Source organism: Aquila chrysaetos, chromosome 15, assembly GCF_900496995.4.
Source record: "Aquila chrysaetos chrysaetos chromosome 15, bAquChr1.4, whole genome shotgun sequence".
Lineage (NCBI taxonomy): Eukaryota > Metazoa > Chordata > Aves > Accipitriformes > Accipitridae > Aquila > Aquila chrysaetos.
In genome coordinates, this window is record NC_044018.1 from 18,173,520 (window position 1) to 18,317,698 (window position 144,179).

The 144,179-nt window shown below is 41.9% G+C and overlaps 3 protein-coding genes and 1 long non-coding RNA gene across 11 annotated transcripts; 2 read left to right on the forward strand and 2 right to left on the reverse strand.

The window, feature by feature from the left end:
* Window positions 1-5,984: 5,984 nt before the first annotated feature.
* Window positions 5,985-74,263, reverse strand: RNF144A (ring finger protein 144A). 8 transcript variants are annotated; one of them, XM_041128855.1, is made up of 11 exons: window positions 74,061-74,169; window positions 58,848-58,899; window positions 57,193-57,282; window positions 38,118-38,205; window positions 35,612-35,757; window positions 18,870-18,974; window positions 18,589-18,649; window positions 17,292-17,499; window positions 15,281-15,428; window positions 13,875-13,964; window positions 5,985-10,762 (listed from the first exon to the last, which is right to left on the reverse strand). In XM_041128855.1, exons 5-11 carry the CDS (start codon window positions 35,744-35,746, stop codon window positions 10,631-10,633), a joined length of 879 nt encoding a protein of 292 aa, XP_040984789.1. In that variant the 5' UTR covers window positions 35,747-35,757; window positions 38,118-38,205; window positions 57,193-57,282; window positions 58,848-58,899; window positions 74,061-74,169; the 3' UTR covers window positions 5,985-10,630. The 8 variants fall into 8 exon arrangements, with proteins under 8 accessions (XP_040984789.1, XP_029893421.1, XP_029893419.1 ...); XM_030037561.2 differs by having other exon boundaries at window positions 38,065-38,205; XM_030037559.1 differs by lacking the exon at window positions 58,848-58,899 and having other exon boundaries at window positions 38,065-38,205; window positions 74,061-74,177.
* A 176-nt stretch (window positions 74,264-74,439) lies between these two features.
* LOC115351315 lies at window positions 74,440-78,320 on the forward strand. Its single transcript, XR_003926766.2, has 3 exons — window positions 74,440-74,746; window positions 75,224-75,276; window positions 78,209-78,320. It is a non-coding gene; the product is annotated as an uncharacterized LOC115351315 (long non-coding RNA).
* On the reverse strand, window positions 75,535-84,138 carry RSAD2 (radical S-adenosyl methionine domain containing 2). Its single transcript, XM_030037938.2, has 6 exons — window positions 83,766-84,138; window positions 83,421-83,582; window positions 82,730-82,959; window positions 81,276-81,425; window positions 79,456-79,488; window positions 75,535-78,907 (listed from the first exon to the last, which is right to left on the reverse strand). Exons 1-6 carry the CDS (start codon window positions 84,136-84,138, stop codon window positions 78,743-78,745), a joined length of 1,113 nt encoding a protein of 370 aa, XP_029893798.1. The 3' UTR covers window positions 75,535-78,742.
* Window positions 84,139-89,873: 5,735 nt separating this feature from the next.
* Window positions 89,874-95,165, forward strand: CMPK2 (cytidine/uridine monophosphate kinase 2). The gene is made up of 5 exons (XM_030037961.2): window positions 89,874-89,978; window positions 90,115-90,229; window positions 91,013-91,214; window positions 92,381-92,614; window positions 94,362-95,165. The coding sequence occupies exons 1-5, from the start codon at window positions 89,883-89,885 to the stop codon at window positions 94,480-94,482; spliced, it is 768 nt and encodes a 255-aa protein (XP_029893821.1). The 5' UTR covers window positions 89,874-89,882; the 3' UTR covers window positions 94,483-95,165.
* The last annotated feature ends 49,014 nt before the right edge of the window (window positions 95,166-144,179 follow it).

Genomic DNA, 144,179 nt, shown 5'->3' on the forward strand with positions numbered 1-144,179 from the left:
TCACCTGATGCAGCCTCTTGACTGAGACCAACAACTGTTGCTTGAAGCAAGACACCAGGAAAACGGCAATCATCTCTGTGGGGCCGCTGCCCACCTGTATTTGGAGATGATCACCTATGAGCGGAGACAATCACGACCATTTCTACTGAGCACTCCACGGTGCTGCGAGCTGCAGCAAAGGGGCAGGCAGGCAGCTCCCAGCTGCTTTGCTGGCACTGGATAGCTGCTAGAGCTCCTCTGCAAGCTTCATATTTGAGTTGGAGTAAGGAAAGTCATAGTCCATCCAGCCAAAAGATGTGTTATAACCTTACTGAGCTGTGCTGACAGGCTGCACATTTGAGGTTGCCATCAAAAACTTTAAAGACCTTAAGTAGCGAGTGTCCTGAAGGGTCATTAAGGTATCCTGTGATTTAAAGCAGATGTTGCTGGAACCTCAGGCATTTCTCGGTTTCCTTTGCCTTGCAGCCATAGCCTCTGGCCAGACCCTGTGGCTCAGAAGGGGTTTTCTCAGGCACAACAGTAAAAACTATCAAAGAGAGATGGCTGCACCCTACAGAACTCTGGGTTTCAAAGGAGCACCGGGATGTCTCTAGAAGGGCCAAGGATGCTTGCAGGCACTGTAGCTTTTCACATTCAATTTGTTTCCACAGACAAACGGCAGAGAAAATACATGGGTTAATTGCCTCAGTTTTAGTGCAAAGGAGAAGCTGACTCAGAGGGTCAGCTCTCACATTTTAATCCAGTCACAACCCCCCCTCTGCCTCCCTTACCAAGTCTTAGTTGTAAGGAGATGCCAGTAATTGACTGCAGGGCCCTCAATGCAGCACATCCTAAGATCAGAAGTGAAAGGATAAAAATTGCTGGTTACGGTGATGGCACGAAACATCAAAAATACATTTCTATCTGTCACCGCATAGGTAGAGGTGACAGAGAGAAAGGTGCTCTTTCTCAGTGCCTCTCCCTTCTGCTGCTCTGGATCTCTCTGCTTTCTGTTTCCTACGGTAGGAAGCAGTGAGATGGCCCCTGTAGATTTGCATCTTCCCAGGGCTGCTATTCAACACACAAGGCTGCTCTGCACCTAGAAACCATACCCTGGTGCTGGGAAGCCAGAGAGAGTTGCAGGCAGCTCTGAAGGGCTGTGAGGCATCCTGCACCGAGAAGGTCCTCAGTCTGTAACCACTTGATCAGTGCTGAAGGCTGGTGAAATCTGCTGAACAAAATGCAGTGATATGTGGGAGCAAAGTGTTAGCAGTCCGGTAAGACACACTTTGCTACCCCAATCCTCTAGTTGCACCATTTTGCATAAGATAATTGCAAGGTCCTGAAAAGGAAAAGTGGATCCAGCTGAAAAACATGCTCCAAACACATCCCTAACAGGCTGTAATTGGCATGAACCAGAAGTTTCCCAGGAGTCCCTGGAAGTTTGGCAGGGAGATGGTGGCAGCCAGGACAGCACATTATATTTTCTTTAAAAGTTAGTTTGTATTAGTGTTGGCAGGATCCTGAAACACCTCTTGGCCACAAAGAATACAAGAAACTAACTTTTCACTTTGCTTTACTCTGATATACTTGGGGGCTGGGGGGAAGGAAGACACACAAACATTGGGGCATATATAAATAGTGAGGTAAAGGCAGAAGGACTCACAGCAACCCCCTGTTGCAGCTTGCCTCCCCTGCCAAACATGTTGACTGCTAAACGGATGGTTAGAGTTATTGTTTGGACAGTCGCATTGTTTCTGTTGAACATCTGTATTGAGGAACACAGATACGACAGCAGGCGTGGGTAGGAAGGGAGAAGAGAATAATTTGGCTCAGTTACAATATCCGTCAATTATAAAATATAGAGAAGATGCAATGTTATTAGCCAACACTTAATCTGTTTTGAACCAACTGATTTTTAGCGTTCCCCCTTCATCTCTCAGTGTGATTAATCAGTGCTCTCTGAACGTGGCATTTTGAAAGAGACCTCTGGTTTGCTCCTCTCATTTTACATTTGCAGACTGAAGCAACTCTATGCATATATCAATTTTCTGAAAGTTCAAATACTTAGGCTTTTTCACTTTCAGAAAATGTTTATATACTCTCAGAGAACAGGAGCAATAATGTATGTTAATATCCAGAGACTAGAACAGCCCCAGCAGTGTGCAGGCCCATCATAGCATCGTTATTTTTAGCCATGATATCATTACAATTAACTCTGTGGAGGTTTTGAAACACAGACTTTAAAAGCTTGGGCTAGAAATCTTGTTCATACGGATTCCTCAAAGAAAGCCCGTCCTTCTTGCCTGCACTGGCGTTCAGAGACTGCACCCTGCTGGCTCCCAGCTGCACCGCTTACCGCAAGGGCTTAAAATGCCCTTTCCCTGGGCTTTTCTAATGCATCAAGAAAAGGTTATCCATATTCCGACTCAGGTATCCCTCACTCCACCTATAGCCATCACAGAAGTTACGTGAGACTTCAACAAAATGAGTGCACTAATAATCACCGAGGCGTGAAAATAAAGAAAAAAATGCTGCATTATGCTTGTCTGCCAAGGCAATTTTAAAATGGAATTCTGTACAATCTCATGCATTTCTCCTGTGGCTAATCCCACAAAATGACAGTGTCATTCTCAAAATATAATGAGACCTCAGGATTTTGAGGCAGCTCAAGCATTTCTGCCACCCACCAAAACCCAAAACATCATCTCAAGAGAGCAAAGAGAAAAAATAAAGTGTGTGCTTGTTTGTAATCATTCTCAAGAATAAAACAGAGCAGTATAGATTCTCAGGAATGGCTGAGCCCGCAGACTTTAATTTAGGCTGGTATGAGCAGGTCAGGCCTACAGCACCTGCTAAATTAGCGCATTATGTTCGTTCTCCTTTAATGATATATAACTTCTTTCTCTTATAGTCCACAGCAAAATCAGTCTGTCTTATTCTGTCACACAAAAAAGATCATGACAATTGAAGCAAATCACTAGCAGAGAAAACCCTGTTAGAAAAACACAGTTCTCTGTCACAGGCGCTCTCTTACGTAGCAAGATGAGCTCATTGCTCACCTAAAATGAAAATCCAAACTCACTAAATAGTAATGGAAAGACTAATCCTTTTTAATGGGCTCTCAGCATCCAATTCATAGCATACATGGGGTCCCACTTACTCAAGCTTATAGGCATTTGTTTTTACTTTTCCAGCTACTTGGGTAAAAAAGGGCAGTGTTTTGAAGGAGGAAGTGATTTAATTCTATTCCTAATACACTTTCTCCCACGTAAAGCTATGAAAAAATACCCCAGAACCTTTATCGGTCTATTTAATATGGGCAATCTGCATTGCACCAGGATCAGATTTCTTGCTCTACAAAATTACACGGTAGAATTTTGTCTTCCTATAGACATATATAAGCTACACTGACTAGAAGCCACATTTGACATCTAAGGACATGCTGCGCATAAAAATAAAGTTCCACACATCAGCTAGACACACATATTTACATTCAGATTTTAGAAAATGGCACTGAGTTAGGACACCTAGAATTGACTTCCAGGGGCTCTCTTCTTTGGGACCTAGGTTTAAATTTAGCATTTATATACTGATTATAGTGTTCATTTTTGGCTTTAAAAAAAAAAAAAGTGAGCAAGGAACACCAGGAATAAATTACCAGTTAGCACATACAGCTTGACATTGTTCTCTCCTGTGCACGCACCACAAAAGAACTGGACTATTTAGTCTTTCAAGTGCATTTCCATTGCTTGCATGTGTGAGTTGGTTTGCATGATTTACAGCATCTAAACATTTTGCATATGTGCCACATGTGTTAAGTTATAGTCATCACACACACACACACACGTTCATCTGGAAACACCATATGGGAGCAGAGTAACCTGGTTCTAATTTGCTCCAACAAGTTCTGTCCTGGTATCTGAAAGCAGTCCTTGTGATAAGGCACTCTATGACTGTTTCACTAGGTTTTAGCCATGTAAAAGTTACGTGCCTGGACAAAGACAGTTACCTAGACTTCTGCCATCAAAGTGGTTGGGGAAAAAACCCACACCAGAAAAGCATCTTGAGAGGCTAAGCTAATTCAGTTGTCTAGACAACTATCTTAGTAAGCAGCATAGGATGGGAAGGGAAATGTCCCAAAGACCCAGGAGATGTGTCTCTGCACTCTCTACCATCAGTTAAGGCCAGACACTTGAATGTTAAGACAAACCTCATACTTATGTGGTGTCAGATTCAAGGCTGAATCTTGGTTCCCAGAGTGCAGATTCTGGGTAGCAAAGGCTTCCTGGTACAAAACAGTCTTTTCTCTCTTATTTTCAAAAATCAACAAAAGTTCCATCAGTTTCTGTATATCGTGCATAAAATAAAACTCTTGGTATAGATGCACTGCTAATGGGCAAGTAGCCGCAGCACAAAACCTCCTATGAGAAACATCCTAGATGATCTCCAAGGGGAAAAAAAAAAAAAAAAAAAAAAAAAAAGATAAAAGATGCTTTGTGGATGTTGTGCATGCACCGTGCTTGCAGGTTGGCAGTGGCAGTCTCTGGCACCCCCCATACATATCTGTGTACATAATTCAATTTCTACAGTCACATCTGTATTAGTACCATTATAACTAGCAGGATGTCAGAACTAGCACAATGTTTTTGTGCTGTGGGGTTCAGCTGTCTCAATCATTCAGTTCTTACAGGCCAGTTACTGGCATGATTTTGATCTGAACTCTCTCATCCAATGGCCAGGTACAGTTCAGGAGTTATTCTGGGGCTGGGGCCCCTCCTAGCAGAACTTTTTACTATGGATGTGGGTCACCTCTGGTGACTGAATGATCTTGGACACTATTTACTAGAACGTACATGGGCTAGAAGTTTGCCATTTAAAAATTCAACATAAATGCTCTAATTTTAGACGGTTGAGACCCTGAAGTCTATTACTCCACTTAAGAATTTCTGTAGTGCTTGATTGTCTGACTACAGACTTGCGCAGAAACCCAGTCACACAGTTGAAGGCATGGGTAAGAAAATCCTTCTACGGCAACGTAAGCTGAACCTGGCAGAGAGACTGAGGAAATGCCCAGGAGCTAAACATTACTAAACTACCTGATAATTGCAAGTGACTCAGAAATAATCCTCCTCTCTGAAGGAAAACTGCAAAGCAAAACATATCCTAATTGGAAGCAACAGACTGTGGGAGCAGAGGAAGAAAGCAGAAAGATTGCTTTGTTAATAATACCTGCTCCTAAAATAGGTCAAAACCCCTTGTGGCATTTATAGACTATTTTCTGCCCAATTAATTGAACAAAATATCTAAACTGATGTTTCCCTTATGGAGAAAAATCATTATGCTCCATGAAAATGAAAGAAGGAATGACCGAGTAGCAGCTATTATGTGGGCTTGATTTTTCTTAAATTGTCAGGTACAAAGTGCATACATGCATATCAGTTATGCACACCGTTTTTTTGAAGACATCGTACCTGCGCTCTTTTTATGGGTATAGATTGTATCCTAACAAGTGAGAAAGAAACGATGGGGACTGAAGGAAAGACTGCATCTTCAGCTGCAGTTCAGGCAAAATGCAAAGGGCCTGTTGGTGGACTCAGGATCACGAGAGCCAACTCCCACTGTCAAAGAGAGTTAAGTATGCTCTGTTGTTCAGGACGCTGGACTTTGCCTTTAAAAGTTTCACCTCTGAGGGGAATACAAACTAGCCACAGCCACCTCCACCAGACCTAAACCTGCGGTGCAAGAACATACAGGCATCTCAGAGCGATCCTCAGAGCAGCACATTCACCCGGCTAGAGCGTCCATCAGTGGACTGCAACAGGAGCTGGACCAAAGACCCAGCTGTGGGTCAAATGAGCTCTAGAGGTACCCAGATTCACTCTTTCGGCTAAGCTGGGAGGCGATGAGTCAGAAACCACAGTTACGCCCAGAAGCGAGGCAGGAGGTCTCTTTAGTGAACGTATAGCACTGAAAAGTCCCTATGAAGAATCACAGGAGACACATTCATTTAAAATATCTATTGAAATTACAAATTAAACTCTTCAATATGATTCAAAGTACAAAACACAACATTAAAAGGCATTCAACAGCTCTTTTATACATCACAGTGTTAGTGGCACAAAATGTACTTACATTTCAAATACATCAACAGAACTATTTTTACACTGGTCAAATACATTATTTATACATATGCATGACTCCTTCATGCTTATCCCTATACAAGTTTAAAATACATCCATGATAAAATGATCAAGAAAGGTTCAGTTATGTACCATGTACCTGTACCTAATGTTCCTGGAATTCTTATAAGAGAGATACACAAATCAAAGCAATAATGAAGACCACAGGGCTCTAAACACAAACAGCATGCCTTACTTAGTATAAGTGCATTAGCAATTAAGCACTGATGCAGGCTTTTTTGATGTCTTTAATATCACTGTCATCAACAACCGTATTCTACCTGTTTTCTTCAGGATTTTAGCTTATGTATGTGAAACGTACAAACTTTGGTTTTAAAAAAGCAAACCTGCACAAAGCTTTATGGCATGCTGCACCTCACTGGGATGAAAACAGCCTGTATTAAATATATTTATTCTTATACAGTAAAAGGCCTACAGATGAAATGCACAAAACTTCCATTTTTATTTTCCTGCCCACAGCAATTTTAAATGAAACGCACTTCATCTTCTTCTGATCCATGACTATTTTATCCTGTCAGGTCCATAAACAAGAGAGCTTTTCACTAATTTTGATTGTGTTTCCTGCATGTCAGGAGATCAGCTGTAAGCTGAGAGTTGATCCAGTCAGCTCTTATTTGGGATTTTGCCTAATTCATAAGCTGGAATATTTGAGGAAAGATCAAGCTGCTTGGTATGTGGGGGAAAGCATCCCAAATTCTTGGCATGCTAAAGTCAGCAGTAGGAGGTTTCAGGATGAATGCCAACATGAATAAAATTGAAATATTAACATAAAACTACAGTAAGCATTTATATATAAGCTTTCATCACAGAATCTTGAATACCCTCAAAACCAATGAATTTGCCCTCACAGCCCTCCTGTGAGGTAGGTAAACATTGGTCCATCCATTTAAAAGATGGTTAAATTGAGATAAAAGGAGATAACTGACTTGTCCAATGTCACACGGGGAAACCCCAGCGCTACCAAGACTGAAGTCGGTGCAGGCTGTGCTACCGATCTCTCTCAGGACTGACTTCAGCCCAACTAATGAATGGCAAGTCTAGGGAGATGCAAAGCCTCTGGAGTCTGGACTCCACACTCGCTCACTAGACATGACGCCACCCCAAAAGAAAACGCAAATGATGTACTGTTACAAACTCCATTAAAAAGAGCATTTGAGACAATGCAAAAAACCTAAATAATAGCATAACCATAAAAACACAACAGAAATCATGCAGTGAATCTTATTTTTCTGGTGAAAAACCTAAAAAGCCAAAGCTGTTGTAACAGAATTTCATCTGAGAAGTAGCAGAGACAAACATTCACTTTTCCATGGCAGGGGGTTTAAATGTCAGAGTTTAAAATAATGTATTTACAATTCAATTTCAGGCTATTAAATGTCACACTATCAACATAAGTTGTAACATAAAAACGCCCCGAACTCAATACATCACCACCAGAAGTTGCTACTTTGGAAACAAATCAGCATTAAAAAAATTAAAAAAAAACCAAAACCAAAAAAATCCCCGAGAAGAATACAGATGGAATGACATTTAGCAAGCCTGAAAGAATTAGGTATTTGGTAAATATATGTAGGCATATAATCTCTCCTAACAGCCAGGATGTGAAATGAGATATGTCATAAAAATCTCCAGTAGCAATTCAAGTATGTTGAGATCAGAGACAGAGATATACTGACAGAAGTACAGTTTTCTCATTATATATAATGTTACCTGTGAGCATCGATTATAAACTATTATTTTAAAAGTGTCTGTATTTGTAAAAGATGACTTCTTTCATTTTTCTTTTAAATCTGAAAATGCATTAATTTTGACTTTGATTATTAACTGGCCACACAGTACCATGGAAAACTAAAGTTTTGCCACATAAAGACTGTCTCTAAGAAAGGCACAGAGAAAATACACCTCACAGCAGGACACTCCGGTACTGTTACCAGGCCACTGCACCTCTGCTGTTTACTATCATCCCAGTAGCAGAATCGGTTATTAGAGTCACTGCCACATACAGCAAAATCCCTTAGTGCTCCCAATTAGAAAATTAACAACCCACGAAAACTTTATGTCCCGTTGTCCACTTTTGGGTTTTTTTCTCCAGTTAAATAGAATTACAGGGCCAAGGATGGAAGGCCATAGTTCAAGCTTACCTGCAGGAAGCTGTTCTTCGCAGAAGGGTTTCCACTACTTCTGCACGCTGAAGCTATGACTCAGGACAGCCCAGGTGCTCGGCTTAGGGTAGGTACCTCTGGGGAGATGGACTGAGCTGCTGCCAGAGCCGGAGTGAGATAACCACTTCACTGCCCGCTGAACTCAGCAGTGCTTCACGCACCCCTCGGGGGCTTGCAAACAGCGATCAAATGCACTACCCAGAATTCCCTACAGATATTTTTGAACAACTAAGCAATTTTGAATAACAAAGGCAGCTAAAATACTGAAAATACTCTGACAACAAAAGATCTGAACTGTGCATTGCCATAAACAATCTGAAGATGTCACAAGGAGTTCAGACTTGCTGGAAACCGACTATCCTTTTTCTTCATGTTACAATGGCTGAATTCATTAAAATCAAGCCAAATAAGCAAATTGCAGATAACCTCCAGCTCCCAGAACTAAAATCTGTGGTTAGACACAGTTTGAATTTGCATACCATTAAACTTGGAAGAAGGGGGAGGAGAAGAAATTCAAGAGTAGTTTTATAAAAAGACAGTGGCCCTTTTCAAAATTGTACCCTACAGTTTTTTTATTTAACAGATAGACGGTATAAAACAAAAGATAATAAAGGAATCATTTCCTTATGCTTGATCTATGAAAACATATTCCCAGCCTGTGACAGCAGCCAGAAGCAGTTGCATTTAAGGGTCTTAATACATTTTCAGTGCAAAGTTATCCTGGCTTCAATATATTCATCCATCTCAGTATGTAGATAATGCACAGAAATAAATGATGATGAAAAAAACCGCAGTCAAACTTCAGTCCACGAGCCATTCAGAAGAATGTTTTCCTTCGGTACTACACACAGACATACACGTTGTTTCAGGTGCTTCATATTTCATGGCAAGAAGTTATTAGTCAAATTCTTGTAGGCTTTAAAATCAGAGCAAAATAGTTTTCATCAAAATATTTCTAAAGAGAAACTACAATGATTAATAGTATGTTGACTAGCACGCTTTACTACCCTGGGAACACAGCACTGTGAATTCTGCAAAACTATCAAATCAAGTCAAGTGATTATTTTTCAAATAAAAACTTGTTTCATCACAGTATTGTTATTAACAGCATATACCATACATCATACGATATTAACTCTAAAAATGGGCTAAGTAGTTTAAATGTAAAGTACAACTTCCACAAATATCCCAGGCATTTTTATTATTAACTACAGGGAAAACCCTGATGTATTTTTATACTTAAAAGGAAAGATTCATTGATAACCCAAGAGTCTGCTAAATAGTAAAGTTAGTCCTGTATTTTTTAATAATTGCCCTAAGGACAGAAGCAATGTAACTTGAACTTCCAAAATATTTCAATAGCGCAGCTATTTACACATTTGGTTTAAATAGGATTATATATATATCTCTATATAAAAAGATTAAGATACCTGGATTAGAAGTTACGTAGCCCTGTAAGTGTAGCAGAACCCTAAACAACAGCAAAAAATAAAAATTCAGAAAAACACTAGTGGTCCAGCGGTAATCAATACCATCGATGCATTTTTAAAAGAACCTTGATTAGATAACAGGTTTGTGTTACCACTCAACCTTACAGCTCCATCAAGTCATTTTTAAAATGTAGCTTTCAATCAACAAATTTCTTATAAGACTTCAAAAAATTCCTGGAAGGCAACAGGACCAACTTTGTCCCTCCAACCCTCCCCAAATTTCAAGAAAGGCATAGGATGGCCTATATGCACCTTATTGATTTTGTTATACTTGGAAAAATAGGTATTAAAACGGACATTGTGATGGCTTTAACAAAAACAGATGTGTAATAAACAAGGTAAAGTCACACTAAGTTGACTATCTGATTTAAATGATAGGCAACTTAAATATATACAGGAATAAGACACCAAATTTGGAAGTGAACAGATAGGCAGAAGTTTAGATTTGTATGCATTTTCAGCTTGTTTTGCTGATGGCATTCAGTACAGTTCCCAGTCCACCAGCAGGGCAGCAGAAACTTTTTGCATTATTTTTAGCAGTATCACCTCTTCATTTCAGATAGCTACCCAGGTCCGCCGTCTCCCTTTAGCACCAGACTTGCCTTCCATTACCCTCCTTGTCTATCATCAATTGAGCAATGCAACAGTAGTAACCACAGTTCCTGAAACCAAGACTGTGTGTCAATGAAAAGCAGAATGGGGCAAGTAAGGCTACAGCAATGTAAGTGCAAGAGGGAAACATCAACAGCGACAATAAAATCAAAACACATGTTGTGATGAGTCCAGTCTTCTCAGTTTAGGTAGGTAGTGGGTCATCGTCTCCTTTATTACATTTGCACTTGCAGCACAGAACAAATGGTGTAGCAAGTAGAAGGAAAGGGGAGGCCACCAAAAGTAGAAGACCAAATCCTGCAAAAATTCCTACCACCTGCAAGAGAAAAGGAATAGCATTGTGTTAGGGACAGCAATTGCCTAGATTCTGCTGACACCAGTGCATCATCAGTGTCCTTCACAAGGATGTCGGCAAATACCATTGACCTTACCAGAGCCAGGACTTCCCCCCAAAGTGTACGCTACAGTCAGCTCCTGCGATCAGTAAACGTGAGTGAAATCGGAGAGTAAACACTCATGTTTCATTGCTCCAGTCAGAACCGTGCCACACAACTCAGTTCCACCACACAAAGTGATGCAGATGGTTATTTGCCTTTTTGAGTTTTGCTATATCTCAAACGACTAATGAAGCAACTGACGAGATACTTTTTTCTTGACCAAATCTAAATATTAAATATCAGGATCAAGACTACAAGACACTTAGAGACTCCCACTTTCAGGTGCTCCCCTTTTTGCTGGGGAAGGCTCCAAAAAGAATCATTGAAGGTTTTGGTGTTCACTGAGAATCTGGGAAGACTCCCACAAACTTTCCACCAGCAGGATCACAAGCTCAGGAATCTCAGCCACAGATTACAAACACTGTGGACTATAGGAGGACTTTGCACATGCAATGGCTTTTTGCAGTCAGACCTGAGCTCATCCTGCTGCTTCAGGGGACACGAACTTATCTAAAAGCATTTTTTTAATTGACATTTATTGATCACCCCCTTCCCAGCATGGGCAGAGGGCAACAGACCTACCCATCCTGTCACTGTGCCAAACCCTATGAGTTTCTACAGAGTTTAAGTTTGGAAAATTACTGAAAAAAACATTCAAGTGGAAGTTCATCGCCTGAGGAAGTTTCTTTCCCATTTGCCATAGGCAACTGTTAAGAGTAATGCTGCAACAATATGCCTGCAAATTATTTGAGAAAATAATTTAGATTTATTCACACAAGAGTGTCTGTGAATAATTTTGAATAATTAGGGCAGGAATGGAATGCTAATCTGCTAGCAAAACCTCACAACAGAAGGCAAAATGAAATTAGAGTGCAGTACTCATTAAGAATTTTTCTAGCCAGGGCTAGAAATGCCGCTTCAATTTGCTGGCAAATATTTAATTAGCCATGGTATAGATAGGATGATTTACTAGCACTTTTGTCGGCCACAGACAATTTCTCGTTCCAATTACTGCGTATTTCTTTTTGCAATTCCACTATCCAGGGGTTTTCGGAGGGGGGGCTGAGAGGCAAGGCTGGTTGCAGGAGATGGCGCTGTGGGACAGCAGTCACCCCCCTCAGGCTGCCTCCTACCACACCAAATTCTTTCAGTCTTGGCTTTTGGCTGTCCAGGGATAAGGAGCTCAAACTTCCTTGCCCTAACAATTTTATTTCTTGCCAAGAGCAATTTCATTTTCAGCTTCAGAGGTGTGCACGTTTCATTGCTCATTCTTTTTTTGGAGGTGCTGACAACCTGAAGCAACTTCCATTTACTAATTTTTGCATTTATTTGCTACAGATATAAACCAAAGCTCAAGTCTCATCTCCTTTAAAAAACGTGAGCCGCAACTATTGCCATACTGCTCTTTGGAGACAGCACGCCTTTGCCTAGCTCTCTGCAGCCCAGGCTAAGAGTGCACTGGTCAGACAGAGCCAAGCGGGAAGTTAGCAATTCAGTGGACCAGATTGACTACTGGTAATTTTTATGAGGTATCTATTTACACCTTCCTTTCAGCCTCAATATGTCATCAAAGAATTCATTAAGTTGCATTTTGTCTGTTGTGGGGTGTTTTTTTGTTTATTTTGGGGTTTTTTTGTGTGTGTTTTTGTTTGTTTGTTTGTTTTTTCAACAAAACTGCCTGCTGAGTATTACTTACTCATTTTCTACTTGGTTCTCTTGCTTCTGAAGAAGTTGCTGCCCTACTCAACATCAAGCCATTCCCTCTGGCCAAAACAAATATTTTTTTTTAAATCCACAAACAACAAACCAATGACTCGCCTCAATGTGCCTTGCATAAATACTCAAACAAACTTAACATAAGGAAACAATTGCAATGTTGATTTGGCTTTAGTGGGTTTAGCAGAAGTATATCCTGACTGGTAAAGAATTATCACTTTCTTTCTCGACAATGACCAGAATATCAAACATACTGTCTATCAAACTTATTTGCACTAACTGCTGTGGCTAAGAACAGATTCTAAATACTGGATTAATCACCTCATATTACAGTATATCAAGAAAGCTTAGAGACCCACACACTTCCTAAGACACCATTGGCTAAGCCAAGCAAAACCCAGTCCATAGCTCAGGCACCCACGGGAGTATGCGGAGGGAGAGGGGTGCGATCCTTCTTTTATTTCCGTTTAGCAGTTTGTCCAGACTTGGGATTTATTCTCTAGACTTGGGGTTTATGGTCAAATGGAAAGAAACCTGTACTTCAAGAAAAGCACTTCATCTCAAGCTAAGGTAGCTTTTTACTGGCACACAGTTAATTCAGGAAGAGATGACTCAGATACCCTGATGTCCCTGTTATCTCTGAAGTGACCGTAAAGGCAGTAGATTGGACCAAGTCACACATTGGCATTTACACTTCATGCATCCAAGTAGTGCAGAGAGCTCTTTCATCACCAGCATTCACGTTGGGTCCAGCAACACTGGATCTAGGTTACAAGAGGTATCTCCACACTCTTTGTAATTGTCAATTTGAATACGTGTTTGAAACTACGGATAAGCTCATGGGGTTACTTTCTATGCAGCCTACATGAATGAATCAACTGGAGTCCACAGCAAGATACTGAGCATACTCAGGTTTATTCCTTTCCAGTTCTGGATCTGGAGCTAAAGACCCCTTGCAGGATGAGCTTCCCTGTTAATAGTATGGATGGTGGCAACCTAGTTTGTCCTCCAAGTTTACTGAGAGAATATCTGGATTGGCACTTAACTGGCTCTGCAAATGTACCCTTTCTTAGTTCTCAGGGGCTTTTGGCCAAGGAGTGTCCTCTCTGGGAGAGGTAACTTCCTCTCCAAGCTACTGTCCTCTTCAAATCTGCTATGAAAATCAGTTACCATTTGGCACAGAACTTCACCCTAAGGTGTTAAAATGAGTAAGGCAAAGGAAGGCACTATGACAGTAGTAGACCTGTACAGCGCTTTTAAAGATCTGAGCTTTACCTGTGTTCTGTGCCAGATAACAGACGCTCTGGAGTGTCCCAGCTTGTTTCGACAAGGTCCTTTGTCGTAATGTATAAGGAGAAAATCATCCTACAAAGAATTAAATGAAAAGGTAGGCAATAACCAGAAGTATGAACTGTTCTTCAAGTTATAAAATACTATTTCTGGAGAACTTATAACCAGGAATTGTACAGGAAGATAAAAGCTTAGTGAAGTGGATATGGCCAGGTCCAACCTTTCCAAAGTGCTTTGTTTACAGTTAAGCATCTTCACAAACAGGTTTGTTCAGCAAGGGTTACATATCTATAATGAATACTTCTCCCAAAGGCTCTCGAGCTGCATATTTACATGCTAGCATGGAGTTTACAAGAGGATCCAAGAAGATAAGCTGGCCATTGCATATAATTTACACACATACAGAAAGAGCAAAGTAAAATGAATACTTGTACCGCAGACTTCCCAAAGTTGGTTCCTTTTACTAGTTGAAGAATAAAAGGACCAACATAGATTTTTAAGAAATGATGTCCCTATCTGTCCTGCCATCCTTTCACAAACCAGCCAAGATAGCAGGCCTAGTACTGAGGGAATACTGCTTTTTAACTGAGCCCATGAGAAGCCTGTGACTTAAGGACTGTTAGTAAAGAATTCAAATGGGCCAACCACAGGATTTGAATAGTCAGAGTAACTTTCGGGAACCTAAAACATTTCCTTTGCTATTGTTAACAATGCTATAAAGTAAAACAGATGACATGGAAACAGATGGTGTGTATTGTATATACTCTGATCCTTGGGCACGATAACAGGCTGATTTAAAGAAAACATAAACATATGACAGCAGCAGCTTAAAGACTGACAAATTCCTGGTGTTAGGAGAACATTGTATTCTTTTTCATATGTCAGAACTCTTTCTTGTCCCGCAGAATAAAATGAACGGTAAACAAATCTGACTGCTAGTCTCCTGCATGGTGACACACCAATTCTAGAGTTTGTTATACTTCCACAGACTAAGAACATTGCTATAGTCATCCTGTAACTCCTTTAAGAAGGGGAACGTTGAAAAGTCAGTACTAAATGAAGTATTATTAAAAAAAAAAAAAAAAAAAAGGCAGCACTGCCCCTCCTCCACGTAAGTTGCCATGTAAAGATTGCAAACAGAATATTTTCATAAGATTTTACTTTTTAATAACTATTTACTGCCTCACATAAGCAAAATGCTAAGATCACACAGGTCAGACAAGTAAAACAGAGCATACAAATCCTATCAAATTACCAGTGTCAGCTCTGGTGGGTTGCAGTCCACCAAGTTGGGCAGAAGCTAGTGAGCTACTATTTAATTGATTAATGTGACAAAGCAAAGCAATGAACTTCTAAGCTTCTGAGAATCAGACTGCATGGCATGTACTCACATCAAGAGATTCCAGACAGTACCAGCAAAAGGCATGTTTGCAGTTCTTACACATCATTTGGGCACAGCCTTCATCTCGTTCAATGTAAACTTTACACTTTGGACAGCGTTTGATTGGAGCATCATCTTCTTCCATTTTAAAAACTGAACTGTGGGAGAGAGTGAGGAATTAGTAAGATGTGTGGCCATGTCCATTTAGAGAAGAACATTTAAGAACTGTGCTAAGAAGGTAAGCCTAATTTTTCATTTAAAAAAAATAAAAAGAGAAATTACTACAGATCCAGATATTAAACTGGGTTTTATTATTCAGATATTTCGGCTATACTCTATTTTTCGAACATATCTCTAGAAAAATTGTTTAATGACTACAGTGCATAAAGGTCAGGACACTTTCTTTACCACATATTTTACCAACTGTTTTTGTTATCTAGTGATACTAACAGATATTACGCAGTTTTCTCCTGCAATATATCAGATGAGCAGCAGCTAGTTCACACCTAAATACTTTGCATGTCTAGGTCATTTTCCTTTTTCCTCCCTTCTTTCTCAGAAGAGGAAGCAATCCCTTGACGGCACAACAAGACTAGACCATATTCCTTCGGACCGGGGCACCAGGGACAGAGTGCTTGTCTGTGCCCTCCTTGAGGATCCTCCCTAGGTATTTCCCTCCAAATCAGGAACCATGAGGTTTTTGGGGCATGCTGTTCTTTCAGAGTTTATCTCTTTGTCTCTAACACTGTCCTAACGAGTCACTATTCATGAGTTAGCGTCAGCACCGCCTTTTCTTGTCTTGCATGACTGTGCAAAACCATAGGATGTCCCCTCATATAGTGGGCACAACACAGAGGAATGTGGAAACTCTGGAAGAACATTTATTTCTCTTGAGTAGCTGTCTACCATACGCAGGTTTTATGCACACTAACAACTAAAATGTACCTTAACAAATGACACTTCCTGCAGCCACTGCCAGTGGGAGATACAAGAACGACTGATGGGGAATCAACAGTTTGCTGGAAAACAGGACTGACCCTTGATTGATTGATTGATTGATTTACCCAAGGGCAGGATAAAAGGACACACACTCATTAGTAACACTAGGGACAACTGTATTGCAGAAAAATGCTTTGGATCCATAAACTGTATAGGAAACTCCAAACGCATGGCAGCACAAACTGCTACTGGCACATTATGCTCGAAAACAATGAAAAAACAAACCTCAATGGAGTAAAAAATGAAGCATGAAATAAAAACTAAAAGCGACCAAAACACTAAGGAAAATAGATAAAGGTTTTTACCTTGCTATGAGGTTTAGTGAGCTTCAGTTCTGCTCAAGCACACACAAAAAGCATGTGCAAAAGTTACTATATTTGACCAGGAACTCATCATGACAACATCCTAGCTAGTCATCTGTTACAGCAAAGCTTGAAAGAAGACAAATTAGGAATAGCTAACTCCAAGGCTGGCCAGGGCTTTAATGATACCTTGAATTGTTATGCGATCTTTCAAAAAGCCCAAACATTAAGTGGAACACATGCACAATGGCCTTTCTTATTCACTGGCTGCAGTATGCCACTGGAAACAGCTTGAAACAGAACTTAAGATTATTGGCCAAATGCACAGCAGTTACAGTGATTGACAGAGTATCCTAAAAATCACTGTCTGGCACGATGTTACCAACCCTCACACTGTCCAGAATAGCAGCAGCAACAAGATCTTCTCTGAAGAGAAGCTCATGAGTTGCCTGGGTATCGTATTTTTCCCACTGGGGCAAAAGGGTTGCTGATGGAGGCTCAAGCAGCTCCTTTGTGCTTTGCCGGGAATGGTGGCAAGGAGTGAGGTTGCCAAGAGCTATCCAGTTTTGGAATACAGCATTAAAAGAACAGGAGTGACTAAGTCAAGGAAATAGCTTTAAAACAAAATATCAGGAAAATGCCTCTTTACTATTCATACTCCAGTTTGTTCAAAGATTGAGCATTTTGTTTCTAAATACTTGATCTTTTGCAATACTTTACCTTGTTTCTCCTGGAAGAAAAGAGACTGGCATGTTCTCTTGACAGCCTTGACCTGGATGCCAATTAGATTTGCAAGCAGAGCAGAACTCGATGTCGCAGGCTTTGCACTGGACCAGCTGGGGGTCCTGTGGGCTTGATTCCTGGAGCTGGCAAACTGCCTGGCAAGTAGAGGATGGACACCAAGTCCGACATGGATCCAAAAGCACTTCTGCAAAGGGAAATAAAAGAACAAAATTCAAAGGCGGTTACAAGACCAGCCTTCTACAACAATGTATTCCAGCTGAGGTTGACTGGCAGGGCATTTGAAGACACGCATTTTCAAAAGAAGCCTTTTAATTTATGCTACACACTTAGACATAAATCTGGCCTGCTTTGCAAACAGACACCAAACTAAAGTGAGTTTCCTGAGTTTGAATTAATTGCCCAGTTTCATTCACTGAACTAAACTTGTTCTGAGAATGAGATGCTTTATTTTTCTTCAGTTGTACTTGAAGTTAGATAGAGCATATAGTATTCAGGTATAACCCATCAGAAAATGTTTTTACAGTGCCCAGTAGGACTCTCTTTCAAGTTGGCCTCTGCCCTAATGTAACCATATGATTAACAATAGCTTAAGACTGTTATACAGTTTCATCCCTTTCTTGGAGGCTGCTTACTGGTAAGTCATTTCATGTTTCAAAGCCCACTGAAGTCCATAAAAACCTACCAATGACTTCAGTGGTTTCTAGCCTGGGTCCGGCCCTAAGCAAAACGTTACTGTAAGCTCTCTATGGCCACACAGTTCAACATCCCCATAGGCACCCAGTCAGCTTATATCCTCATAAAAATTAACAAGGTTCATGTTATCGTTACACACAGAACTACCTAGTAATTCTGCACCAGATATCGTCATGGGAGATAACGTTGGCTCCATAAAAGGGGTCAGTCTACCTCCCCAGCCCCTAGAGCACTGGTAGTACTCTACTCAAACAGCAAAGCTCGAAATAGAAGTCACTCCCTCCCTTAGTTATAGAGCAATATAATACATAGCAATTTTCTTTCCTTAGTTTATTCCCAGAATGCTGCAATTCTGGGAATCACACAGGAAAGAACAGAAACAATGTTTCTCTTTTTTTGTTGTTTTTGGGGGGGGGGGGGGGGTGTTTTTGGTTTTTTTTTTTTTTTTTTTGTGAGGACCAAACAATTAATATACAAGGCTACTGCATGAACATGCGCAGAGCCAGATTCTGATTTATGGGATTGGTCTGGAGTGATATCATTCCCACAGCCTTCCAACAGGTAGTATTACATCTGTTACCTCTTTCAAACTGTAGCTTCTTATACCTTTGCATGATTTCTGATGCAACCATGCACTCAATCTGTTGAAGGAAGGAAAAGGAAAAAACAAATTTCTAATTAGGAACAGCAATAATCTAAGGCATTTTCAACAAATTAAGACAAAATATTTGACCTTTAGAGAATTATTAAAAAAGAATGTTGGCAACAATAGCAGCTGTAACATACAGGGCAAGACACATTTAAACATCCTGAAAAGAAAAGAAAAAAAAAAAAACCCAACTGTTTGCAGTAAAAGTGTACCTCATTTTCTTGCAGATGACCTCGCTTTGGGCAGGCAGCATCAGGGCAGCTGATAGCTGTTTCTAGACCTTCTTTGATCAAAAGTTCCACATACTGTTTTAGGCACTGTAAGAGAGCCAAAGACGGAGTTAACTATCCCACCAAGAACAAACCACTCAGTAGTTTAACAGCTTTACTCTGAAAATCTGAAGAACTCAAACTTCTCTGAAAAAACAGATACTACCATGTCCCTTCTACAGCCATGGGCCACGCTCCCAGCTTTTGCCACAGTTATACTTTTAAACAGAAAATAGCAAGTTCATTTCCCCATCAAATAACTCTTCCTCAATTTAAAATACACAGCAAATTAAAAAATAACACTAATGGGGAAAAGGACAAATCAAACAGGGAGTTAGGAGGGGGAAAAAAAAATAATCAACCACAACCAAGATAAAATTAGATTAACCACACTCCAAACATCTTTATGTGACTGGAAACCACAACACAACTTAGTAAGCAGTAACTACCCATAGACAGACATCTGTCAAGCATACCAGAGAGCAAAAGGGAGCGGTGTATCCTGCCTTCTATTTCTAGAAAATAACTATCTGAACTTCATGGTTAAAGACATATCTTTTCCACAGAAAGGAAAAATGTGAGAATTAGGACTCCCAGAACAACTACAGTTTCCATGGGGACCAAATAATAAATATTGGTAATACTAATACTTTTCTCCCCTAGCAACTGCAGCATTTTACCCAAGTCATAACTGAAAACGTAGCATCTAACCAAAACAGAGAAGAAAAGTGGATATTTTAGACTAAGGGCAAATTAAGACCAAACCTTGTTGTTCTTGAAGAGCAACCACCCCCCTCCAGCTCCACGCTTCCCACATCAAGGTGAGAGCTACTGCATAGGTGTCTGCTGGGGAGGCAAGGAGAGCGATGGAGGGGGAGAGAGAGAGATCCTTCTCTCCAACTTCTACCAGCCTGACGCTACACAGAAAGAGTAAATGAGGGTCTGCTGCTTTCCAGCGGATGGGTCCTGCTTGCGAGCTCAGCTGGCAGTGGCAAACCGGAGACAATTACGGAAAGTAGGCCCCTAACTCTCTGTTACCAGATGTGTGAATAAGGAGTGAGGCTAGACCAACAGCAGAGTGCAATGGAGATACAAAACAAGCTCAGCATACAGCTGGGTGGGACGCCAGAAAGATTACACACTGCAGCAAGCTGGCAAAACAGGGACTTCAGTTACCATTTCCCGACGGAACTTGTAAAAGGTATGCAGCTGCCGACTCACCATCAGCCTGGGAAGGCAAAGGGCTGCATCGACCTTGCGGAGTCCAGCGTGCCTAACTGCAGGTCAGAGGCAAAGCCGCTTCTTGCTTCCAACCACACCATCAAACAGGCCCATCAACGAGCATGTTTCCAGCTTAAACCTTCGCATGTGGCTTGTAGCTGCTAAGGTTCAGACTTTGAGTCCACTCATTCAGCCTCTTCTCTTCCTGTTCGGCCTCTCGGTATGTCTATTCAGCTCCTTTCAGACATCCTATCACCTATGTTAACATCTTATTCTAGATTTTACCTCTTGCAGCTTGATCGCAGGAAAAACTTCACTTCCTGCCCACACAATTTCTGCTGCTCTGGTACACAGCTTTTCGGGTGGCAACGTGCCACCACCTTGAGGGCACAACAATTCATTTCTGTCAGAGTCCCTTCCCTGTATCTCCTATGCAACAGAGACAACAGGTCTATTCGTTGGAAAAGAAAAACAGAGACTGGATAATTGATACCTTTAAAAGTTTTACATGTGTAAAAAATCCACTTGTGACAGATTATGGTCTATGCCTTCCTCTTTATCAGTAGGGATTTAATGAAGCCAGCTGTTCACTTGGTAGATGTTTGACTTGCAGAAGGTTTCCAAGCCTTCACTTACGAGCTCTGCAGGGCGGGTGGTGGAGCAGCTCAAGACAACCACTAGCAGCGACCACAGCAGGCTGAGCTCCACAAGAACTAGATCCTAGGTTGCATGCCCTGGCAAACTGTGATTTCAGCTGTAGTGAGGTATTAGTGTTGCTATAATGACACTGTTGGCTCTTCCCTTTCCCCTCCATTTGCAGACGCCAAGTGTGGATTAAAATGAAAGTGCATACATTTTTAATGCCAGCACTTAGCACTTATAGAAAGTACTTTTCAAGCTAAAGGAGCTTTGCCATCATTAATCATTAATGTGGTTAATTCTCCTCCTCAACCTGCCTGGGACCATTGCCAAAGCCTGTTCGATTTGTTTCCCTCTCCTCACATCTTCCGAGGAATGACACAGTTCATCCCTGCCTCAAGCAGTGTCCAAGGCCTTCCTTCCCCTTCCCCTGATGTGGCACTGGCCCCTTCCTCCTCAAAACCAGCACAGCCAAAGTGCACTTCTTATGCTACATCTTCTGGGAATGCAGATGCTGTCTCGAGGCCATGAAATATCACTGTAAATCAGGCAGAGGATAAAACACCCTGTCTGCTCAAGACTTCTTCATTGCAGAGATTTCTTGGGTGGACAAGGAGTAACCCAAAGTGGTTGCAAGAGAATTTGAAACACAGGGTACCTGTGGCTTCTCTTGAGAGCAGACACAAGTTGCCACTTGTGTCAGAAAATTTTAAAGTGGCTACAGTACTAGAAATGCACCAGCATGCAAGCAAAACAACACAGTAGGATTAGCTACTCAGTTATATACTATGAAAAATTCATTACAAAACAACTCCAAAAAGATGACAACTAAATTGTTGCTCATTTTCTATGCAGCTTGTAGTTGATCCCATGCTGGAAGAAAATATCTTCATAGCATTTTCATTAAGGTAATAAAGTGCTGCATGGGATGAATGAAAAACGTGGGAGAGTAAGTCACCCCAAACAACTTTCAAAATGTACTGTATTACATAATTTTTCTCAGAGAAAACAGGAGCTGAAATTAGGTACCTAAGGGCTGAGGTTGGAATAAGGTCACAAGATATCCTTCTTGTTGTACATTGACCCTTATAAAACCAATATGCTGAGAAGTATCTTTATTCTTTCTTTACTGGACATGTGTCAATGGAAATTTACTTTTATTTGAAGCAATACTTCTGCTAAATTCCACTTGTTTCTTTCTTTAAAAAAAACCCTCATCATATTTCAGTAATTAAATAACTAAATATTATTTAAGTAAGTCACACTTGGAGATACTCTAAACCTATCAAAAACTGATGGTAGTTATTCTGTACATTTCGACTTATGTGTATAGTCTGACATGATAAAGCCAGGGTAAGACTTGGCATTTCACAAAAAATAACTCTTTACTGAATTAAGTAGGTCATAAGTTTCCTTTGCATTGTTTTGTACTTAGTTTCTGTACTCTGACACTTCACCTGGAATAATGAAGACCTGCCTAGCCAGCAAGAGAGGCCCAAGTGTGTAAGTTTTTAGTCATTAGACCAGCTACAGTAACAAACCATGTGTTTGCTCCTACCCCTTCCCAATCCAGAACCACACCATGTCAGTTTATAACAATCATTAGGCAAGTTACTCTGGTTTAGGTTGCAGTTGCAACAAGTGAACAGATAATTGTAGCAGCTTAGATTTCTGTCCGCCATGCACACTTTCAGCATACCAAATGACTCAGGGGAGGAAAAGAACAATTATTATATGATGGCACCCTAGGACACTACTAAGGTTGTTTGGGTTCCGTAACTGTAATATCTATACCTTAATGTTCATTTTACAACTTCATATATTTTTAAATTAAAAGGAGATTGTAATATGCTACCATATATGAATGTTAGACAGGGAACCCCATAAAAACTGTCATATACCTTTTGTAATTTCCTAAGACAAAGGAAAGTAAAGCACTGCACAACATATGTGTTATATATAAACTATATATAGCATATATAAACTATATTTAAAACTTTATGTAAGGTTATATAAACTGCAAGTCAAGGTGCATCACCTGCCCCAATTGCTGCTAAGATCAGTTGGAAGAGACCAGTTAGCTCCCCTGAGCATTACACCTGTATTTTTTCCCTGTGTATGCACACTCCTTGTGCATCCCTGCTCTGTCCTCTTTCTGCACATCACTGTTGTCCTTTCTGGTCTCCGGATGACTTTTTCTTTCACCTTGTAATCCAAGAATCCTCCTGTCGTTTGCTGTCCCCATGGCAAAGGGCAGGAGCACACCCACTTTGAGGAGTTTTGGCCCAGATCCATTCTCTCACAAAGATCAGCTCAGAGTCCAACTCAGCAGCGGTTTTACTATCAGCTGCCTATATAAATTAGGAACACTGCTTTTTGGTTTTTTTTTCCCCTCAGCCTCGGAGATAGACAGCTAATAAAGGAACAACTTCCTTTCTGAAGCTGCCAAGCATAGCCTAATATTTAAAGTTCTGCAAGAGGAGTTGTACTTCTAACCTTTCTACATCAAGGATTGTGCCACACAGAAAGGTATATCCAGTGAGTGTTGATGTCCTGTTGCTTTAGAGCTGCACACCATTTTGTCTAACATTATAAAGATCAAAATACCCTATGAGAATCAAAAATGATTATTTTTGGCCTACTTTCCAAAGCATAACACAAAATTTTACTCTGCTGCATTTAACTCTAACAAACCTCCACAGGCCACAGCAAAATCTCAATATAAAGAATTAAAATGTCTGGCTTTTAATTTTCTTTCAGGAGAATTCCAGCAACAATTATGCCTATTTCTGATGATGGTGCTTTGACTCATTTCTCCTGACACCCAAAATCAAATAAAAACCATCAGAATTCATAAGAAGGAATCTGACTTTCATTGTTTCCGTGCGAGGCAACATTTATCAACCATCTACTTTCACAGAAAAAAAAGTGTTCAACTGATGCCTAAGGTAATTTTACAATACAAAATGCACGTAATTAAAAATGCCTAAAGATTTTTTGGTGAACATCTTCATTTTTTAAAGTAGAAGAGCAAACCTTTTTGAAAAGTTACAACAAATTTACTTTTAAGAACATGTTATTGCTACTATTGCAGGAGACAAGGAATGGCTTTTCAAGATGTCACCTTTTATTTGAGAGTTAGGCAGCAAAAAGATGATCCTGTATTATTTTCTTAACAGCTGGTAGGTGGATTTTGTCAAAATGCAGACATCTCACTACACTAATGCTGTAGATGCAAGTGCAGAGTCACATGGGAAATTTTAAAAATAAGTCAATGGATTTGGAAAGGCCAAAAAAGCATGACAGGATTGCAGAGCCAAGTATATCATCACTACATCATTTGATTTATTTCTTAAAACTTCTAATGTATTTTAGTGCTGGCACTAGGCCACAGGCATCCAAAAACAAAATGTGCACTACACGCAAAGTCATCACATGCTGGTATTGGTAAAACATTTTCAAAAACCCAAACACCTACTGATAAAATTGAAAGGGAAAAAAAGAACAAATAAAAGGAAAGAAATCTAGCATTTATCAAGTTCTAAAAAAAAAAAGGGAATGAATTTTTTAGAATGGATTTGTTAAAGGTGAATATTAAAGGTAGACGAAGGCAGTTGCTATTGTGCACGAATATTAACTACGTAAGTAACACCTTCACCTTGGGCAATCACTGAGTTTTGCACCACACTTCAGGAATGCAAAGAAGGGCTGACATGCTTTTTCATCAAGGGAGATTTTTTAAATTTTTTTTTAACAACAAAATCTGATTCTAAAGTTAGTGGCCCTAAGTTTCAATGCAAAGAGGGGAAATGGAAAATAATACTGGGAAGAAAGCTCAAACTGAACAAGAAAATGTTTCCAAGTAAGATGATTATTAACACGTATACCAAATTGCTGAAGTCTTGCAAATTCTATATCATCTGCAAACCAGGAGTAGATTAACTTCTCAAAATATACATGCATATATACACACACACACACACATATACTTATATAAACTTGCATTCAACCACATGAAGAGTCAGGAAACGCTGGTTGGTATTTTATGATCCACATTACAAATGACATCAGGCTAGATGAATATAAAGATCCCTTTTGGCCTTACATTCTGGGAAAGAATATGAAGAATATGAAAGGATATTGAGTGAGAAGCACTTATTTAGCACTGTTTTGTAATTACAAATCTACAATTTGGGCTATGTGCTAAAAGGATTTTGTGCTAAAAGGATACTACGCCAAAGCTCAAAAACCATGCAATGAGTCTACACAGATGAACAAAACTACTGCAACTACTTTTGATCATGTTTTGTAATATTTTTATGTTCTGCATATAGGTATTTTTCTTTACATTACTTAAAAATGAATACTGAGAAGGCGATATCTTTTCTTGCCGTAAGACATTGTAATACCAAGGTTACTCCACTGCTCTGTGCTAATTCTGCAGTCAGTCTGGTGAATAGGTATTTATACTGGTAGACACATTGTCCATAAGTCTTCTGGGTAATGTGATGTAATGCTCATTTTTAGCTTCAGATTAGAATAGTACATAGTGAAGCAGTGTGCAATACTCACCGGGGCAGGGGGAGAAAATGTGCATGAGTGAGTGAATGTGTCTCTCAAATCAGAGAGATGAATTTTAGTGTCCACGTCTCAGGTAGAGGCTAATACTCTTAAAATAATAGCTCCCCTCCCATTTGTCCAAACAGCAAATTCACTCTGGACTAGAGAGCTTTTTCCTGAAGAAAACATCACTTTTTCTAGAAAGACTTCCCGTTTAGATAAAGCTGAATAATCCCAAGAAGAAAGACTCCCCTAAAATAAGCAGCTTACAGCTGGGGTGTTCTCTGAAGAGGAGGGAAGAATGAGAGAGTAAGGTTTGAGCCCGAGTCTTCCTTATTCCTGAAAACCAAGGACTCCTGTAGCCATATATAACTGTCATGTGCTACCTTTTTTTAATATTTTGGTGGATACTTCTAAAAGCAATAGGAATGCTCACCTGGCAATATTCACTTTTACGTGAATATTCACGTAATATTCACGACAAATTCACTTTTAATCTTAGTGTTTCATAGAAAAAGAAAACTACTTTCTGCCAAATTTCTGTGATATACTTAGAGCATGCAAGAAAACACGTGAGAGAAAGGAAAAAAATGGTAGGTTCCTTGGAGAACTTTTAAGCTTCTTTCAAACTTACTACATGGCCCTTTTGTGTAAAGTAGTAGCTATAATCCTACTCAAATCTATTCTTATTTAATCACAGGCTCAACTTTGAAATACTCTTGCATTGCTGCTCCAGCGTGCACAATTCTCTACAGCAGATCTACAATCTGGCTTTTTAGTATCACCCTAATCCTACTTGGTTGACAAGTGACTTACTGGAAAATATCTATGCACACTTAATCCGAGAGATCTGTTTGAGGCATACACATGACCATGGGAGTGATGGTTTTTTTTCTTTTATTAGATATACTGTCAGCTACGCTGACCAAATCCAAGAACACAAGCTATATTCAACCTCACAAACCACCTAGATCTGATAGACAGGTGTTCAATGTTTGCGATGCTACTTTGAACTTTAATAGAACGTTTCCACTTCTATAGACATCTTCTCAGAGACAATAATCTACTTGCAAAGAAATCTTCACCATCAAAATTCCAATTTTTATTAACCCTGCAGCTGATTCATCATCCTTAAGAATAAATCACAGGAGGAAACAGTCACTTATCTTGACATGCAGTACTTCAAATCTACAAATGTGAAAGCAGTAATAGAGAATAGTCTTATGTGTTTGCTATTTATATCCTTTGTTTTGTTGCAGAGACAAAAATCATGAGACACAAGCATACAAAACCTTGAGTCTAAAACAAGCACCTGCAAGACTCTCCAGAGCTCTGCAACAGGGAAATATCTAGTGCCCAAATTTGTCCCCCTATGCTGTGAACAAGAAGGTACACAACAAGAAAGGGACCTCAGCCAGGACCAGAGAGGGATAACATCACAGGTGATAAACATTTTCCCCAAAGTGGCAAGGAATTTGAAAAAGCTTTGTTTGACAGCCTTCCTGCCTCTACCTGCCCAGCACTTGGCCTCTTTTTAAAGACACATTTTGTTCAAAATTGCCAAGGGTAAATGCCTTTTCCTCATCCCACACTCAGTTTTTAAAGACTGCACCAGCTGTTCTGCAGCCCTGCTACAGCCTATATTGTCAGCCTAAATCCAGTCACATCATCTCACCTGTAGATGATGACCAAATGGCATCTTGGCTAGGGAAGACAAAATGCAACCCATGTGCTTCCACATCTCAGGACAAACCATCTGAGCATCATTTCTTGAGCTATAAAAATTGGTCTTGTCCAAAAGTCATTGTGCTCCCAGCAGCTGGTGGAATCTCAGGATGGGAAATGGCCAGCAGCCTGCCAGGAGCAGGGACTTGCCACCCATTGCAAACACCCCTGTGGTTAGTGTACAGACAACTGTTGATTTATACTGTGAACAGCAGTGGAGATTGGACAGAGGTAGAGCTAAAGCAGCACAACTACTTTCTGACATTACACCCAAATATCACAGGAGTCCCTGGTACACCCTTCTTAACTCATGCAAACAACTTGCAGACAAGATATTGGCCAATGGCATCCTGGCCTGCATCAGAAATAGTGTGGCCAGCAGGACTAGGGCAGTGATTGTCCCCCTGTACTTGGCATTGGCAAGGCCACACCTCGAGTGCTGTGTTCAGTTTTGGGCCCCTCACTACAGGAAAGACATTGAGGTGCTGGAGTGTGTCCAGAGAAGGGCAACGAAGCTGGTGAAGGGTCTAGAGCACAAGTCTTATGAGGAGCAGCTGAGGGAACTGGGATTGTTTAGTCTGGAGAAAAGGAGGCCGAGGGGAGAAGTTGTTGTTCTCTACAACTACCTGAAAGGAGGTTGTAGTGATATGGGGGTCGGTCTCTTCTCCCAAGTAAGAAGCGATAGGACGAAAGGAAACAGCCTCAAGTTGGACCAGGGGAGGTTTAGATTGGATATTAGGAAAAACTTCTTTACTGAAAGGGTTGTCAGGCATTGGAACAGGCTGCCCAGGGAAGTGGTTAAGTCACCATCACTGGAAGCATTCAAAAAGCACGTAGACAAGGCACTTCAGGACATGGTTTAGTGGCCACAGTTGATGGTTGGACTCAATGTTAAAGGTCTTTTCCAACCTAAACAATTCTGTGATTCTATATTCACATTAGGGGTGAGGCATAGCACCCCTCTGCTTGAGTGCAGCCTCCAAACCCTCTGCATCAGAGTAACTGGGCCAGTTCGAGTACAGGGACATGCCAGCATCAGGCCATCAGTCAACAAATGATGAAGGTGAGGCAAGAAGATATGTATGTATCATCAAGGAGGCAGAAAGAGGAGCCCTGCTGACTTCTTCAGCTTGAGAAATATTAGAATACAGCAGCTATCCTTTGAGACACAGCAATCAATGGCTGTGTAAAGCACAAGCAGGACCAAGCCACAGGAACTGAATGAACCTGAAAAACAAGTGTCTCTTTCCCGTAGAATGTCTTAACAGAAAAAGGGAAGGCAATGAAAATCTACAGCTGCCTTACCTTTGAAATGGTGGGTGGTTGTTTTTTGGTTGGGTTGGGTTGGGGGGGGGGGGGGTTGAGGGAGTTTATGTACACATTTGTATGTGAGTGTGTACTGTAAAATGTATAGAAAGTGAACAGTTTTTCTTAAGAGAAAACTTTCACATCAGTAGATAGTCAGCAGAAAATGGCCAAATGAGACAAGGATAACATCTTGCAGTTCATGCATATCTTCATCTTAGAACAGATATTGGATGTACACGTAAACATTTTTTTCATGTTGGATTTTTACCCCTCTGTTTGCTTGCATAAGCTGCTTGTTCTCACTCATTCGATGCTCCAACTGGTAGAAACACATAGGGTAAACTTTACAAAAAGAAATTTGTTTTCAAATGCCAACATATGCAGGATGAAACGCAAATATTCAAGAGGCAAAACCACCAACAACAGAATTCAATCTTGCCTTATATGGTTGTTTGAGAAAAGTTTATTCTATTTCAGAACAGAATGAGTATTTCTGAGTGGGAGGACAATATACCTGCAGCAAACAAAGGACCTTTCACTTTCACATGCAAAACACTATGCAAACAAAAATGAACTAGTTTTCCCAACACCCAGATGAAGACAGATAATGTTAAATCTCATTTAGTAACATCACACAGGAGAGGAGAAAGCTGAAGGCTCTGGATCAAGTTTAGTTTTCACTCAGGGTTCTGCAGCTCCCAACTGTACATTAATTACTTTGTAAATATGTGAGTTTATTATTTAAGCAGGGAGTTTTGTCATCACAGCACCTACCAGATAAGTCAGAACCCAAACAGCCATGTGAATTGCTATGCAAACACATAGTGACCTCTAACCATCAAGCCTCTACTGACACATCACGTCAAGATTATTATCAGTTCTCTGCTAAGGTTTGGGGGAAGTGAGCACAAGTAGCAAGCTCTAAGCTTCGCCTGCAGCTGGTGGGAAACAGGAAAACATTAGAGCTGCTAAGAAGTACCCAGAGCTCTACAAAACCTCACAAGCCATTAGGTTTCCCCCTCCCTCCTGCTTCAAAGCAAGCCGGGCATCTCCTCATGGTAGGTGTAGGGGACAGCCTGGCCTCAGCCCAGTGCTGCCCTGCTAAGGCAGGTTTCCCTTGGCAAGCAGGGACAAACCACACTGGATTAGGGAAGGCAGCCAAGCCTACCTGCTCCCGTCCACACTGCTCTTGGTGGCTGCCTTGTCCTGGGGGAAGGAGCAGCTGACACTGCCTCTGCCTCATACGGAGTGAGGGATAACACTCCATATTAAGTAAATTAAGTAAATCGTGCTTTTTCCTGTCATTCAGAGGCCAGCAAAGCTCTGCATGCTTCCAGTCAAGCATGACAACAAGAAAAAAAGATGCCTGCTGCCAGTTACAGGCAGGATTATGATATTTGCCTTGCTGATCATAGAGTCTTCCTTTCAGGTCTTCAGCCTATGAAGAAGCTCAGTTAGGGGAATGACTAGAATTAAGTAGACATGTATGAACAGTCACGATTAGGCAAATGCAGTAATCCTGGTTAAAGAGGGCTAGTGATAGCAGGAGAGTCTATCGCTATCCCACTATCATGTTACTTGAGATAGAACACACTTAGATATAGACTTAAATCACAGTTCTAGCAAACTCAAGAGGAACAGCGAAAGGTCTAGTGAAGATTAACCAGTTGTTTCAAGGGCTTAAGGTACTCTGATTCTTACCCCTAGGCTCTACAAGTATCTACTAAACAGGTATAAAATTCACATAGCAGCATTAGGCTCAATTACCACAAAGTTGATCTACATGGACACAGCTGGCCAACAAGAAATCACAAACAAGCAGTGGAAGGTTGGTCTTAACAGTAGTTTTGTTATTTTCTTTCTGATTGTAGGACCTCCCTCTCTCACATATCTGAATGACAGTCTTTCCTTCCATCGGTAGCAAGGTGGATTGCAGATGAGTAATCAAAATAAATTTCTCCATTAAAGACAAGTTCTCTTTCAGGCTTGATATTTCTTCTAGGTATTTGCTTGCCTGGACTGCCTACTTGACTGAGTTTCATTTTAAATTTGAGAAAGGTAAGCAATGAATCCTTCGGTACCAGAATGATCAGCACTGCATAACATCTTGAAGGGAACTGAACAATCTAATGTGAAGTCAAGAAGAGCTTAGCCTGTCTTGAGTAATAGTAGCATCACTGTACTTGCAACACATCATTTGACATAAATATTAAAAAACTATGTAATACATATATGCACACACATATACATGCAATCCTGAATCATAACAGATTTAAGCAACTAACTGGTTGACTTCCATGCAAGAATATCAATTGGAACAAAACCTGTTGTAACTTTAGTACATATAGAATTGGTAACACATCAAGAGAACATCCTGTCCTTTAAGACACAGGAGAATTTCATCATAGATTATAAAATGGTCAGAATTTCAGGCAAGAATTGGACTAAAATTGCTCCCTCCCTATCTCCCCTCACCCCCCAAAAAAGCAAAGGCTAAATAATAAATGAAACATTTTCATGCAGTAACCAATACAAAACAAATTAAACAAAAAGAAAAAAGTGATGCTCTGTGCTTTACTCTCCCTTTCCTTCTGTAAGGAGATAAGTGTCATAAGGAAAGCTTTCCGAAGAAAACATGCAAAATCATTTACTTCTGCTGGGGCAAGCAACTGCTAAGTGACTATCTTGAAATTTAAGGTTACTAGCTATGTACTGTGTGCTCTTTAAGTAGGAAAAAGTGCTTTAATAAAAAGCAGGACACGTAAGCATTTTGGTCCAAAATTTGAAGAGTACACTTAAGATTGGTCCTGTTGCTGACATGATTCCAGAAGAAGAGATACGAGTTTGCCCCTTGACAATACTCAGGAAAACAAACAAACAAAAAGCCAACAGCAGAGATAGCTTGTTTTCCTTTCTACTCTCTAGACTTTTGTTCCTCTCGTACCTCAAGCAATCCAACAACAGATACATTCCTAATGGATGAGATACACAAAACTTGAGAGCTCACAGCATTGTGCGCACATTAACGATCATCATGATAAAAACCATAATGGAGTATTGTACTAATAGCCACAACTGGCAAAATAATATGATGGGAAATCGTAGCGTCTATGCCTTATCAGCAGAGGAGCGGCAGTCTGCTCTATTCAATCCATGCACAGCTCTGCCAGGGAGCAAAAGGAAACAGTGTCCCCATTCCATCTTTCTGAATAGCAATGTTGTGTCATTGTATGAGTGTCAGGAAGAGACAATCCTTCGTGAGATCTTTACCACAGCACTTCTATGGTTATAAAGACTTGCAGATGGAAATATTATGGGATTGAGAAATCTGCACATTGATCTAAATTCTGCCTACATACCAGTAGCACTGCACTTGAAAGATCTTTGTAATACATACTTGCTCTGTCTCAGCTTGCTGCGATTTAGACAGAAGGGCTAGAGGTAGGAGCAAGAGCTGCAGCAAAAATGGTTTTCACACTTGTAACAGACATCCCTTTTTCTTTTTTGCTCATAGCATCGCAGAGGCCATCAGTTACCTCAGATCATTTACATAAAAGCAAGAAGCCAGAACAAAATTATATCTTGGTCTATCAGAAGGAAACAGAGACAGTCAAATATTTCTCCAATTGTATTTCCACTTATCCCAGTATAATGTACTGCATCTACTGTACATAGACTCCATCCAGAGTCTTGAGTCAAAAGGATATTTTTTTTTTTCCTTTTGGTTTTCAATAACTTTAATTTGGCTGTTTACAAAACAGTTCATACTAAGGACGGCAATGATGATTCCCAGAAACACCAAGTTTCTGGAAATCATCATGGGAGGAACACCAGTGGAGGAATCAGTGCGTAGTTGTCACACTCTTCCTTAACCATTGCCAATGGGCTAAACAGTCTTGCGTGACTCATTATGAGGGTATTTTCTTAGGCAATTTATTAACCTGCAGGCTGTCCACAAGGTAGACATGGAGGCCTTGGGTTTCAGTCATGCTGAAATCCTGGGCTGTAGTAGGTTTATAGCTATTGCCTCTTGCAATTATTTGGATTAATTCTTATTTCTTCGCCCACTGCCATCGATGAACACAAGGGTAATATTATTTCGTATTAATTCACAAGAAAACTTTAGGGTAAATATTTTTTTCACGGCACTCAAATGTCACTGTAGTGAAGCTCATACAAATGGCAGACAAGAGGCAGACAAGGTACACTGATTTGCTTAAACAGGACAAAGGTGAATGAACTATTAAAGACAAATACAAGTGGTAAAAATGGACTGATGATTGCATCTGAATAGAGTTCAACCCAAGAATCCAATGTCACCACAGTAAGTTTACTTATGCCAGGTCCTAAGAACAGGTTATCGGCAAAGGTTACATCTTTAATATCTATAACGGTATATCGTTCAAAATAGCAGTAAGAGTCAGTAACCGTATTCTACCAAGAGGAAATGGAAGATCAGTGATGGCAGCAAATGTCAGAAGGAACAAGGTGGAGAGGAAAAGACCTATCTGGTAACCCAGCCTTTCTGCTGCCACTTAAATGTTACTGAAAAATGAAATTAAAATATTCTCTGCATCGAGGCAACAGTGAGAAACACAGAAAACTCAGCTGTAAACACTAGAACAGTAGAGAACAGTTTTCATGAAGCCTACTATTCCGTTTTTCACGAAGCCTATTATTTTATATACTTTTGCATGCTTGAGCAAACACTCCTTTCAAAGTGCATAATGAAGCAATACTTATTTTTTAATTGGACAGGCAGTGTTTGCAACAGACCGTATCTGTTTATCTGCCTCTGTGCTCACTTTCTCTTTTCCCAAGGAACATCAACATTAAAGTTGGTTGCAACAACTTGGAGTTTTTAGAATATTACATGTGTTAGAGACTGAGCTGTTCACATCGCTGCTTTTTTGCTGTTTTCTCTAAGCAACAGAAAGGAGCTGCCTGTTCTATTGGCAACCCCCTATATCTTCTCAATAACTATCAGAAAAAATGTTTTTTTCCATAAAAAAAGATTGAAAAGACTGCTTAAAATAATCTTTGCTCTTCAACATTAAAAAAAAAAAAAAACACCAAAAAACTGACATTGTTGAAAAGTACTTTCAAATGTAAAAAAAAAAAAAAAAAAAAAAATCACCAGATCCCATGTCTGAACCTATAATTTCTCAGGAGTTTATGACATGGTATTAAAGTCTTTGAGCATCATGTATCCCAGAAATTATATTCTTACTGATGTTACTGTAACTTTTCCACTGCTGAACCATCGTTAAAAGATTTTTGGTGTACCTGCACCCGCTGCAAAATTAAAGGATCTAACATTTTCATTCCCAATCATTATTAGGGATGGAAAACTACTACTGCTGCTACTTTTCTTTCTCTGTTCATACAATAGCAATACCCACTTACTGTGATGATGATCTTTGCTACATACTACACTTATGTTCACCAGTGTTTTGTAGTTAACTGACAAGATTCTTGTTATTCCAGGCATGCATTTGTACAATATGGTAATGAAAACCTGTTATGTGATTGTAATTATGATAGTGAAATTAGAATCTGTAATACATTAAATACTTTTCTAGTTACAAGTGTGTGCATGGCTATACTGGGTACTCTTGAAAGGCATTTAAAGAATAACGCAATCATCAGGCACAGTCAACATAGGTTCACAAACGGAAAGTCCTCTTTAACTAATTTGATATCCTTCTATGATAAGGTCACCTGCCTAGCAGATGAAGGGAAAGCAGTGGATGTAGTTTTTCTGGATTTTAGTAAGGTTTTTGATACTGTCCCCTCACTGGGACAGTATCAAAACTCTGGGATGAACGGGTTCACAGTGGAGTGGGTGAAGAACTGGCTGAAGGGCAGGGCTCAAAGGGTTGTAGTCAATGGGGCTACATCTGGCTGGCGATCAGTCACCAGCAGTGCTCCTCAGGGCTCAATTCGACAGCCAGTTCTGTTCAATATATTTATCAATGATCTGGATGCAGGAGTTGAATGCACCATTAGCAAGTTTGCTTATGACACCAAACTGGGAGGTGCTGTTGACTCTCTTGAGGGACAAGACACCTTGCAGAAGGATCTAAATAGATTGGAGCATTGGGCAATGATTAATGGGATGAAAATTAACAAGTTGAAATGCCAGATTCTGTACCTGGGATGGAGTAATGTCAAGCAAGCACAAGTATAAATTGGGAGAGGAGTGGCTGGAGAGCAGCCCTGCAGAAAGGGATCTGGGGGTGCTGGTTGACAGCAGGCTCAAAACGAGTCACCAGTGTGCCCTGGCAGCCAAGATGGCAAACCCCATCCTGGGGGGCATCAAACACAGCAGGAGCAGCCGGTCAAAAGAGGGGATTATCACGCTGTATTCAGTGTTGGCATGGCCTCACCTTTTATATTGCGTGCAGTTCCAGGCCCCACAATTTAAGAAGGATGTTAAGGTACCCAAATGTGTCCAGAGGAAGGGAACAAAGCTGGTGACAGGGCTGGAAGGAATGTCCTGTGAGGAGCAGCTAAGGACTTTGGGCTTGTCTAGTTTGGAGAAGAGGACACTGAGGGGTGACCTCATTGCTCTCTACGGCTTCCTGAGGAAGGCGAGTGGAGAGGGAGGTGCTGAGCTCTTCTCCCTGGGATCCAGTGATAGGATGTGTGGGAATGGTTCAGAGCTGTGCCAGGGGAAGTTCAGACTGGACATTAGGAAGTATTTCTTTACCAAGAGGGCAGTCAACACTGGAACAGGCTTCCTAGAGAGGTGGTCGATGCCCCAAGGCTGTCAGTGTTTAAAAGGCATTTGGACCATGCCCTTAACATGCTTTAACTTTTGGTCAGCCCTGAAGTGGTCAGGCAGTTGGACTAGATGGTCATTGTAGGTCCCTTCCAACTGAAAGATTCTAGTCTAGTCTAAAGTTAAAAAAACAACAACAAAACAAACAACAAAAGAAAACCAAATCCCAGCCACTGATAGATAAAAGGGAAAGTGTGAATAACCTTGCTAAGGAGGTAACTGTATACAGCAGTATACAGAAGTGCTGAGTAAAAACATTTTTTTTTTTTTTAAACAGGAAAACAGAAAAGCTTACTCGCTAGCATTTTTGTCAAGTTTGCAGCAACAGTATTTATTTCCACTGCAGCATCAATACTTCAGGGTGACACCCGCTCAGCACAAACACACATGATTTCTGCAGTTAAAATAGTGCATTGTTTTTTATGCCCAAGAAAAAAAGCAAACTCACCAAGGTACAGAAGATGCATTGGCATTGTGCTATGGTTGTCATCTGCTCCACAGGATATTCACCAAGGCAGAGCTTGCAGGACACTAACGGGTCAAGTACCAAGTCCCAGGTAGGCCTATATCTTGCTGTAGTCATTGCAGAGCAGTCTGAAAAACAGCATGAAAGTAAAGATACCCCATTATTTCCTTACATTGATACTCGGTAGGTTTCTGCCACTGAAAATCTCATTGTCAGCTGCTGCCTGTTACTTTTTCAGAAAAAAAAAAAAAAAACCAAAACCAAAAAAACCAAACTATAAACAGTGATGGCTAATTTGACAGTGTCAGCACTTGCAGTAGACTATACTTCCCCTGCCTGATAGAACACGCATATAGCAAGCAGAAGGAAAAAACAACCAACACATAATACACTGACAAAATATGAGAGCAAGCAGGAAATATCGTTAGGTCACAGACTTTTGTCTGACATTATACATGCAAAAATCTCATTCCCAATTCCTGTCATTTTCACCACTAGTTACAAGCTTTCTCTCACCAACATTGGTTACCCATCACTTAAAATACATTCCTTATCCCTCACAACTCCAGCTACCCAGGTGAGACTGACAAGGTCTTTCCTGACCCAAGCATCTATTATGCCCCTTTTCCAGCCTGATGATATTGCAACTCAGACACAGATATTTTTGTTCCTAAGAGCATGACAGATCGATCAGTTTGCTAAGTTAATTTTAGAAAGAATGGTGGATATTCTCTAGTACGCTCAGAGTCTTAGCCTGCATTTTTCTCCCAACCCTTGCAATATGCCAAGAGCACAACTTTGTTGTAGCAACAACCAACTGGGGCAAATAAGAACACAAAGTGAGCTATAAAGAAGAGGCTACAATACCTATATATCACCCTCAAGACAGCAATGGGATAGGACCATGCAGACCATCTTTATCCTAGACTTCAGAGCCCAGATGGAGAGCTGTCAACTGACTAACCAGAAAGAAAATAATCTCACACAACAAACGTATTCCCACAAAGAGGAAAGCTAATTTACAAGTTACACACATCGGGGAAAAAAAACAAAACAAAAAACCCGCACATTCCCCCAAAATCTAGGGTAATTTATGTAGTATATCCAATCTTAACACGATAGTTACTAGTATTGTTTTGTTACCATGACTTTGATCTTCCTAGTGTGGAAAATTCACATCCCAAGCCTGCTGGGAGGTCCACATTTCTCACTATCCCCCAACCCCCGCCTTCCAAAATTAGCTGGCTCCTAACCTTTCCCACACTGGCAGTTGCACTACTCCAACCATGGTTACCTTTTTTTGGTTTTGGTGGTGGTCTGAGGGTTTTTTGCGTTGGTTTGGGTTGTTTCTTCATTAGCACTTGCAGGAACTGCTTATATCTAAGTCATATTATCTGTGAACTTCCCGAAACCTCTAGAACTGCAACAAATGACTTCAATGCTTATTAGACTAGGTTTAGGCAGATGTTCAAGCAAAATATGCTTTTTGCCCCCAAAGAAATCTCATGAAGAGTTCAAAGTGTTTGTGAAGTCTAAGTCTTTGATATTCAATTAGTTGTAGACATGACTCAACCAAGGTCTCTAAATTGTCTAAAAGAAAGTGAAGATTTTACATTAGCCCTCTGTTCAGTCTAACTCATTAGAAGATGCCCTTTAAAAGGTACATAAAGACACCGAAAGCACAGAGCCTAATCATACTTATTTCTAGCATAGCCATCAGGGAGGAAAGGGGGAGAGAAGAAAGATTAAACAACCCCATTTCCAGGGATGGTCTGGATCACTTTCTCCAAAAGCCCACACACAAGTTCCACACTGTTTCAAAGGAAACCAATGAAATCGTCCTGCAAAACAACACATGAATAATGGCTCCATGTCACAAAATAGGGCTTGGGCCGTGCAGTCTTTCCTGAGACTTTAAGAGGGAAGTCTGACATGGTGATATGAATGAAACCCCAAGACTTTTAAGGCTATTAGACTGCTTCTTTACTGTCGATTACCACTACTTTTAATTTAACGCAAAATATCAGCAAAACCAATTTCCTTCTTCCAGACTTTGGTTTATGTGACATTTGCAGATACACTCATGAAGTATTTGAGAATCAGTGATCAAACACACCTGAACTAACTCTGTTTGCCATTAGTTTGAGTGTCCTTTGCTTTGTCCTGCCCAGTTTATTGCACATCTGTTGCTTATGGCATCAAGCAGATGAAACTAGCAGATCAACAATGAATAGGGATAAATTTAAGTTAAGGATGCACTTGCATACATCAAGCAGACCAAAATCCTAGCAAGCTTTATGGTGAAGATGTAAAATCTGACACAATTCAGACTAAAAGCTCACCAAATATATTGACACAATTCAATCCAGACAAAAACTAAATTTATATGTATTCAGCATGGGTCAGTAAGTGATGATAAAGGGGAAAATATTAACCTTTCAGCTCCAAGGCTTACACTTGTTCCCTAGGACATTCAACAGAGGCTTACTGGTATCACTGTAGTAATTCCTCTTCTGCAGCACAACTCTACTGCAGTAACACCTCACTGGGGAAATATTTATCCTCTTTGTCTTCTCCTGCAAAGCAAAAGTGAATCAAAGTGAAACTTCTTTCAAGCTGGTATCCAGCAGGCCAGCAGAAATTGGCTGCCCAATACAGTTGGCATGTAATCCATGACGTACTCAACCACAGTGATAACAGAAAGCAAAACCTGAATGCAGCCTCAAATGTTAGCAGAGCCATTCCTGCTCACCCCTCCTTGCCAAACACCTTTTAATAATGAAATCTTACATTCACTATGGGGGTGGGGGGGAAATATTTGTTGTCACTGGTGGCATTAAAGCAAGGATCAAGAAATTTGCCACCTAGCCTTGGAAAACATGTACAAAAAGCTACCACATCCCCGTGGAGCATCTCTGCTGGGTGTCCCTGTAAAGGAACATAGAGGATGAAGCTTTCCAAAGCACAGACTAGGTCTTGCTTCATGATCATCCGGCACACTGTTGCAACTAAATAATAAGCTTCTGTGTTTACATCATGATGCTTAAGAAAGCTTTAAAAAACAACCAACCAACCAAAAAAAAAAAAAACCAAACCAAACAACAAACTCACATGAGAAGAGCAGAGGAAAAAAAACCACCTTCTGTCAAAACCAGATTAAGACTCCTACTGTTCCATGGCTGTGGTCTGTTATGGTTTCAGAGTATATTCTCATGCTTTCTAGTGATGTGCAATGCTTCAAGAAGAATGTAAAGTAACAGCAAGAAGAAAGAGAAGGCAACTGAAAGGAGCTCTAGAGGAACAAAATCTTAAAAAATAGGTACTGGTGTGCCCTTGTGCAGAAGACCACTAGTTACAGCACAAGCCAGCAGAAAATTTTGCCTCGTGGTTTGGCTATCTGCTAGGAGGCCCCAGGAAATACACCTAGTAAAGGTATAGAACTACAGCCCAATCCACCTACTGAACAGATAGCCCAATAAATATTTAGTACATTATTTTGTACTGAGTTTGGTAATCAACACTAACATCAATAGTTCACAGGCCCTGATAACAGATGTGCCAAATCAGAGACACACAGAAAACCAGAAGAGAAGTTGGTCGTCAGTTCTGACTCCAAACTACTGCAGTCAAGGTCAGTCTCATTTACATACTTTTGCAGACTGTGGTGCACATCTGGTAGTATTGAATTTGTAAGAAATATGGTAATGCAGCACATCATTTTCTAGAACAGCATCCCAAAGCAAGCTGGGAGTAGGAAGCACAGGAAATAGCTTGAGTAATAATTTGTTCAGAGCAGTCTTTTTATAAGTAATCACAACCTGACTAATGACTATTTAATTCTGCAACCATGTGCATGTCCACACAAGAAAGGAACCACTGCATAAAGAGACAGAAGTGACTGAATTCTTGTTGCTGTAACATGTTAATATATTTAAAATGCGACTGTTGTGCATTCTGGGAGACGGGTATAGAGGGGAAAGGAATCTTTCATTATTTCTGCACAATTAATGAATTAAGTGAATACAAACTGGATTTCTGAACAGTAATCCCTTAGTTTCTGGTCCACCTACACAGACTACATTTTCAAGTGAGAACAAATGGCTGACTTGATCTCTGGTAAGTCAAGAATAGAACAATTCTTTCTTTCCAGGCTTCAAGAAGTTGCAGAAAACAGCAAAACAGAAATACTCTGAAAACTTCTGTGAAAAACTCTGTCAAAGCAGGAAATAATGCAACTTTCTTCCATGCAAGTCATTCAAGAAATCATAAAACAGTATGATTTTTCTTAGTGCACTCTAGCCAAGTATTTCATGGCAGGGTACAGTCAAACTGCAGTTATGTCGGCAACACTTCACAGATAAATGACCAGCTATGTGAGAAAAAATGACTAGAAAATATGGTTGAATAAAAGTCATATACAGCACGCTTTAACTGGTGGGTCTTTTTCACCAAGCAAGACTCAAAACAGAGCTTTCAACAGAAACTAAATTTCAGCTTTAGATCAGGGATGGGTTTAATTTCTAAATTAAGGGCTTCAGTCCCCTCTCCTACCAGACAGCTAATCAGGTACGCTTAAGTCATCTGCCTTAAGGAGTTATCTTAATCTGAATGTACTGACATGATGGAAAACAGTTCTTTTACAAGTCGAAGGAAGGGATTTAAATGGGATTTACAGTTGGTTCTCATTCCTGTTGTCCCTTTGTCAAAATAACTCTAGTTAAAATAATCCAGGCTACTAGATGAAATAAAACACATCTGCTATAGTACAGTTTTAGTTTTATTTATAGATATAAATATATCTATATACAAGTATGTGTGTATATATATAATCCAGGCTACACTTCTTCCCACATGAAGTCAACCACATCTGTCACAGTACAATTTTATATATTTAATATATAAAGTATTTTTATAGATAATATTTATACATTTAATGTTTATAAATATATAAATCTATAAAAATTTCTCCAGATTTTTTACTTATGTGGAAAAAAATGCACATTTCTGAAGCAGAGTCATTTGCAAAAAGGCTACAAAAAGCTACTACACTGCACTCTGGAATGGGCACTGCCTGCCACATCTATTAAGTGAATATTTTGACTCTGACCTAAACAATTCTGAGCCCTCCTATGTAGCCACAGCTGTAGATCACTGCACAAGATTCAATAGCCATCTCCAAGACCCCCAAGTCAGCAGGGACTAGCTTATATGGGCAAGGTTGGTGGCTGAGGGTGTTCAGCGACAGTCCTGCAACTTGGATTATGTTACCCCTCTGTCAGAGTTTGAACTCAATGCCATTTTTTCCCTGTTCCCAGGCTCTTCCAATGATCCTCAGAAGGATTATATGGCTAGGGAAATATGAAAGAAGGCTGCATGACATAACTGACCAGTTAGCAACTATTTTTTGTTGGTTTTGCCAGTTTTTATTATGCAACTGTACCATAGACTGATAAGGCCATAGAAATCCCTCTATAAAACAAGTTAATGAATAAATTCACCCACTAGGTAGATTTTATGGTTATAAAAGTTGACAGGCAGACTTAGTATCTCTCACTTATCAATCCCAGTTAGTTACTGGCATCTATCACTGCGTATGTTTAGGTGTTTAGGGATGACTAAATTACAGGGATTTGGTGCCTGACTTCCTTAGGGTCTTAAATCCTGCCAAATGCCTACCTAACTCTTAAGGCTCCCTCATAAATCTGATCCATAATCAACTGCACAAGTCCAGTGGATATCAGTGGTCCTTTGAATTCCAGACAACCCCAACCAGTAAAAGCCATGTTCTGTCTTCCAGCAGTAAAACAGGCTGCTGTTTTCACGCATAACTCCTTTCAACACATAAGAAACTTCAGCTTGTACAGAATACTGCAGAAAGTCATGTCAACACATAGTCTACTGTGAACTCATCAGATCTGGCCTCGAAGTACTTACAGCTAACCATCAACTCCAAGCTCACCATCTCTGTTCTTATCTTCAAGCTATTCCAGGGCCCCAGCCCAGAAGAGATAAAAGACCATGTAAAAGCTTAAAGGACTGTCAGCAACTTCAATCTCCTGGCCAATATAGCCTATGGGAAACAGGATCTTCCTTGAGTTGAAACAATTATTCCAGGGACTTCAGTCCACCCCATGATTAGCCACTATGTTTCTTTGCTTTACCTTCCTGACTCATAAAAACAACTTATTTTAAATATATATAAATATCTAATATATGCATATGTATATATAATATAAAAATATATACATGTATAAAGATTACATCCAAACATTCCAATGCCCAAGAAAAAGAAAAAAAGAGAGAAAGCACAGCTGGTTTCTCACTAATAAAAGATACCTGAACAATAGCATCAAGAGGTGCAAGAAAAAAAAAAAAAAAAAACAAAACACACCAATAATCTACTGGACCACTTCTGGGACAAGTCACAAGTCACTATTAGGGGAAGTTAAAAAAATTTCTTTGCTAAATACCTGGTTAATGATTTTTCTTGTTTCTTTTCCTGATAAATCAGAGTATCATGTAAGACAGGAAAAAAAAAAAAAGAAAATTTACACAGCTTGGTTTGATTACAGCACAGACCATGAAAGATTTTAAATATTAGAAAAGTAATGGACAGCTTCTAGATCTATGGATGTATATTTAACATACTGGCTATCAAATGCATGGGTGGGTAGAGAAGAAAAGATATTATGGAGACAAACACAGAAAAACAGATTTTTAAAGCTCCAACTTCTAAAGAATACTACAAATAGACATGTCACAAGCTCATCTTCTGTCCATGCAGAAGCACCTCAGAGGGCAAGATCCTTTCACGTATCCCCAAAAATACAGCCACCAAATAATGCGAGAGCCAAAGACATTTTTGACCTTGCATTTTCCTGTGTTTGTCACCAGCTCTGGTGCCACTGTGGCTTCTCGAAGCACTGCCAAACAGCAGCACCCTGAAATAAACTGGGTGTGGCTGTTATTCAGACCCTGGTGAAAACATTTCAAAGAAAAAAATAAATCATTGTACTCCATCTGAAAGAAACTGTAGTCAGACAGAAGGGAAAGAACTGGAAGATTCAAAGGCATGGAGAAAAAAAAACAAACCACTAGTTTATTAAAAAGAGTAAAGGGGTGAGAAGGAAGACAGTAGAGAACACAAGGAAAAGAGGGGAGAAATGAGGAGAAAATAGGGGAAAAAGATCTTCCTGGCTGTTCCCAGAAGAAGTATATTTTGCTGTACAGAGTACAATGACAACTAAAGGGGAATTCCACTGCATTATGCCCTAAACATTCAATATCCCCAGAAGATGACATGAACAAAAGGACAGAGATGTGCTAAGATTAAGGAACACTGCTCAGAATTCACGTGTCTAATCCATGTTTGCTATCCAAGAGATTATAGGAGTCCTGGAGCAGCAGAGCACCTCAGGCGAGAGCTGGCAAGCCCTTGCACCGTCTCATTTCCCAGCACTGGAGTCCCAGACCCTCAGCACACCTCAGGGCACTCTCAGCAGCCACAGAGGCAAGGCCTCAACATAATTTGAAACAGCTAGGCCAAGATATTATGCATTTTAAAAGCATCCTCCTCCATGCTGAGCAGGGAAATTCCACCCTGTATCATACTGGAGAAAAGCCTAGGCACTACAGCACAAGTGTCTGGATCTGAAACTGGCACGAATGCAACACATTTTGGTCTGGAGAGAATGAGCCTGCCCATCACATTTGCTTGCTTTAAGAGTCATGAACCCATTAGATCCTCATTAAAAACTCCCATGAACTTTACCGCAACGAATCACTCTTTGAATACTAGGGCCAAGACCAAGGTACCAACTATGAATTACTGTGGCAACCACTAAGCCCATGCAAAAGTGTGGAAGATCACAGGTTAAATCATTAACAGTTAAAATGTTTAAGCTCTGTAAGTACTTTAGAGACAGGAAAATCAGCTGCACACAGAATCTAGGAAATAAGAAAGATTTTTCTCTGTATGAAGTGACACTCTCCACTCCATTGCTCCTCTTCTCCCCGAGTTTCAACAAACCAGAACCAAGACTACATGATTGAAATAGTAGCAAGACTCTGAGATCAAGCACAGATTAAAACAACCTATTGGCATCATGACCAAAGGAACAGGAGTTCAGGAAAAAAAAAAAAAACAAACAAAAAAAACCCCAAACCTTCCCTCTCCACTGACAGTTGACTACAACAAAAGCAGCGTAATCTTTCTTGAAAGGAGTTGTGATATTCATATCACAACATTTCAGCAGATGCCAGCAGCAACCAGGAGACTCTCTTCAGAGTGAAAGAACAACATCCTGTTGACTTGGCTTTTTTGGTTATCAGGAGACAAAAATCAGAAACAAACTCATTTTCCTGGGTGAATGCTTTCAGATGGAAGAAAGCTGATGGTTACTAAATTCAGATTTACAGAGTATTCTGCACCTTTTAGCCACCACCATTAACAGAATTCATGCTCAAAACCATGGGTACACCAAGGGCTATGCAGCTAGCGTTCATCAGCTGAGGCAGGCAGCTCAGAACACAGTTAAGCCCTACTCCAAATTAACATGGCTAAGAAGATACTTTCATGCTTTCCAGCTACGAGCCCCCATTATAGTCATGGGCTGTAGGTGCCTACTGTAGGCTGATTATTTGGGCAGTTCTGCTGGCCATACCAACTAGAGCTCTACTACTGGCTACAGGTAACCCAGTAGCCACCTGCATTTAAACTACCTTATACCTTAGGCTGATTTCCACCCATGTGCCTTGCCCTCTTGCTGGTCCTAACTCTCCCACAGTGAAAGGAGCCCAGGGTGAATCTGACAGACTTCAACATCTCTAAGAGGTCTTAAAGTGCAGTAAAATGAAGCCAACCTAAAAGAGACTGGTCTTAACCAAAGCCAGTTGTAACCTGAGCATGCAACTCACAGCTGCAACAACCCCTGAGCGCTATCTGGCAGTGAGAAGTCACCGTATCTGAATTACGTTCTAGCTTGTGAAGGCCACAGTAATAACAAGGGCACAGACAACTTCACTGCTCTCTAGGGTAACATCTCATTTTATTATTTTCCAGAAACTTGTAAACCACCCAATCAGAAACAACTGCTTTGTTATGCCTTTCCTCCCATCCCTTATATTTTTCCATGTTTTTATTTTCTCTTCCCCAACCCTTTCCCCCTCCACCCCTTCCCATGCTTCCTCCTATTCTTTCCCTCCTCTCTGCTTACAAGGAACTGATGAATTAGTGCACTCTGAGCTCTCTCCACAATAACAATAAATCAGTAAGGAGCAGTTCGAAACTTTAACATACCACAACGTTTTTCCTTCTCCACAGTTGACTATCTCAAAGCAAGAGCTATGTTTACACAACATCTAAATAACACCAAGCTTGAGCTCTGTGGGTATTTTCTTTGTTGGGGGGAAGAGAAAAGCCTTAGAAGCTTAAAGCTAGAAGCCACATTTAAAGCTATGCAAAATTACTGAGAAAATTCAGATGAGCAAGGGGAGCGGAGCCCTAGTTCTGAGACACTTGGAGAGACCACCTGAGCAATTCTCTCATTTCCACCAGTCAAAAGGAAATTAAAATTGTCTTTTTCATTGCAGCTATGGCAAAATGCATGCTTGGTGCACTGCCCAGTGCTGTACTTCCACTGTGCTTTACAAGTCTCAGGTGAAGAAACAAAGTACACAGGACTGAAAAAAACACAAACCCTCTTCCTGTCACTTATATACTAACAGTGGAGCTCAGGTTTTAACAACAGCTCACATCTTAGCTGTAAGACAACACATACACAAATACCATCCCTTCATATGCTACACTTGAAATGCAATGCAGATACGCTGGGAGCTGAAAACAGCATTGAGAGTAGGGTGAAGTCTGGTTAACTTACCCACAGCTCCCTTTGGTCCTGTGACTCAACCACCACCAAATTCCAGGCAGATACTTGTAAGAGACAGTGTTTTTCACAGCTCCCAGCGTGGACAGCGAGTTCCCAGTCTCATGCCCCAGATCTGCCCCTCAGAGATCAGCATGAAGCTCTCCCTTGTTCTGAAGGGTTATCTTCCACTAACAATGTTAAGAGGGAAAACCACCAACAAAGCATATATAGTCAATAGGACAAGGAAGAAAATATTGCCAGAGCACAAGAAAAGAGAAAGACTCTTCATAGAAAGAGTAAAACTTCATAGAAATGTTTTGTGCAGTAATTACAGCCATCTGGAAAATTGCTTCTACTTTTTCCAAAACCATGCCTAAAAACAGCAACTCCTAGCTAGAAGCTGGACAGCTTCTCTGCAGAAGTAACAGCTTCTATTATACCCTATCGCACTGTGCATCAGATATGACCCAGAACTGCCTTTCTAGTCTTCAGAGGACAAAAAAGTACAGTGGATTTGAATTAGATGTCACGGTATACAAACTCATTCACCATGTTGGTGTGACACACCAGACTAAGCATAAGGAGAAACTTAGGATGGGATTTAGACTACCTTAGATAGACACCCTATTGTTGGTGCCTAAAGAAGCAGATTTTCTAAGGTAACAGCCTACATTACCTATTAAGTGAAAGGAAGGAAAGTGATTTTGAAGGCCTTCAGAGGGAGATTGTGCCTCTAATACCAGGCACCTCAGCCAAAGGAAAAAAAACCCGCCCAAACAGAAAAAAAAAAAAAAACACCACATCTTTCTGGGAGAATTCAGTCTCCTGACAATAAATCCAATGGCTTGGGCTGTGCGATGGGCTGAATTATAGATCAGTAAGGTAGGTTTTTTTTTTTCTTTTCTCTCTCAAACACTGAGAAAACTCTGATACAGCTTGCTTGATACATCCTGCAAACAGGATCTAGCCTGATCAACAGTACTAGCTACTCACTGTTTCTCTTAATAGCAGTACCACATTTAAAAATGGACAACGTAAGAAAAGATTTGCAAATTCCTGCATCTCACAAAGTCAACCCTTCATATCACATGATGCTTCACATGATAAAAGTTACACCTATCAGCTAGGACATTTTACAATAAACTTCTGGCCTGACAAACTTGATGACTCTGGATTCAAATCTCTCTGCACAATGTTCAAATCCAAATGATTATTTCCCTGCATCCTCCTACAAGTTTTTTCTTCTTTGTCCTTTTACCTCCTTTCCCATACATAACACTGTTGCTCTAATTTCCTCCTGCCTGAAGCAGCCTGCCCTCTTCCCATCACATCTTCTGCATCACAATCCAGTTCTTCAGTTTCACCTCCACTGCACAGTATCCAAGGGAGGATAGCCCAGGTCAGCCAAACAGGAGAGGTCAGGGTGTCCTACTAGGAAACTGGCTTGGAACGAGTTTTCCTCTTCTCCCTGGGAGAGGAGCAGTTTGCCTTTTTTAAGCACAATGTTACAAAGTTTCATTATATTATGGTCTATGTTAACATCTCAGCCAAGCTAGCTTGGTGCAGTGCTGTTTGTTCCCAAGTTTCCTTTTGCACTTTACAGAATTACACATTTCATCAACATCTCTCTGTGTCCTGATGTGACATTCAACCAGCACACACCTAGGCACAGACCTGTCACTCACATGGGCCAGGGAACTTACAGACAGATTATTCTTAGGTAATAACACTTTGATTAGGGGCAGATGTTTAATTTGGTCTGCTTTCTTCCTCCCTTCTTATTGATGGGCTAGTCACGTCATTTAGCACAGGCCTTGGAAGACCTTCCACAAACACAAGAGAAAGTTCTTATGTCAATGTGAACCACTAAGATTGCATACACCAAAAGAAGGATGATCTAGTGATTAGAGCATCACCCGAGTTATAAAAAAAACCTACAGATAACCTCTTCTGCATCAAACAGTGCATAACTGAGCAGCTCACACAGTTTAGTCATGCCTCAGGCAGACACATCGGCTGGTACCTACCACATCACATAGGCTGCTGGGTGGATGAGCAGTGCGTTAGCTGCCTGCGTGCATGTTTTCCTTCCCTCCCCCCTCTGCAGAGTGAGAATCAGCATTTGCAGTATTTTCAGAGGTGTAATGTATTAGCCTCAACACCAGCCCCAGCTCTGCTCCTTCACAGTAACATTACTGTTGCATAGTCATGCTTCCTGCTTTGCTGGTGGTGGGGGTGGGTTTTCCCCCTCTCCCCACATTTAATGATGTTTGCAGTGTAACATGCATATATAACGCGCATACCTTACCACAGAAAGCAGCAGCACCGTAGGACCCCATCGGCACAAGGCAGAGACCGTGCATAACGCCTCTGCACCAGCAAAAGTGGAAGGACCAAAGCCAAAGGCTGAAGCGCTAAGGTATGCGGAGACAGCAGCAAGCGTAAGGGGAAGAAAGGAAAGAGCGCAGGTTGACCACAGTGGAAACACTCCCTTCAGGGTTCCCCACGCTACAGTTGTCTAAATAACAAGTACCAATAAGTTACAGATCTTTGATTTCGGGAACACATGCAGAGGAATGCTATTGGGATTTTCTCCATACTGCTTTGTACGCTTTAGCACAGCTCTTAAAAATCAATAGGTGTTGGGCCTTGGTTTATTACTTCTCGTTGCCATTTAGTTTTCTCCTCTTACTCATTGATTACTTGTAGTAAATTAAGATGCTTTTGGAGCTTGAACTACAGTTTTTCTTTCCTCATTTATAACAAAACCTTAAGAACAAACTACTGGCAGTTCTACAGTTGTAAATGGCTTTCCCTGCCAATTAATTCATTTAGTGAGGACAGTATGGAGCCGATGAGGACTTTTTGGTTTTTAACCTTTAATGTTATGGAAGAGACTTGGCTTTTAAGTTACCCAAACAGAACAGATGTTGAAAATTATTAAAGGAAAATATCAACTCAGTATAGAATAAGCTATTCAAAAAATAATTTAAATACCGCTTTTCTAATATATCAGCATTGTTGATTTGAACTGCAGTAAAAATATAAATAAAATAATAAAAAAGCATGTAGCCTTTCATATCACTGCATTGTTAGAAAGAGAAAACTGCATGTACTTAAGTCAGTCCCTCACACCTTCTACATACCCACATAATTCATCCTGCTAAAGAGGGAACACCTCAGGAAACAACGAAGCAATGCAAAAACACGCAGTGTGATCAGAGTATTTGCCTTTGCTATAGATTTGATATGTAGTGAAAGTGACAGCCTACTCACAAGATAGGAATCACCTGCTAACATTTTGTATTGCCTCTTAGCACTCCTAGACCATATTAACCCCTTCCCCAAACTAGCACACACATCACAACAGGTACTCAGTTCTGGTGGGTTGGGTATATCCCACGCTGCACATTCAGAGAAGGAGTTTTGGTTTGTGGCTCTGCATGTACCACCTGCGTCCTGCTCAATCCGTAACTCCTACCTGCTGATGAGCGTGGGCAGGAAGGATACTGAAACGCAGCCCTCGCTGCACACTCCTTGTGGGTCACAGTGCTGACCTGCTTACTAGCGGAGAGCATGCTGAGCACAGGGAGAGAAAACACGTACTTATTCTTCACAGTTTCCCAGCAGAGAGATCTGGCATGCAGCATAAAGTGAGGGAAATTTGCACAGACTTATTCTGGCAAGGGAGAAAACATTTCTAGGGCAGCTTAAGTTTGTGGCCATCATTCTAGGGGTTTATAAAGAAGAACTTTAAAAACAAAACAGTCAAAGAACTTTCTTCAGTGAGTCTTGATGGTTTTTAAAGGAAGCTAACATTATCAGAATTAAGGCATTTTACTCCCTAAAGAAGGAAACAAAATAAAGCAGCAACACATATATTTAAAGAACCAATACACACCATATAATCCCTAAGCCACTTCATAAAACTAGCCCCTTCCACAAGTCCAAGTGATCAGCTCATTATCTAAAAGGTGACTAAAGTTTGCCCCACAAAAACAATACCCAGCAAACAGCCAATAGCTCTTTGAAGACATGCTTCTCCCTGCATAAAACATCTATGTCAAGCCTCTCACCTTGGATATCAGTTGTATCTGAAAAAACCTTTTCAGGATCTTGACGGATATTCAGATGGTTGCTCTGCACTGCCACAGCCAGTTTATTAACAGGAATCAAACAAACTACCTTAAACATTAGAGATCAGGTCTTGCTCCATACTGTAAGATACCCAGAATAGGGTCAGTATCACCCTCAGACTGCAAACTCCTCTGCGGAAAAAGAGATTTTACTTTTTCTTTTGTTTCCATAGTGCATGCTGCAGTGGACCACAGGTTTCAGAAGTTAACAGCAGTATGAAGCTGTAAAACAATTCAATTAAGATTAATAGCCTTGGTTCTAAATTCTCTGCCTCAGAAAACAGATGAGTAGCTGAATTGAGTGGACAACCACTTTCTCTAGGCCCATTTGGGCGTCAGGAAGTATCTTGAAACTGTATTTGTCTGAGCAGTTCTGACTCCTGTAGCTTCCTCCCTTCCCTTTTGTAGGCAGCCTAAAAAAGCAGAAGCAATCACATCAACCATTTAACATTATTTCAATGTTACAAACTAAAGCAGAAAAGCCTTAGTAAAACAAAGTTTTACTGGAAAAAGTTATTATTAAAAAGGCTGAATTAAAAAATGGTAGTTAAAGATATTCTACGCTTTCTAGAGGCCACATGTTGAACATTTTAGATAGTAGGAATCTTTCCAAGTTCAACTCATGCTTTCCCAAACCAAACAAGACATAAACCACAGAAGCCTGCCCTCTTTTCAGCTTCTGGGAAGATCACAGATGAGGTCGTTCATTATGGTCCCAGCCAAGTAACATGGTACACACACACACACACACACCACCCACCCAGCTCTTGAGACATACCCCCCTATTTAAAGGGAATCCACTGTACTAAGAAATGAATTTTTTTTTGTAAGTTCTGTAATTGTTACTTTTTCCTATTTACTTTAATGGTCACCATAGTGTTTTATGTTAAGGAGACCGTGAAAGAGCAGCCACAGTGGTCTGACATACCAGTTTAAAATAGAGATGTTTGGAAAGGAATTGCTCCAGAGGTTCTAAACTAAACAACATGGATTGCAACCCACTGCTTAAAATTAGCTTGTGGTTTGTTTTTAGATATTCCTAGTAACAAACTCAATCCGATTGCTCTCTCTTGGTTGACTTTATTGCACCTAGCAATCTAGGAGGCCAATAATAGAAATTTCATTTAAAATATGGCTATTAATGTTCCTAAAGATAGTCTATCACATGAGTAAGCTGTGTCACAGGCCTGAAGTCATTCTCTAGGTTGGGGGTTTTTTTTTGGCAAAGGACAATAAGTACTTGGCTAGGAGTTAAGAGCTCTACATGGTTTTAGGATTAAATAGTTTGTCAATATTAAAACTAGACAGGAAGAAAACTTTCAGAGGGAAGGAACTGAACTCTGGAATGTCTTTGAACTTCTATTACAGATTTAACAAAAAGAACCCCCTGCCAAAGAACAAGTGTTTAACCATCAAAGGTACCCCACATTTCTTTCCAAAATCCTTGGTTAACCTACATTGTCTACTAATACAGTCTTTTGCCCTAGTTAATTGGCAAAGGAAGCCCTTTAGTTTCTTTCCAGCAGAACACCAATTAAATAGATTCAAGAGCAAAGCAGTGCTACTTTAAAAACAGACAAGAGGGAGGGAGGAGCACAGTAGCTGGCTGCTGCTTCCCTAAGAGCTGGATCAAGCCATTTGTTTAAAAATTGGAGACACAAAGGCAGTGCATCTCCTTTACATCGGTCAGCACAGGTAGGAGCAAAAGCATCGCAACTTGAACAAAAGGTGCCTGGTGGGCTTCAGAACTCATTTAGGTGGGAAAGGCCGGAGCAGAGCAGTGTAGGAAGAACCCCACAATACAATAGAAGATGGGAAATTCAGGCTTTCTTTCATCCATACCAAACTCTGTTCTAAATTGAGAATAGGGAGGTTTTTGCACCAGACACACTGCACCAGCTGTAAGCCAAGGCAATGCTACATAAGCTTTAAGCATCTGAAGTCTAACAGCTGAAGTCACATAGTTGAGTTAATGGGGAGTTTGGGAATATGACTGACAAAGCAACTAGGTCAGTAACTACCAGCACATCTGTAGTCTGTCCATACTTTAAAAGAACAAAAACCCCAAACCCTACTAATGAAGGTCTACAGAAGACAGTGAAAATGAGAAGGACATGCAGACCAGAAAACATCCAAATACAAGATTTAAAAGCATATAAAGCATAAGCTGACCACATGGGGTTTCTAACTATGTGGTCGTTAGCAAATGAATAAAACTAACCATTTGTAAAAATGCCTGATAAAGGTGACCAAAAAAAAAGTAGAAAAAAAATAATCACAAAGCAATAGAAAAGGAACCAATTACAGTCACAGAAAAATGGCACTAGAGCAAGAATTCAGGCTGCTGGGCAGAGACCTCTTGCCCCAGGTGCTGGTCAGCAATACAGGCTCTTGTGCTTGGGCACAAAACTTCAATACAAGGTGACAGACCAGGCTTAACTTCTAACCATAGATTTGAATCACCTGAGCTGGGTTGAGGAAGATGCACCAATACCTGCTAGCAATCTGAAATAACCAGGAGGCCTGGGTTCCTGCAATGCCAGCAGTGGTCAGAGACTCAGCAGATGGAAAAAGCAGGCAAAGTGGTATGTAGCACATAAGGCAATATAATTATCCTGTGTCACAGACAGTTTGTACTCCCTCCTGCCTTCTCTACTAATACTCAAAATGAAATGTTTTCTTCTGGGGATACTGGATTTGCATTTTGGTTAAAGAAAGCGTGGTTGAAAAGTGGGTGTTGTGCTTGGAACGGCAAGAGGTGAGGTTTGAGAGGTCTCCAAGTTCCTGGAGAAGTTCCTTCCACAGCCCCAGAGAAAACTACTTTGCTTGAGCAGCTCACATTGTGCCTGTGACAGACCAGCCACCAACCAGCTTCCTTCTCAGCCCAGGGCTCTAGTCCTTACAGAAATGGGAACCAGCACCTCAAAATTATGAGGGAGACATTAAAAGGACTGCTGATTAATATGGCAAGCTGTAAATCAGCCTTTTACCATGGTGGCAGAGGAAAGGGATGAATCTGACAGGTCCCCTCTCAGATGCCGAGCTCTTTGGCAGCTTCATTCCCACTGGCAGTTCTTATCCTGCAGGATGGTTTCAAGCCAACCTGCAAATTTTATAGGAAAGGGAAACTGGATTGAAACATGCAGAAAGCAAACCAGAATTAAAGAAAAAAAGAGGAAGAGCTGAATTTCTAGCTATTGGGGATGGGAGGAAGATTCAGTAATGCTGAGATGATGGCAAACAGATATATCAATCCCTGTTGGGATCAACATACTAACAGGAGAATTAAAAAACTGATAAGAGATAAAATTAGAGGCCCCACTGTAATGTCTGAATCTCAGAAGGGTCAAGAAAGTTTCTCAAGTACTGCCGTACTGAATTTCATTAAGTTGCATTCAAAAGAAGTAGAAAAAATTCTGCTTGTGAAAGCTCAGGAACTGACTTTGTTATGCAGCAACAAGACCCTTTTGCACAAGACAGGCAATTGCTACAAGGACTGGTATGCAGTGGTTGCCTAACTCTTCTCTATGAAGGTCAAAATACACAACAGCAGACAAGTGTCTTGACTTGTGCCTCTTTCCCTACTTTGCACATTGCCAGTACATTCCAGCACATTTAAGTACTGGAATACTACTGTTTTTCCCTGTGGCTTCGTGCGTCTGCAGTAGTCACTGTCCTCTACTCCCTTCTCACTCGCTGAACAGGAGAAAAATAAAAGCTATCCCCAACTCCACTAACTCTTGCAATCCCCTCTTAACAGAAAAGTGCCCAAGTTATACAGAACCTGGAACAAACTATTCAGAAAGCCAATTTCACATATACATAGAATCTGTTCAAAAAGTAAACATTTGCAGCCAGGTTTCAGTTCTACAGACTGCAAATGAAGGAGAGAAATAACTCCCATTTGGGTTTTGGCGTATGCTACAATCCCAAAACATCTTATTCAATCTGAACTTACTAGAAACTAATACTAGGCTGAAAAAAAACCCAAACAAACAAAAAACAACCCAGCAACAACAAAACAAACAAAAAAAGAAAAAAAACTCCAGTATGTGAAATAAAGCCTCAGAAATGCAACCTACAGCTATTTATTTCAATAGGATGCTAAGTTCTTCTGTAGTAATAGTGAGACATTCAGAACTAAGAATTAAAGACCGTGAAGACTGAGAAGCCCTTGCCTGGTTAGAACCACTCCATGTTGCTCTGAGCAAGCCACAGACCCGCACATATAAACAACCAGGCAAACAAAGGAATGCAGATGGCTCTAGAATGAGCTGATATAATTTACTTAAAAAAATTTGCTTACTAGAAAGTAATTTCCCACCTTCAAACCTTTCTTTGCTATTAAGGGAGATTTTTTGTGGACTAAAGCCAATAAATAGGTTTAATTTTACATCCTGTTTCATGAACTATAATTAAAAACACACCTTACTTTGTGGCTGTCACCACAGAATGAGTTCGTCACCTCTGCAGTACAGTTCTTCCTTCTTGCACAGGCTGAAAAAATACTACTCAACTTTTGTAGGCAGATTATTTTTCCATCTTTACTAAATTTCATTTTAGCTATCGAAGTTTTCTATGTTGGAGTGAGCCAAGCTGTGCCTTTGGCTACTGCTACAAGACATAACATAATAATAATAATAATAATGCAAATTACAAATGTGTCACTGGAGCTAGATCATCCACACTGCACACTTGTCACTAACTTCTGGTACACTGACTCAGTTATAGAGGTCTCAGCTGCCATTAGGGTTACAGACAGCTACTTAAACATTATCTTTATCTGAAGCAAAGCCAAAATATTTTGATTGCTTCCTTCCACAGCAAAATGAAACATTGTAACTATTTTAAGGTTGTAAACAATGAGATAGAAATTAACAACTCCATAAGAAAGCCCCGAAGTTTCAAGCCAACACTAGATCATTAGAGAAGAATTTTGCCTTTTACTGGCAAACTCTGACTTTCCCCATCTGCTCTCTTCTCTCCCTGCTAATGAGCAGGAGCAAGCTATGTCTATGAAAGTATCTCTAAAGATGACGAGACGCACAAGTGCTTCTCTAGATGCTCAGGAAAGATCAGTGAGTTCTACCACGATGGTCACTATCACACCAACAGGCATGGTGGGCTCTTGCCTGCCAGATGAGGAAAATCAGAGGGCAACACTCTGCTTTTTATTAATAGTCTGAGGTATGCATGGTATGTTCTTGTTCGTTACACAAATGCCTCATGATCATCTGTATGCCACAAATATTTTCCAATACAGACCTCTGCCAGGATATGCTCCATTTCAGTAATCCTTCAGAGCCATTTCAGGGACATAGGGTTGGCAGGGAGCAGAAAGATTCAAAAACTCAAGGCACATCTCAGCTATGCATGTGCACACTATGTCAGAGCTGCTATCACACCAATCACAGAAGTCCACAAAAGATTGTAGAAGTCCACAGTTGTTTCACATTTGCCAGAATAATGACACTAAACTGAGGTTTCTGCTTCTTCAAGAAGACAGACCAGCTCCACATGCTTCTCTGAAAGACCGGACAAGGGTCTCGAGAGCACTTTACACGCACTCTTCCCCTTGTGTTTCAGAAAACGGGAGGTGGTGCCTGGAGAGGTTTGACGATCTTTAGAAACACCTCAGCAGAAAACTAAACAAACAGGGAGGTGAGAACAAGCTGCACTGCTGGTAAGAAGAACATGGTGGGGAACGGGTGCAGATGCACACTGCTATGCCTGAAGGCATGGGAGAGGGATGGAGAGCTGATCTCAGGGAAGGAGGCTAACAGACCCAGGCTTATTTAGCTTCACACATGGAGATCAAGAAGAGATAGAGTCATCCCCTGAATACACACAATGCCGGGTAATGTACATCACACAACGGGAGAGGTATTATTTCAGCTAAAAGAGAGACATCATTGCCCACGTGGACAGACATGTACAAACTTGCCATTGTCCATTTATTATAGAAACTTTCTTCAAGTTTCTAAGTATCAGAGATGCATTATATGTTTCTATTACAGCTTTCCAAAAGTAGGGGGGAGCAGAAATACTGATTACCTGTAAACTAAAAGTTTACAAAAGGAATTATACTATCTACAGGCCACACTGTGAGACCCAAGAAATCCTTTCCACTTCTCTATATTTAAGTTTTAAATAATCTAGTTAAAATAAAAAGAAAGCAATGAAACTGTAGAATTTTTTTTTTGAACCTCAGCTTGCTTTTTAAGCAAGAGATATGGAAAACAATATCAGACATTTTAGTTTTAAATTAAATTTAAGCTCTCTTCGTTTTTTCCCAATTTTGTTTTTCTGCTAGTACAAAAAGATGTGACAAAAAAGATTTTTTTTTTACTTAGTACTAAAAATGTGAGCAGAAGAAAATCCCAGATGAAAAATATTTCAACAAGCTTTACAATTAAACAGTACTTCTTTACACTAAGACATGTTCTTCAAGCTGAGTGTACAGCTTATTACATTAAAACCTCAATACTTAAATTCAAGCCAATGAGGGCATGATTATGTTTTCTTCACCATGGGTTTTTCCTGTGATCAGAAAAAGTCAAACAAGAACATCATTACACTTTGATAATTAAGCCAAGAACATGAGTTTCAAAGGAAAAGAGAAAAAATTGAAAGTCTGCCAGTCTGTAAGTATATGACTTTTCAATACTATGTCCAGAAGATGCATGCACACAAAAGTGGCATTCCTTGGGAAAATGGAAAGCTACCAACAGTCAATCATGAGCTCAGGCAAATGAAAAATCTAAAAACGTCACTATTTCTGCATATAGACATGCATTAGAGTAAGCACAATGCAGCACTTCCGGCTCTAGTGATATCTACAAGATGATCTTTTCCAAACAGAGAAATTGATAGACTTCAATTATTTAAACAGAGATTTTACTGCCTTCTAGAAAACAAGATGAATGTGCTACTTTTTTTCAATTTGCTATGGAGTATATTTAGATCTGTAGCCATCTCAAAAAGGAAATCACTTTATCATCTCACTTCCTCATTTGCAGTACAGATTTAGTGCTGTTTAAAATTGAAAATGTAGTATTGTGGGACATTAAACTATTAAATCAAGGACCACATATGAAAGCAAAACAGGCTCTGTTATAAAGATAGATATTCTATCTATGTTAGAGAGAGAGATAAAAGCGTAGTGAACCCATTTTAGGTAGTACCGTAAAACTGCACCAAAACAAGTCTTTCTCTCTGCACCTTGGACTTTGCTAGGAAGTTAACTAGAACACAGATTTTGTTGTTTTCCTACATTTAATTGCTAAGTGAACCAACCCTTTTCATTCTAAAGCTCCATAATTAAAAGCAAACTTTGACAAATTCCCTCCTCTGTAGTAGCTTGGGCTAAGTGGTTTTGATTTTTATGGGGGAACACAACAGCAATTCCAAGAACTATAAAACCCATCTCTCAGGCGCTTTACCCCCCACCCCACACAGCTCCTCTTGGCATAAAAGTCCTATGAAAGAACGGCTGCATTGGAAACAGCATCTGTCTGTGCCCAGGCCAAGTGTTGTCAAGACAGTCAAGGCAAACGCCTACCACAACAATCTCTCCTTTGTCAGTCACAGGGATCCCATGAGAAAGCACCAACCAGTCTAGGAATTTGGCTCAAGGTAGTGTTAGACAAGCCTGAAAGACAAAAAAATAAGGGTCAGACTTTATTTAGACTGACTGTATAAAACCGGAACTAACAGCTCCATTCTGCCAACAAGCTTTTAAAATTGTGTGGTGGCACAAGTGGTCTTAGTGAAGACAGACAAAATTCACCTCTTAACGCTTTCTACTCTCTGCACTTACTGGCTCAGTTTGTACTTAGCTTGGGAAGATTAATTCCATCACACAAGAGATTTTTTTATTTTTTTTAAGTGCAATGGATTTCTGAGCCTGAAGAAAAAAAAATAATACATTTTACTATCATCTTTCATTGCTGCAGCTGCCTTGATCCAGAACTTCAGGAAAGCCTACTCTTAAGGATCAAAAATTGTACCCAGCACTAGGTTCAAGGGACTTCTTATATAAATACCAACAGTGAACTACAACAATTTTCCACGCACTTAGCAAACAGTTCTAGAAACTGTACCAGGAAAACATACATACAAAACCACATGCAAAACCCACTACTTTGAGCAAAATCAGTCTGTAGGCAGAGCATTTTAATAAGTGTGATGAGATGCCAGGGAGGAAAAGGAATTCAGAACACAGCAATTGGCAGGAGTCCTACTTGCACTTCAAGCTCTTTCCCATTTTCAGATTTATCCAACAGTGTTATTTCTGGGAGAGAAATCATCGGCTCAGTTCCTAATGAATACTCAGAAAACCTATATCCTCAAACTGCATATGTAAAATTTTAACATAAAGCCTGTGCTTCATTACCAAATCCAAAAAATGCATCTTGAAATTAATTTATAGTCAAACACACATGATTCTGGTCTTCCTTATTCATCATTCAAACAACATGCTCTTTAAAAATAGTTGTAATTAGTGAAGCATGCATTAACCTTTGGAACTTCTAAAAATGAGCATTTCATTCCTGCAACATTCTTGTCCTCCCCTCTCTGATTTCCATTTAGAGAAAGATGCAATATGGAAAAAATATCTACCATACTTTCAGAAAAAAAAGCAAAAAACAGTAGCTAATGGAATGCCCTGGCAGCTCAGGCAACCTTTACTTGAACAAGCTCAGATACGTATGCACTGTAACATTCTAGGCTACTGATCAGTTATTCAACCAAGCTATGTCACCAAAAAGAGGTTCTCTCCTCCCTTGCACATCCTCCTCACTTTAAGCTCCCCCTCCTGCTTGCTTCTTTGCCACAAATCCTGCTTGAAAATTAGAAAATCTGACAAGTTTGTGTTATTGCCCTCTTCCCACATTCTCTTGACATTTTAGGAGGAAAAAAAAGTGACAAACAAAATCTATTTTCATTATGGTGCATCTGGCTGTAAAACGAGAAAACAGCTTCCTGGAGCTTAGGGTCAGAAGGACCATTGGATGCATTAGCTTGTTAACCCAAACACCACAAATTATTACCCATTTCCCAAGTACCCTGAAAGCAAGACAAGTAACTTGTACATGGCTAACAAATACTGCCTGGGCACATGACCTGCCTTGGGCTGGACACCTCAAGAGATCCACCACTTTCTCTAATGGTACGAAAGGCAATTCACTGGTTTAAAGACCTGCAGCCATTCACCTTATTTCCATTTAGATCTTCATCCAGTGGTTCTAGTTATGCCTCTCACTCTCTAAATGGGAGGAGGAGGAAAATAAAAAATAAAAAAGGAAAGTAAAAGAAAGTTAGTACAAGATACTTTCTTGTCAAGCCAGCTAAGATGCTCAGTCTCTTCTCATACTGTTGGGGTATGGTTAGTGATTAAGCTGCCTGCAAACTCCTTTCCTACAGCTCTACCACAGATGTTCTCCAGCTCTTCTGCCAGCCCTTCTTCCTTAGCACAAAACCTGTCCTGGCCAGTACTCTCTGTCATTGCATCAGCTTCATCCGACTCAGGCGTCTCCTGACCTCTTTCTTCCTCTTAAAATCTTGCCGTTGCCAGCACCTCACTCAGCACTTCACTAACCGCTCCACCAGCACTGTCTTCACTGGGGCCCTCTCTCCCTCTTCTATCTTTCAAAGGCAGAAGGGATCCTGAGGAAACAATTCCCTTTTTATCAGCAGCATTTGCCTCTCCTCCTGTTTGCTCCTGGGCAATCTCTTCCAGCCACAAAAATGCCTTTATCCTCTCTACAGAGGGACCTCACAGGTTTGCCTCCCATTCCAGGACTCACTCTCCTCATCCAAACTGGAAATTTCAATCCTCCTCTCCGACATTTCCTTGGAGATATCCAGCTACTAGGTTAAGCTCTACACAGAGCCAGACAAACCTCTTATCTCCCCTCCCACACAAGGCTTTCCCAAGAGGCTCTTCCTTGATTAGCCAGCATCCTGCCAGTCCCCCAGCCTGCAGGCTGATCATTATATTCAACAAGAACCTGTACATCTAAATCCTGTAGAAAAAAACATGCATAATATACAGAAAATGCAGTCTTTTCCTTCTGATCTGTCAGGCAACTAAAATGCTCATCCAGGCACTCAAGATCTTCCTCCTTTTCTTGGGCTTCAACCAAGACAATTTGACTTTGAGAAGTATTTCTGAAGGGACATAAGCAATGGTCATCTCCCCCATATGCTGCCTTGCCATTTTAACCCTTGTTTGCTATTTAATTCATGTAAAAAACCTAAACTCCTTCCCCATAATTTTAATAACCTTCTCAGCCTGTTTTCACTTCATCATTTTTTACCAGGGTTTAAGAGTCGGCTGCCTACTTCTGATCAGCCAGTGACATTGTCCTCCATCACCAACAGAGCAATTTGTCTCAGAGATGGTCCTGACAGATCAATCCATCTGACCAATTTTAGACATTTGTCTTCAGATGAGATGAAGTCTGTCCTAAAATTATCTGGACAGGGATCCAATAATTACAAATAGGACAAGTGCAGAAAAAAAAAAGCAAGCTGCTCACACCCCACCCTTTCCACATTAAATCACTACCAGGAATTTCTTCACCACTAAATTCTTGTAACTCTTTTTCTATACCTCCTGCAGGTTTTCAAAAGACCTTTTAAAGATGTGAAAACTAGGACCAGATGCAGAATTTGAGTATGACTATCGTTAACGCCATGCAAAGAGAAAAATGTTTCTTTTATAAATCCCATCAGCCAAGGATTAAATTAGCCTTCTCTCCTCTCCCTGCAAGAGTGCATTGGTAACTTAAAGTTCTGTATCCAGCCTGATCCCTAATATTTTTGCAGAGTTGCTGCTTTCCTGGATGCAGTCTCCCTTGCTATGGATGTCCAGAAAACTCGTCACTGAGAAATCTGACTGCATTCAGCCACACCCTGAATACCTACCTTTGATTTTACTCATCAGAAAGAAAGAAATCATTCTTTGTGACTGCTTACTTATCATTAAAGTCTGGGAATGATAGGCTGGTAAACAGCATGATAGGCTTTTTTTTTTTTTTAAGCTTCTGCCACACTAATGAAACTGTTAAATGGTGTCCAGTCTAGGCCCAGTCCTGGAGCATCTTGATTCCCAGATTATTTCCCACAGACATCTACTTGTTTATATTTTGCAGTCAGCTGCTGCTCTGTTCAGCCAGTGTGCTTTTGCTGATGTGCTGTAATGGTTTTCCCAACAAGAAAGCTCTATTGTACAGAGCCACAAGCTGACAGGCAGAATTAGGAAACCTGTGTCAGGCTCAGCACAGGACCGGTGACAGATGCTGAAAGAAAGGCTGTGGGATCTGCTCTATATTTGTGTGACAGCCCATGGCTCATCTGTTTTTTCTGTCAGCCAAGAGTAGCTAGGAGGCACGAATGGCCGTGAAACTCATCTCCCCCCACTTCATCCTGTCAGAGCTGATGCTGCAGCTCACAGCCCGGCAGCCACAGGGTCCAAGGACAAAAGCTAAAGGACACACAGGAGAGAGGATGAAGTTTGACAGGTTATATGCACAGGAAGGAATTTCAGCTTTGGATTCTCACCTTTACTTATGGTGGTGACAACGTGTGATTATGCAAAACGCAATGTCCTCACCAGCCTCCTTAGCCTTGTCAGGAGACTGCGCTTCGCACAGTCCTACGCTGTCACCCCTACAGAAAGAGGGAAGAACCGCAGGCTGAAAGACGAGATCCCGCAGCAGCCAGGGACACAGCGCGCTCCTCACACGCCGCAACCAAAGCCCTGCGATCCCTGTGCGGGGGGGTTACACAGAGTTACATCGTGAAACATTTAAGCAGAACTCAAGCGTAGGGTTTAGTGAAGGAAGAAGCGCATACGAACTTCGGGTAAGGCTCCTTGCTGTTCAGGGCCAGCCTAACTCCGCTGCCATTCAAGGCAGCAGGTGAAATTCCCATGGACTCCCTGGAGCAGAGTGTGAAGTTTCCACCTGCCACAGTCCTTCCCCTCCTTCCCTCGCGTTTCCATATCCCACATCATTTTCTCTTGGCAAGTGTTACTCAGGTTACCACAGCTGAACAGCTATTCCTCTGGCTGGCTCATGGCAATAAGATGCTTTTTATTAGATCAGATGTGGGAAGCTCTTTAAAGGCTTTGTACATAAAGCAGCTACACGATTTCATGAAGACAGAAAAGCTCAAAGCAGAGTGATAAAAGGTATTTTAATAGATCCATTCATACTAATGCAGGAGGTACTATGTGCTGAAAACAGGAAAATATATTACATTTCTAACATGATAGGCCAGAAGATTTAATTACTAGCTTTGCTTTGAACCAGACAGTTATTACTACTCTACTAACTCCTGGATGCACTTGCAAAAGAAGCCTTGTCATTTTAGATTTGTAAGAAAAGGTGGTCTTAACTTGGCTTTAACTACCAGGTTTACTATAATATGTGCAATAGCAAGGCACACACAATTAAGCCTTCATGAGAAGACAACTTCCCACACACACACCTGCTGATTAAAAAGTTGGAAAGGAAAATGTCTTCCCTATACTGATTTTTCCCCTCCAATGAAGAACAAACAATCAAAGCCTACTGTTAACATAATGAAATCAGCATTTCATATTTATCTTACTGGAGAAGGTTTTGTAATCCTTCCAGATGACCTTCAAATGCAGTAAAGTTGATGAAATATTATATGGATTCCTACAAAAAGGGATGTAGGCATATCATCACTTTGAACAGTCTTAATATTGTGTAGGAAAAAAATGCTTTTTCCACACAGCTTGCTAGTCTAGTTTCTTAAGGAGAAATATTAAAATAGTTTTGACTATGATCCCGATGGCAGTGCCAAGTAGTATAAAAAAGTCTGAATTTTGGAAAATTTCTATCCATCCCTCAGACATGTATGAGAACATAAATCCATTTTTTAATTCCTCCATTTGCAAATATTTTTTAAAGCTATTGTTCACTTGAAGTACTAGAAAGAAATTAAACAGGAGTCTCAGGGCAGGTTCAGCCTGACCTAGAATTCCATACAGATTTGACTTGACCTCATTTTGACAGTCAATCACAAAGGGACCAGAGAAATTGCTGCTCATCTCAGATCCTGTGAAACAAGTATTTGACTGGAAAAAAGGTAGGGTTTTTTTTTTTTTTTTTAATGAAGGAAATTTTCATTTTAAATGCCTTAGATTCATATTCCTGTAGTCCTGAAGCACCTACATTCCCCCTTGAAACTTGAGCACACAAGAGATTGACTGGGTGAAGAGAAACACACGGGGCAACGCCTTTCAGGCCACAAAACGTCTGCCCAACACGTGACAGAGGTACGGAGTTTAACAGCAGTACAACTGCATTTTGTATAGTCTACAGCCAGGTGGACAAGTCTTGGCAATGGTTTGAGCACTGGTGACTGGCAGTGAGCTACACAGCCAAAACAAAGGCAAAATAGGAGGCAAGAAGAAATTGGTAGAATGGCCTTACCCCAAAGCATACATTCCCTGTATCCCCAGAACTTTGTGGGGGTACTCTCCCTACACCTGTTGGATTAGAGCTGTACAGTGACTGTCAGTGCTCTTCCCCTGTACCTTGTGTCATATCAGCACATTTACCAAAGGTGCTGTATCAGTTAATAGAGGACTATGGTCCTTTGATGGAAAAGGGCATTAAAAATGCAATTTATCTTCAGTTTTCTGCCTCAAGTTTCCCATGTACCTCAAAACCAAGCCAACCAACCAACACACCCCTACACACACAGAACAACACAGGGAGAGAGAATGAAAGAAGATGGGAATGATCTGGACAAGAATTGTCAGGAAGAAAAATGCAGCTCTGTATACAGGGTACACAGCCCTTTCTCTGTGTACTCATTTATAGCATGGCATGCAATGCTGTCATTCGTAACACCACAGTAGTCAAAGGCCCCCATTCAGCCTGGCTGCCTCCATGGCCAACGCCAGACAGTCCTCCGAGAAGGTTCTGAAATAACTCACGTCTTCCCTGTCATACCGTACTGCTCACTCATTTACAGACACACCAAGTCACAAGACATGCAAGACCCACTCCGAGTTCATACACTTTTAAGACGTACCATCAAATGCCCAATGCTCTTGTTCACTTTGAGACAGATCGCCCTGAAGCCACCCTCTTTGCATTTGCGTGCTTTGCATATGTGGTACTTCCCCAGAACAGAGGACATCTGCCAAAGTACACTGCATTGAGAGGAAAACCACTATATTCACATCATTCTTTTCTGAGGAACTCATATCTTGTTTTCTTTGACAGTTCCATTATATTACTTAACTGTTAACATACATAGGAAATGTCAACATTCAAAAACAGCAAGTATTTTTGGAAGTAATTTATGCAAAGTATCCCTATTTCAAAATATCCTCATTTCCTTGTTTCAGTGTACTGAATGGCTGCTGAGTAGGAAGAAAAAAAAAATTAAACTGGAGGAGGCTTTTTGTATTATTATAAAAAGTAACTTTTGTTTTAGAGAAATATGAGAACAGTATATACAGAAAAAAGTTCTCAGGCAAATCAGGGAATCTCTTTTGATCCTTGCAGACTTCCCGTCTCTGTAGGTATATATTAGTTTTAAATGGCAGGAGCCATCTCAAAGAGAAAGTCAGTTTGGCACTTAGACTCCCTGATCATATAATGATGCAATCACAGAGATACTGTTATCGAGGCCCTGTTGACCGTTTACAAATGCATCAAAACATGATGTGATTCTATCTGATGGATGTATTCAAAAACAAGATGCCCATATCAAATAGGAACAGAAATCTTTTAAATTATTTCTTATTGTCATGTTACAACATTTGCCATTTTCAAGTACTAGAGTTCTGCATATTTTCACTGAATGGAAATAATCAAAGCTCTGATGAATGTCTGGCAGGGATCTCACTGAGAAACCTCTGATTTTCTCCCACTCAAGCACTGGAACATTTGGACAGCAGACACAAAGACTTTGGCTAACATGAAACACCTAAACTCAGGTTTACGGCTTCTACAAAGAGCATTTCCCACACATTTCTTGGAAGACCTACTTGCTGATGGTCAGATACTAACCTCCTGCAGCCTTTCAGCAACTTTCAAGAGCACAGATACCTCCTGTCTTCCCAATCACCACCTCCAAATACCTGTTTAGCGGCAGACTGTCCACTTTTAGCTTTGTGTAGTTCTCAGCATGTCCTTTAAGCTGTTCTCTTCCATCAGAGAGACACTGACCTCACAGCCTTATTCTGTATGTGCTGGTTTTCCCTTTCCCCTTCCCCTCCCAGAGGGCAGGTGAGCAGCCTGCTGCATGAAGGCATGGGACATTTTGACTTCCCAGCAGTTTTACATCGCCCTCGCAGTAATGCAGACATGTACACAGGGAAAACATAGGGCTGCTGTTTCTGAAGCAATTAAGTTGTACTTTACTTAAAGGTTCTTTTCTTTATTTGCTTCAGACCCTCCCCGCCCCCCCTGAGATTAACAGCTTTTTAGCATAATTGGCAAACATTAAAGAAACAAAACCCAAAGTCCATAAAATATTTATCAGAAATCTTTAAACTAGAAAAAAAGATGTAGCCCTTGCTGTAACCTGACAGATTTCTTCTTTCATTTAAGCCTACTTCCCTTAAGTTTCTTTGACTGTAAAGATTATTTTTCTTTTTTGAGGAGAAAAAGAATTTCTTCTCTTTCATATCAAACTCCAGATCCTGTGAATTCTTCAAAACCTCCATAACCAGTAGGGTTGGACAATTCCCATGTCACCCATGTTAAGGGAATCATAGGAAAGGTCCCTTGGTATTGAGAAGACAAGTGGATTTTCATGTTAGTTGAGGTGACTTTGATAGGACATCCTGATGTGCACATCCACATATTGTTTTACCCTGGCACTCTCCAAGCTGTAATTTTAGTAACACCCTGTCCAGGGTGGCACAGAAACTGTTTTGTTGGGTGGGGTGGGGTGTTTTTGAGGTGGTTGTTTGTTTTGGGGTTGTTGGAGTTTTCCCCCCCCCCCCCCAAAATAGCACCATCTTTACCCTTCTTCCACAGTTCAGGATTAGAATTAGTTGATACCAGCAAGAAATATGCAGTTATTTCAGTGAAAAAACAATGGTTCAGTCTCAAGGGGTGAGAAATGAAGCTGTCTGAGAAAAGACACTAAGGTAAGAGTAAAAAGCAGAGATCCTGAATGACCTTGCTGCCCTTCCAGTGATCCCTCCTGAAGCTGCCACCAGCAGCAGCATTGCCTGCCAGAAAAACGGTACATCGCTATTATTAGCACAATGAGGGGACATGATGGTTTGACTCTTCCTTACATCGGCAGCTATGTTGAATCATCCCATCCAAAAGCAACGATTCCCATTAACGAAAGTAACAAGGACAGGCCTTGGTCTGGAGAACTGGACAAGTACAGTAGAATCGTGGAGGAGATGAAAACAAAACCAAACCAAAGAAACCCCCCAAAACCCAGGCAGACCTTTCAGACAAGAGCAAGCAAAACAGTGATCTTCCCAAGAAAGAGCAGCCCCTGAAAACACATTTACCTGTAACTATAATAAAGCATCACAGCAGCAGTTTTAACTGAAAGGCAGGGAACACAGCCATAAGCATTATATTTCATTCAAATCTGTGAACTTCAGCTGTTTAAGGAGCTAATAGAAAAGTGAAGTGACTGGTGAAAATATTTAGTGCTAACTGACAGTTTGCTAAAAAGACTACCACACTCTTTGGATTTATGAGTCGTCTAAGGATTTGTCATAACTTGATTTTAAGCTAAATATCTAATGTGAACTGAAGCTAGAACTACATTGCTGCTCCCTCTGAAGTGAGATTTGTGACAGACAATGTCAACCTGGAACAAAAGATGACAGAACTGGGTTATCACCTTACTAATGTCTCTTTGCACATGCAAAGGGGACAGTAAAACAAGCCAGAACTATGTTTCACCCTCTACAACAGTCACTGGTAAAATATTTGAGAATGGATTTTCAGACCTATATCTATGCAAAGTACGTGGCTGACGCTGCTGCTCCAGCGGGACACCACATCGCGGAAGAAAGGAGATAAATACGGCAGGTTACATACTCTGAACACCACCACAGCTGATGCCCAGCGACGGCAGCAATTCGACACGAGCCAAGCTCTGGTGGCGTTTGCTCAGGCAAGCAGCAGAGGTGAGAAACCGCAGCGGAGAGGAGGACGAACTCACTCTGTGGAGAACAGCTCCCTCGGAGCTACACGGCTCCGAAGTACAGGGCACAACTGGACAGACGTACTGGAGCCAACAACAGCATGGACAGGTGCCAGGGTCAGCGGCACTGTTTAGCGCAAGCCTCGCACAGCACAAATGTTCCTAGCATAACCTTTCCCAAGGCCAGGGACTGTCATATCACAAGATAAACAAACTAGCTTGGAGCCTTGAGATAAACCTACACCCTGCAGGCGAATATGAATGGATGAAAATCCATGAACTTAGAAGGCTTTTAACTGTTTACCATCAGAGCTGCAGATGAGGGACCACATGCTGCACCCTTTGGAAGCGGGCAGCACCAACGCGTAGCAACCGCAAAGTTCACTACCATGTTGTGCTTAACAGCCTTTACAGATTTCACCTCTCAGTGATTAATAGGAAGAGTTGCCTGGTCTGTTTTACCTGCAGCTTACCTGAGGCACAAAGGCTATGACCCCAGCTTGGTCTTAGGAGTAAGCCAGAGCCCAGCAGGCTCCAAGTCTGGTCCTGAGGATCAGCTGAGACCAAACCTCAGGATGCAATGGGCATCAACAGCTTGTCTGAGCTGGCACATGCATCCTGCAGCTGTGACCGTGGTTATCCTACCTCTTCCAGCTTTCCAGCTGCAGCTAGTGAAACATAGTGGATGTCATCACTACATCTTTGCTAGAAAGCTACACACACAACTAGGACACAATGATTGACACAAGCATAACCTAGTAATCTGAAGGAGAGGTAAGTGTCATCTGGAAACCTTTCAAAATCTAAGATGTCAACAAATATCAGAAGTACAAAGAGCATCAGGAGAAAAATTGGAAAGCTTTATTAAAAGTTGTGGGGTTTTTTGTTTGGTTTGGGGTTTTTTTAATTTAAATATGGACTGCCTTTCCACAAATCTAACACATCTTGCACATATCCTCAACACATACATTTGGTCAGCACTTTTTCCACAAAAGTAAGAGCAGACAGTACACATTAAAGGTAAAAGTAATGCATAATTAATCTAAAGAAAGTAGGTGTAGGTGTTTTCTCCTCTAGGCTCCAAATGCATGACAAGAAATACATTATACATGAAGGAAGATGACAGTACAACATTAATCAAATCAGCATGAAGAAACAAACAGAAGACTGTAAGATGTATTCAACAGATATCAGTGTGCAGAAGTAATCAGCTAATTGAAAGGGTCACACAGGGTATGTTTATGCAAAATAAACACAGAGGAGAAATACAGAAATAAGACGGAACTGTTTCAGTTTGTCCCCTATCAAGTAACATGCTCCATTCAGGGAACAATCTTTATACAAGACAACTACAAGAATCCTAAAAGTTTGTGGGCACCTAAAGAATTGCTATTATAAGACAAAAATTAATAAGAGAAAAAGAGAGAGTAAAAATAAATATTTTAACAAAAGGAAACGCACATAAGCAAAACATTATTCTAACGTATGAAGAACGGTGTTTGAATATAATGTTTAAAAAACCAAAGAGCCTTTCCTTTCTCATCATGCACTTTCTGCAGTATTGTAAAGCTATTTGGGGCTAAAGACTAAACACTTGCTCTTCCTCCATATTCAAAATTGTGACAAAAATATCCAAAGAGGAAGTAACAGTCTAATTTGAGATAGGGTCAAAAAATAGGAGCATAATATAAGTTGAATCCTAAGCAACTGAGCCAGTAAAATCCAGTTTGCTAGGAATGTGTGTCAAAGTTGTAGGAAGAGTTCAGACTGCCATCTCTCCTTAGCAGGCATCTTTCCATCTGCCTAGGCTGCCTACCGCCAGAAAACTTGTAGGTTTATTGGAAATAAGCTTCTACCCCTCTCACAAATGCAACTGGAATTGGTCAAAAGGTTTAAAAATTATTAAGAGCAAGAGTGAAAGACAGACCTTCACAGAGAGTTGCACGTAATCTCTATTTTCTCAGAAAAACAGGCTAAAAATATACATACACTGACTGCAAATAGCTTGGTCCTGAATTTGCAGTCACTGTTACAAGATTGCACTGGAGACATAAGCCTGACCACATTAAGTCACAGAGCATCACTCTCACTCCATCTGGATGGATGTATTTCTTAATACAGGTACAGAGAGCTGAAGGGAAAACTGTTTCCTTAAGTAGCAATAGAAGGAAAACCGGAGTTAAAAAGCATGCATTTTCCTCCTAAGAGGATATAAACACTGTCTGAAGCATCAGGCCCATAAAAATACAATTGCCTTAAGCAATATGCCATGAGCCCTCCTGTCACCCCAGGGAGGAGGCATTTGGCCAGGGCTCTGCACACCCACACCACCACAGCTACCCTGCCTGGTCACTGTGGGCAGGCAGGCCTGCCTGAAAACAGGGTGTGAATTCCTCCTGGGAGGGCCTGATGCCACGTAACACCCCCGAGCACATGGCAACAGCTGGGCATTGCCCAAAAGTCCTTCAAGCAAGAGCATCCGGCCATACCGCAGGCTCAGGGCCGCAGCAGATCCACCACCCCGAGTTACTCCGGGGATCACACCGCATGTGAAGCTTCAGCAGCCATCTAGCAGGCTCATCTATGGTAAGAACAGAAAGACTGATCTGCCAGAAAGATCCTTTTAAATACCAGAAAAAAGAGAAACAGCCCCAGGTTCCTCATCATTGGAAGTGTTCAAGGCCAGGTTGGATGGGGCTTGGAGCAACCTGGTCTAGTGGAAGGTGTCCCTGCCCATGGCAGGGTGGGTGGACTAGGTGATCTTTGAAGGTCCCTGCCAACCCAAACCATTCCATGATTCTGTGATCAGTGGATCATAACCTGGCTTCCTCACCGCTTCTGCTACCCCAGCAGGAACAGGCTGCACAGGTCTGCCACAGCTTGTGCAGACCAGCTACCTGCAGCAGGAGGCTACTCCGAGTCTGCATTGCTCAACAAAATGAAAGCTTCATTATCAGCATACCCAAACCTGGAGAGGATGCTCAAGGGCAATGTGCTGAGGAAAAAGACAGGCACCAGAAGTCATAATAATGAGTGCTTCAGGAAAGCCAGTGTGGGTGGGACAGCACGCGATCCCTTTTGACAATTCTGCCAGATCTGCCCCCTACCAGACATAGTTTATAATTCAAGGGTAAAAAAAAATACTTTTTATATAATATAACATTGTATAATTTAAAAAATATTATATATAACATTTTATATATATGCACACACATATAACTATATATAAAAGGAGATTAATATCTGTGAGATGAAGAAATCCACACATAGTTCCCTCTTTATGGATCCTCACCAGCAATAAAACATGAAGCAGACCATCTAGTAAACAGCAACAGCAGAAATAATAAGCAGAGGAAGCAGCTGATCATGTAACAGATTATGGTGGGCCAATAATGAATCGTTGCCTTAATATATTTTTCTAAATTCATCTTCATATTCCTCACTAACTACGTATAAGAGTCCTCCACAAGGGCTGGATGTGTACAACAGTTGTCAGGTATTATCCAATTCTTACGCTGTCTATGACCTATTTCCTAAAGGCTGGAGTTGAGATGAAGGCAGGTCAGCTGAAACTTTCTCCAAGAACCACAGTGATAGATTTCACAGATTGCAGTTCGTAGTGGAGTTTTATGATAACAGGAAATAACCCCAATACTCCAGAAACAGAACAGTCAGTAAAATTGCCAAGTGAAAGTCAAGAGTAAATACAAAGACTCCAAAACTTTGGAACCTAGCTGCTCGCAAGCAAAGCAGTGATCAGGGCAAACAAAGTTGAGCATTTGTATGTAGTAAAAAAAAAAAGTATGCCTGAACCTGGTAAGTTAGAATCTGTTATTTTCCAGACAACCTGCAAGACCCATCTTCACTCCCAAGTATTTCAGGTGATCCTTTGGATACCATATGGTAGAAAAAGGTTACATAAAGTAAGCTTTAGTCCATTTCTTCAATCATAAGTTGTTTCCATTCAGTACAAACAGGATGTAGTTGTATTAAACTGTGATACTGGTACCTGGAGGATAACAGCAAAGTGTTTTAAGGCAACAAGCTACCACTCACTTGCTATTCTGTGAATGAAAAGATGGAAATGATGCTATAAGAAGGAAATAACATTGTCTTGCCAAGACTAGAATCATCTGATGAGAATTTCTTCCCTCACACTAAATAAAACTACCAGACATATTGGTTCACTTTCTCTGTTCCTCATTTTCTTCAGCCTTTTTGAGGAAGGACACTTATGGTGTCACCACCAAATGGCACCATCAGCAAACAATCAAGCTATTTGAAAACCCATTTTGTACTAGCACTTCCAGCTCCAGTATTCACTGACTGCATACACAAAAAAACTGTAAGCATTTCTGATCTGATTTGATTATGAAATAGAAAAAATCCTTCCCATCACTTTGCAGCAGGCAGGCAGAAGAGCAAGTGTATTTTCAACAGCTCCTCCCAGCCATCAGAAGTGAAAAATAGAAATTATCATTATGATCTTTTTGTCTGATCTCCTTCAAAAGGTCAGGGAAAGATGAATATTATGAGCTCATTTCTGCAAAGCAGAATAGAAAAGGATCCTGTCTTATAAAAAGAACAGCTGACCACAGCTTAAGTTAGACACAGCAGAATTGCTAAACCATTCAAACTGCATGGTGGGCTGGTTTGTAATTGTTTTCCATTTCCTTTTTGTAACTGAAGACACAAAAAGGAATACAGTTAAAAGCAAATCTCCTAATCAAACCATAGACTACCAACTCAAGTCCTTAGCTATTAAGGCTACTCCACAGGAAACATGGTGAGAAATAACAGGTTCTGATTCCCCTGCTACATCAGGTCTCTAGGAGAGAAAGGGTCTACGTGCGCAGATCAAGCTGTGGGATGATCAGAGATGTTATTTTTCCCTGAATCAGCACTGGGAGGGCAAACAACAGTTTTCTGCCAGCCTATGAGAGCATTCTTGTAAATACAGCAGATACACTGAAGCCATTCATACCCCCAGTATGGCACTGCAGCCAAAACTCATGGTTAAGACAGCAGCCTTGTCCTTTGGCTTAACTGAAAGGAAAGTTGTCAGAAGTTATAAAAAAAAAAAAAACCCAACACAGAAAATGTGACAAAGACTTGGAATGTAGTACTGGAAAAAACATTAGAAACAAAAGCAGTTAAGCAAATATACAGTCTTTTTTTCCCCTAAAAATTATTGCCTTAAAATACTGAAATATGCAAAATCCAGATTGTAAACAAAGGTAAATTATAATACTGTGCTTCAAGGGCAAAAAGCTACAATAACTGCTTGCAGACAATATACGCATGATTTGGTCTAGCAGCTCCTAGAATAGGAATCAGGGTGATTTAGAAAGGCGGGGAAGTCAACCCTTTGTTTTATCTGAAGGATGCTTCATTCAGAGTAGTCGTATCAGATTGAAACATCCGTCATTGTATTTCACTCACAGATGGTTTCTCCCGCTCATGAACAATATACAGATTGCACAAGAAGATAATGAGACATGATGACCAGGGAAAGGAGGGGTAAAGGAATAAAACTTCATCCTGGAAAAACAAAACAGAACAAACAAACAAAAAAAACCAACAAAAAAAACCAAAACCCAAAACTAAAGAATCCTGTCTTTTTCAAGTAGCTCCTGAGCAAAAGCAAAGATTTTCCCCACCTCCACCACTCTTTTCTCACTTGACCTTGCTCCTGTTGGGTATTTAACAAACTTCAAGTCCCGTCACTTTGACTCATGCCCTAACATTACCAGGAGACAGTCATTTAAATTCTCCCCCAGTGTAAAGTCCCATCTAAGTATAAACAGAGCAGTTTCTTTAAAGGCATAGATCTGCCCCTCAGCACACCACATCCCCGCACACCCCTTCTCCCTCCCCCCCCACCCCTTCACTACATCTCATGTCCGTAAGAGAAGCAACAACAAGCCAACAGAAAGGCCAGCAACCAGGAGTTTGAACTATGGATGTAATCTCTCCAGTAGCACTCTGCCCAAGAACATTGTAACTTCAGCTGTAGCCACTCCTGGGTCAGGACCGATAAGCTAATGGAGAATGAAGCAATCCATTTCACAATGTAAACAGTTGTTTGGCTACACGGGGAACAATATAAACAAATGGATCTATTCATAAATCATCATTCAGGCTTGTTGTAGAACAGAGAATAATATGTTCCAGGCCAGAAATGACAGTATTTCCAAGAAGACGGTAGAAATTCAAACAGCTTCTATCTTCTTCCACCAGTCTGCCCCACTGACACTCCCTTGTTCCAGTTCTACAGAAGCAATTGAAAGGGCCTGATTTTTGAAGAACAAGATACTCTAGATGTAAAAGAACATTGGTGATCGGGGCAGGGGGCAACCTCGTTAGCGTACATATGCTTTCCTCCAACACCTCAAAAAAGTCAACGGTAGCATCTCTGCAGCGCAGCGAGGGAAGCAAAATATATATTAAAAAAAAAAAAAATACAAACACGAAACCCCCGAGTCCTACTCCTACTTTTTCCACCCCTGCAACCCAAACCATCCAATTTCTCCCCCAACCGCACACTTCACCTGTGTCCGAGAACACTGCCTGGGGGTGTCAATCCACAGCCCCCCTTAGTTATTATTCGCACCCCCTCGAAGAGCGGCTGCTGCCCTCCAAGGCGCTGAACTGCTTCAAGACGCCTCAGCTCATTTATGGAAACCACCGGGACACAAAACACGCGAGTCTCGGCGGCCGCTTCCACGACGCGCCCGACAACACCGGCTGGAAGCCGCACGGCCGGCAGCCCCCCTGCCCCGCCGGCAGCCCGCCGTCTGCCATCCCCCCTCACAGCCGGCTACCGCTCCCAAAACCGAGCGCAACTCCCCCCCCCCCCCCCCGAAACACCACCTCGCCGGCGAAGGGGCACCCACCGGGGCGGCTCGGAGCTGGGTGCCAGGGCCAGCCCCCCCCCCCCGGGGGGGCAGAGAGCCACGGGCGGCAGAAATCCCGTGGTTTCTGCCCCGGCAGCACCCGCCGGGGGAGGCCCCGCAGCCCGCGCGGGAAGCGGCGGGCAGAGCCCTTTACGTAAGGGCATGGGGGTGCCCGCCGCCGCCTCCCGCCGCCGCGGCGGGGAGCGGGGACACCCCCTCACCCCCGCCGGGGCTCGGCGGGGCCGGCGGAGGTACCCCCCCCCCCACACACACACACACACCCCCCCCACCTCCCGGCCGCACCCCTCCTGCTACGCCCGGCTCCCCCCGCCCGCTGCCTGGGACGCCTTACCCTGCCGCTCCAGCCTCTGCCGGCACGGGGCGGCCCGCGGAAGGTGCGCGGCCCCCCGCGCTATCCCGCCGAGCCGCGGCCGGCCGCCGCCGCCGCCGCCCCGGGCATGGCCTCCGCCCCCCGCGGCGCCGTCAGCCGCGGAGCCGGAGTGTGCGCGGCGGGCGCCGCTCCCGGGCTTTTCTCCGGCGGGGGGCGGGGGAGGGTGGGGTGAGGGCGGGCGGGGGCGGGCGCGCCCGCAGCTAGGCGGGCGCCATTAACGGCCGCGCTGCCGCCGCCGCCCGCTTTGAAGCGGCCGCCCCGCTCCGCCGCGCCGGGCACGGCGGCGCCCCCTGGCGGCGGCGGGAGGCGCCTCCCGGCCCGTCGGGCGCGGGGATCCCGGGGTTCCCCGCTTGGCAGCGCCGGGCGTGTTCCCTGGGCGGGCAGGGCCGCGCCGCCGGTTTTCCCGTTCTTTTTCATCCCGTTGGAGGGTTCGCATCCCGGGGGGCCCTGCCGGGACGGCCCCCGGCCCGGCGGGTCGTTCAGCGGCAGGAGAGAAACAGCCGGGGATGGATTTTACAGAGGAGGGCGGAAGGGTTTGCCTCGCTCGCGAGGCGGGGGAGAAGGGAAGCGCGAGGGAACCATGATGGGCACGGCTGTTTGGCAAGCACCGTTTAGCAAAACCGGCTGCTCTCCCGTTGTTGGTTTAGGTACGGAGCAACGACCGGCTTGCTTCCGTAACGCGCGGAGGCGCAAAAGGGAAAACACCGAGCTGGGAGAGGGATGGGAGCCGTCGGGTCGACCTGCTCCAAGGTACCTTACGCCCTCGCCCGCGCTGGAGCGGGGGAGACGGGACGCAGCAGCCCCCGGGGGCACCTTGCGGAGGCCGAGGGGCCGGGAAGGCGTGAAGCGTCTTGCCGCAGCTCTGCTGCTGGGCCCCTTCGCTCCACCAGAATGCGCAGGAAAAAAAAGGCTGGCAAGGGCAAGGGGGGGGGAAAGCTAAGCCTCCCACCACACAACACCATTTACTGGGAAAAGCCCAGTTGCAGGCTGTCTAGTGCAGGAGTTTATACTGCAGCCTGAAGACAGGAGAAGAGCTTGAGAAGCCACCCGTCTTTACTCCTCCGAACTGACGAGCTTTTCTCTCTTATTTCCCGTAACTGAAGATAATCTTTTCTTCTCCTCAGATATTTATGGATAGTTGTGTCTTTCGTAATGGCTGTCATCTGAACAGCACAAGGTATTTTAACTGTCTCCTCCCAGCACAGCCCCGTCCACTCAAGCTACTAACAAATGCTTTTCATCTCAAGGAGAATCACCACGATTGTTCTCCATTTGGGCCTAGATGCTGCCCTTGGCACCGCGCAAGCAGCCCCCCGTGCTAAATACAGACTGCATCCAGAATGACAGACCTCTTGTGAATGCAGTCACACCTTCTTCTAGTACAGTTCTGGGTTATATTGAAAAAAAAAAAAAAGAAGAAATTACAGGCAAACTTAAGAAAATAGAAACATTTATTGAAATGTGCAACATACTCATATGAAATATTTAGCAGTACTTACATGACAGTCTCATTTAAAAATTCATCTTTTGTAACATTCAAATAGATCAGCTTCCTTCACACTGAAAAAGAGGGCTTCTTAAAATGCATCTTCAATGATAATTTTTCCTCATTACCCAAGGTACATTCACAATTTTAACTGAAGTAATTCTCCCAAACACTCATTCTCTACAAATTTTACAAATAGCAACAGTTGCGTAACGCTAGTAGACTACAGTGTAAGTTCCTTCCCAATTCAGCATCTTTAGCAAGTGCTTAGCTGCAGTCCTCTGAGATTACACATGAAAATACAGTTAAGCATATCTGTGTTCACAGGATTTAAATTTAAATCCTGACTCTTCAGGGCCACAATGTACCTGTAATCTCTAAGCCTGGTAGTAGCCCTGTTGAATTCGGGATTATTTTTCTAGTCCCATGCTGAAAAGTTCGGCCCAACTACAGAATGAAAGCCTAAAGTCCATCTGTGGTCTGTGAACTGAGAACTGTGTTTATAGATTAAAAAAAAAAAAACAAAACAAAAACACAGGTTAATCAAACTGTAGCCAAAAAAATTGTTAAGATTTTACACAAAAATTAATTTTACATATAAAAATACCAATAGCTACTCATAAACTTCAGTGATTGTCTGTCAAACTTCATTATGTCAAATTCTTCATTTCCAATGTTCACAACTGGCATTTCCTTTGGAAAAGAGTATCACACAGAGCAGAAACTTTTTCTTAATTACGTACGGTAGCAAGAAGCGATGTAAAATGCTTAAGATTTTAAGAAGATAAGAGCTAAGAACCTTCATAAAAGCCATCTTCAATGTCTTTGCATTATTTACTGGATTTTCACATTTTCAGCTCCAGTTTGTTTATCCTGCAGCTTCCTCCGTAGGCACAGAGGATCTCTTGCATCAAAAGAATAGCCATTTACAGAGTAAAACGCAAAGCACAGAACGGCAGCATTTCTGGATCTGAATGGGAGTTTGTGTACCTCACATCTGCGTGCTGTGATACGGCTGGCATTTTCTGCAGAAGCAGCGAGCTGGTAGATGTACTGGTACATTGATACACTAAATCTTTCCCCATGGTGTGACTGAGCCAGCAGCAAAGGCAAACGCTTCTTTTCTATCATGCAGCAGAGATGCTGAGGAAGAGGCTAGACTTAACATTTGAGCAATGGGAACGCAGAGGAAGTCAAACCCCACAGTTACATAAATTTGTGCTGCCCATAGTTGCTACTCAGGCAGAACTCCAACTGAGGTCAGCGAAAGAGCTGCCAAAAGACTGTGGGGTTCATGTGTGTGGGCCACATTTTAAATGTCACTTCATATTAATACAAGAAAAACAAATACTGAAATGTAAGTGTCTAGGAAGTGTTGTGATTGCAAAATGCAAAATACAAAGAGACAAAAGAACACCACTGAGACAGTATACCTACAGTTAGGATAGTAAAAGTAGAAGCTGAAGGAACTACGAATGGAAACATTTTCACAGTGTATTCAGAGATGCACCTTCCTTTATTCAGAAGTAGCAGCTCCTACTTAAGCGCTTTCCCCTTCAACTTTGAAGATGCATTAGGTGAATGCAAAACGTTTCTCTCAAAAACGTCTTTAAAAAAAAAATCAACTAGCATTATCAGAAAAATGAAAGAAGGTGTAATTTTCTCTACATGGTACATTTAGCGCATGCTGGCTCCCAACTGCTGCAAATATTTAAACGTGTGAGACAGTCCAGGCATTGAGTTCAATGGACAGGACGAATGATTAGTGCCAGCTCACTTCTGCTTTGTGCAATGCTTATCCCTATGCCTTTCATACAGAGCTTTGCAGGGGGTGGGGAGCGGGGATGGGACTAGCTAAATTTGGAAAACTGCCATTATAAAGCCATAACAATTGCCAGAAAACCAAGAATGAGGGCAGCATATTAGATTACTGTTTTTGCAGGGGGGGTTGACACCTCTCTATTTTTTGTTGATGCTGCCAGCTCTTAAAATCAAAGGCAGCTGTCACAAAACCCGATTAGTTTCACTTAATACCTGCATGTTTGTAACCAGCAAGCAAGAACGATTACTGAGCCAAGCAACCTTTAAAACAAGGCTACATGATATATGAACTTTGCTGTTTGTGATTTCATGGCTTAGCAAAATAAAAAGCATGCGAATAACAACCAGTATGCAACAGAATGTACGTGTTAGGTGTGCTGCGTAGTATTAATTAATTTCAGAAGGAATATTCATCAGAACTGTATGTACAGGGAGAGAAAAACATGTTAAAAATAATAAATCAATATTTGCAGATAAAAGGAAAATTGAGGAAGATATTAATAAAATGCAAACATCGTTTTCACTCTAAATATTTGTTAGAACTAACACCATTGCCAATGTGAAGTAAGAAGTTGCTCGTCACTGGCTAAAACACACTTTTATGTTTTAGGACAAATATTATCTTCTTTCATGACTAAAAATACGTTTTCACAGAAAATTACATCCCCCAACATATTTGCAAATATCCCACGTGTATATGGAGGAGAGGGAGAACAACAACAGACAGTTTTACGGTTAAGTCTTAAAGAATGAAAATTGCCGATTTTTTCATCTTGATTTCCTTTTAAATACATGATTACAGATAACGATTCCTAGATTCTGACCCTCTACTACCCCTGAAAAAGGCAGGGGCTGCTTCCAAAGGACTGCCGGCTGGCCCTCTGGTGATCTAGTGAGGAACTGCAACCCGCCTTTCCACATGAACGAGGCAGAACACGTTCTCCAGTAAGAGTTTCCACTTATCCATCGATACAAATGTTTATAATGAATTAGAGATTGGGGTGGGTTTTGGTTTGTTTTCTGGCATGCACACTTATGTATCATTTTAAAATCGTTTCCCTTGTGACATTATATTAACGGTTTGCCCTTAAGTCCTTCATATAATGGACTAGAAAGTTGATTTCAGAGATCTATTTATATGAAAGCTCTGAAGGGACTTGGTAATGTTCAACCAAACAATAGATAAGAACATAACCTACATTCTAAAAACATTTAACACATTTATATATAGAACATCAATCCATATAATATACCAAGTGTAGATAAAAGCATTAGATACCTATATACAAACCCATTTTCTTTACATAATGCACGTGCCCTAACTCAGTATATTGAACTACCAGTCCAGTTTCATGTCTGCTTTACTCCACACATACTTTCCTCCTCTGTTTAGGAACATCTTCTCATCAAATCCACTGAATTTTATAGCTGCTTCTACGCCAACATCTAGGATGGACTTGGAAGGCTCTTTCCGTCCATTTCTACAGTTCAGAAAACGCATCTGGAACATCAATAGATAAGACATTAGAAAGTCAATTTGTAAAAGATTAATTCTTCTACAGAATTAAACAAGTTGCACTGCAATCCCACAAAAGCTTATATAAGTGCATGAACAGTTTCACTGTAGCCCTTAGAAGGCTCAGAAGCTCATGGTTAGACATATTGACACATCTTAGCAGGAACAAAGCCAGACCATAATTCCTGAGCATTAAATGTTTGCTCTTCAGTTACATGTAACTAAGTTGGCTCTTTGAAATTGAACTTTCAGGACAAGTTCTGTATTTTTAAATTAAAGAAAAACAGCAAAGATACACATCTACACTTTAAGATTCATGGTGCAATGATTATACATGCAACCTGATGGCAACTTCTCCTTAGGTCATACTTCTATTCAAGTTCTCAGTATGTTTGATGGGAAGAAATTGCATCTATTCCTTGTACTACATGGTAATATTCTTTTACAGAATGCACAGTAAATTGAATTGGTTATCACTGTCGTATACATACATATATTAGCATACAAATACGAAGTAACAAACAAGGACTTACGTATTCATCCAGAATGAGGTATGAATCCCTCATCTGTAATAGATCAAAAGAAAAAAAACAAATTAATATACTAACCAAAATTCCATTCTAGTGAAAAATCAAGGACAAAACAAACAACTATTCATTCAAAGCCTGACCCAAATCTTTGAAACAGGTAGTGTCTTACCACTATTTCAGTGAGCTTGAATCAAATTTATAGACCTCTCAAGCGTCTCATTGAAAGGTGGGTGCCCAACTGGATAAAGGTGGTTTAAATAATACCCAAGTTTTCTATTAACTTCTACACCAGCAGAACTTACACTGTTTTGCATACTAGAATGATTATGTCATTTTCCAAACAAATGACATGCCCATTTAAGCTGGGGTGTGTAATTATCACCCCAACAGACAAAGGTGTTCTCCCAGCTCAAAGGTAACCTGCCAGCTCAAAAAGCTCTCAGGTCTGCACCAGGAAACAGGCCAACAGCTGAAATAAGACATTTTTGCTCAGCTAACTGCGCACCTCCTACATGATCATCCCTAAAATTCTCTGTGTAGCTGTAGCTCACTGCTGTGTAGAACGGGAAATCTCTTTGATCAATTTGGTGTCCATCTTTCACCCAGGTTTAACAGAAAACAGAGGCAGTCTTCTAGAACCAAACCTACTGAGGGAAGTCTATGCTTTTTTTCCTAGGACTTCTTACACAGAAAAAAATGGAGAAGCAGTTCTGGGTTCTCATCTAAACACCTTCTTTGATGAGTGCTCTCTCCCACCAAATGCCTTAAATGCTACACTGCACAGTCCCACTTTTGTGTCTTACACAGTAAAGGCAACCCAGTCTGCTCACTTGAGCTCCCTGTACATTAAGAAGTAAACTGTAAATGGAGAGTCTTCATCTGTGGAGAGGAAAAGGAACACGAGATGGGAGATTTAAGGCACTCCTGAACGGTTGAACTTAGTATCTTCTCACTCAGTTCTTAACAGTGAGTCTTCTAACTCTCCTCATGCCATGTATAGGGTCTGTAGGCATCTTACAAAATGTCCTAAGCTCCACCCTTAGGCACTAAAGTCCTTTACTGCAGCTAATGTAAGCTGGATGGCAGCTCATCAAGTTAACTGCTGGGCTCTGCAGTAGCACAAGGAGTCTCCTGGTGAATAAAGAGCCCAAATATGCAGTCTAAAGGAGTTCAGACAATGTTAAAAATGCAGCTTTATTGTGGGAGGGAGTACCCAGTAAGGTATGTCAGGCAAAAATACTAGTTCCTGCTCCTCAACACCCAACATAACGCTGACTGGGATGATATCTTGCTTTGCATAGGTTGATGACACTGCCATAGCATAACATCATGGTGAAACTCTATTAGGAAGCTATGCTTAGAGTATAAAGTGTGTTTACATTAATATTCAACATTTTCAGGATCTTGTGCCCTGGTGGGGAAGAGCTGTTCAATTCCATATGGCTTAATTATTGTTTAGAGTTCACCATTCAGCTGTGGAAAACTCAGTTTCTCCAGTTTCTGTGCTTATCCTTTATACATCCATCTCACTGAGCAGAGGCCCACATGACGCTGTGAGAGAACTCCCGCTGTTTTCCACAGGACTGGGATCAATCAGTTTTTACTCTTCTGTTAATAACTCTGTGCTCAATAAAGAGCCTTAAAGAAAATTTAAAACCTTGGTTTCCGCCATCACAAAACCAGTTGCTGACAAAGTCGTACTGTAACTCTTCTAAGCCAATACTAAAAGGAAGACTGTTAATTGCCATGAAAGCCTCTAGTTCTTTTCCATCTTTGCAACTTTATTTGAAAATAAAGTTACAAAAGGACAGTTTCAATCTTACCTTCTGATTAGATTCAGGTACCAAACAGGAGACATCTTTGTGGCGATCCAGGAATTGCTCAAAGTCTTCATCGCTGATAACAAATTTCTCTGCTTCTCTCAGGGCATCCTCACCAGTGTTCTCCCCTTCGATGAGCAGGCACTGGAATACCTGAAGACAGAAAGCACCTGGTTAAGATTTTATGTTTTCACTTGCCTTGAGGAGAAGCGACTGTCACCATGACAAAAACCTTCAGTTGTCTCAGTAGCAATGTCTTTAATTTTTCTTTCAGCGGAGCCACACTGACACAAATTGTCATACGTGAATACTACACGAAGGGCATGGTGCAGATTTATTTTTAGCAAATTAATATTACAGCGTTCTAAATGTAATTAATCAGTCATGCTTCCTGATCAGGTTTCCACAGAAATCTTAACTGCTCTGGCCTTAATAAGGGCACAGATAATCAAAGCTCAAATAAACTTTTGATTGAACCTCAATTGGTATGTCTGTATCATAAATGCCAGTAAGTACTATGTACAATGCAGACTATCAAGTCAATCTTTATTCTTAAAGATTTTAACCTGATTCGTGACTGTAAGTTTAACTGGCTTCAGATGGTCACAGAAAAGATAAGGACGACTCCCCGGGAACAAAATGTAATAGTTTGTCTACTTAACAGCCTCCTTCTAAAGGCCAAGTCCTCAAATACATTCAGAATAGACCTTGGGAGAAAAAAAGGTGCCTTTGCCATCAACATGCTCTGTAACACCAGTAAGAAAGTAGGCCAGGAAGCTTGATGAAATATTAAAATGTCGTATTTTCCTTACACTCCTTTAGTAGGACCAAGATTTCACTTACAGTGATATTTTTTCCTAGGAAATCATGTGTGCATACCAATTTTCATGAAGCAAATAATGAGAATTATTCCACAAGTTCTCCCATATTTACGTCACATTATCGCTACCCATTTTCAGACTGATAAGGTATTTAGCACACTTCTAGTAGAAAATACCATAATATGTGCACACTAACCACTAATACTCTATAACAGAACATTAATGTCTAATGTACACTTATATATTGCTAATGATATATTAACTAATGTATCATTGTACACTAGCTTTTCCTCTTTTTCTCTACATCATGACACATTTTCAAATGTTAAAGGTCTTCTATCTTATTTTTAATATCGTAAAAAACCTAGATCTACATACGCTGAAATAGTAATTTCCTGTAAATGTCACAACAAAAAAAGATTCTTGACATATTGGGCTCCATTTAAGTGCAGAAAGAGACAGAACCTGTCTCAACACCATGTAACACTGACAAGAAGTCTGCTACCACCAGCCAAAGCTGGAGCTGGAGCTGGAGATCTGACTGAGGTCATGAGGGGTTCAGACAACTCCTGGACTTCACTTCAGTATTACTTTTCTCTGAACAGGAAACTATGGTATACAACACTACTTTCTTACCTTCCAGCGCACGGGGTTGAGTGCCTTGATCTGCTCATTCATATCTTCCTCGACATTAAACCTGTTGATCACTGAATTTATTTTGAAAGCAACACCATACTCTCGGCACCACTGTCTCAGTTTATGCAGATTTTCCACATGGTTCTTCTTTCCTTGACCACGGCCAATTAAAACGTTGACATTCTCATCAAAACTATCACATGAAATTGCCAGAATGTCTAAATATTCACCTGAAAACAAGTTTTAAAAATGTATTAATATTCAGTCCCTCGGTTAAAAGCTGCCAGGACTCTGCCCACTTTCACTTCCTTGTGATCTGTCACCAAGTGCCATGTAAATACAGTTCTGTGGAGTCCTCACATGAACCACAAAAGCCACAGCGGCAGCAGCAGCAAAACACGTTTTGGGGTTTTTTTTGTGTGTGTGTGTTTGTGTCCCCAGCATTATGGAGACAGTCTGAGCTATTATTTTATTATCTTATTATACCAAAGAGGCAATAGTACAAACTGCTTATGTTCATAACGTATAATTAGCAGTGTTTCACCAGTACTTACGTTTGGTTTGCGTTGACTGTAAATGAACCACTAACAAACCACCTCCCACTTGCACCAAACCCCATCTTTTGGTGAGGCTGCCCCGAGGAGGCTCCCAAACCCCGCCAGTGCTTCTGCGCACTGCCGTTTCTCCTTACCGTACTTCTTGAACCACCGTTCTCTAATCAGGCTGCCGTTGCTAACAATGCTGACGCTTGGTAGCTTCAACTCCTGCTTGCAAAACTGGACCAGTTTGCCCACAAATTCGCCTCTGTCCTGAAGAAACGGTTCTCCTCCCGAGAAATTGATTTTCTCCATTCCTAGGAAAGGACCAAAGGAAGATGCTGCGAACCTCTGCCTGCCTATCGCCCGCTCCTTCCACACGGCTGCAGCCGTGGGAAGAGGGACACAGGGACATCCACCCCCGCCATAACTTCTTCGACGCCACTTTGCTCCTGCGCGGGACGCTCCCACCGGGGGAACCCCCCACCCCCCGGACTCACCCGCCTCCTTGAGCATCGCCAGCCCCCGCCTGGCCTCCTCCAGGGGCAGCACGAAGGAGGTCTTGGCCGTGTGGAAGCAGAAGCCGCACTTGTAGTTGCACTGCCGGGTGAAGTGGTAATTGACGCTGGTGGGCGTCGGGGGCGCGTCGTCCCGCTCCCGCTGCCGCTGCCGCTCCCTCTCCCGCCGGGGGCCCGCGGGGGCGGCGGGGCTGGGGGCCGAGACCCCGCGCCAGCCGGGCAGGGGCAGGGGCAGGGAGAGGGGCAGGGAGAGGGGCGACAGGCTCCAGCACAGCGCGCCCAGCCGCCCGCGCAGCGCCGCCAGCACCGCCCGCGCCACCGCCAGCGGCAGCCGGCACAGCACGCCCAGCTGCATGGCTCGGCTCGGCTCGGCTCGGCGGTTCACTGGGACCCGGCGGGACGGGCTGCAGTTCAGTTGGACCCGCCTGGGCTCGGTTCGGCTCGGCTCGGCTCGATCCGGCCGGGCTTGGTTCGACTGGACTCGACTCGACCCGACTTGGCTTGGCTCGCCTTGGCTCAGCTCGGCTTGGCTTGGCTTGGCTCGCCTGGGATGGGCTCGCCTGGGCTGGGCTGGGCTCGGCTCGCAAGCTGCTGCCAGGCGCCCGACGCTCCGCGCTTAAGAGCGCGGCGGCCCCCCCTCCCGTCCCCTCCCCTCCCGCCCCGCCGTGCGCCGGAGCGCGGGGAAGCGCTCGGTTTCGTTTTCCTTTCTCGCAGAAGGGAAACTTGGCACCGAGCCGCGGGAGATGGCTCGTTGTTTTCTTTCTCTCGCCCCCCCCCACCCCGACCCGCTTCTCGGCCCCGTAGGGCCATCACGAAGCCCGCCGGCTGCCCGGGGCTGGCAGCGGGTTTGAGCACCTCTGGGTTTGAGCCCGTCGAGCACCTTGTCGTGGTTTAAGCCCAGCCGGCAGCAAAGCACCACCAAGCCCCTCGCTCACTCCTGCTCCCCGGCCCCAGGGGGATGCGGAGGAGAAAACATAAAAAACCCACTCGTGGGTCGAGACAAGGACAGGGAGGGATCACTCACCACTTATGGTCATGGGCAAAAGACAGACTCGACTTGGGGAAAAAACAAAATCAATTTCATATACTACCAATCAAAACAAAACAGGATAATGAGAAGTAAAACCAAACCTTAAAACACATTCTCCCCACCCCTCCCTTCTTCCCGGCTCATCTTTACTCCCAATTTTCTGCCCCTCCTCCCCCCCAGCGGCACAGGGGGACGGGGAATGGGGGTTGGGGTCAGTTCCTCACACGTTGTCTCTGCCGCTCCTTCCTCCTCAGGGGCAGGACTCATCACTCTTCCCCTGCTCCAGCGTGGGGTCCCTCCCACAGGAGACAGTCCTCCATGAACTTCCCCAACGTGAGTCCTTCCCATGGGCTGCAGTTCTTCACAAACTGCTCCAGCGTGGGTCTTTCCATGGGCTGCAGTCCTTCAGGCACAGACTGCTCCAGCACAGGCTTCCCATGGGGTCACAGCCTCCTTTGGGCATCCCCCTGCTCCATTGTGGACCTCCCTGGGCTGCAGGGGGACAGCCTGCCTCACCATGGTCTTCACCAAGGGCTGCAGGGGAATCTCTGCTCCGGCGCCTGGAGCACCTCCTCCCCCTCCTTCTTCACTCACCTGGGGGTCCGCACAGGGTTTTTTTCTCACATTCCAATTTCCTCCCCCACTGCAGGCTTCCTTTCTTAACTCTGTTCTCCCAGAGGCGCTACCACCGTCGCTGATGGGCTTGGCCTGGGTCAGCAGCGTGTCCGACTTGGAGCCAAGGAAACTTCTAGCAGCTTCTTACAGGAGCTGGCCCTGCAACCCCTCCCCGGTACCAAAACCCCACCACACAAACCCAAAACACACCCGAGGACCCCTTTTGATGTGTGTGGGCTCAGTGGCTTCAGTTCTCCTGGTCAAAAACAGTGTGACTCGTGAAGTAGGGGGAAAGCTGAGCTTGTACAGCTGCACTGCATCCTCAGAAACAGCCATGAGCTCTCGTAGGTTTAAACAGGTTTGCATTGCGGAGCACTCCGGGTTAGGGAGCATGATGACTTCAGATTCATGACAAGAAAATACCTGAAGGTTCTTTAATTCTTGGTCTCCAGTACTGCCTAAAGCACCTCAAGCAAAGCTACTGCACCAATTTGAATATAGGGTTAGCCTTAACAGCAGGAAATGTTGGCAGCTGCCTGAGGTGACACATTGGCGGGGCAGATGGCTGCCCCCCCCCTCCCATGGAAACAGCAGGGGAGACTGGGACCAAGCTGCCAGTTCCCATCTTCCTCAATTCCTCAGTGGCACAGCAGCTATTGCTGGAGACACCTCCCTCACAGCACCAGTTGCCGTCAGCAGTCCTCCAGTGGGTCTAGACACACCACGAGGTCCGCTGTGGCCTTATGCTGCCTTCGGTTAGTCTGTCCTCATTCCTGCATGGGCACTTTACTGTTGCCACTGCTGCCGAAGTATGGAGCCATACTCAAATCTCAACACCTAGCAACTGCATGTTGGCCATGGCAGGCTTCAATTGGAGCTTCCCTCACTTCCACTGAACTGCCAGAACTGCTAATGTAGCAGGACAGACTTTCCCTCATGTTGACTACTTTTTTTTTTTTTTCTTTTGAAAAAGGGGTAGGAGAACTAGCTTCATCCTGTTTGCAAATTTTAATGGGAAACAAAACCTGCTTGTGAATAAAAAGTGTTGCCATTATGTTAATTAGTACTGTCATTTGCTATCCTTAAACTCCCGTCACCTTTCCTTCACTTTCCTGGAGATGAGCTACTGGCTCAGTAATGTCTGGATCAGTGAATAACGGGGCTTCAGGTTTTCCCCTTCAGCCAGTTTTTTTGTTATCTCTATCAGCTTTTTCTTGCTGGAACGGATTCGTGCCAGTAGGGCAGGATGGGAGACTTCTTGCTGTGTCTAGCCCCAGTAATGCCACCTCACAAATGTATTCCTACAGCAGTATGGGAAACATCTCAGTTCCCAAGGCTTTCCAAAAGTGTCTCAGAGCTTACCAGCAGAGACTGTTTCATTGAGTTACCATGGGAGGAATTATCCATGTGTCCTTCCAGTTCCTTGAGGTTTACGTTAAGACAGAAGCTTAAGGATGAAAGCAGGATTTTCTAATAAAGTAAAGGGTTTGTTGATCACAAACTTGAAAATGGAATTGCAAAAGGAGGAAGACAAGACAATGCAAGTTTAGACTGAAACCTGATATTGAAGTTGCTCCTTGGCTGTTCCAGTGTTTCAATTAATTTGGAGAGGTCTGGTACGCTCTGTTTCCCCATCGCTCCATACATCCCTTCTGTTCCATGTTAGGAACTCTATCCCATGTCACATCTTCTCTTGTCCCAGTTCGAATTCCTTTCTCACCTCATTCCTATCTTTCGTTCAGGTCAAGTTGAGCCAATGCAGATACAGAGAGTACAGCCTTTCTCCCTCCTTTGAGGTAGAAAACTTGTACTAAGAATACTTGTGGTAAGCACGAGATCTTAAAGATAATTGCAACTCTTCAAATTGTGCATCTCAAGAAATCTCAGAAGGACAGACATCACATGCCTATTATAAATGATCTCATAAGCATATTACAAATGAGGAAGGAAGCACCACCAACTTGGCTTAGGAATGCTTTTCATCAAGGTTACATCAAGGAGGGGAAAAGGAAAAATGAAAGTAAGCTCTTTCCCTTTAGTCAGCAGGGAGGGGAAAGGCAACAGTGGCATCAGGAAAAGAGGAAAACAGGAGAGCAAGGAGCCAGACAGGTCAGTGAGGAACACGGCCAGCTTTTCAAGTGCTTTGAAAGCAAAACTTGGCTGCAAGTCAATTGGACCTCATAAAAATGAATGAATAGAAAAGTGGCAGATAAGCCTCAGTGTGCATAAAGGTAAGGCAATGCATGTAGGAAAGAATAATCGAAACCTTGTGTACCTGATGCTGAGCTCAGTAGTGGCAATTACATCTCAGGAAAGAGATCTCAGAGTCACTGTTGCTACCCCTCTGACATCAATGGCCCTGTGGGAGGCAGCAATAAAAAACTATCATCCAGAAGGGTATTGAGAACAAGGCAGATGGTGTTATTCTGCTGCTCTGTGAAATCTCGGTACGTGTAGCCATACCTTGACTAGCGGTACAGTTCACATCTCCACGTCTCGGCAGGACCTCACGGCATTAAAGAAGTTATCCCTGCATCTAAATTATCAAGGGGATGAAGCATCTGCCCTACAAGAGATGGGGGCTCTCATTTCTGACATGACAAACCTGAGTGAGCTTTAAAAACCCATGAGAGTGATAAATATGCCAAATGTTGAACTGTTATTCACCAAAGTCAGTAATATTATTAGAAGGGGCACTTGTTGAAACAAGTAGGATATGAGTTTGAAACGTATAGAAGAAAATTGTTTTTACATAACAGGTTGTGCCTTGCTGGAAGTTGAGACTACAGGGGTTTGTGGAAGCAGACTGTATCGTGGAGTCAAAAAGGGATGTATGAGCAAGGGTCCATAAGTAGGTGCTAAAAGGAAGAGATGCAGATGTGCTGTCTAACATTCCTAATTTGGTGGCTGTGGGTGCTGGAGGAGCACGAGGACGAGGAGAAGGGACCACAGAAAAGCCAGGCTTTTGCACAGCATGTCATTCTGCCAGACAAAATACTGGGCAAGAAGAGCCACTAGTCTGACTCAGTAGTGCCTATTACTATGTTCTTAAAATTACCATCTATTGGCTTCTTGTATAAGGAACCAGGTTTTACCCTGTGTCTTCTGGCATCCATACCCAGCTGCCATAGCCATGTGTTTGAGTGATGTGGAATGACACAGGAGTTCTCAGATTTGAAAAAGGGCATGTTTCGCTTTAAAGAAAGCCAGTTTGGGTACCTGCTACTGAGACCGTATTGAAGACCCTCCAAGGCTGTGTTCCCAGCTCCTGCTCTGGCCCAGTCTTCCACCAGCTTCCTTAGCATGGGCAGTTTCCAACTGGTATTGGTGATCTCTAGCTAACGGATACTGCCTACCAGCTGCTTCCTGCAAGTATGCTGAGCAAAAGATATTTGTGCAGCATGTTTGAGCTGACCAGAGGAAGACATCAAGTTCCTGAGGAATTTCTTGTAGAGTGTACTCGCTTGTAGAGTATATTCTTCCAGAAGGTGCATCAGAAGCTTAACTGTGGATATCTCTAAGTGGCAGTTTTCCAACTATTGAAAGGGAGAGATAGGAATCTGCAGAGGTGCAGTTTCTCCTACATTTCCAGTTACATATTCTGAAAACTCAAACATTTTGGGCAACATTAGTCACAGCAGCTGACATGAACCTAACTGTTGCCACTATTTCCAGTGCTTCTGGTTCCTGCCCCTGAGCTGATGAAGGCTGAAACTGGCCATCACAAAGTTCTGAAAGCACTGCAGGCTAGTAAAAGTCCATTTTACTTCCAAAATTACCCGAGTCCGTTGGTCTTGTTGTCAAGGCACTGGGTAACAGGACAATGGGGTTAAGTTACCGGACAGCTCGGTGCTACTTGGGCACTGCGACACAGCAAACCAGTCACCCCAGTGTGGCTTCTGGCTTGCTTGCCGCTTTGGGCCGGCCCGAAGCAGCAGAGCGCATTTGCGCTTCTTTTCTTTTTTTTCTTTTTTCTTTTCTTTTCTTTTCTTTTCTTTTCTTTTCTTTTCTTTTCTTTTCTTTTCTTTTCTTTTCTTTTCTTTTCTTTTCTTTTCTTTTCTCTTTTCGTTTTTTTTCTTTTGTTTTTGGTTTTTTTTTGGTTTTTTTTCATTCTTTTGAGACCACCAGGATCGCCCCACGGCAGTCCGTGGGAACGGGACCCTTTTCTGCTGGAGGGGGCGGATCCCGAGGCTGAGACCGGACTATTTCACTTTCACTTCCCGCCCGTCCACGCACGGAGCCATCGCCCGCGGGGGCCAGCGCCGCTGAAGCGGGGGCGGGGAGCCGGGAGCCGGGCGGGGCGGGGGGGGAAGGCAGCAAACCCGCCCGCCCGCCCAGCCGCAGCCCTGGCCCGCCGTCCCTTTCCCCGCAGACAGCCGCTTCCCCGCCCGCCGGGCTCAGTTTCGTTTTCCGCCGCCGCCCGCCCCCCTCCGCTCCGCCGGCTCCGGGCGGCGATGCTGCGGCTCTGCCCCCCGGGGCCGCCGGGCCCCCAGCCCCTCCGCCGGGTCCTGCCGCCCGCCGCCCCCGCCGTCCGCCGCCGCCTGCGGGAGGTGAGCGCCCGCCGGGGCTTGCGGGGGGGGGGGGGGTGTGCGGGGCCGGGGGGGGGCCGCGGTTTGGCTCTGGCAGCCTCGGAGGCAGGCAGCCGGGGCGGCGGGCGGGCGGGAAGGGTCACGTCTCTGCTTGCAGTGCGCGGCGCGGATCCCGGAGGCCGGAGCGGTCCTCGACCTGCTGGAGCAATGTCCCGAGCACCAGAGGAAGGGGAGTTTCCCCGTCGTCGTTTTCGAGGGGCTGGATGCCACAGGTAAGGGCAGCGCATGGTTGGAGAGCCGCAGGCGAGAGGCGGTCGGGAAGAGCAACCGGGAATGGGTCTCAGCCGGGCGGTAAGGCTTACGGATTCAAAGCGTCCCGGAAAAGTGGGACAGGTTTGCAAGAATTAGGAATACCAGCCTGTCGTCTCTTACTTGTAAAAGATCAAACAGTCCATGCTAATTTTCGTTCAGTGGATGAACTCCTTATCTCCGTAAATTAAAGACTATAAAGAGCGGAGTGCTGGAAATTAAATTTCTCGTGCAGATGATGGAACACGCTTTTACCGGAGAGCCTTCAAATAAACGAACTAGAGTAGTGGTAGTGTGGGAAACTGGCAGCAGTTTGTCTCAGAGTGAAATACTAGTTGCCTCCACATAACTTTGTTTTCTGACTTTTCAGTTAAAGGGAATTGAAAATCCCCTCTAAAAAGAAAGGATTGGGTGACAGCGTGGCAACATCCACATGAACTGTGACCTAGAAAAACGTTGTAAATGGATATATAGAGAAATTGCCATGCATTTAAGGGAGTGAAGACTGAAAGCTGGCAAGAGGGAGGGGTGGAAGGCCCTGGGAGTAGGAAGTGGAGTAACAATTCCTGCAACCAGGCTCGTAATCATTTCCCACTGAAAACCTTATCATGACACACCCAGGTCACATAGTCAGGTGTCAGAACATGGGCTCCAAGTGAACAGATAGGAGCATTTTTCAGTTTTTAAAACTCAGTTGTATCTGATATGTAATATAACAAATGTTTCCTTCTGTAAATGAAATGCAGGCAAAACCACTGTAACCCAGTCTGTTAAGGACACCCTGAATGGCGTTCTGCTAAGGTCCCCACCAGCTTGCATCAGCCAGTGGAGGACAATATTTGATGATGAGCCAGCACCCATTAAGAGAGCATTTTATGCTGCGGGCAACTACATTCTTGCTTCAGAAATAGCGAAAGCATCCACTCAGGCACCTGTGATCATTGACAGGTTTGTATATTTAAGAATTCCTCTTATATCAGTGCCGTCATACAGTTGTTCAGTGTTACAAGCAGAAGTTGTCAATGATAGTCTCTGGGTTTCTTCTTTTTTCTTTTTTTTAAGTGCTACCTTGCAGATAGTCAGATGAATGTTAAATCAGTATTAAATCTTTTAAAGAATAATACTTATGATAACAGTAAGATGAGGGACTTCCACGAGTGTGATACTCATAACTGGCTTTAGGACATGTGAAAAGTGTTACATCTTCAGTGAGAAATTGCGGAGGCATGGACTGTGCAGCCTGAGCCAAACCAGGGATCTGCGACAAACCTGAGGAGAACGAGGGCTGCTGATCATGGCTATCTCTAAGATGCGTCTGAGATACGGGTGAATTAGAATGACCGGGTTTTAGGCAGACTTACTCTTTGAAGATGGAAAGCCGGAAATATGCATCCCACTTTTGGGGGTTTGTTTATGTCACTTCTTGTTTTGACTAACTGTGTAGGCAGCTTTCAGTATTACTCTTAAGAAAGAAACTCTAGATGCACTTTGAAACCCCTGGCTTGTTTCAGTTGATGTACTGTAGCCTCCCCCCACAACACACATATGCAGAAGTTGTTTGCATGGGTGGGAGTGCTATTTTTAACCAGCCGCAAAGCCACTGAAATCTATAAAATATAGTGCCTCATAGTGGTGGGACCATTAAATGCAAGTGAAATGCGTAACCATTAATGAGCTCTGTCTTCATTCCCCTGAGGTTGAAGACTGCATGTTCTCTACCAAATCTGTTGCATGAAGTAGGATGGGAACCACAAAAAGGGGACTCAGAGTACTGGGTTTTGACATATAATGTAACTCTTCTTTTGACCTCACTCATTATATGAGAAGACCTTCTCTTGATAGGAGTATCTGGAACACTCTTTGCATAATGTGTACCTTCTTCCGTATGTCTTAATTAATAATTCACAGCAATTCTGAATATTGCATTGAGTATTATCACTCTGTTAAGAAATAATGGATGGCACAGAACTATTCTTTACATTTCCCTTCAAAAATCAGCGTCACCTACCTCGTCGTTATTGCACTTGTCATTACAGTGACAACTGTCTTCTATATTACTGAAGAATTAGTGTCCTCTTTAAAATTTCTCTCTCCATTCTGTATTTTCCTGACAGATACTGGCACAGCACAGCTGCCTACGCAATTGCCACTGAAGTAGATGGGAAAGTCCAGGATCTTCCACCAGCTCACGATGAGGTGTACCAGTGGCCTGAGGATCTGCTTAAACCCGATCTTGTTCTTCTCCTTACTGTTGACCCTGAGGAGCGAGTCCAAAGACTTCAGCGTCGGGGGCTGGAGAAGACAAAGGAGGAAGCTGAGCTGGAAGCTAACACCTTGTTTCGCCAAAGGTACACTTTTTTTGTGGAATAAGAGGATGGAGGCAATCTTGGCTCCTGTGGGATCAGTAGCAAATGTCCCACTCACATTACTGGGACAAGGAATTCCTATGTCTAAGTTTTTGGGTTGGGTTGTTTTTGGAAAGGATTCATGGCTGACAAGGAGGCTAAATTCTGTCACTTCTGATTGAAAGTGTTTGCAGGTGAAGAACTTCATTCTCCTGCGAAGGAGGTTTGAGTTAAACTACTTGTATCTTGCTACTTGCTGCTTTTATTGTAGCACCTTTCTTACTGAGATCACAAAGGAGAGAAACCTAAAAATTCCAGACCTAGGAGGCAAGAAGTTGAAACACATAGCTTCCCCAGAAAAGTCTGGAATTGATCTCCAGATGAAGAGAATAAAATTTAGATCTCCTCTTGTAGATGTCTTTAGTTGTGCTAAGTGTCTCAGGTGCCAATATAGTCAGTACCTTCAAATGGAGCCTTCGAAGTGATTCAGTTCACCACCTGATTGTTGCTCAGTGATCTAAGCATAAGTATCTAGAGCCAACTGATACGATCTGAGACATCTGCATGAGGCTGGCAGATGTGATGAAGAACCTGTGGACACTTTCTGGACCAGCAACTGGAAGCTAAATGAGATGGTCCAGAGCATCTCAAACAGTACTAGATACATTTGCTTAAGCAACTGAATTACACCCTAGCTATCCTACTTCAGGGTGTGCTGAATTGCTGTCTAGGGTCTGCCAAATGTATTGATCAGATCACCATCATCTACAGTGGACACTTAAATACCTAGTGCTTGTGTAGATACCTCAGTCTAGACACCTGAATGTTTGGTGTCTGTATCTACAAATGCAAAGCTGAAATCTACCTCTAGGGTTTTAACATTTCTGGTGATGATATACCTTAAAAATATCCATTGCTTAATTCTGACAGAAACTCTGTGCGAACACACGGTTCATATAGTGGGACCTGCAGAGGGGTGGGTGAGCTAGGGAACATGCTGCCATTTAAGAATCTTTCATGTTCTAATTCTGTTACTTCTTCGTCCCGTCAGAAAGCCTTTGGTTGTTTCCACTTATTAATTATGTCAACCTGGATGTGAGAACATCCAGAATCTTGCTCGGTTCCTCTCATGACTTGTGGCCTGAATGTTTGGCATTATTAACTGTGGGACCGTAGAAAATGATATTCACATCCTCACAGGCTAAATGTGGGAGAGCTCTGCATTATGAGAAGGCTTATAGACTAAGCGAGGAGTTTTTCCTCCTGTATTTCATCCCAGTATTCATCTGGTTGGCAAAGTTGATCAGAGGAAAGGGTTGAACGATGTGTCAACTCTGTAATCCAGTCAGCGAGCACACCTACACAATGCCATGCCATATAGTTCAGAGACACCTTAGCAGGCTCCGAATAACTTAATTCAGGTGTTAGAAGCAGGCTGTCCACTGTACTGCTATACCAGACTGTACCCAGTGCCAAGCTGTAAAGAAAGAAATACTTTAATGCCATGCCATGTGAATATGGATAGAGCTCTGGGAAGCAGTGTCAAGGAAACTATGCATTCTGAGGCTCGCATTGTAATAGTTACTAATGGTTTATTGCTCTTTGCAGTAGATTTCGTTCTTAACTTCATATTAGATTTTTTTTTCCTTTGTCTCTGTAGTGTGAACACTTTCTTCTGAGACTGATGACTAATGCCATTTCACATCCCTGCAATTTGAAGTTTCATTTCTCTTGTTTTGTTTTTAAACAGAGTTGAAGAGTCATACAGGAGGATGGTGAATCCTGCATGCCAAGTGGTTGATGCCAGCCCCTCCAAGGAAGAGGTTCTCCAGACAGTGCTACAACTAATTAAGAAACACTGTGCTATGTGAAAGCAACTTCTGTGTAACAGCACTTCAAAGATACTTTTTAGTGCACTTAAAAGACACTCTTTATTGCCCCTCTGGGTTTGGTACCTGAAAATGCACTGTGATGGGTTTTGTCCCGCAGGAGAATCTTCTCTTTCTTCTGTCAACAGTTATCTGTGCAGGTTATCTGTTTCACTGCTGCCTACTGTACTTTTCTGTGTAAAGCAAAATACTACTCACGTTATTCAGCATTCTTAGTAAAGCCACAAACATACCACAGCCTATTGGGTCTGGCTGAGACGGAGCTGATTTTCCCCGTAGCAGCCCTCACAGTGCTGCGCTTTGCATTGGTACCTAGAAAGGTGTCGGTAACCCCCCAGTGCTCTGGCTACTGCCGAGCAGTGCTCGCACAGCGCCAAGGCTGTCTCTCCAACATTCCCCCTCACCAGTAGTCTGGGGGTGGGCAAGATCCTGGGAGGGGACACAGCCGGGACAGCTGACCCAAACTGACCAAGGGGATGTTCCATACCGTATGATGTCTGCTCAGCAATAAAAGCTAAGAGAAAGGAGGAGGAAGCGGGGGCATTCGTTACTTACATTGGTCTTCTGGAACAACCGCTACGAGTACTGAAGCCCCGCTTCCCGAGAAGCGGCCAGACATCGCCTGCTGATGGGAAGTAGAGAATAAAATCTTTTGTTTTCCTTTGCTTTTGCGTGCAACCTTTGCTTTTGCTTTATTAAACTGTCCTTATCTCGATCCACAAGCCTTTCGTTACATTTTCTCTCCCCTGTCCAGCTGAGGAGGAGGAGTGATAGAGGAGCTTTGGTGGGCATCTGGCGTCCAGCCAGGCTCAACCCACCACATACGGTCACGTACAAGGTACCTCAGAGCGCTCTCTGACACTATGACATTTCAAGATGCTATCGTGTCGCACCTTCATCGCCAGGAGAACCTGTTCCTGCATCCGTTGTGTACCAGAATTCACTGGACTGCAGCAGGAGCATCAGATGCCCAAGGAGAGGCTGGAATGTCATCCAGCAGTAAAACAATAAAATGATCCTAACATTTAGGCACAGGCAATCCAGTGGCCCAGTGTTGCTGGAATAGAGGATGAGCAGCTGCTGCTGTGATGGGCATCCTGGGAAAAATGTGTCATAAGTGAGGGCCAGTAAGCACCTAGGCCGCTAAGTAATCAAGTCCAGGCCTGTCAGCATATGCAACTGAAATATCAATTAATTTCAGAGGGAAACAGGAGAATGCTGGCATATTAGAAACAGAGACCTGAGAAGAACCTGAAATTAAAAACATTTTACAAATGATTGCTAAAATATTTTTCTACAGAACATTTTCTCTATCCTATTAGTGTTTGTTAATGTGAATTTGTATTCTTTCGAGAGAATATGAAATGGGAAACTGCAGAGAATCTGGGCAATGGGAATGATTGTACCTTTTCACTTCACCTTTTCCTTCTTGTTTTTGCACGTTGAGTGTGGAAGCAGGTTACCATCAAGATTTCAGCTCTGCAAAGGCTTATTTTTATGTACATTAGTTTCACTGTTGTTACTCCTAAGTGTAAAACTAAACATATGAATAAGCCTTTGTGGGTCAGAAATGGCCTGCAGATCCAGAAAGAACATAACTAAAAGGTAAATTTGATTTAAAACACTGTTTTTACTTCCTTTCCTGTGTTAAGCAAGTGCAATTATCAATCTGTCCTGTAAACAAAAATGTCCTCAGTGCTGCAGTTCCTATATACGATCTGTATATGCAAGGTGGTAGAAAGGAAAACTTCAAAAATACATTTTATTCATGCACTGTTTAATGTTTGTGAGTATATGCTATTAACATCACACCTTTATACATACTAGTAATATATGCTGTTGTATTTGGTGTATTATTTGTATAACAGTAGCCTTGGGATTTGCCGTACATGCAGACTGAAAATACATAGCTGTAGGTGCTCCACTTTAGAAATTCTGAAGCATTCACGTATTCAGTCCTGGATATAGGAAGTTCACATATAGAGGGCATCACTGCACATGGACGTTTAGGGTACAAATAGTGTGCCTGCCCTGAACATTGTGTAGCCTTAGCTTTTCCGGGTAAGAGATCACTTGGCCTGAGAAACACCACCAAGTGCCTTTTCTCCTTATGCAAACTTGCACATGAAGCCAGACTGCTTGGGTTTTGATGCTGAGTTCTTAAAAGTGTAGGTTTGTATTTAAAAGAGTGCTGATAATATATATGCGAGTGGCATCAGACACTATTAATTACACACATGCAGTGCATATTCATAGTCCATGTTTGTCTTTAACCCAAAGCTCCTTAGGCAGACTAACAGAACAGCAGAGCAAGGTAGACCAAACCTACGTTCCCTTTCTCACGTCTTTGTTAGAATTAAAGGTCTGCAAGAGATGGTGTGCCACATGCAGTATGTTAATGTGCATAATCACTCCCATACTTCCCATTTCTGTGGCATTTCTGCCACATTTTTGTCCGCAGTGTCTAAAAAGACTGCACTATTACTTTAATTTACATTTATAACAACTGTAGAGGTTTGTCACTGGCTGCTGAAACGCAGGCAGGTCTGGGAGGGGAGCAGCAGGAATACACAAATGCCGGCCATCGCGCACCCAGCGAGAGCATCATCTGCTTCGTGTGTCAGAAACTGTTTTGCTGGGCTGTTTGGTGGCCACAAGAGGTCAGGATTTTGGTTTCAGTGCCTAACAGACCTGAAGCTCCGACTATTTCCATGCAGATTCAGAAAGTTAGGCTATTTCTTGGTAGATAAAGCTGGTTTTTTTGCAGCTTTGGAGTGTGATCGTTGTGTAAGAGTGGGAGGTTAGCCTGTGACACAGGGCTGGCCTGTGGCCATCAGCTTCTGCCACACAGTGCCAAGTGTGGTCAGCCCCTGGAGCATCCCTGCTCACCCGCGGCCAGCCCGTTCCGGAGGCCTGGCGTTAGCTAGCACAGACGAACGCTGCTCTCTGTCAGTCATCCTCAGGGCAGAGGACATGCCAAAGCCTGTTTCTTTTATTACTCTCCCAGGAAATTCAGTAATTTGAGAATTTACTGATTTACTAGTACAGACCTAGCTTTAGGACATGATCCTGCAAAGGTCCTGATACTACAGTCCTCAGAGCATCTGGGGTGTTAGACCCGTAAGGTACACACAGAGGGACTTAATTTCAAGCTTCTCAATAGTTCTGTTAAAGTCAGTGAATGCAGCCCTTACTGAACAATAAAAGTTATTTATAAATCTCAAGTGTTTCTTGAAGTACAAAACAATGCTTTTTTTTGGCCCAAATTAAGCTTTGTGTACTTTTTAGTTATTAAAAATGCCTCCAAGAGTTTTAGATGAGAGAATTTTGCAAGAAATTTTATTTTATTTTATAGAACTCACCATAGTATTTCAAGCACCTTTTTTCTCAATTTTAATCTCATTTGCTTCCATTTTTTTGGTCTAGAGGGGAGTGAATACTTAAATAAAATGGTATTCAGTTGCCTAAACATAGACATCCACAGACAGTTAGTCTCCCTAAGGTATCTGAGATGTCTGCGTGGGGCTGCCAGATATGACACGAGACATTTGGTTGAGCTGTTGATCTGCAGAGTGGCAGCTGGAGGCCTGCAGGGATACCATATGGTGCCTAAAATGGCACTATTCACCCATTTAAGCAGTGAGAGGGTTAGAAAGCAGCAGTGCAGCCTCTTTGGGCTGTGCCTGTATTAGCAGGTGGCCTGGAACAAGTAGGGCAGATCTGTAGCACAGAGGAGCTGGCGCAGAGGACCCGGCGTGTGCCCTCCGTGTATTTCAGAGATTTATTTCAGACCAGCTCTAATCTGGTCACATTGACTGGTCTCGTGTTAGCGGCTGTAGCGCAGTAAGTGTGCTCCTACACCAGATCTTTTGGTTTGGGTTTGTCCGGATGGAGTCCGGTCCACAGATGTCAGGAGTCTTCCACGACGTGAAGCAAAGCGTGGCGAGGAGGGGCGGTCAGGAGGAACGCTTCGGAAAGGCATTCCTGATCCAAGCCGAAATGCTAACGTGGATGTATTACGTAGATGTAATGTAGAAGCAACATGTCTCTCTTGGAAAGGTTTCCTTGGAACCAGACCAGACTTTGGGTCCGGTTTCCTCAGTGTCCTGACTGAGGCTGACCCGGAACATGCTACAGCTCCTTTTGGTCCCCGGTCCCAGGTTCTCTGCAGGGGGTAACCACGGGACGAGAAGAGGGAAGGGTGGATTTTGGTACGTGCTTTGGCCTCATCCTGCCGTAGCATGGGGTGTAGCCATGGTGCTCACCGTGTTGGGAGTAGTAAGTGCTGCTGTAAGCAACCGCTTGTAAGCAAATACCAAACTTCAGCAGTGAAAGGTAAGGCTGGTGTTCAACCATTCCCCTCCCAAAGATAAAAGTTTGCAAGACCAAGACTAATTCCCTGAAGTCAGATCCTAGGAGGTGACACACAGGCTCTTTCAGAAGACATGAAATATCTATCTCCATTACAGATACAGTTTCATAGTCACAATTTTTACCATTATTTTCTGTAGAGGTAACAAGCAACTTCATATACAAAGTGATGTTTTATCAAGTAGTTCACTGTGCTTAGTGCCTGGAACTAACATGTAATAGCTAGAGAGCCCAGTTCTTCACCAGGTTTTCTTAACTGTTCCGTATTTTGTGTCTTTTCCCCATAACATTACCAGCTTCTAGAAATTTGCCTAAAAACGTGCGTGCTGCCTCCGCTATCAATTCCTGACAGTTTCAGAGGCAGGAGAGTCAGGACACCCCATGGGACTTTGATGGAAGGAAAAAGGTCTCTCTTCAAGCCCAGGGTAAACAAAGGCCCCAAAGAGTTTTTATTTTTATTTTCCCCTTTTTTTTTTTTAAAGGAATGAGTAATTGGTAGTTGTCTGTTAAAATTCATTAGCTTTTTCAGTCCCAGTTCCCCTATTTTCTTAATTTGAATATTTGAAGAAACACATAAGACTGAATTGTTGCTGCAGGGGGCCGCACTGACTTTGATCTTTTAAATGGAAAGCTATGTTCAATAAAATTAAATCAGCTCTTTTGTAAAGACAAAGATCATCACCCTCTGGCTTAATTTAACTAAACAGATGTAGGGTTTATGTAAATATGCAGTCATTGTAATGTGAAACAAAAGATAGAATACCCTGCCATTAGGGTAAAAATGCATTCTGTGTTACCAGCTGGTCAGTCATGACCTTTTATTCAGCCATAGAGACAGTGCATGTCATGTACTCCAAAGCAGGGGAAACATGACCAAAAATGCCATGTCCACAAACTCATTGCTTATGAAAAGAGCCAGACAGATAAAGCCCCATTTTAAGCACGCGGCAGGTACAGAATGAGCTCCAGTGGGGTAATTTACTTTTTCTGCCGCTCTCCCCCTCCCTGGCACCAGCCTTACAGGTGAAAGGTTAGTGCAGTCTGCATATTTCCTTGGGCTTTCAGTTTTCTTTTGTGAAAGATGCTGTAATCAAGTGGGCACATCTTTTTTTGAGAGGATGGAAGACAGAACTTCTGCAGAGGATCTAGACCATCTCCCACAGCTGTAGGTCTCCTGGGCCAGTGACTCTGAGGCTTTTGTGGGCGATACGGACACTCTTGTAGTGGACCATTTCCAAATAAGTCTTCCTTGACTCTAGTGGTATTAATCAGACTTGCACGAGGTTGGAGCGGTAAGTAACGATGCACCACGCTAATGAGTCTCACCTGCTGATGCCAGCAGATTTCGGTGTATTGACACACAGAAGACACTGTACTGCTGCTGCCTCTGAAATTTGGTCTGTATCCATAGCTGCATGTACTCCTTGTTCCCAGCCTGTAAGCTTTCGGGGTGAATGCTCCATTTCATGACTGCAGCTCCCAGAAACTTCCCTTTCCTACCTGTACTCCAAAGTGCTGGCAATACAGAGCTTCAGACATCCCTGACACCCATCTTGTTCCTCCAGAAAAGAAATCCTCAAACATCTTAAGACAATTTTTAGTTTTCACTCCAAAATGGGATGCAATTCTTCTGTGTTAGGTTGGCAAAAATGTCTCTCTGCTAATATTTTCATTTAGGCTTTCTCACTCTACAACAATATTTTACTGGAGCTGATTACCTAAGTGTGTCTGTTCTCAAATGAGCTATAGAGACATTCCTTAATAATGTAGTTCATGTATTATTTTTGTCTACTATGTATGTGTAGTGCCCAAAAAAATATCGGTTTTGCTCTGCTTTTCCATTTTCCACATGAGATTTGTTTGGTAAATGGAATATAGGCTATTTTAGTAAAGGGAAAGCACTTACAGTCAGCTTTTATTTAGCAGTTCCCAGCTTCTGAACTGCTGTTGGATTTAACTGTGGTATTTGGGATCAGGAGCTTTTAACTGGGTCTGACTCTGCCTCCCTGTAGCAGCACAGCTCCTCAGCTACCAGCAGCATTCCCATATGACCCTCGTAACACAGCAAAGAGTTCAGCTCTAGAGTTCATCTACTTTAAAATTACAGTTGCCTCCCTTGGAGGATGCATCATCTGTGCAACAAACTGCTCTCAAGGTGCTGTAAAAAGCCTCTCCTTTTTCTGTGTGGGAGTTTCACTGAGCAGACAGCTAGGAAATGATCTGAATGTGGGCTCTGCATAGGAAATTAAAACTTATTTATCTGCAGCTGCAATTCAGAGGAAGCACCTATATGTAGCGTTGCCAGCAATTGCCAAAAATAGATTCACTTTCTCAAAGTGTTTGATCTTAGGAAGAAATTGCTTGGCATTTTACAAAGGTTTTCCTATAAATCTGAATCTGTTGGGACAAAACCTGTCGCTCACATAAGTGTCCAGAGACACTGGATCTACAGGGTGTTTTTTCAGGATGATTTCACAATATTCGGAAGGGACAGGGGTTGCTACCCTCATCTTCTTTTCCAAAGAAGTTCCTTGGGCAGTTCTTTTCAGGGCAAAACAAAAGAGCAGCTGCAGAACTGTCCTGGAGAAGGGGAGCAGAATGGTCTGCAGCCACTTGTAGATGCAAATTCACCGGCCAGAACGGTCCCTGATGTCCACCCTGATCACAGAGCCCTGGGACACTGCCCATGCCTCAGAAATCTGATCAAACAAAATTGCAGGAGGCTGCAGAAAGCCCCTCAAGGAGGACAAGGGAAAACAGGAAAAGTCTTCCAACACAAACAAAACAACCTGGGAGCTGCTCTGGGTTTGCAGCCCACCAGTCGGAGGGGAGATCTGAGTCAGAGGGGAATCAATGAGGGCCGTGCTCAGCCCAAGTCGTAGTAAAGAATGAGACAGGAAAACCAAGGCATATTTAAACAAAAGGCAGGCTCACAGGAACACACATTTCCCCCCCAAAAGGTCATGCCACAAAACCCACAGTAAATATTCCATACAAAATCAGCAATGGAAAAAAATGAAGAAAATGCAAAGGGTAGAGGCATTTCTGTTTCAAAAACCCTTCACCTGTGATAGAATCACACTGATGCAAGATTGCAAGATTGCAAGGGTGCTGGACTGGATGCACACCATCATGAACTGTGCATATGTGTATGTATGCACGCGTGTGTGTATGTGTGCACATCTGTGCTGGGGGAAGGCATAGGGAATTAAATCTGTCGTTGAATACATAGTTTAGCTATACAACAGGATTTTTTTTTCAAATGCCTCCTGCCTGGAAGTTTCATGTCTGCCCCTAAGGAATGGCAGCTGTGGGTCAGTGGATCCCAGAAGTTCACCCAGGCTGCCTGTATAGCTCACCAGTGGGGAGAAACGACCCATGCATAACCTGATCCATGCAAGGGACACTCCAGTGGATGCAATGCTCCACATAAGTTGTTTTGCCTCCCTAGATGTGAATGGCATTTAGCCTGCTTCTAAAACCACTGCATAAGTTACTCACTCTGCACTGTGATCCCTTAGTAGAGGGTGACTTCCCTCACATAGGAAAGACAAAGGTGGTGATTTCCTCATCTTTTCCCCACAGGGCTACAAGAGCAAGAGTGCTTTTATTCCCAAGGCAATTTTAGCCTGACTCTTACCAGAGAAAAGAGACAAGGGATTGAACCTCTGAAGGCAGAGTAAGGATCTGACCCGTGATTGCATCTTCCTGGAGCGCATTTTATCAGTCTGTTGTAAAAAGGAAGAACCTTTCTGTCCCTGTGCGCTCAAGGTCGGTGGGTGAGGCCTGGCCAGTCTTTTCACTGGAAGCGTGCCACCAAGGTGAGGTTGCAGTCCTGGACAGATGTGAGTAATGCATCTGATAAGGAGGAGGATTTAACATGGACCTTCGGCTCAGTCGTTCCTCTTTGGTACTTTTGGAGACCTTTAAGCTGTGCGCAATTGCTGTAACGAGTTCCTTGATCAAAGTCTACGCTCTGCATGTAAAATGCAGGTACCTTATTCAGACTTCTGACTTCATCTTTGGCAGACAGATAGCAAAAAAATGATATCTTGATCAAGTTTTAAAACCCATCAGCAATAGGTATAGAAGGAGTGTTTTGGACATGGTTAAAACTCTTAAACCAAACCTAGCAGCCCAAGAAACTGCTCAAGAAGCTTCTGAAGCTCAACTTCTCTCTATAATACATATACCTCTCCCCGCCTTCACCCAGGACTATAAATGCTGAAGCAATGAGAACTCCTGTTTTCAGAGGGGTCTGTATCAATAAAACCACAGCAGGCTTGAAAGCTTTGCAGGAGGCTTGTTCTCACCATTGTTTCACCTCTCTGTTTGACAGTTTGTTTTTGTTTTGTTCTCTTCCTCAGCAGCTGTACTTATTGAGAGAGAAATGAATATATTGTAGATGGTGTTTGTTCATATCCCGCAGGAAAAATTGTAAAGGTAAGTGATTTTTGCATTTTGCATTGCCAGGTTAAGGAGCAGAAAATAGCAGAATTGGAGGTATTGACATAAGAGGGGGTGAAAAGGTGACCAGTGGGAAGGAGGGGTTGAAAGATTTCTGTAATCAAGCTCTTTGTTCTAGTTCCCACCCTACAGAGAAACAGCTTTTTGGTAAATATCAAACCTTGCTTTACCTTGGTTTACAGTATTGCAGAGAAAATAGGCAGGAACATACTAGCACACCGCAGGAGAAAAGCAAATCATGTCCTTTGCTTCCAGCCATGCCAGTGGTATGGCCAGTCGTGATAGGGAAAGCCCTGAATCCAGTTTCAGTAAATCCAGCACAGCTGGGGCATCAACAAGTCTGTGGTTTGCTTTTGTCTCCCGGGATTGGGGTTGCGTTAATGTTACATGCACAGCCTGTGGAGCTGGGGTAAGTCACAGAAGTCGGATCTGGGTCTGAACTCCTTCAGAGGTCACGGCTGCTTCGGCTGGGGATTTTGGGTTAGGTCCATTACAGCTTATCACTCTGAGCTCTGATATGCTTTGTCAGTGTGGAATTAACAGGATCCACATGTTGGATTTGGAATCTAATATTCAGATGTGGAGAGCCCCGGGCACTAAGCCCCCAGCCTTTAACAGGAGCTGTGCACATGCTGAGGCTCAGGCTAGCAGGTCCTGTATATTGGTCAGCGGTGAGAAAGCGTCTCACCCTGTTTCAGGCAGTGGAAGAGGTTTACAGCCTCAAGATATACTCATTTTCAAGAGCTTCAATAAGAAGAATCAAATATTTGAAGCAATGGAGTTGTATGGGAAATACTCAAAGGAATTTCAAAAGACCACTCTGTCCTCATAATCTGTTCTATAGCATAAAAGGGCATGGAAGGAACAGCATTTCTTTTAGACAAATATCTCATTTCTTTTGCCAAATGTTTTCTTTTGTAAGGGCTTACTGCCCATCCCAGACAGAAGTAGGGATCTCAGATTGCATGCTTTTTCCATCACCGACTGTCTGCCTGCACGCGTGACCTACTGGTGTCCCTGGTGATCTGTGCGGAGACTTGTACAGAAAGGAGCACTGTCTCTTGACATTAAGATCCTCTTTTTTTGACCTCTGGAAAAATGACTTTTAGTGTGAATTTGGGGAGTGAATTTTGCCTGAGGCAGGCTCCTGTACGGTGAAATCCTCCCCTTGCAGGACCACAGGGGCCTGAAGGGAGATGCAGGGAGCTGGGTTCCCCTCCACGAAGCCTGGGAAGGAGGACAGAGCCCCAGCGACCCAAGGGAGGTCACTCTGGGTTTTGGCAGGCTCCATCAAAGGTCTACAGGCCCCGGGGCTTTATCCACAGGGTGGCCACCATCTGACAAAACAATCTGCTGGAAGCCTCGTTGAGGGAACCTCGCAGACTTTCCTGCCGCTTGCCCAGATTTCCCCACACAGGGAGCGGATCTGGCACGGGCGATGCGAGCAGTCTGATTCCAAGTGCACCGATTCCAGTCTGATTCCAAATTCCATCAAAGAGGGAAGCGCTGCGGATCAGACGGCAGGCTCCGACCCACTGGCCTCGCTCCATTTACGTGCCTAAATCTGTTGGGATGCCAGTTCCTTTTCTTTTAATTTTTTTCTACTTTACTCCTTCTATTAATCCAGTGTATCAAGCACGCTTCGCTTGTGCCTAATGGGAAATTTGCACTCTGAAGTTGGCTGGTTGCAGTTCTGCAAGCCGTCCTTCAGAGTCGGTGTATAGATGACACAGAGCCACGAGAGGGAGCGAGAGTACTAAATAAGGCAGTTGGGATTTAAGAGGGGGTTATACCTCTGGATAAGCACAGTCCGCTTTAGAGTGAGAGAAACGCATAAAACATAAAGAGCTGGAAGAACGGGGGTGCGCGTCTGCTCAGAAAGCATGTGGTTGTATTAAAAGGTGGAAAACCGAAAGGTAGTTTTAAGCCATTTTGATACATGTGGTAGGCGTTGGTTTGGGGTTTTTTTGATTCTTGACTTCTTTTTATAGAGAACACTGGCTAAGCTGCCTAAGCTGCCAAATGGCATAAAGGTGTAGCTTTTACACGTACCTTTATACCACCCCTCTAAGAGAAAGGGAAAAGGGGATTATTAAATAAGGTGATTAATATGACCCTCAGTTGCACAGAATTTAAACACAATACTTTATCTTTACAACAGCAGTGCTGAAGCAATGTTTGCCTTTTCTGTCACTGTTGCCATGTGTGGCTGTGAGCAAATCACCCAAACTCAGATCCTCAGGGATAATTAGGTAACTAATATTCAGAAAAACTGCAGAACTGAAGTACCTAAATAATACTGTAGTCCTATTTCCCCTATGCCCCATTTGCTGTATATGTCTGAAATGAATGCGTTACCACTTCTTCCCCTCACAGAGAAACTGAACATGCTCAATACACTAAAGAGCGTAAGAAGATTATATGTTGCAGGTACCTGGGGCTCAGGGGCTTTCATTGTTACAACTAGCATAAAATAACTGGATTTTTTTTTCATGATGCTATTTTTTGTTCAAGTGCATCCTGGGCTAGTTTTCCATGCAGCCATGTAGAAGGCGTGCCACTGAGGCTACAAGCCAGGTATTCTGATTAAAAAGTCAAGATCCCCAGAGCTCTGCAGCAAGGCACACATGGCATTGATCCGGATTCCTATTACACAGCTGTCTTTTGTGTCTCCCAAGTTTTATCAGTTTGCTTTATTGTAATGGGTTCATTCAGGCTGCAATAATTAAGGGCGTGTCAGATTTTTCCATAATACGATCTTATTTTTCAATGAGCTATAAAATTTCACTCTTGGCTGCAACTTGACATATGTAGTTGAGAACCTGCTGCTTTTAAAGCATTTTTGAATGCCTTGAAGCATTCTTTGAACCAAATTGGGCCATTATGAAAAAGGGGACTGCACTCCATAATATGCTAGTTCTAAAAACCTCTTTCAAGTCAGTAGGAATTCCTCCTCCTCCTTCTCCTGATATCTTTCAGGCCACAAATAATGGCAGGAGTCATATGAATTACTGGTGTTAAAGATATTACAAAATTTCATTGTAGAGCTATCATGTTAGCTCCATGTTTAAGGTTGTATTGAGTTTTGATTTTAAAGCAGGTGAAAAATTTAATGTTGAAAAATTAGTTGCGGTGCCTCAAAAATTACATGTACTGTGTAAGTCCATGCCTCTTCTAAATGGTGTAGGTAGTGGTATTTATGGTGAAAGGTGCCAGAAACATGTCCTTTTAAGACCTCATTTTTAGTTTCTCATAACTTTGCCATGCCAATCTTTCTGAGTTGAAATATCCCCTGCAGCGTGCTTGCTCCAGGGTGAATGCTTTTGGAAAAGGGTTAGTAAAACATCGAGGAAAAACATTGCAAAAATGGTGCACTCATTCCCCAGCATGGCACGCAGGAAAAGATGAGTTACTTCACCCATTTCAGAAAGTTTCAGCCACCATTTTGTTGAAGGACTCTAGCACCTCTGTGGTTTGCACTGCATCTGAAAGCTGACTTGTGGGCTACTCCTGACTGGGTGTCAGAAACGTGCTTGTAGCGGTCCCCAAAAAAAGGTCTCAACATCTGGCCAAGTCATAAGCCTCTGCAGCCTTTCAGTTCACTGCAGTTCAGAGGAGGCTTGTTAAAAAGCCCCGATGCTCCTGTTGGTAAGCACAGGCTGACGGGGCTGAGCAGAACTTGCCCCTCGCCCTCATCACCCACATCCAGCATCGGGCATCGGACACGATGGCACAGGGCTGCCTCTGCCCGCTCTCCCAGCCCGCCGCCGGGGCTGCCGGGCAGTTAGAAGAAGAGCTCTGTGATATCAGCCTAAGGATCCAAAAAAATGGGGATGAGCCAGAAGCAAGGAGCTACATACTCAAAGGTGCACAACGGAGGACCACTCTCCATATGGAGCCAAGGGGCAGAGCTCATCATCATTTGAGGCTCAGGCTGCTGGTGAATGAGACGGGACTCACCGGGTTCAGTCCGACAAAAAGTTTTCTTCTGTATCCCCACCTCGCACACTACGTGAGATGGATGGGATCCAGGAAATGGATCGAGATGGGGATTTAGCAAAGCCTCGTTAGGAAGGACCCTCGTCTCACTAGAGAGATAGAAAGCAGTGAAGGGCTTGCAGCCACGGGAAGGCTGGGCAGGTTGTTAAAGCAGAGAGCGATACCCAGTCCTGCCCTCCGACTGTGAAGCCCCATGCAGTCCTTGGTGGGGGATAACGATTTTTCTCCCGAGCCCCTCCAAAGAAACAATGTGACAGCAGATCCGATGCGGGGCTGATTTTTTCAAGTAGATATCAAATTCAGAGCAATCTGCCTGGACAACGTTCGGTCCCCAGAGCTGTCCCCCGAGGAGCCACCTCCTTCTTGCAACACATGGCTTGTCCGCGGCCGGTCACCTCCACCCTTCCCTTTGCGCAGGCAGATGGGCCAAGGCTGGGGCAGGTCCAGCCGAGCCCCAGGGCTCTTGCAGGGTCAGGTCACCCTACATCCCTGGGCAAGCGGCATAAATCATTTTTTTATTCACAGGTGGTAACTAAGTGTGTGTGTTCCTCACCGTAGTGCCTACCAGGGGACATCTGGTGTCTGGTCTGCAGCGACGCTGAGCTTTCAGGGTGACAACCGGAGTCAGTGGGGATTATGCTCGGAGTAAATAAAGCGCCCTGCGATAAATAAAGTGCTGTGAAACAACATTGGCTGAAAAATCTGGGAGTTGGCATTTCAAATCAGGATTTAACAAATGAGGAGAAGGTTTTGGTGTGAATATTTGTGCCTTTTTCCTCATCCATAACAGGAGAAGGGTGAGAACTATTCATGTCATAAGGATGTTATCAGGACAAATCCATTTCGGAAGCATTTGCGTACTATCCTGATGGAGCCGTAGACAAATTCGTCATGAAATGACTAATCTGTTTCCCGTGACTGAAGCTTTCTGCAGGGTTATTCCATTGAAGTTTCATTTTGAAAAAGGACAAAAAAAGTAAAAGTTTCCCAATATTTTTCAGCACAAAATATATACAGTTTTTGCTACAAAGTGGAAAAAAAAAAAAGGTTTTAATTTGTTAAAAAATGGCAAGTTGGCTTTACCCAGGATTTTTTTCCTTGGAATTAATTAAAAAAAAATTAATATGTTTTTGCTTCTCTTTGTGTGGAAACAGTTTGAAATGTCAGAAGCTTTGCCTAACTGGAAAAAACAAAACAAAACAAACAACCAAGTAATTCTCTAAGAGCTCTATTATTCTGAGAAATGTCTAGAAGCTCTTTTTGTCAATGGCTACCTTCAGATGACTTCAATGGTGCTAGAATTTTCTTCTTTGATCTTGGAAATGCATCCATGGCATCAAAGTGTATGAGGTCCTTAGTAACAGCATTTTGGCTTTCAGATTTGCATAAATCCAGGAAAGAGCGTAGTGTTAGAGCTCAGTGTCAGAGATTAACAAGGTACCATGTTTAAGCAAAGTGTGATTATTGCTGACCAAAGTGGATAAAGGAATACATGCGAATAAATCAAAGGAATATAAATATTAATAGTGATAAAAATAATAATAAAGCATAATTCTGACAGCTTCTGAGGAATGAGGATCTGTGATTCTGCTTGAGATGAAAATCAGGATTAAGTCAAGTAAATTATAATGGTATAGATGACAAGGGCATCAGACCCAGGTTTTTCCAGACAGGCAAGAAGCAGCTTGTAGCAGGTTACATTTCAGTCAGTACTTCAAAATGGTGCAACAAATTTGAGTAAATTCTTATATGAAACATAAACATGAATCCAGGCAGCAAGAATGAAAACACAGTTTAGAATGGACAGTAGTTTGGACAGGGTGATTTTCTTCAGCTATCTTGCTCCGGCATATGTTGTTGTTTTATTCAAAGGAATACACATGGTTTGAAGTCATTGTGTCTTTCATTGAAGACAGATCAGGCAAAATTCCTTATAAAAATATTTCATATATTTTCTAAATGCTTTACTGCTGCCAGAATCGGCAAGGGTGCATTATCTAGAGTGCAATCAAATGTCATGCTAGAAAAGCACTAAAGCCTTTTTAATTAAAAACGTCATAAAGGCTTAAGTAAAATTATAACTGCTGGTTACTGTAATCTTCTCAGAGGGGTACTCGTGTGCGTAGACGTGTGCTCGTGCCCGTGCGAGCGGGGGTATGCGAGTGTGCTGGTGTGCAGTAGAAACTGAACCCTGTACAAACAGTGAAGAACAATGTCTGCAAGGGTTCATCTGCACTGGCAGCTGCGCATACGCTCCAGCTCCACTCTTAACCCTTTCCCGCTCCGGCGTGAATGCCGCACGGCTTCTCAGGCTGACGTGCACAGCCAGTGCTGTGAGCACGGTAAGCACAGCCCTTAAACAAGATGTGAATTTTGCAGTGAACGTATGATTTAAAAACTCACAAGTGGCCATTCCCATTAGCACCGTGCTACATACGCAAAGTGCCTTTGTCCCTCTTGCTGCCGGGGCTGGCAGATGAAAAGGAAGAGGTGGCACTCCAAAGTCAGTGGAGCTCCAGCTGTTTGTGACAGCCAAAATCTGAGGCAGGACATCTCCAAATTGCTCAAGGCAGGGTCAGAGCAGGCAGCTGCCCTGAGACAGGCTATTCCACCTTATATACTCCCCAGCTCCAGCCTCCACACAGGAGTATAAGGGATGGTTACTACTTCAAGGCATGAACTGCTCCCGCCCAGATAAAGTTGCTGCCCCTATTCCCATCCCAGCAGTGGCAGGAAAGGAAAACATTTCCATCTATAGCTCTCTGCTGCTTTTCCTTTCTGCCACACTTTTTCCTTCAACACCCTCTCACCTAAGCTCCCGTCATTGAGACTTTTGCCCCCTTCAACCTTCCTGTCCCTTTTTCCACTCCCCCACCCCCCAACACAGACTCTGCCACCAACAGCGACACTGAATTTTGCCTTGAAAAACTATGTTGTTACAAATATCCTGCTGCAAAATTCAGAATTCCCACTTTACACATGCTTGGCCATTATATTAACCAGCAACACCATGTAACTTCCAAACCTAACCGTTGGCATGTTAACGCTGACAATTCAGGTGTAATATAGCTATGGAGGTTTATCCTTTAAAAGCCAAACTGTGGCTTTGCTGTGAGAGCCATGCAAAGGGCTGGATAATGTTATGTTGCCCCAGCAGCAGACTGCAAGGCAAGCTGAATCACCAAGCGCCCTGCTCTAGCAGCAACTCTCGGTGCAATATTTTGTGGGGTGTCTGAGCCCTGTTGTTCCCTTGTGCGGCTCTGGAAGTTGCACCACAATTTGGCCCCAAGAAAGTTTACGTATTTTAAGAAACAAATTGCTGGAGTGTTCTGTCCTTTTGTTACGAATTCACTGAAACAAACAGTTTGATGTGTCAGTACACAACTAATCAAACAGAGCCTGGTACTCTCTGGTGTGTGTGTGTTCTGGAAACAGTGAGGTAGAAAAAGTGCACCTTGTCATCCTTCTGCTCTTGCACTTACTTTTATAACTTTTTAACTTCTCTCATTTTAAAAAAAATGTTGGCCAGGTTGACTTCATCCAGGTGCCTCACTGGGCAGGCTCCCCTCAATGCATGCTCTGGCTGCATTATCGGATGTTCAGTGTAGAAGATTTAAATTTAAACAAAACAAAACAAAAAAGTCTTTTCCCAACTGTACATTCTCTGTTGTTCCACCACAAAAACAACTGATTGCCAAAACATGTGAATGAGGCAAAAACATGCAAATGATTGCCAAAATGTGTGAATTTCCCTACTACTGTGAGGCAAATACTGTTTCTTAAGCAGTGGTATCTTTCCTTCTACTGTCAACCAGTTCTTGTTGTGCCACCAAAGTAATTTTAAATCATTTTGATTTGTTAAGGTGAGAATATAATGGACATAAAAACTCCTTGGCACTTATGTTTGGGTTCCTTACCTGTTACAGGTCTGTTTATTTGCAATTCATGAATTTAAAATTATGAACTCCTTGTACTAAACACTTGCAATGAAACTCTTGCTTCATTTTTTCTTGTCTTATGAAGGTAAGCGCAAGATGCCATCATGCTTGGGTTCAATGCATGGACTAGCAACATTTGAATAGCTCTTAAAGGGCAATATAGTGCTAGGATTTGTAGTCAAACTAGGATAATTGTTTGTGCCTTGATAAGCAGGAGATTCAGCAGCATTTCTCCAGGAGAAACTGCACAAGAAGATTTGTGGTGTCCCAGCTGATTCAGCCCAGCTTGCAGAGAACATGCACAGCTGTTGGAGAAACTGAGGCAGAGACTCCACCCGGGTGCTGCAGTGATTGAAAGATCTGTCTATGGCTTGTACTATTTCGAATAAACAGTCACAGTTTAGGAACTTTGCAAAGCCCCTGACTTATGGGTTGAAAATATCAAATATTGGTTTCCAGAGTGGTAAATGGTGACTGATAACAGCCAGAAGGTGGGGTCTCTACAGCTTCTTGAGTCATTCACTCTCGTCCTGGAAACAGAGACATCTGTATTAGTTCATTAAACATTCTCAGGACTGTGCTAACAATTTAACAGTATAGGTGAGCCAGCACCAGTGGTCAGCTGAACGTGCAGATGTAGCTGAGACCTGTAACCTATTCTGGGGTAGCAGTCTCTGCCCAAGGTGTCTTCCCAAGAGGCCAATGAAAAAGATCTGAATTCAGCATTTTGGGACCCTAAGCCTCTGCCAGTCAAACTAAGAATGTGCTTTGGATTATCCCAAGTAATCTAAATTACCTAATTTAAAATCCAGGTTTATAAATCTCACATCACTGTCAGGTCTTTCAATTAATGAAAGCACCCTTGAATTTTGTAGGAAATGGAGGGGGACTAGAATTAAAACCTGTAAATTTTTCTGTACATGATTAAATTGAAACATCTATGCGGTCTCTGTCACCAGAGATATCTGACCACTTCCTGGTCACTGCAGCATTGAGAGCCAGCCCCGTTCCACAGACTGGAAGTGAATGTCTTGTGTAGATTCAGTTACCTCCTTTAAGAATTATTTTAAGGAATAACAATACTTAAAGTCTTCATCTTAATAAATGAAGATGATTTCTGCTTTCTGCTCCAGTGAGACTCCAGCCCATATTGCACCGTTTCATTACAGTAAGCCATCACGGCATCATAAATAAAACAACAAATCTTCAGCATATGGAAAACACTTCTCAGTTTGACAGGACTGCAACAACTTCACTGTTGCAGGTAGTTGTCCCCCGGAGACGAAGACCATCCTCAGGCTGCTTTGGCTGATGCGTGCAGAAGGGCAGCATGGACGTCTCTGAGCCTCTGTGGGCTGATGGACTTCCTCACTTGCCAGCTGTCTCCTTGGAAATCTCATGGCAGCAGGTGAAGCTCACATGCTGGTTGTTGACTAGACATTGCCCGAGCATCTGAACCGTTTCCAAAACAGTTTACCTAGACCTTGGATTTCTGCCGACAGCGGCCGATCCAACGCAGACACCCAGCTTCGCACAGGTTTTGTGCATTTTTTTAAAGTCTTTTCCGGTGCAAGTTTGGGTTTTGTAGTACAAAGGCTTTTGAGGAGCTGCCTCAGCAGAACTATGCAGTAGTAAATACAAGTGTGACATTTGGTACCTGCTGTTGAAATGGAGACACAAAGATATGATAAAGGGGCTGGCTGATAGATAAGGACATGTTGGGTGAACTACAGTGTTAAATTGTTTCCCTGTTATGCCTAGGAGACAGAAGAGATGCACATACGCCATACTGGCATACTGTCACTTCTGTATTTCCAACATAATAGAAATCTGTGAATCTAACAACTCTTCTTAATTGATTACACCACTGCTGGTCAATATTAAAATGGCAAAAAGAAATAAGGACTTTGCTCTCCATTATCAGTGATTTTTAGACAGGGCCTGGTTTCATACAGTGTCTCTTTGTACCAGCTTAGAACTTTCTAGTCATAGATAACTCAGAATGACTTTCTAGGCATTATACATAATGAAAACACATACCTGATTAGAAATTGGTACTGCAGAGAACCTGCAGGCAAATGCAACGACCATTTTATAAAAAGAATCTGTAAATTTGAGGTTTACCTATGCTGAAAAAGTAAAATGCCCCTTCCATCTTACATCAAACAGGTATCAACATTCAAGGTTGTGAGGTATGTAGGAATGCTTTTGACTGCCTCTAACTTCACACCCTGAATCACAATGTAGCATTGGGTTAGTCTTTAATGTGAGACTCAGAATATACTGTATCATCATTACCTTCTCCTCTGTGCCATTAAGGAATATTAATAATATTCCTTTTTATATGATAATTCAGCACAGAGCATGGATGATTTTCTGTATAAGTAATTTTATGTTCGGAAGCTGCTTTCTAGTTACATGATTAGACTATAAACAGTATTGCTATCTATACTTAATCAATATCCCAGATACTGTCTGATTGTGGAACAAATACCAGCGATGCTCAGAGTAAAAAACAATGTCGCTGCCTCCCTGCTCAGTGCTGACTCATCAACCAAGATGTATTATTACTCCTGTACCATAACTCACCTTTCTGCTTCACACTACTGATCAAAAAGCTCTGGTTCTTCATATACTTTCTGAATGAAATAATAATGCTTTTTCTTTCCTCTCCCCTCTTACACATTCCAGTGCAGTATCAATGAGGCAGAAATATTTAGCATATTTCTGGCACCAGGCTGTAATTTTAATTTTTGTGCAGCATGCACAGTGCTAGACAGGTGTTTTGAAATGTAAATAAAAAGCAGTGTAGTGTGGGGCACAGTACACAAACTGCTGCAGAAGACGCCAGCACAATGAGAAGCTCAACATCTATCTGTTTAATAGGGCGGCAGGCTTGTGTAATGAGCAGAAACCGCTCATTTAAAATCTTTACTACAGCTCTCCAACTAAAATATAAAACACATTCCGAGAAGGCAGGAGGTGGAACAGCAGAGCTCCAGCATAATGTGGAGGGTAGCGCACAACAGCTCAGTAAATACCCCTCCGTAACGTATATAGGAAGGGTACGACAGGCCTCTTAAGGCAGGCAGGAGCCAGCAAGTAGCAGCGGGCAGTGTTTGCTCTAACAGGCGTGATGCCGAGCAGCCAAAAGGCCGTGTATGTGTCTTAAATGCGTGTGCTCTGAGCAGGTTTCTAAGCAAGTTATCCATTTCCAACATTATGTGCCTGTGGTTAAAGGGATTAGCCGGTGGTAATCCAGTTCTGGAGGAGATTAACTTTCAAAAATAAGAGAAAGCTTCTGCAGCGGACACATTTTTGGCTCTGCTGACTTGGGTGGAGTGTTAGGCTGGGTGGGGGGGGGCGGGGAGAAGGATGAATAACCTCCACCCTCTGTTTATCTCCCCACTAGAGGCCTCTACACAACTGTCAAAAAAAGCTTTTATTGTCAGCATATTTTTAGGCCACTTAAAATGACAAAGTGCAGAAACCAGTGAGGCAGCCTCCTATGGAAGGCGAAGCCCTGTGTGAACAGAGCTCCAGGCACAAAACTGCCCCTTAGGTAATGAGGGTTTCCACCATTGTCCAGTAGCTGTCCTAGAATTAGAAATACATTTATATTTAAAGCTTGATCCTGACTTCACATCAGATGGGTTTATGCAACGTGATCCCACTGCCTTCAGTGATGCTATTTTAGTGGATACTGGTGCAAGCAAGGTGAAAAGCAAGGAGAAAAGCAAGGAGGTACCATGTTATAACAAATAATGTAAACAGCACATTTGATTTCTCTGTGTATTGATATATCTTTCAGCTACAGTTGTCTTGAAAGCTACATCTGAGCTATGCTGTGTGAGCTCTTTAGCTTCCCATTAAAACGTTATTTCAAATAGCTCTTACTTTTAGAAGCTGCTTTTCAGTGCTTCAGCCTTTTCAGGCAGAGCCAGCTCTGATGCTAATGACATCAGCATCGATGTCTATCCCACAGACCATAGCAGGTCTCTAATTCCATCAAGAAAAAGACTTAAGGGGTTGGTTAATGTCACCAGAAACCCTCAATGGAATTACAGCCACAATTGTGAGGGTCTGGAGTATTTCACTCGCTGCAGTTCGGGGCAGGAGTACTACCGCTCTGCCGCCTCTCTGCTGGTCTCTGAAGCACAGCCTGCGCGAACTGTCCTGAGCAGCGTGGAGAGACTAGGGAGAGGGTACGTCTGTTCCCCCTCCGTGTCAGTGGAGGTGTCTCCTTGGGTTTTGGAAGCCCAGGTGGATTAGGGGATGTCCACCCCGCCAGCCTGCAGCCTGGGTGAGGGGTGGTTTGGTTGTGAAGGACTGACTTCAAACAATGGCAGAGAGTCATGTTGAAAGGAGCTTTGCTTTAGGAACAGGAGGTTAAATTCATTGTATTGCCTTGGATGTTGAGTTTCGCCCTGTATGTGCCCGCATTTATACTGTCCATACATTGCCAATATTTTTTAAGATTTCTTGCAGCTGAGGTTGCTTTTTGCCTCTCAGCTTTTCGCTTTCTGTGAATGAACTTACTTTTTCTCTCCCCATCTCATAACCTGAACTTTCTGTGCACTACTGTTCGGGTGGCTGCAGACTTTACCGCATGAAGTCACCGGCAGCCTTCTCCTGCTCCTTTCTTCTTGGAGGCTGGAAAACTTATTTCGTATGAAACCAGAACATATGTGTGTGTACACATGCTTTGCTGTGTGACAGCTGCAGCTATATACACCTGTGCAAGCCTTGCAGAAAACATAAGGAAACAAAAAAACCCCAAACAAACCAACCAAACAGTGGGTTAAAAAAAAAAGACAACATCAGTGTTATATAGTTTCATTAAAATCAGAATACAAAGACATATGGGCAGCACCTGTGTCTGTAGCTGTGACCCTACTCCCCGCCCCAGGAACGTACAGCTTTCTCTTCTTGCTGTAGGCAGAGGTCAGTGATAATATTCTGTTTACGTGTTTCTGAAGGTCACCTTCATATAAAACCTGCCTTCTTCCTCCAGATTCTCAACACACATTCCCCAAAACTTTCTTAGCAATGTTACCTTTTGAGGAGCGTTATAATACCTCCTCTGGCCTCCTCCCACCCCCCCCAGCACCAAGTTCCAGTTAGACTGGCAGAGATGCTATCACACATGCTCTCCTCTTCTTTCATTGTATGCTCTTGCAGAAATTACTCTTCAAGCCGAGTTATGCTTCCAGGCTCCTTAAAATATCATAGATTTTCAGCACAAACTGAAACCTAATAACACTAATGAACAGAGAGCTTTTATCTTGCTTTTTTGCCAAGTTCAAGTATTATGGCTCAAACCTTCATAATTACCCCATCATTTTATCTGTGATTGCTTAGCGTGATGATTTCATGAGCTTTGCTGGGGAAGAGGTAATCTAGCCAAGGAACATTTTCAGGCTATCTGGCAGCCTTTCTTTTCAAAAGATGTATTGTTCCTATTGGAGTTTACTCTACTATTTCATCCAATTCGTCTTGACATTTTGCTGCTTGCATGGTGAGCTCTTAAGGAAAAAGGTGGTTTAGTCTTTGTCCTCTTTATCTCTACCCTCATCTTGTTTGTTGTTAGCCTTGAAAGCAGAAGCAATGGCTATCTATATGCCAAAAGAAAAGACGACTGACTTCCTTCTAGGTTTATCTGGCCTGCTTCAAACTAATTTAAAGAAGTAGTCCTGGCAGGCCATATAAATGAGGATATAAATGGTCATAACCTGTCTAGGGAGACTTTTAAATGCACCTAGCAGCTTTAAGAGCACATATCTAATTGTGCCTAAATCGCTTATGTTTTTTTATAAAATTCCTTATCTCCAGTACTCTCCTGCAGTAAAATAGAGAGGCTGCATCGACAAAAGGAGGGAGAGGGGTCTTGGACTCTAAGACCGTTGAATTTCTTTTAAAGGTTCCATTCAAGGGAAAAGAAAATTAAGCCTTGAAAAAGGATGGTGTCTTTCACAATGAAAAAAAAATCCTTTAGTCATAAGGATGGTCTCTCCTAGGCTGTCCTTTAGGTTTTACTTTTTCCCTGGCAGCATCTTTTTCTTGCAAACAAAACATAAATCTTGAGATTAATATATCTTTTCCAAAGTGATCATATGCACTCCTTTAACAAAATATATGGAAAGCATTATATTCCCATGAGGAGCTGCATCATTTCCCATCTGGAAAACTCTTACAACTAGCCTTGAGAAGATAGAACTGTTTTCCCATGGAATTTTTTTTTGAACCACCTTATGCCAAACTAAAATGGAAATTTTGAATTTTATGACAGACTGGGTCTTTTTTTTAATTATGTCCCTAAGTTTGGAAACATCAGAGCATTTATTGCATTTGATTTTGAAAATGTCAGAAAGTTTCAGTTCAGTAATATTAAAGGATTTCATTTAGACCATGGCAAATCACAGTATAAAATATTAAAAACTGTAGATACGTTATATAGAGAGTAACATTAATATTTAATCCTTAGGTCAGATGAAAATGCACGAAAACAATAAAGCCAAATCAATTATTTTAATACTAGTGAAGATCTTTATGTTATTTAAATGAAACAAAGCTGTATTATTAATTTTGTCTTTCTTTTATTGAAAGTGAAAGTAAGTTCCAGGTTTGCCAAAAATGCCAGCTTCAATCTTGACTGTTATCTTCAGTCATGTGTCTCTGTCTCAAAAAGGATATTGTAGAGCTGGTAACGGCACAGAGAAGGTCAAAGAAGCTCAAAGATGTGGAGTGGCTGCTGCGATCAAGTACAGTCTGGCAGTTGGAAAGAGGTGGATGAGGGGAGATCTGGCACTGTGATGGCCTAGAAAAAGTGCATCGGGATAGATGATTCATCTCCTCTTCCAGCGTAAGAAGGAGAAAGGACTAGTGGCGGAGTCAGAACAGACGAGAGAAGCTGTTTTCCCGCACAGGTACATACAAGCCATGAGGCTCTCTGCATGTGGAAGGATCAAAGTTTTATCGAGCAACTGGACAAACTCCAGGGTGAAAATCTGTGGCAGGCGGCTGAACGCGGAGGTGCTGCCTCTGGTTTAGGAAGCCCCTGAGCTGCAAATGCCAGAGGCTGAGGAAGGTTAGGAAAGCCGGAGGGCCTTCTCGCCTCGCCCTCCTTGGGCTAGCTGGACTTCTGGGCAGTCTTCTTACAGGGCTTGCCAGGGTCAAATCCTAAAAACATCTGTCGAAATGGCCTTGACCACTACTTTCTAAGAGCTGCAAATTCTCCTTGCTTGCATCAGCCCGAAGCAAAACAGTTGCTCATTGCACCTCGTCCCCAAAAGGCTGACAGGTTCCTCATGGGACCTGTTCTCCTTCCCCTGGCGTTGACGCTGCAGAAAGCCATTCTATTACCTGAAATATTGCTTGAAGATGTGATGCAGAGAGCAAGATGTTCATGCCAGCTCATTTTCAAGCTGTCATCTCTCAAGCAACGCAGCAAGCTTGGGCTGCCCACTTTGGAAAACCTGGAAGAAAATTGTGTGGTTAGCCAACTAACCACTGGATGACACTGTTGTTCCACCCAGCTACAACTGAAAGGCTTCATCTGGCAATGAAAATGTGCCTTGTAAAAGAAAAGTGCAGATGTGGGGTTTTAAGTGTTTAGTGTATTCTGTGTCTTAGTGCAAGGGGCAAATTCATTGCATTTGCCTTTGTGTATGTCCTCACAATTAAATGCTGGCTTTCATTCCTTGGTGTTTAAGTTAAACAGCCTGATTCAATCTGGGTTTAGCCACTACTGCCTGAGTTCTCCAGATCCACAGCAATGAAGAAAATAGTAACTTCATATGTCACACAGGGCGGCTTTACTTACAACATCACTTAGAAGATTAAAAATAAATTGAAGCATATGTCACTTCAAAGGGGGCAAAAAAAGGACATCTGCATTATTTAATGCATTAATGAGAAAGTTCTGCCGAGTCTTGATTTGAACTGTATGGGAAATGATGCGATTGGTAAGCTTGCAAGTTAAATGTATTTCAAATGAAATTGTTTCTGAAATTTGTATTTAAGCTAGGTTAAGGGATGCTTGCATTTTATACTTCGCCTTCTGACATCTTGTTCGTAAATTGAGCTTTACCCTTTTAACTTGAGGAGTTTACAATAAAAAAAATCAAAGCAATTTAGCTACAGATATCTAAGGCTGCAGTTCAGTAGAATAAGCAAGAACAGCTCTCCTGCCTGAGGCAAATCTTATCATCCATGACCATCTGTGCAGCTACAAACTAACTACCTCCGGCACTGCATGATTCTGTAGACATTGGGCTATGGACTAGCAAACTCACATCCATCCATCCAATTCCCACTCCCAGCTCCAAATACTCCTCCCTGGTATCCTCAATTCCTTTTAAACAGAAAAGAAGCGTCTTTGTTTTCCTTATGTATCAAATATCCCCCAAAAACTGGAGGACCAGATCATTTTTACCTTTCCCATCTTCACCGTGGGGATGAGAATAAGTAAAGGTCAGTAAAGTAAGGCTGGATGTTAGAGATGCATGGGCAGAAACACTCATGAAAAATTCACGAGGAACAATATGAGTTTCTCCACGCCGTCTTGGTGCTTCTGGTTTGTACAGCTCGACTGAGGAAGGCTTCTTTCCTTCTGAAGGAAATACGACTTCCAGGAGGCTAATGTTCTGTGTTTAATGCATTAGCTTTTCCCCTTGGGGCTCAGTTACAAATGCAGCTCAGGCCAAATTGATGAAATATCAGTTAATATGCGAGTCTGACAGCTTGGAAAGGACACAGCTGCAGAGAGCTAGGACAGTCTTGGGGTGATAGAGAAAAATCTAAATATATGAAGGCCAGTATTTGCATATGTGGATCTTTTAGAGCAAGACACTAACAGCTTATTAATGAAACAAGTATAATCAGTCTGTTTTCCCAGAGATAATTTCTCTGGTGTTCATCCTACAGGGGATTTTGGCATAGTACAAAAAAACAGGCCTAAACCATAATCCATTTGTTTTATTATTAGTATGACATTTGTGCTGCATAAAGACTTCGAATATGTCAACTTTTTTGGTGTATGAGTATCACGACTTTGTGAAAAATTGGAGCGTGGAGACTTGCCAGAGCTTAAATAAAATGCCTTCCATTTGGTTTACCCTGAAGCCATAGGGATTGTTCCAGCAGAATGGAAGAAGGTCCAGTTTCAAATCATTTCCCACATAGCTACGTCCACAAACATATTTTAAACTCATGTCAAGAAGCCAACAAAAATTTGTCTTTATGTATGGAATAGCCAATGCAGGTGGCTAAGTAACATATGCAATCACGTAAAAACATTTCCAAACGTTGTTCTTAAAAATGCATTTGGGTAAAAGCTACGCACCTATAATCATCTGATGTTGTGGATCTCCATGAGATCCTAGGCCAAGTCCTCCCATCAGCCCGTGAAATGGTGGCAGGAGCACAGACCGGTCGTGCGTGTTATACTGGTGCCCTTCTGCGGCAGTTTATTGGCATGGTCATTTGCTGCAGTCTCCACGTGGCTCCTTCGGTGCTGCAGTGTGACTTGGAATTAGGATTCGGCTGGCTGTGCTTGGACTCGGGGCCCCGGGGGGAGGCAGTGACTGTGGGGACATCCCACCCACGAGAAGAACCTGGCGCTGAAAGGAGCCCTGCTAAGAGCCCGCTGTGTCAGGGACTGCTGTGCCCACATATGCCGCGAGAGGCAAGGTACGGATGCGTATTCCTCACTGATAACCCGCTGTGCTCGTATATGTCTCTATCAAGTTATGTGTTGGCCCAGAAAAGAGCTGAGAGGTCTATAACGTATCTTGAGGTTACACCCTGCAGATGGAAGCATTTAGCTCTCTGTAGCCTGAATATGCACTATAGGGACTAAGAGAAGCCAGGAAGAGAAAATCCCTCAGACCTGGAAACCGCCTGTGTCCCTTTGGAGAGGCAAGAAAATCAGAATTGTGCTCTCTCCTGTCAGAGTTTCACAGATATTATATAATGGTATATGAATTAGTTAATGAAGTATTGAAGAGAATTTGAATGCACTCAGGTTCCAGAGTAGATCTTCCAAAAGTTAGCTTTTTTCATAGAGGATGTGATGGAATGAAACAAGAATAGGTGGGAAAAGAGAGGATGGAATGAGGCTTAAATAGAGGTTTAAATATATTCCTTCTTTCAGGTAAATGGAGAAGGGCAAGAAAAAGTCCATCAGTAAACTTCTAAAATAAACTTCGTGCTTACAAATACCTGGGCATTTTAGTTACTGATTTATGTCTGAAATAATTTACATGGTTTTAACATTTTTAGATTCAAACCTCTTGCTAAACAATTTTCCCCCTGATTTACCCAAAGTTGACAGATACTTTAAAATGACTGGATAAATTGCCAGCAGTAAGGAACACCTGCTTTTTATAAACTGTCCCAAACAACTATCAGAAATTGCAAGCAAGATGGCACAGGTGAGATGAAAGAAAATGAAGTATTTATAAAACAAGTCATCTGATGAGAAGAAAATTAAAACATGAGCCCAAACAATAGTATTTATAAAGTCAGGCTAATTGTGTTTAACTTTACTAAAGCCCTATTTAGAGAGGTTAGCAATTATTTGATGAAAAAACCTTCTCTGACTGCCTCCGTCTTTCAAAAATAAATGTTTTGAAGGCAAGATTTACATAAAAAGTCTTCAGACAAAGGGATTTCTAAGGTCAGAGTTGCTAGAAAACACAGGCCAGGCCTTCAGTCAATGTAAATGGGTATCATGTGAAGCCAGTGAGAAGGAGTGCAATTTATACTAGCTGAGGAGCTCACCCGAGGTAAAGCAAGAACAGCGGAGCTGCTCTCTTTAATACAGTAACACGTTTTCCTTTCTTATCTCCAGGTTTTGGTTGTTCATTTCCCTTTAAAAGTTCAAGCTTCTGCCTGAAAGCTGTCTGATTAGAGTATTAATAAGAAGGAAAATAGTTGCTTGAGATTGGGTCGTGCTTTCAGAACAACCAGTAAGTGTGCAAGAATTTGTTTTCTCTACAATCCTGTAAAAGAAATCTTGTTTCTCCATTGTATATATGGAGATACTGAAAACCAGGGTCAGGTGGCTTTTCCATGGCCAGTAAACAAATCACTGTTAAAATCACTCCGGTCCTCAGGAGACAATTGGTGTTTGCCTCGGTTGGTGATTTCAAGTAAGATTAAAGCAGAAGCCTACACTTAAGAAATGAGTTTGCTTTTTAATCCCCTTTTGCAGAGACATAAATCATTGCTGTAGATTATATATTCCATTCCATTTGCCTTGAAACAGAAGAAATTAGTTTCTCCTATTACAACACAAAACCACATTTGAGTAGTGGGCACATATTTACAAATGATCCTTAAAGCGCTCTTTCACCTGTGTCAAAAGAGAGGCCCAGTGCCAATATTTTGAATTCTCACCCTATTTAGTTATTTCATGTCCCCATTTTAGTTTGTACTCAGAAAGAAGGAGAATGAGAGTTACTTTGTGCTTTTGCTAGATGGTGCCAGAGTACACTCCTGTTCTGCCCAGTTCACAGAACTTGCTGGAGCAAAAATCTAGCCGTTTATTAGAAAATCCTGCACTAAGGTGTAAGCTATATGGTGCTGCTGATCTGCACTGGTCACTGGGCATAGCATAAGGCAAAAACTTAATTGTGTATAGAAGAGAGACTGGTTTCTGTTAGTAAGTTGAGCGACTAAGTAGAACTACTTTTCTATGTTTGCAATCTGAAAGAAAAAACATGTACTAGATAATTTTGATCCATTCGTTAATGTTATGAAACTAGCAATCTAACCAAGCAAATATTTGTAAAAACAATGCAAGCAATATCTACGTATCTGTAAATTGATATACATATAGTGCACTACTAATGTTGTTAAGTCATTTCCATCAGGGACTCATAAACTGACAGGGTTGTTTTACCTTCTCCCCTCTCTCTCCTTTTTTTCCTTCTATTGCCTTTTCCACAGGTCTGCAAGCAATTAGCATGGGTGAAGAATTGCCAGAATACAGTTTTTTCTTGATGTGCATATGTCACTGCCATAATATTACTGGAAATGTAATAATTTAAATGGTGAAACTAATTGCCTAGAAAGTGACAGCGCTGAATGTGCTCTTTCATGGATGGTTCATTGTTGACAGTGGCCCATTAGATATGATATTATGTCAGTTATAGTGGCTCTACAAGAGAAACAGCATCATTATTACTGCTCTGTATTATGAAAAATCATTCCTTGCAGCTGTGAGTGCTGAACCTGTTTTTGAAAGGTAAGTGCAGTTGACAAAATACGGATCTCGGTTATAAAGCGGTAGGTACATTGCTATACTGACACACATTTGCATTGATGGAGCAGAATGAAACATTTTTTTGTTCAAATGAAAATAATCAAAGAGGAAAGCCTGTTCTGAAAATACTATTCTTTTGGACCAGCACCTTTTTTTGAAGAGTGCTTGACACAGTTTGGGAACAGAATACAAAAAAACTTTTATGGGATTGGGTTTTTTTGTACACTCTGAAGGTGCTCCCAAGATTTTCAAAGCAATTGGAGAAAGTACCTTCTTTCTCATGGCCTTGTCAACCTCGGAGGGAGAGGACAGAGTTGGAAGGATTAAGTTCTCCTAAACGCCATAACAAAATCCCCAAGGAGGAAGATGACCCCTGCATTCTCAGATATTCTGTGCATGATTTACATGGAGAGATGGATGAAGAGTGAACACAACACACCTTGGAACTGAAGCCTGTATTAAAACAGTTAATGAACGGCACAAAGGGAAGCAAACCAGGCAGGCACTGTGTACAGGGCTAGTACATTCTTACTGCATTATAAATATTTGTATTTATGAAGATTAATGAGCTGTAATATTTTAGAATGAAGTCCGTTGTTTATCCATGAGCTGCAAACACAAGAGATAGCTTCAGTGTGAGTTTCCCCACACCGTCCTGTTAATGACCTCAACTCTGACCTTGGAAGTCCTCTTGAGGGAAAAGGGGAAATTTAGTCCAGATCATTTATGGCCGTTTCCTGTGTAGAGCCATGCAAGACACTCACTGTTGACATTGCAATGTGAACTACTAGCAAATGCACGATCACAGATTTCTTAGTGCTTGAAACCTTAGATGTACTGGGAACTGTAAAGTTAAAAGCCCAGAAGTTTTCAAACTAAATGCTAATCCTTGCACCAGTACAAACACTGGGTCACCCTTAATGATCTGAAAAATATGCTATGTAGCTTAACCCGAACTGAAGTAATGTTTGACTGTACCTGTATGCGTAACTGTGCTGCAGTGATTTGATTCCTTGTCTTAAACATTCTGTTAAGAATCCCAGCTAAGGTGTAGTCCAAATCAAGACGTATAGTTCAGGGAGAGGAAGAGCAATGGGAGAAGGTTATGTCTAGTCTGCTGCAGGGAGATGCCAAAGAAGGGGTTTAGTTATTGATTGTAGTTTGTGACTTGTAGTTTGTCCACAGGGGAAAACTGAATACAAACAAACCCAATCAATACTTTTCATTGCTATCTGAATATGTGTGAAATCCCAGCCTGCCTCACTCAGAAATGAAATGCATCTACTTTATCCCCTTTATGGCTTATTTTTTTAATTGTGGTAAACATAGTCAGGTACCCTGACTTGGCCAACAAGCAACAGTTCATTAAGTGGTGGTAATTTAATTGATTTTCCTCACTAATGCATATCTTAAGATAGACTACCATTACAGGAAGGGTTCAGGAGGTGGTTGATCCCCATTAAAACCATGTGATTATGCTCCCAGTTTCATAGTTTCACAGCGTGACCCCAGCCACTGCTGGATTCAGTGGTGGTGAACCAGCGTACGTTATGCAAACAAAGAGGCAAGATGAGATGGAGAAATATTTGTAGGAATTCCCAGAGGGTGGTGGGACTAAGGAACATAAAAAAGTTGGAAGGAAATCAAGAACATATAAAGAGCTCTCGCTATGGTCCTCAACACTGTAATATCCAAATTTACACAACCGTTAATAGATTTGTACTTCCTACATCCCTTTGGGAGAGGCAATAATTTTTCATGTTTTTGAGATAAGGAACTATGGCACAGGGTGGATTAACTCATGTTTCCAGTGTCTTCTTTGATTGACCCAGGAATTCAGCCTACATATATGCAACCTGCCTAACGAACTCTAATGACAAGATAGATCCATGTTTTGTCTTGTCTGGTTGGAAGCTATCTCAGGACCAGAAATTTTGTAGCTGGAGTGTTTATAATGTACACTCTATTGCTCTGTTGTGACTTTAATTTTATGATTTATAGAGTGTAAAGCACTAATGAAAGAAGACTGTGTATTTGTATGAATCATTTTAATTTAAATAATATCCAAAGTACAAAAATAGTACTGTAGCTGCAACTATGCATGAACACATAATTGCAATTTGTTTAATAACTTTCAAGACAATTGGATATTTCAACAGAGACAAGTTTTCAAGCAGAGGTTCATATATAACTAGGTTTTGCTCTCAGTAAATGTAACCACAGAGAGAGTACACACAGACACATGTCTGGTAATGGTGACTGATGCTGTCTTGGTGGGCAGAGGGGAATGGGGCACAGTTGCAGGGATACGTCCATTGCAGCCTTCCTGTGTACTCTCTCTAACCAGAGTTATTTTTTTCCTGTTAATGCTGCAAAGACAGTCCTGGTACATCTTGATTTACCTGATCTTATTTGACAGGATAGGGGTAAACCACGTTACCTGCAGATATTTAGCATCTGCATTTGACTCTTGAAATGTCAAGGCAGGAAATACATTCTGTAAAGAAGCAGTTCCCTGGTTTCCTCCTTCTCACTAGAAGATGCATGATGGTTACAAAGCTCATTGCATCAATAAGAGAGGGGTTTCATGTCAGGACCAATAAATGGACACAAAGAAATTATTAATCTCACAATGATTTTTAGGGCATGGTCAAATATAACAGTAAAACCAGTATATTTTATTATTAAAACAATAAAATCAGGCAGCAAAACAACTACTTCCTCATCAATCTTTTAGCCTTGAGCTTGATCAAGTGAAATGTTGAATGCTTTGGAGGGACAGCAATGAGGGAAGATCAGGTTAGGGAAAAAAGATTGCAATTTTCTAATTCTTTTGAATTTCAATATTTAGGGAGTATTTTTAAACTATTTCTTCTTGGTATATGAATGAAACAAAGGGTAAAAAAAAAAATAAAAAAAATAGGAGACTTTCCTTCTCTTGCCACAAAACATCCTTCCTGACCCTGAAAAAATAAGTGTTTATAGAGCCAGAAAAATGAAGAGGAGGCAGAAAGGAAATGGGGGGGGGGGGGGGGGGGGAAGGGAATGAAAATCATCAGTGAATATTTCTTTGGGCAGGTTTGGGCGGGGGGGGCGTTAATACTTACTTCTACCTCCTTGTTTTCCTGAATAAGAGGGTGAATTTATTAGATGCATGTCTGGATCTCTGAAAAATGTGTTTTAATGTTAAGTTAAAGCAGGTTTTTGGGTCTTTAATATTTACACATGTAGTAAATAACATACCCTCCTATTTCAGTGCCACAAAATTGTTCTGCACTGTGGATTTGACAATACCAGATTTTGTAACCTCTTCAATAAAGCATGGCCTTTTGTATAAAAAGAAGAAGAATCCCATGGTATTTAAAATATCTTTCTTCTGACCTTTCTTAAGGGTATATCCGATTTGCAGTACTGTATAATGTGTTAGCAGCAGGCAAGACTACATCTTGAAAATCGTTCAGAATTGATAACGTGTCCCTATGCACATGATCCTCATACACAATTTCTCTTTTCAAAAGAACCTGCTAGGAATCTGAGTTTGGCATTTTAAAACTGACAATAGTGGTGCTGTTTGTGCTTTTTATTTTGTTCTGGGGCTTTTTAAGGATTTCAGTGCTCCAAGTATTTATAAAATAACAAATTAAGAAGATAATACCGCTGTAGGCTGCACAGAACAATGCAGGGACCAATGCTACCAAAGCATAAAAGATTCCCTAATCTGTATATCTGAGCCTACTGCCTCCGTGACTATATCTGATAGGCAATATACACTGCCTCTCCTTTTCCTTTCTTTTTTAAAGAATTTCAATACTCTCTTAAGCTTTCATATGAAAAACGCAGAAGCAAGGCATATATCAAGATGAAAGGATATGGTCGAAAAAGACACCTTTCCATTTTTATTGCTAGCATTTCTTTTTTCCTTTGTAAACTTTCTCTGTCACAGGCAGTTACATGAATATACTGGCAGTCCAGTTCTTTTCAACAGCGTTCATTTGAACTGATCCATGATAGATTTATATGGTCATAGATTCTTCATGCTGAATTTATTCTTTATATTTCTATAAATTAATGCCATTGCTATCAGAGATGGCTCCTAACAATAGGCTTCCCTGTTCAAGACCAGCATTTAATGTTTTGTGTGTACTAGTGAATTCCCCATAAAAGAACTCCACTCTATACAATATAAGAGCTCAATCCAATACTGAGTTTTCTTCTTCTTCAAAAAAAAATCACTAGAAGGAACAATTCATGATAGAAAAATGACTAGCTCGACAGCACATAAGATTGTTTTATGAAAACATTTTAGCACTGATAACCACATCTTAGATGCAATCCACAGCTGATGGCAAGCCATCCTTGTATCTGTTCCCACTGCATGTAATTAGCTTCTAACACATATCCACATCACGCGTTTTAAATCTTCCTTTCATCTTTCTACTGGAGTACTGATGTCTCCAACAACGGATTCTTAAGCAAGCATTTTATGACAGATGCTCTACATAGTCATTTTATATCTGTGGCATCAATAAAGCAATAAAACTTAATTGGTTACTTCAGCACAAAGCAGCTTATTTCTGACACCTTGAAGCTGCAGACTGACAGGCAGGTTCGCTGAGGGGGAGAGGAGGGAAGAGAGGGTGCGTCAAAGCCAATATCACTTTATGAATTACTTCTTAGGGTGCTGGCGTGGCAATCACTCTGCTGCTAGATGAATCTTATCTCACTTAGTTTGGTGGTGGTGGCATACCTGTGATGTGGCCAGCCAGACCAGCACAGCTGAGCACAGCTAGTGCAGAGGTTCAGAGGTTTAGGTTCTGGTTTTCTCTGGCCAGTCGCAGAGTCCCAGCAAAACAGTTAAGCGCTAAAGCACATTAAAAAACTTGTTAATATAGATGACTCAGCAGGACTTCTGTCCTAAAGTGCAGTATTCTGTAGGTGATGGTAAGTAGCAGTTTAATTTAATGGTTGATCCTAAAGCCCCCAAACCCCTTGGTTCTGTTTTTTGATGAAGCTAAGAGCCTTCCACAGCTCTCTAAAAAGGGCTGTGTTCCTTCACGTGATGCTCATGTTGATACAGAAGAGCAGTCCTGGCTCTTCAAAGAAATATAAGGAAGATGGTTATATGCAAAAACAGCATTCAAAGGCATGCTCTGAACTCCTCCAGATTGCAGAATGCAGCATTGTTGTTTATATGGCTGTCACACTTGAAAAAGCTTTCTTCCATAATTCTTAAAAGGGCAGTACAGGTGGCTTCTACATGATATTAAAGTAAAAGTCTTGCTATAATTTTGCAAGTAATATCCATAGCATGGTCTTTGACTGAAACCAAACCAAAGCAGACCAAAGCAAACCAAACCCAGGAAATTTATTTTCTGAATCATGGAAGGAAATGAGTCTTTCGATGAATGTATATCATCCCATCCTCAACTTTTGTTCTTATGTTAATAAATTACCAGGATTTTATTATTTCCTGTTCATTTCTTGAGAAAGAAGATGAAAAAGAAAATGTGGACAGAACCAAGCTGATTTAGAGATAGTGGTTGGAAAGTTCAATACATGTTGACTTATGACTAGATTTTATGGCTATTTCTTGTCTCCATTAATCTGTTAATTTAAGTCACGTATTATGCAGCACTGTTACTTGGGTTATGATGGGGCTTCTGCAAAGGTTGAGGTTGGAGGTAGGATTTTCACACTAAGTTAACAGATATCACATTGCTGCAGAATACAGATTTTTTCTTGGCAAACTCTGCAGCTGGGAAAATTGCTCACATAGTCCTGGAATTCTGTGACACTTAATCCATCACTGACCTCAAGTGTCATCTGTTTTCATGACCTTCTCACTACTTTTGTTTATTGATGGGTGCATTCAGTGCACTTGAGCAATGCCAGAGTGATTGAGCTCTGGGCAAGAAGACCCAAAAGGAAACGACTGTCCTCTCTACCCTGGCAGCTAAGCATGGGCTGGAAGTGCAATAACTCACTTCCCTGCTGCTTGCATGGGCCACGGGAGCTACAGGGGGAGACCAAACACTCGAGCCCAACGACCACGGTGGCCAACCTGATTGTCTTCCTCACTCGTTTCCCTCACATCTCTCCCTAGCCCTTCCTCCCACCAGCCCAGGCTATCACCTGCTCTGCAATAGGGAGTCGGATGATAAAGCAGACCCTCAGCCACTGCTGGAGCTGCTGCAAGCCCGTGGCTCTCCTGGAGGTCCCAGAAGTTCAGCAGATGTTGCCAGCACCACGGGCTTTCTACAGCCCCTGGATGGGAATGGATGGCAGCACTTGGCTTGATGCCCATTCTTAATGGCAAGGGCTTAAGGCTCTTTGCACCGGCTAACTTTTTTGTGCATTCCCATGTGATGCTTAGTGAAATGACACTGACAGAATGGTGTCTATTTCTCTATAAACCTCTGATAAGAAATAGTTTTGCTGGGCTTGCTGGTGGAAAAGGCACATACATGAGAAAGTATTAAAAAGTAAGTAGATCTTTTAATTAGAAATACAGAAATATTTTGGTCAATAGCTTGCAATGGTCAGTGCTGTTATCCTGCTCCTCAACACTCCAAAACAGGTGTTCTCTTCAGCTGTCCAGTCCTCCCAAAGCAAAACCTTTAAAATCAGAAAGCACGGGCCAGGGCTTGATTTCATTATTGTGAACAGGACGAGGGGCTGTGATGTTATTCACCAACCATCTGAATAACTAGATAAAATTGATGGTTTCCTTACGGTTTGATTAGATTTTGTGTCAGTTCTTACAGTGACAGATTTAGAGAAAAGTAATAAAAAGACAATGTAATTTAAAAATCAATAATGTGGAGGGGAGGGAATGCAGACTGGGAAGTTTTGCATAGTGGGTAACATTGTATTGCGATGTTTAGTTTCTTCTTTTATCCTTTTTTATTTATTAACATTTAAACAGATTTCTAGGGATTTTTATCTTTTATAATGACTACAGCCCTTTTGCTGAGCTCATTTCCATTACACAATGTTATTTCAGCTGCTAGGCAAGGAGATAATGTGCCCTTCATTAAAAATAGCTAGGAAGAGGAGAGTAGCATACCCCCCCTTAACAAGCATTTCTTGTCCGTTATCTTTTTTTTCTCTCTCCCCACCCCCGCCTTTAACGTGCTACTCAGATCTTTTGTCTGTGGAGAAGTTTGATTATGCCTTAATCCAAATGGCCAGTTCAATCTATTTTAATCCAATTAACTGATGCAAACTATGGTGGGTGTCATAATCCATTTCTTAATCCAATTAGCAGTTGTCTTTCTGACTGTGGGTGAGGACTTTGCAGAGCAGAAGTTGTTGTTTGTTCTCAATTTCAGAATGAAACATCATGTTGCAAGATAGTTTAGACCATTTCCCTGGTAGCCCAAACAAGGAATGAAAGCAGAAGATAGCAGTGTTTGCATCCTTCCTGGGTTTGATCTATTTTATCAATAATTAAAGTTAGTAGGACTTGATTCTCATGATCAAATTGGATTTGTCTCTTTGATATCTTTTTTCTTCATGAAACTGAATTTAAATATACCACTTGCCAGAGACTGGCAAAAATGACTTGTAAATTTAGCTGTTTTAGCTTGGGGTACTCAGCTTGAGACCGTTCAAGGCTTCTCTGTATTTTATGAAAATCAGGCCCCTTTTAAGGAAATGCATAGTGACTCTCTCAGTTCCATAATCAGTAGTGAAAATCTTGCCCTTTGTATTTTCCCTTTTCAAGCTAGTAGGCTGAGCAGTTCATCCAGGGAAATGCAAGCTTGGATCTCATTGAAACATTTCAATTACTTTCCTGTCTGACTGAGCCTGGAATATTTATGAACTTATCTGGTAATTTCAGCATTATAATCAATTCTCAGTATTGAATACTAAGTTTCCAAGTTGTATTGTTTAATTTTTGGTTTTACCCAACATGGAAAAAATGCTGAGATTTTCAGAGTTCAGGTTTTATGAAGCTCAGAGAGATACTTGCTTCATTCTCTAATGCAAGTTTCTAGGAAGATTCTATTGACTCCATGATCTATAGTCAAAGATGACATAGTGGACACATGGTCTTTCCGGGGCTTGTTGCTTTGTTAAAATCATATTCACCTTTAAGGCAGCTACAATTTCCAGTTTGATTTTCCTTTAGAGAAGTCATACAATCTGATCTAAAAAGGACTTGAAGTCCTTTTCTTTGAAAAATCAGAGGAAGAGTTAAGCTGCTACTGGACTGTTAAAACCCCTTTTCCACAGACTGAATTTAAGGTAGAAATCTATACTTGAAAAATGAGTCAAAAACTGTGTGAAGTGTACACCTCAGCAATATATACTTCTTTTGCAACCATTTCCCTGATTCTGGCATCTAGGAATATATGCCTTAACTTTGCTACAGTGAGATTTTAAAAATAAATTTGAATCTTCTTTTTTGCCCAGCATAAAGAAGCAATATTTTCTATATAAGTTATGTATACTCCAAAGTAAAAAAACAAACCAACCAGCCAACCAAAAACCAAAAACCAAACCAACAAAAAAACCTTTAGCAAAGAAGGGATTACTGTAAACCAGCAAAACAAAAATTCCCTCTCAGAACTTCAACAGACGGACTGCTTTTCTATCTTATTGTCATACTTTCTATAGATATGACATGGGTATTTTCTCTTCATGAATCTAAGTCATGTAAAAGGGCAGGAGATGTGGAACATTTAATTACAGAAAGCTGGCCATGAGACTGGTGAGATGTATCAACACAGGGGAAAACATTACATGAAATCAGCAACTTACAAATAAAAATATACTGTTTCATCAAAATGGTTTTGATGTTAATATAGAAATGATTTGGTGCTGGTGTCCAAATCAAGGTCTCTTCAAGGAGCTGAAGGCAGTAACATGCCAGGCACCTGCATGGATCCTGAACAGCCCTTATGTTTCTTGAGAATCATACCATTGGTCTGCAAGGATACTGGACACTTACCAGAGTGATAAAGGGTGGAGTTCACCCCAGGTTAAGATTCATAAATTAGGTATCTGCATAGATATCTATGGGCTATGGACCTGCATCTGCCTGTAGGCTGGTCTCAACCTACATGGAAGAGGTGGTCACAAAGACTGGTCGATATAATCATTACATGCAAGTAAGAAGTTGAAGCCCACACAGGGAATGTGCCTTTTGGGCATTGCTTTGCAGTGATGTTTACATGGAGCTCCTCCATTTCCTTCAGATCATACAGTATCCTTCTGCACTGTTGAAGCTTCATAAACAAGTTATTTTCAAGAAGAATGTACAAGGACACAGTAATGGAGGTTAGCTGCAGCTATGAATTTTATGAACAGTTTGATGGAAACCACATTAAATGGCAACATCAGCCTACAAATCAGCTTTGCAATGCTCTTACTCCAATCTGGTGTTGAGGGTGATTCACTGTGAATTTGCTTTTCATGGCCACCATTTCATGCAGTGTCATTTATCAGCATACCAGCCACTTGTGCTGCAGAAAATTCTGGCATTACGTTTTAGCAGTGTTAACAACTAGCATTTTTACAATGCTGCTCATGTTAGCAAAGTAAGTACTGTAAATAACATCACAAAGCCTACAGTAATTGCCCTTTTTGTAATGTGCCCGTTCACTGTGCTATCACCCAAGTCATAAAGCTGTCACATCCTGACTCACCACACACTGTATCTTAGAACAGTAACACAATTTCTACTCAGACCAAAATGGGTCAAATGCAGCCTAAAGGTGATCCGCAAGCAGAGGAAGAGCTGGATGGTACAAAGAAGAGAAAGAGTCCCCTTACTGAGGGGGAAAAAAAGTCCTCTCTTGAGAATTATACTTGCGAGAGGTATATGAGGAAAAATAAAGATGTGGGCTGTTAGAATGTAAAATATTAACTATAATGAAACAGAGAGCTTTGGTTTTTTTTCCTTATTTTGACAAAGTAGTGGTATCCCAGTATCCTGTGGCTCTTGCAGTCTGAATGAATGTAGTCCTTTTCAGGTCTCCGGCTGTCTCCTGGCTTGCAGTTCTCCCACTCAAAGGCTGGGTCTGAAATAGGGTTGGACCCTGTAGTTCCCTTTTCCCTGCGGCCATGCCAAGGCAATATATGACCGATAGCCTTCTAGAAGTGTAATTTATTTAGAAGAAAAGCATCAAAGAAAACATGCTTTAAACCACTACATGCAGCATATACTCGTGAAGCTTTTCCTTACAGCTTGCTACGCCCTTGTTCTGGAAGGGCACCAATATCTTAGGCTCTTTCTATAGAATCTGTTTCTTTCTGCCGCTCCCTCTGCTTAACCCTTCAGCCTGTTTCCCCAGCCATATTCTGAGAAACATCCTATTCTTTCTTCTGAGGAGACTTTTAACTACTCATTAGCCTTTACATTTTCAAATTCTGAGCTTGGAAAAGTAAACATGTGTCTTATTAGCAGACAGGATGCCATGTCCTTGAGGTTAATAATTTTGCCCATTATCTTTGAAGAGCTGGCCTAAAGTATTTGTTCTGGGAAGCCAAGTGTTGCTTCCTAATTAGTTTTCTATGCATCCCACTGTAATTTAAATCAATATACTTACAAAGAAAAGTCCTGAACTCAGTACAACTTCACTGACCAGTCATATAAAGCATTCACTGTAATACTCTTAAAGTAGTCACATATTTTGTTTGATTCTATAAAATGAGATCAAAATAAGTGCACTTCAGCAGAAAACAGTGAACCTTTTTTTTAGCCTTTGAAGGCAGTATCGTATCCCTCTTTTGTGCAGAGAGAAGCTGATGACCTTGCCATAGCCCCTTGCTGTGGAATAGGGCCCCTTTGCACTGTCAGTAGAAATATGTGTGTTTGGATCCAGAGGTCCCACGTTTAATTCTTAGTGTTGGTAATTTATCTTTGCTTGCAGTGGTACAGCTTACTACTTCCATACCTCGAGATGAATGTGGGGAGAATCTTTTAAGTTTCAAAGCAAACAAAACTGAACAACATTTTTTTAAAAATCTTTAATTCTTATGAAAGCCATAAAAACCACAGGAGATTTTTAGCAGAAGAGCAAAATCTATATGATAAGAATAGCCCTGGAAAGAACCACATACTTAACCAGTTCACATATAGCAGCATACTAAATGTCTAGGTTAGAAAAATCTACAAGACTAGGACATCACTACAGGATGTTTAGGAGGTGTCTAGACTACAAAACTCCTCTCAAACTCAACACATTACCTAAATGGAAAGACCAAAACCTGTAACTGTAAAGTATCCAAGAAAAAGCGCAAAAGATAGGAGGAAAATCTCTAAAATCAACAGATAAAATTATTTAATTCCTGGAATTTACATTCTTTATATAATTTTTAGAGAGTCTGAGGTTGGTGGAAAGAAGAAGCATTACAAGTAGCAATGCTGTTGTTTAATGAGTATTTTTAGCCAAAACATTCTCCAGAAGAGATATATTCCTATATTACAACACTTTGAGCTTGATTAAGGTGCCTAAACATAAATGTCTAGGCTTTTTAAGAAGCCTTGGTATATAGAAGACATTTATGGGCACTGCAAATATAGCAGAAAACTAGAGTAAACGAGGAAACCTTTCTGAACTGGCAGCTGGGGGATATGTAGGACACCTCAAATGACATATAGTAGATATTAAGTTACATCTAGGTTATATATATCCTCTCTATATATAGGATACTAGGTATAACTGAAAAATATAATTGAGTCCTTTATGTCCAGCTTTATGTTGGTAAAATAAGGGGAAAAAATATACAGAATATTAAGAATATATATATATATATCCTTATAGACCTGTTGCTGGAACAAGTGGAATGTCTTCCTCAGATTTCAAAAGGAACTAAGCCAGGCTCTAACATAGTTGAATAAATAATAGGTAGCATAAGTGATTCACTAGCCTTCTTGAGCCATGCACAATGTCCAGATCAGAACTGGTTTTCCACACTTCTCTCTGTTTAAAATTAAAAATTTGTACCATGCTTTTATTTAGCTAATTAAATATGCTTTCAGCGTTGTCATTTTGTTGTGTGACACTGATGCTTGATATTCAGAATTCAGCCTGCTCTGTGACGTTGGTTAGCACTCTATGTTGGAAGACCAAGCAAGTATAGAAAAGTCAACTAAGCTATTAATCTTTCAGGCAGAGTAAAGAGTGGAGAGAGTAAATGCAGCAGAGAAGACTACAGAATTTGAGCAGCTTTTGCTTGCTGTGTCAGTGTGTTCAGAGACATGGTATTATGAATAGCTATGAATAGAAGGCTGCTACAAAAAATAGCATGTAGGTGCTCCCTAAGCACTTACATCACCATTAAGTCTGAAAGAAGTTTCCAGGCAGTTTAGTTTAACTTTCTGAGGTCTCTGGATGGGCTTGAGATCGTGTTTATTGCTGATATCTAGAAACTGATCTGGCTCTTTTTCCTCCTTAGCAAAAGGACTACATGCATAAACCCAGTACGTGACATACTCTGTTAAAAGGGCTGTGGTTAGGAGGGAAAAAAAAAAAAAAAGTCTGCATATTCCTGTCCTGATGGCTGCACTCTGGACCAGGTGGAACCCTCTGAAGGTGGGAAGAGGAACTAATTGCTTTAGGAAAAGAGCCCAAAGAAAGATCTGACAAAACCTTCTGAATCTAAAGTGTGGATACATGCTGAAGGTATGTCCAAAATAACAAATTTTAGAGCATTGGGACGATTCTTGGGAAATTGATTCAGTTTTGAATACAATGAGAAGATGTTAGCACAGTCTCTGGCACGGTTTGTTAGTTAAGATGAGCCAGACACCATCCCCAATAAGTAGTTTGCATGTGGAGAGTTCGAATTTTAGAGACCAGCAGAAATGAACAGTGCTGGAGTAGATCATAAGAAATGCTGAGTTCAGTCAGACTGGGGATCCATCTTGTACAGTATACTGTCTCTTTTATATTGATTCAACAAAGACAAGTTGACAAGGGATAAAAATGGATAAAAAGCAAGTAGCTATCACACCTTTCACAGGATGTGTGAGAGCTTGGGGTAGGGAGAGAAGAGTATATATGGTTATGTCTCTGCTTGTTTAATGAAAAATCCACAGAGTATAATAAACCTCATTTCCATGAAATTAGCATATGGGTAAGGCTTTGTAGGATCTAAGAAAGGCACTTTGTTTGAACACATAGGGTATCAAAATTCTCATTTGAAATCTTTAATTAACTTTTCCCCCTCTTCATTATCAATCACTTATTTCAACTATTCATAGCCTCAATAAGCTTCCTCTGGTGACTAAGAGATAAGACATTTAAGAAATAAAGAGTCTAAGTCAGTGTTGCATTTGTATTGCATTTGAATTTGACCAGAATGCTTTGGGTTTTTTTATCAAAGATTCAAGTGAATGGAGTACTAAAGCTGATTTGGCTATATACTTCCTGGGGATGAAGAATATGAATGTTCACATGTGGTCTCTGAATGAAAGTTTGATAAACATGCATAGACTGAGATTTTAATGTCATATAATGCACATGAAATTTCTCTGGGTATTGTTTTAACAGATTCACATGAAATCTCTCAGGGTGTTCTATTAACAGATGCAACCTTGGAATGAAATTGAGGAAATGTAGGAAGTTACTGGCATATGACTATTGGTGAATCACAGTACCTGAAAAAACCCCCAATGTTCATGTGAATTTTGGTATCTCTTGTGCACTCTCTTAGCAAGTAAATATGGTAATCTGCATGATCATTTTTGTATACATAACCCCCCTTGTTCACTGCATTATGTTGCCCATTTCCTTACTTGCTCCATATAGAGGATGGATCTATTTCAATTTACAAGTCTGATTTACTAGCTTACGGTGGTTTGTGTGGCGGGGTTTTGGTAGTGGGGCAGGGGCTGCAGGGCCGGCTCCTGTGAGAAGCTGCCAGAAGCTTCCCCGGCTCCGCGTCGGACCGGCCGCTGGCCCAGGCCGAGCCCGTCAGCGACGGCGGTAGCGCCTCTGGGAGAACAGACTTGAGAAGGGGAACCTGCAGTGAGTGGGGGGATCGGGATGGGAGAGGAACCCCTGTGCGGATACCGAGGTCAGTGAGGGAGGAGGGGAGGAGGAGCGGGGAGGAGGGGATGCCCCCGCAGCCCGTGGGGAGACCAGGCGGCAGGCTGTCCCCCCCCCAGCCCACGGAGGGGAGCGGGGGAGCAGATGCCCACCTGCAGCCCAGGGAGAGAGGAGCCCACGCCGGAGCAGGGGGATGGATGCCCCTCAAGATGGCCGGGACTCCAGGGGGAAGCCCGCGCTGGAGCGGGCTGTGACTGAAGGACTGCAGCCTGTGGAAGGGACCCACGCTGGAGAAGTTCGTGGAGGACTGTCTCCCGTGGGAGGGACCCCACGGTGGAGCAGGGGACGAGTGAGGAGTCCTCCCCTGAGGAGGAAGGAGCGGCAGAGACAACGTGTGAGGAACTGACCCCAACCCCCATTCCCGTCCCCCTGCACTGCCGGTGGGAGGAGGGAGAGAAAACCGGGAGTGGAGTTGAGCCGGGAAGGAGGGAGGGGTGGGGGGAAGGTGTTTTAAGATTTGGGTTTACTTCCCATTATCTTTGTTTTGATTTGATTGGTAGGAAATTCAATTGATTTTTTTTTTTCCCCAAGTTGAGCCTGTCTTTTGCCCATGACCATAAGTGGTGAGTGATGCCTCCCTGTCCTTATCTTGACCCATGAGCGTTTCTTTATGTTTTCTCCTCATCCCCCTGGGGCTGGGGCAGGGAGGAGTGATCAAGCGGCTTCGTGGTGCTTTGTTGCCAGCTGGGCTTAAACCACGACAGGTATAGAGATGTAATTACTTCAGTCTTGAAAATTCTGAAGACCCCTTGGAGAACTGAACAAAATTGTAAATGTCACAGTTAGATAAGCCCAAATGGCTTGACTTGGCAAAAGCCTGGAAGATTACAGCAGTCGGAGGGAGAAAGATGCAAGTACAGCAGCTGACCCCAGGGTGGCTGTGAACTATCAATGTGACACACTCGTCAGGAAGGCAAACTGAGATACAGGATATGTTGTGAAAAGTGTTTCCAGGAGACACTGAGAAGTATTAGTACCGCTGTAGCATTCATCATATGCTACAACTATGCAAATAAATTAAACAGGACCAAGACGTGGGCCAATTAGTGATGCATGATCATCCCTACTTTCAATTGCTAGTATAGCCCTTGCATGTTTTTGGTTTAGTCCAATTAACACTTTTCCAGGTAGTGCCTGGGCATGGCTCAGGGGCTAATGTAGGCTGGGAACTATACTTTAGACAGCACTGAAAACAAGGGGACTAAGTGCATTTACCTGTGTAGATGTGAGCCATGCCACATCAATTAACCTCCTTTACATATGGTGTATTTACTGATACAGGTGTGGCCATCTCAGTGAAATTAATTCATTAATTTTAATGAAATGCTTCTTATCATCCACAGTTAGGAAAGATGCATTCAGACAATCTACAGAGAAAACATACTGGGATGACCAAAGAATTTGAGAATTTAGTTTACAACAGAGATTAGAGGAGCTTGGCTTGTTTAATTTCACAAGAAGTTTGTCTAAAAATAGTACACATCAGAGAAGTGAAAGATATATCTTCAGTGAAGAATAGCATTGGCATAAGAACAAATAAGTGAAAGTGGCCATGAATGTAGTTTTCACACAAGGTGAGAATTATAAGAAGTTTTTTTCTACTCTCTGCAGGAGTGAATGGTCATTTGAAGCAGATTTCTATTTGTAGTGGTGGACGGAAGGTAAACTTCAGGTTGAAAATGGTAAGATCACGGATGAGATTACACAGTTTAATTGGTACTTGCAATAAGTGTCTGGATGAAGTTAACTGAAAGATTCCTTCCAGTTCTCAGCTCTGTGTTATTGGACATAAAAACAATTGGTCAGCATATGAATTTTTAAGGCTAATTTTTGAGGCAAAATGTTGAATAGACTTCTTCCATATTTAGACTCACAACTATCAGTTTGAATTTTGACTACTGTAAAATTCATAGTTCCTTGTAATAATTTTGGAAATGCAGTTACAACTTCTGTAAGTATGATTTTAAAATTCTGCTTCAGGATAAGTTCTTTCCTTTTTTTACCAACGGCTGAAAATTCAGTGTTCACCAAGTAAAATACACCAGTATGTTCACAACTGGTAATTTCTCTACACACCACAAAAGTATCTTTCTAAAAAATCTCTTCTCTTTCAGTTCTGATTTTTGACCTACCATTGGTTTTGATCTACAATGCAGTCAAATACTGTGACCAGGGATTATGCATTAAAGAAATGGGATTAAAAGTAATTTTTAAAACAGAAGTCTTTACCATGGCTTTCTTTACCCTCAGGTTTTCAAACACTGTCCATGACCAGGAAGTCCAATAATTTATTTATTTTTAAATAAATAAAGGAGATTTTCAGCTAGCCACTTTACTCTAGGGGCTTGAACCTTGGGATAAACACTACAGCACTATGAGATGTGCAACAAAATTGTTATGGCAGGCAGCCCGGTTGTCTTGCCGTCATCTGAATTAGCTATTGGTGGATCACATTTAGCCTTGGCAAATTTATTAGAACAGATGAATTTTCAGCTCAAACTCAGATCTAGGTCATAAGGTTCAAGAGAACCTCTTTGCCTTGGAGGAAACTTCAGCTTAATCTGTTTCTTATAGACCTGGTATTGGAATGGAAGGACAATTTTAGCAAAGGAATAAATGAGCGCAGTTTTAAATTCGGATGAACAACGTATAGTTCTAGTCACAATTACCAAACGTGCTTATTGTTAGAAAACAGAGAGTGAATAAATCCCTTGTTTATGGAAAATTGGCACATGCAGTGTATGGCTCATGACATAATTTATAGAGTTTTCTGTAGAGTCCTGGTAATTATTACTGAACTATTCATTATTGATCTCATTTGGAATGTTAATGAATTTAAATCCAGCTTGTTGAAATGTAAAAACAACCACAAAAAATCTATTGTTTTTGGGTAATTCTGCACTCACTGAAGCCAATGGAAATGTTCCACTAATGTCAAGAAATACTAGATCTATCTGATCCATATGACTGTGGCTCCATAGTTGTTTTTATGCCTGCTGAGTTACTGTTTAACTCCATGATGTCTTTAGTAGCTTATATGTGACACAGTCTGTGGCAGCATCCCTAGGCCTACCTCATCTGAGGATATCAAAGCTTAAGTAAAAAGGAACAGCATGTCAAAATTTTTGGTCACAGTCAGAAGGGTCTCAGTCCAAGTGCTATGGGCAATGCAACTAGGATCTGGAGAATATCTCAATTTCCTAATCACCTCAAAAATTAAAAGTCTAGGACATTAGTCCAGGTGACTTCCACATCACAGTGAAGTGCAGCTGGAGCATGTGAGTGAAAGTACTCTGTAGCCCCCCGAAGGGGCAGTGTACATACGTGTTTTTCTGTGGACCTAGAGAACACGACAACTCTAGCAGCACAGTGAGAGCTGATGGTCTTTTTTTTTTCATAGCAAGAGTTAGTATCATCCTTGGATGAGGAAAGTTTTAAGCAAGTGTCGGGAGGTCGTGAAGTGTTAGGAACTAAGTAAAGTATTGATGAGTGTAATACCTTGCTGTTACATCCTGCTTTCATTTTGTTGCTGGAAAGAAAGTATGTTGAAAAAGAAACCACTTGTGTTTTCAAGAAAAGACTTACAAAAATGGTTTGAGTACTAGAAAATATATTTTATAGTAGAAAACCCTCCACGTATTTAGCTTGCTCAGGAGGTATTTAAGAAGCAACTTAATTACAAAGTGCCTACACAAGGATAGGATATCTGTTAGTAGAAGACTCTTTGACCCTGCAGACACAGGCAGTAAAATGTATTCTCAACAGATGAAAATCAAAGGTAGAGCAATTTAGGCTGAAAATAATGTGCATATTTTTAAACCAAGAATGTGCTTAACTATCAGGGCAGATTGCCAGTGGACATGTAGATTTTTTCTTTCTTCATGTTGTCAAGTAAGATGGCACATGTCCAAACATGCATGCTAATTCAAGTTGCATATGGCTGGCACTGAACATGGAAATTAGGGAATGAGGTTTTATGGGTTGTTATCCACAGAATGGCAGATCCTGTTGTGCTTTTTGCCCTTAACACTAACACTCTGAGAATAAGCTTTTTTCATAATCTGGATGATAATATTAGTCATATTTAGATCATTTGTCATAATGATTGTCATAGTCTGATAGCTTCATAATGACATAATTTCAGTTGCCAAACAGAAAAAAGGTAAGTAGCAAGAATTCTCTTCCCTTCTCGTTTTCTTTGTTATGCTAGGCTCAGCACTAAAGTATTTGTGTGTTTTCCAGTGCAGTGAAAAACATAGTTGTCAGCCTTTGAACATCTGTTCTGAGCAGTTTATTTTTATATTGTCTCCCCACCAGAAGAAGTGTGTTCAGTGTCTTGTTTCGTTAAGTAATTCTTTTTATTTTTTTACTGGAAAGGGGGACAAGAGGAAGTTTCTTAGTGAGTTGTTTTGAGGGCTTTTTGATTCTCTTTTAGCATTCATGTTGCTTAATACTGGTGTTAGGAATGGTTGGAGGCTTACATTGCACTTGCTGAAGAAAGTAGTTGGGTTATAAGAAGCTAGGTTTTGGCCTTAAATTCCATCATCTTGGATTGCTCCCTCCCCAGGAAAACTCGACTCTGCCACAGGATTGCCTACATAATAAATTGTGACCAGGTATGAGTGGGATACACGACATCAGATGGGACATTTTCAATCAATCAAAGCAACTTTTCAGGAAAGGACCTAAGGACAAGAAGCTGAACGTGTCAGGGGTGGGCACTGCAGAGCTGAAGGCTAACAATGTATGGGACTGCACTAGAAAGAACACAGTCAGCCAGTCCAGGGAGGTGTTTATCTCTGTTGCTTATCCAGAATTCGTGAGGTTGCATGTGGAGTACAATCTCCAGTTTGGGGCTGCCTATTACAAGAAAGATGTTAAAGGAGCAAGAGGCTGAGGAAGCTGGGTTTGACCCACTTAGAGAAGGGAAGGCTATGGGGAGAACCTAACTGCTGTGTTTAGCTAAACTAAGTGGGTGGTTACAGAGAAGATGGAGTCAAATTTCTCAGAGATGTTCATACAGTGAAAGAATGAGACTCAACAGTTAAAAATTACAAAAAGGGCAATAATATCTAGTGATAAGAAAAAAAAAAAAAATCACCATAAGGGTGGTCAAAGACTCAGCTAGGTAGCTCAGAAGGGTTTTGGAATCTCTGTCCTTGAAGATATACAAAATCTGACTGGACAAGAGCTGAGCAACTGACCTAACCTTGGAGCTGGATGAGCTTTGACCTGAAGTTGCACTAGATATCTCCTGAAGTCTCTTCCAATTTAAATCATTCTACAATTCTAAAAAACAGTGTCCAAACATAATCATAAGGCTTTTGCATTACAAATGGCTGAAATCTTTACAGGGTTGGAGCATGTACAGAACCAGCTTGGTCTGGCCCATAAAATGCCATTCAGATATAGTTATGGGCAAAGAGTAAGGAGTCCATTTTATTAGAACAAACTGTTAACAAGTTATCAAATTTGGTTTTCATCATAAAACATTATGTAGACCTTTTCATTCCTGACCTTCAGCTATGTTGTATCCTAAAAAAAGGAATCAAGACCTTGAACTTCTTTAGGTAGTCTATAGAAAGGTAAGGAAAAGCCTGGGGGACATATCTGATATGTTTCCAGTGGCCTGCACTGTTGAAATGAAATGTAGCATTCTTTTGTAGCTGAATTTCTGTAAGCACTGAAACAGTATGACCATTTATATTGAACGCTGAATCACTGTAGTCTAAAGGAGAAATGACAAAAGCATGAATAACTGAGGCCAGGTCATTGCCTTCCAGGAAATACTCTTTTAGCCAGCTGGAAAGAAAGCTTTACTGGTGGATTCTGTTATGTAAGCCCTGAGCATCAGTGAATAATTTGACGTGTTTTCATAGATGTGAGGCCAGAGTGAGCCATCAGATCAAGTATTTTGAACTGCTATTGGCAGTTTCCTCACATAAGATGTTTTTTTTAGAATGGTCTCTGATATTAATTTGAAAAATATTAGAAAATCCATCAAAATGGTCAGCTTGCTCCTGTAGTTAACCATCCTCACTTTTATAATCTACACTTCAACTTCAAATTTCAATTTGCCTAGCTTTAGCTTTATAACACTAGTTCTTTTGTGCCTTTCTTTGTTACATTAAAGAGACTGATAGCATTCATAATTGTCTTCTTCTGAAGGTACTTTCTCAAGTCTTTTCTCAATCTTCTTTCTTTCAGTCTTTCAATAGATGACTGCTTCTACAGTTCTCAAACAATTCTGTAGCTCTTTTTTGAATACTCTTCAACTTTAAAATCCTTTGATTATGAATATGAGTTCATATCATCTAGTAGTTGTATCCCACTACCAGTTTTGCTCCACATACTATCACGTGCTTGCAGAATTAAAATAGCTCCCTCACAGGAGTAAAGCATTTGGTGTTTCCTTTTTTTCCCAACCAAGAATCATGTCATCCATTTATGATAACATTTTAGTGGGAACTTATGTTGGATTGTTTATCTCAATTATTTTCTGAGTCACTGGTTACCAGGTTAGAGCCCCTCATTCTGTAAGTGCAGAGTTCTTTTCTTTGTTCCTTGGTGACA

What these genes read in the sequence shown, in the direction of transcription:
- RNF144A (XM_030037566.2), bottom strand. Translation starts at nt 35,746, where the DNA reads ATGACTACAGCAAGATATAGGCCTACCTGGGACTTGGTACTTGACCCG. An exon ending in TTTCTTCCAGGAGAAACAAG is followed by an intron (nt 15,429 to 17,291) that starts GTAAAGTATTGC and finishes TCTCTCCCACAG; the next exon opens with TTCAGTTTTTAAAATGGAAG. An exon ending in TTATCTGGCACAGAACACAG is followed by an intron (nt 10,763 to 13,874) that starts GTAAAGCTCAGA and finishes TTTCTCTTGCAG; the next exon opens with GTGGTAGGAATTTTTGCAGG.
- CMPK2 (XM_030037961.2), top strand. Translation starts at nt 89,883, where the DNA reads ATGCTGCGGCTCTGCCCCCCGGGGCCGCCGGGCCCCCAGCCCCTCCGC. An exon ending in GCACCTGTGATCATTGACAG is followed by an intron (nt 91,215 to 92,380) that starts GTTTGTATATTT and finishes TTTTCCTGACAG; the next exon opens with ATACTGGCACAGCACAGCTG. An exon ending in AACACCTTGTTTCGCCAAAG is followed by an intron (nt 92,615 to 94,361) that starts GTACACTTTTTT and finishes GTTTTTAAACAG; the next exon opens with AGTTGAAGAGTCATACAGGA.
- RSAD2 (XM_030037938.2), bottom strand. Translation starts at nt 84,138, where the DNA reads ATGCAGCTGGGCGTGCTGTGCCGGCTGCCGCTGGCGGTGGCGCGGGCG. An exon ending in ACGGTGGTTCAAGAAGTACG is followed by an intron (nt 82,960 to 83,420) that starts GTAAGGAGAAAC and finishes ACTTGTTTTCAG; the next exon opens with GTGAATATTTAGACATTCTG. An exon ending in TACCTGAATCTAATCAGAAG is followed by an intron (nt 79,489 to 81,275) that starts GTAAGATTGAAA and finishes GATCTATTACAG; the next exon opens with ATGAGGGATTCATACCTCAT.